This window comes from Cherax quadricarinatus, chromosome 5 (genome assembly GCF_038502225.1).
Source record: "Cherax quadricarinatus isolate ZL_2023a chromosome 5, ASM3850222v1, whole genome shotgun sequence".
NCBI lineage: Eukaryota > Metazoa > Arthropoda > Malacostraca > Decapoda > Parastacidae > Cherax > Cherax quadricarinatus.
In genome coordinates this window covers 76,944,824-77,089,002 of record NC_091296.1, presented here as the reverse complement: position 1 = coordinate 77,089,002, position 144,179 = coordinate 76,944,824, and the positions used below count along the sequence as shown (strand labels likewise).

At 40.8% G+C, this 144,179-nt stretch overlaps 3 protein-coding genes across 5 annotated transcripts in view; 1 reads left to right on the top strand and 2 right to left on the bottom strand.

The window, feature by feature from the left end:
* The window catches only part of Mo25 (calcium binding protein Mo25), a 46,149-nt gene extending 26,874 nt beyond the window's left edge, over window positions 1–19,275 (bottom strand). The window contains exons 1-3 of one of the 3 annotated variants that reach the window (XM_053771594.2): window positions 19,122–19,275; window positions 5,533–5,674; window positions 3,331–3,495 (exon numbers count right to left, since the gene is read on the bottom strand). In XM_053771594.2, the coding sequence (XP_053627569.1) occupies window positions 3,331–3,495; window positions 5,533–5,634 (267 nt within the window). In that variant the 5' untranslated portion in view covers window positions 5,635–5,674; window positions 19,122–19,275. Of the gene's footprint in view, window positions 1–3,330; window positions 3,496–5,532; window positions 5,675–19,052 lie in introns of all 3 variants that reach the window. The other 2 variants (XM_053771593.2, XM_053771595.2) reach the window with 2 other exon arrangements.
* Window positions 19,276–42,321: 23,046 nt separating this feature from the next.
* On the top strand, window positions 42,322–68,610 carry LOC128685094 (aspartate dehydrogenase domain-containing protein). Its single transcript, XM_053771598.2, has 6 exons — window positions 42,322–42,661; window positions 53,678–53,777; window positions 53,926–54,010; window positions 57,515–57,694; window positions 61,581–61,810; window positions 63,449–68,610. Exons 1-6 carry the CDS (start codon window positions 42,619–42,621, stop codon window positions 63,636–63,638), a joined length of 828 nt encoding a protein of 275 aa, XP_053627573.1. The 5' UTR covers window positions 42,322–42,618; the 3' UTR covers window positions 63,639–68,610.
* Window positions 68,611–70,362: 1,752 nt separating this feature from the next.
* On the bottom strand, window positions 70,363–99,233 carry LOC128685095 (uncharacterized). The gene is made up of 3 exons (XM_070104376.1): window positions 98,858–99,233; window positions 98,292–98,379; window positions 70,363–72,371 (listed from the first exon to the last, which is right to left on the bottom strand). Exons 1-2 carry the CDS (start codon window positions 99,191–99,193, stop codon window positions 98,320–98,322), a joined length of 396 nt encoding a protein of 131 aa, XP_069960477.1. The 5' UTR covers window positions 99,194–99,233; the 3' UTR covers window positions 70,363–72,371; window positions 98,292–98,319.
* Window positions 99,234–144,179: the final 44,946 nt, after the last annotated feature.

Sequence of the window (144,179 nt, the reverse complement as noted above, 5' to 3'; positions counted from 1 at the left end):
AAACCGGGGGTCCACGGTACCAACATACATCACTAATACGATGGGTTAGGTTCCAGACCACCACCGTAAAGTGTGTCACAGCCTTTTTGCACTTGTCAGTGCATATAAAAGCTTAAAAACATGTTTACAATATCATTTTAAGTGTGCAATAGTGCTAGACCTAAAAAAAAAATGCAGAAGTAATACAAAACAGTTGATTCAGATCGGAGTCAGCTGATGTGTGCATCACTGCCGAAAATAATAAACATGAATATAACCGAAAAGAACCTTATTAGTGAAGTGCTCTAAGGCGAGCACCGTATTAGCAAGGTATGCCTGTATTCAATTTTAGGCAGATGTAGATACCATTTTAGGAGATCCCAGCCTTTTTTTTTTTTTATAACACAACAGCTATTTCTCAACAAGGCAGGGTGACCTGAAAATGAAGAAACACTTTCATCATCACTCACTCCATCACTGTTTTGCCAGAGGCGCGCCGATACTACAGTTCAAAAATTGCAACATATCTCCACTCCGCCTTCAGACTGCAGACAATGTACTTCCTACCTCCAGGACTCTAAGTCCAGCTAACCAGTTTTCCTGAATCCCTTCATAAATACTATTGCCTTGTTCACACTCCAACAGCACATCAAGTCAGAAAAACCATATGCCAATACCCAACAATACTGATACTTTAACTATATTTAAAAATTGAATACTGTATATCAAACCTCAACTATATTCAACTCTTTCACTGTATCTCGCATAAATCAATGTTACTGATGGCATTGCCACCCACATAGATCTGTTTTAAGCATAGCAAACTCAGATAAGTATAGACATGAGAATGGGTCTGTGCATTGTGTGCACAGTATAAACAAAATCCTGCCCTATGCAGTACATGATGGGAAAATCAAACCTCTGACCTTGTGTTTGGTTTAAAATAACGACTTTGAAGTGTTTTCTAGGATACTTTTTATAGTTTTACTGGAGGTTTCTTCATGTCAACTGATAGTATGGATGACATAATATTGAAGTAGAGATGATTTTGGTCAGCTTGAAATAGAGCTAAAAGCAGCAGAAATATTAGATTTTTGATAATTTTCCTGTTTTGAGTGTTTTAACTAGGTCTGCTTCAATTGCTGGGACACCTTAATCCATTACCAATCATTCTTGGTTATATGTATATGATCCGAGAAATAGGGTAAAACTTTCATTTTTTGTGCTGATGGATTCAAAATGGAGGGCAAGTCTGGGTATGTGATTAATAAACAGAAGATAGGTTGCTTTAGTAAGTAGAATGCATAGTGTTTATTTTGAACTCTTGTTCTTAAATTGGAACTTGATGAATACAATCTCTTATCACTTAACGATGGAGTTCCATTCCTAAGACCATGTCGGTAAATGAATTCGTCAGTAAGTGAGGAGCATATTATAGTGGTAGTGGGCTTGTGTCAACCATCTTTGATATTGTTTGAATGTTACCTTTGCACCATTTATTACATTTCTGGTATATTTTTAAATATTTAAACAATAATAATAATAAACAGAACAGAGGAAATCAGCTCTAATATACAGTATTTAGACATGCATACTGGTCAGAGAGCCCATCATAAGTCCAAGTCATCGGTAAATCAGTATTGTGTAAAACTGGCCAAATTACCAACTTATGTGCACATTAAAGAGTAGCTAAAATAGCTGAACGAGCGAACTGAGCAAAATTGCAGATGTGTAAATTGTGCCCAGATCACTAACTTTGCACCAGCGTAATTCTACAGGTTTCCATCAAATTTTGCATTTTTGGTAACATTACCTTCAGAAAATGTTTACAATTTCAGAAAAATTATTTTTATTTTTTAAAAATCACTATACCATCAGCACTTTTAATTCAGAGATTGAGACAGTGAAAGTTAAACGAAAATTAACCCTCTGACTGTTTCGGTCGTATATACATGTCTTATGAGCCAATGTTTCAGACGTACATATACATGTACTCAATAATTCTAGCAGCTTCAAATCAAGCAGGAGAAAGCTGGTAGGCCCACATGTGAGAGAACAGGTCTGTGTGGTCAGTGTGCACTGTATAAAAATATTCCTGCAGCACGCAGTGCATAATGAGAAAAAAAAAACTCCGACCATGTTATTGGATTAAAATGCTGACTTTGCGGTGTATTTTTTTATAGTATTTATGGTTGTATTCTTGTTTTCTTGGTCTCGTTTGACAGAACGGAAAACATATTACAAAAACAGAGACAATTTTTATTAGTTCCACAATGAAAACGACCTGGAAATTGAGCTCAAAGTAGCGGAAATGTTGGATTTTTACCAATGTTCAAGAGTAAGCAAATCACACTACACGTCCAATACACGTCAACTAATATTCTTTCACTAGTGCACTGATATTATTTATACCATTTTTACAATAATGCAATAATCTGCATAACAGTAAATCTTCTATTTTTTGTGTGAATAAAAAATCAAAATAAAAAGCAAGAGTAATATAAGAGGGGCCTGGAGACATGACTAAAGAACAGAGGATATATTATTTTAGTGCCAAGAATGTCTGCATTGTTTATTCTGGACCCTATTTTGAAACTGGCATCTTTTTTAATTTGCATGAAATTGGCCAAATTGCCAATTTCTGACCACTTCATTGGGTAGTTGAAATCGGTAAATGGGCAGTTTCTTGTACTCAACTGATAGAAAAAATGTAGTTCTAAAGAAATAGCTATGAGTTTGGTCGACTGGAACAATGGAATTGGCCAAAAATAGGGCTCAAAGTCAGAGAAATCGCCGATGCATATATATCGCTAACTTCGGGGGAGCAAAATCCCGTGAGTTTTTTTATCAATTTTCACACTTTTGGTGCCATTACCATCGGGAATAGATTCTCTATCATTTCATAAGAAAAAATCATTTTGTTTTTTCCAAAAGTTTTTCCACATAGAATGACAGTTTCAGAAAGGGGTTTGCGACAGTAAAAGGGTTAAAGAACAACTTAACCATCTTTAAAGTGAACTGAATAAACAAATACTAACTATATTTAAACCAGACTAAAAACAAAAAGATAAATGCAGTAAACCCTCAATATACTGGACCTTAATATGATACTTTTTAAATTGAAGGCAAAATCCTCCGGTTAAATGGTACTTTTAACTCCGATATTTTCAATGTTTATATTGTAGTATATATGTAAATTGTTTGTACATTATAATATATACTGTATATACAGTCGAGTGCCTTAGTACGCTTTTTTTTTTTCTATATTTTAACATTCTTATATAACGAACACCCCCCCCATTAGTCCATTATTTCGAGGGTAGTTTATGAGACAACTGCAACAGCACCCACCTCAAAATCTATTCTGTGAAGATTAAGAATAAGGAGTAGTAGCATATTGGTGTTGTAGAACTCATGGGCCAACTGTGCCAAGACAATGTCCTGAGGCTCAGAGTCTGTGGTGCCATAGAGCATAGTCTTGATCTGGGTCAAGCTCTTGCTTGTGTCCTCTTGTGCCTAGATAGCAAATTGAAACTTATTTTAAAGCATCATTTTATTGATAATTATTTTTTTTTTTTTTGGTAGTAAGTGTAGGGCAAATGCAAAATACAGTATTATACCTTTACACTTTTTGCAACACTTGGATGCAGCTCCACTATCCATACAAATTACTGTGTGAATAACCAGCATAAACTATTATTTGAATTTTGTTACTATGCAAACATTAACATTAGCATCCTCTTGCATTTCTAGAAGTCAACGTTTTGAAAATTTAATGACATTTCTAATACACAACTTCCTAACATGTAGCAGACAGCCAATACAACATGTGCTACTCTATTACACCATGAATAATTTCCTAAATTTCTCCCAACCTACATGCACTAAATTCTCTGCTTTTGCACTACTCTTCTCTGACTTACTTTGCACTACTGTACATCTGCCTTCATCGTTATACATTCTCACTTGCACTCTTTCATTTCCTCTACCTCCCCCTCTCAATATACAATTACTTTTCCTTTTCATCATTACATCTGCTCTCTTTTACCCAATAACTACTCTAAATAAATCTAATTATACAATTAACTGAATCATTAGTACTTACATACCATATCCTGTAGTAAAATTACATTACTGCCATGTTCCTAATCGAGGGCTGTATACAGCACACATAACATGATTACATACACTCAATTTACAATTGCTATTGCCACAAATAATTAATTTTATAGTCAAATGTCAGAATATTATTGCAAAGTTTTGAACTACTGCAATTACACTAATATTTATTTACAAATAGGTATGTAGGTAAGTAGGTAGCTTTAAGACTTGAAGAACACCTTGGGAAATTAGATACCTCAGCACTCATTACAATAAAAAATTAATAAGATATGCAAGAATATTCAAAGCAAACAAACAGTAAAAAATTACTAGAAGAAATAAAACACAACACACACCAATACCACAACACTCAATTAAAATAACCAATACCAGTTTAAAATCCTCTTAAATTATTAATGTCAAATGACTTGAAAGTTTTATGAGATCTTTATAGGCACTCCAGTACAGTAACTACAAAAACCACAATACAAGTAATAAGGCCTAAGTCATGGGAAAACAGTTTCATGTTTTACAATCAGCCTCACACAGTCTACAGAAGCATCTGCAAACTAGAGGCTTTGGGAGATATGTATACCTAGAGTATACCTGGAGAGGGTTTCAGGGGTCAATGCCCCCACAGCCCAGTCTGTGACCAGGTCTCATGGTGGATCAGGGTCTGATCAACCATGAGACCTGGCTGATGTACGCAACCTGATGTACGAACCACAGCCCAGCTGGTGTCTAATCATCAATCAACAGTTTTCTTAAGTGAAAATTCCTGTTGAAGGAGGGAGACCAAACACCAATGTCCTGTCAAACCCTGTATAAATTCCTTTTCATCTGTAAAGCCTGCTACATCTCAATAATATATTTATGCATGTAACACATGAAGCCACTGCTATTTTAGAGCATGCTTGAAATAGCAGCCTTCACCTAAGCATTTGCCTGTTCATTTCCTGCAACACCAATATAGCCCAGGCACTAACAGAAGTACATCCTTGTGCCATGCATGGAGAATCTACAAATAGGAAAACAAATGCATAGGTTGTTACAGTGGTTCAGAGCCATACCAAGCATTAAGCATGTTGCTTACAACTGGCTCAAAGCTACATCAAGATATATTTAGCAGTTCAGGACCTTTGCATACAACAGGATTTCTTGTATGTGACAATAGATTCTCAAATGCAGTGATATACATGCACAAACATGAAACAGGATCACAGTAAACAGGTGATATAACAATATGTAAAATAACCACAGTGAAAAAGCAGTGAACTTCCAAGTGCTTTTGTGATTTTTCACATTATCAAGGAAACCACTTGGAATTTTACTAGTTTTTCATTGTGATTATTTTTCATGTACAAACATCAAAGACAAAATAACTATACCACTTGTATTATAAGTAAATTATACCAATGGCAATTAAGGCCACATCATCACATACTTATCTACCTTTTCAGCCTTTTTGTCAGGTCGTTCAAGAGCTGTAAGTGCATCCTTGAGAGCTTTCGACACCTCCTGGGGGCTCTTTGGGCTCTTGCGAAAAAGGGACATCGCGGTGGCCTTCCTCCCCCGCCTTTTATAACACCATCACCTGTGAACAAAATAATCTATCAGCATCACTACATAATCCAGTATCAGAGGAAAAACTACTGATCAACATAAGCAGTCACACCAGCAACTTCAGCATATTAATTTCAAAATTTAAATTTTTAACACTAGTGCTGGAACATAGTGTGTTAATATACAATTTTAGATTAATTGTTTATTGAGCTGGCATTCCAATTGTCTAGGTTGTATCACCCTGAGGAAGAAATATCAAGATACTATTTTAGGTTTCAGTTAGCCTCCAGAGTACAACCATATCTTCACTTACTTTATAGAAAAATAAAACAAGGTCACCAATGCTTTACACAATAAGTGTGCTTCCTTCAGTCTACACTACTGTAAGATTCTTGCAAAATCTTTATCAACTCGCCATACCTGTAGCCCAAATCCTTGAGATATGCATCCTTATCACATACAATCATTAGGTTTTCTTATATTTCCTTTAACCCTTAAACTGTCCAAACTGTCCAAGGTCGGAGTGCTACGCGTGCAAACGTAGATCTACATTTGGACAGTTTAAAAGTTAAAAAAAAGTACAGTGGAACTTCAGTTTTCGTTTTTAAATCGTTCCAGAGAGTCTGACAAAAACTAAATTCAAGGAAAACTAAAGCAATATTTCCCATAAGAAATAATGTAAATCCAATTAATCCGTTCCAGACACCCAAAAAATATTAACAAAAAATACATTTTATAAAGAATAACTAAAGTTTTATATACAGAAAACAATGAGAAATAAATATAAAGCACTAATTTTAATGGATAATTGAACATTTAAATCAGTTTTACCTTTATTGAAGATTCTTGTTTGCATATGGAAGACGGCGAGGAGGGGAGAGGGAGGAGAGTTCACTGTTTGGAAGGGGAATCCCCTTCTGTATGGACTTCAGGTATCAAGCCCCTATCAGGGGTTACTTCCCTTCTTTGTCTTTTACTGGCACTAGGATCAGCTTGAGAGTCACTGTACCCGTCGCACAAAAAATCTGTCCCGAGAGGTCTGTTTCTGGCGTCTCTTTAAGATTTGCCTAAAATGGGACATGGCATTGTCATTGAACATGTTGCAGACATGGCTTGAAACAGTTTTGTTAGGGTGATATTTCTCCACAAAACTTTGCACCTCGCTCCACACTGCACAAATGTCCTTAACCCTTTGGGGATTTCAGCCATACTAGTACGGCTTACGCAGCAGGGTTTTTGACGTACTAGTACGCCTAAATTCTAGCGCCCTCAAATCTAGTGAGAGAAAGCTGGTAGGCCTACATATGAAAGAATGGGTCTATGTGGTCAGTGTGCGCAGTATAAAAAAAATCCTGCAACACAGTGCGTAATGAGAAAAAAAAAAAACTTTGACCGTGTTTTTGGAATAAAACAGCGACTTTGCACTGTATTTTCGTATGGTATTTATTGTTGTATTCTAGTTTTCTTGGTCTCATTTTATAGAATGGAAGACATATTACAGAAATTGAGATGATTTTGACTGGTTTTACAATAAAAAGTACCTTGAAATGAGCTCAAAGTAGCAGAAATGTTCGATTTTTACCAAAGTTCAAGAGTAAACAAATCATGCCAAGCATCCAATACACATCAACTGGTGAGTCTAATATTCTTTCACAAGTGCGCTGATATTATTTATACCATTTCTACACTAATGCAATAGTCTGGATAACAGTAAATCTTCTATTTTTTGTAAGAATAAAAATTCAAAGTGGAAAGCCAAAGAAATATAAGAGGGGCCTGGGGATGTGACTGACGAACAGAGAACTTGTTATTTTAGTGCCAGGAATGTCTTTTTTGTTTATTCTGGACCCTATTCTGAAATTGGCATCTTTTGAAATTTGTGTGAAATTGGCAAAATTGCTAAATTCTGACCAATTTATTGGATAGTTGAAATTGGTAAATAGGTGTTTTCTTGTACTCATTTGATAGAAAAAATGGAGTTCTAGCAAAATAGTTATGATTTTTGTCGACTAGTACATTGGAATTGGCCGAAAATAGGGCTCAAAGTGGGCAAAATCGCCGATGCGTAAACATCGTCGAGACCGCTAACTTCGCGAGAGCATAATTCCCTAAGTTTTCCATCAAATTTCATACTTTTGGTGTCATTATGATTGGGAAAAGTTTCTCTATCTTTTCATAAGAAAAAATAATTTTTTTTTTTTTTGAAATTTTGGCAACCCTGAGAACAAGTCTCTGAGAGGGCCTGGCGACCCCCAAAGGGTTAATCGCTGAAGAGGGCACATTCTTTATGAGATCCACATGCAACTGCCTTGCCTTTTCGCAAATTATCGCCTCCACAACACTATATCCTGCTAACTGTTTTTTGTTGATCCACACCAACAACAACTTCTCAACATCTTCAATTGTTTGCGATCTGTTTTGTTAGCACACTTACCCCATTCACAACATCAGATTTCTTGATTTCCTTTTTTCACCAGGATGGAACTGATCGTTGATGAGGACTTCCCGTACATCCTGGCAAGATCAACCACACGTACGCCACTTTCGTACTTTTCTATCGTGTTTCTCACCTTCTTTATCAAAGAGCTGGCACTTGAAACTTTCTTTGGCCCCATGGTGGATTATTTAGCAGTCACACTCAATAAACAAGCACAAAAAAAAACAAACAATCGATTATTAGGAAATGTTTCATATGAACGTGCAGGGTAATGATCACTCGACAAGAAACAAAGCCAGACTGACTCAGAATGCGTGCATGGGATGCTTCGTGTGGGCACGGGTGCACGGACATGTTCGGTATGGCGGATGAAAACTAAGGTGATAAACAAAAACTGGGACAAAATTTTGATGAAGTCGTCAAAAACCAAATTCAATGAAAACCAGGGCAAACGAAAACCTCTTATCCACTTGTAAAATTACTCGTTTTGAAAAGAGTACATGACAATTATTATTATTATTATTATTATTATTATTATTATATTCAAGGGAGTGCTAAATTTATAGGGGTCATGCAATTCCTGAGGATTGGGAGGTACAGTAATCAGGCTTGATACAAAGGTAAAGCAGCTTCAATTCCTTGGATTACCTAAGAGCTCCAGCTTCAATTCCTTGGATTACCTAAGAGCTCATCACCAGCATCAGTACCATCCAGTGCTGTCAAGCTACAAACCGCATTTTCATCTATAATGCAAGAATCTATGTTCCCAATTTCAATTCATCATTAAAATACGAGTTAATGCATAGTACTATAGGATAAGATAAGATTTTGATAGGATTTTTAGCCTGGAGAGTTAGCCACTCAGGATAACCCAATAAAGTCAATGCATCATCAGGGACTGTGTTATCAACTGAGCCACAGGACTATATAGAGGAGTTTTGCAAAAGATGTCAACACAATACTACAATTTAGGAATACTACACAGAGAAGTTCATCAAAGCTCTTTAATGCTCTTTTATCAGTACCTCAACTCCTGATAAACTAATAGCTATAACCTAAGACTAGGCTGATAACCATCGCTACTAATCAGCTCCAAACATGCAAACCACTCAACACTGACCTTGTGAAGCATCTCTAATGCACCTAAAGACAATTTTACTGTACATGTTAATATATAACAGTATTGTACAAGACTATTACAAATGTCTCATCTGCCACTGCCAGTAATATGGATTTGTATTACATTACCATTCAATTCTTTATTAATCTTTACAGTAGCAAGATTATTGTAATTTCCTTATTCCCTGTCCTATTAATATCCCTTATAATGTATATTCTATTTTTACATAAACTCTATGCATTCTAGAGCCCAACTCATTCCATATCGGTATGTGCAACTCAACAAAATTGCTTAAAATTGTGAAAATGCACATAATGTTTACCTCAGTTCATTTAAACTATCATGTGTTCAACTGCATAAGCCACTAAAGATGTCAAATGTTTCTTGATATCATTAAAGTAATTATTGTGTATGTATTAATTACAGTAGTTTTGATTAGTTTATCCAAGTGTGTTCCATTCAGTTGTGAAGGCTTTCAGAGTTTATTCACCCTCGCCTATATCATGGCATTTTATGCTAGAAGAAATAGCAGTGTTACCTAACTTAACTACATAGTGTGTGAACATTTACACTGTACTATACTTAAAAAAATATATACCAAGTATTTCCCAATAAGGTAAAGTAACCCATAGAAAATTGTACATTCATTATAACTTGCCCCTACTTAGACAGTTTTTTTCCCAATAGGTACTAGAAATAGTTATCCAGTGATGACAAGCTCAACATCCCCTTCTGCATGTGAATGGTTTCAAGGGCTCTTCTGCCTTCCTCCTCAGCTTGGCCTGACCAAGCTTTCCTGGTGACCACCTGGCCACCAAGGTTGCTTGTGCAAGTGGCTTGCAGATCCACACAGCTGTCACAACTTTGCAGATCCACACAGCTTTCACAACTTAGCTGATCCAGCACTTTTAGAAGGAAGCTGCTGAGCTTCTTTAAAACTTTACCTTCGTTGTGGCAATATTGCTGTTGATGTCCCGGACCAGAGACTTTCAAAGTATAATCCACCTCCAAAACTCAAGCCCAGCTAACAGGATCATCCATTCTTTGTGTATATTAAGAGAGAAGGGGGAAAAGCAGACATCACAGTAAGACAACACATCAAATACTGTGGACCACTCGCACCCTCTAACCAACTGCCAAAGCAAATACTGTACACAATATTTCTATAGCCACCAAGTTAAATTAAACGCTATGGTCCTGTAAAACATTGCTAAACATTCAAGGCACATTTTAAAAGTTGAGCATTTTGAGATGGTAGCATTATTCTGGATTTGATTTCATAGGGTGTCAGTGAAAAAGATATATAGAGTTAAAATATCTGCCTTGTGTTGTTAAAAACAACAATCTTAAGTGATAATTGGTACTGAGGTTTAAAAAAAAATGGCATCCTTTGATTAACCCCAGGACTGGCCCTGGCATGTGTCTAGGGTATGCCCTGCACCTCCTGTTTCCTCAATACACCGAGGGATAAATATTGTAAAGAAGTGTGGTATAGCTGAACTTGCACCATCTGCAAAGCAGTACTGCTTTCCTCAGCAATACTCGGTAATAATGAAAATGAAAATGTTTACTTCCTTGCAAAACTTACAATGTGTGTTTTACATATTATAAAATACAAATTACAAAGGCAACTGACATGCATAGGCATTTTGGACAAACTAACCCTAATTCTTACTCTATATTGACACAGGTTATGGAGCAGTACATTTTAATATACATGTACATTACTGCATACTGATATACTTACGAGTTTAATCCGTTCCATGACCTTGCTCGCATCTGGATTTGCTCATTTGCAGAGTCAATTTTCCTCATTTAAATTAATTGAAATGGAATTAATTTGTTTCAGTGGAATTCCAGGCACGAGAATATACAGTGGACCCCCGCTTAACGATCACCTCCAAATGCGACCAATTATGTAAGTGTATTTATGTAAGTGCGTTTGTACGTGTATGTTTGGGGGTCTGAAATGGACTAATCTACTTCACAATATTCCTTATGGGAAAAAATTCGGTCAGTACTGGCACCTGAACATACTACTGGAATGAAAAAAGTTCGTTAACCGGGGGTCCACTGTACTTCAATAATTTTCCTAATAGTATCAACTTTACGGCTTATTTATCTATCACAATTCATGTAATATGACATAATAAATAATATTAATAACATATTGGCAGTTTGGAGGGATATGTTGTGTATCTCTATACGTATATGCTTCTAAACTGTTGTATTCTGGGCACCTCTGCAAAAGCAGTGATAATGTGTGAGTGTGGTGAAAGTGTTGAATGATGATGAAAGTATTTTCTTTTTGGGGATTTTCTTTCTTTTTTTGGGTCACCCTGCCTCGGTGGGAGACGACCAACTTGTTGAAAAAAAAAAAAAAATAGAAACATGATAAATACACTAGAATGAATAAAATACACGTCATTACGTATGTGGCTAATGGTGGTGACAGCGGCCATTGTTGTTGTTAGGGTTTATAGAGCCACCACAGCGACCATTCCTGCTCCTGACTACATGTGTAGAGAACCTAGGATAACCCAAAAAAGTCAGACAGAGTGACTTATAAGTGCTACATTTAATTGCTACACTCTTAATGCTACACTTAATTGCTACACTTTGCCATTGTTGCTTCATGTTGTCTGCCACTGCTACCTCATGATGTCTGCCACTGCTGCTTCATGATGTCTGCCACTGCTGCTTCATGTTGTCTGCCACTGCTGCTTCATGTTGTCTGCCACTGCTGCTTCATGTTGTCTGCCACTGCTGCTTCATGTGGTCTGCCACTGCTGTTTCCTGTGGTCTGCCACTGCTGTTTCCTGTGGTCTGCCACTGCTGTTTCCTGTGGTCTGCCACTGCTGCTTCATGTTGTCTGCCACTGCTACCTCATGATGTCTGCTCCCACTTTTGCTAGTGTGTTGAAGAGCTTTCCAATACAGTGGTACCTCGGTATACGACAAGCTCCCAACTTAATTATTATGTAAGTGTATTTTTGTAAGCGCTTTTGTAAGTGTATTTTTGGGGGGTTTGAAACGGATTGATCTACTTTACATTATTCCTTATGGGAACAAATTTGTTCGGTACTCAAACAGATTGGCACGCAAAGAGCTGTCTGGAACGAATTAAGGTTGTATACCGAGGTACCACTGTATGTGAAGGTTGAGGGGCAGTGCCAATCAGACAGGAATTGGATGGTGACGTATTTGTTTACCCTTGAACATGAAACTAATCAAAATCATATCTATTTCTGTAGTATATCTTCCATTCTATCAAATGAGACCAAAAAAACGAGAATACAACCATAAAAACCATTTGAAAATATACCACTATGGGGAGACTAATAGCTGAGAAGTGACCTCCATTATTTATGGTCAGATTTCTTTCATTTTTGGTGTACGCTAAGAAGCATCTTTCCATCATACATTGCCCAAGTTTCAATAAGATAGTCCAACAAACAACTGAGATCCAATTCCCCAGATCAAGAGCAAGAGCCCCTCACCAGTGTCAAGGAACCTCCCTTGAGGCCCACTCGCATCTGGAAGCAAAAAATCAACTGAGCAACTGCTCGTATCTGGAAAAACTTGCACATGGATGCATTCGTAAGTAGAGGTTCCACTGTAATTAGATTGATAACGTGAGGTAGTACAAAACATATAACAATATTACAATTAGTTAATTTAGTAATGGGAATGGTTTTATCTCAGCATGATATACTGTTTCTATAAAAGCTCCTATACTGGGAGAGTATTACAGGCAAACTTAAGACTAACTTACGATTTATTAGGCAATAACTATAGTAGTAGGAATTTTATGTTTACAGTCATTTGGGTTAGTGTTCGTGAAAAAAAGGGGGAATTAATCAGACCTACCTCACAGAGGTAGGGATTAAAAAAAGTCCACTGACATGTCTCAATTGTAAGGAAGATCACTACACACTGGTAGCCAAATACCTCAAAAGAAAAGGACTATCACACAAAAAGCAGCAAAGAAAAAATCCAAATCAATTAAGAACTCTACAAATGTAGCAATAATTAGGTTGCAGGACAACCACAGAAAAATGTGACAAACTACCCAACAAAATAACCCCAACCAATCACTGACCATAATGGCAACAAATCCAGTGACCATTCCTTAAATGGTAGGCATTACACCAATCAATATATCAACATGCATAATTTATGCCCAACTTATCAATGCAGCACGTGTATGTTTATAGTGACAACATAAATATATAATAACAAGGAAATGAAGGTACAAAAAGTTACTGTTAAATATACAACTAATTTTTTATTCAGATTAACCCTAAGGGTTAATAACCCAGGATTACTGGCTTACTTCCACTGTGATCATTTAGTAATCATTCCCAGGATGCAACACTCAACAGCCTGCTAATATCAAAGTACCTAGTACAGTACTTACTGTTAGGTGAACAAAGGCAGCAGGTAAAAGGAAACAGTCATATCAGAATTGAACCAGGGCCCTGTAGATGCAAGTCAGAGGCACTACTGCTATTGTGAAAAATGCAGTATAAGTATTTCTATGCCTGATTTTCTAAGGACAGCTGGCCACACAATTTACACCAAATCTCAGACACAAGATGATTTGCAAAGTTATAGAAGAGTATAAAATATAAGCTCTCACCCTCACAGTTTCCCATACACTCTCACAGTTGCAGCCACACCCTTGCAGCTGCAGCCACACTCATAGCCACTCCCACAACCTTGAAGCAGCAGCCACACCCTCATCCTCATAGCCACAGCCATGCCCACACCCTCACAGTTGAAGCCACCCTCACAGCCACACCCATAACCTCATAGCCACACCTAACCCGAGTGAACGAATGAGGGACTCACAGGTAAGACCCACAAGTGGGTGAGCGGGGAAGTGTGGACAGACGAAGAATAGTCGGTGAGAGGAAGGGCTTGAGTCATAGATAGAGAGCCAGGGCTAAACCCAGCTGCAAAGCATTGTGAACACCTAACCCTCCAGGACACATCTGCACCCTGAAAGCCACACTCACCCTCAGAAACAGACCCTCAGACACACTCATTCTCAGACCCACTTACCCTCAGAGGGACAGGGCCAGGAGCTAGGCCTTGACCCCTGGAACCTCAACTAGGTGAGTAGTACAGACACACATTCTCACAAAGACACCATCATTAAGCGAGACACTCAGAGAAGCACTTATACTGTACCCTCAAAAACACATTCACACCCTCCAATAGAGGGTGCTGCAATGGATCTGAACTAACTGCAGAATTGGTCAGATAAGTTGCTGCCTGGAATCAAGCCCAGCAAATGCAAGGTTATGAAGAATGGGGAAGGGGAAAAGACCAGATGTAGAATATAGACTTGGGGACAGATTCGGCAGACCTTATCAAAGAGAAGTACCTGGGAGCAAGCACTGTGCTTAACATATCACCAGAGACTCACATCAACCGAATGACCTCTGTAGCTAATGATCATCTGTTAAATCTGAGAGTGGCCTTATGGAATGTCAACAGAGTCATTCCAAGTACAGTGGACCCCCGCTTAACGATCACCTCCCAATGCGACCAATTATGTAAGTGTATTTATGTAAGTGTGTTTGTACGTGTATGTTTGGGGGTCTGAAATGGACTAATCTACTTCACAATATTCCTTATGGGAACAAATTCGGTCAGTACTGGCACCTGAACATACTTCTGGAATGAAAAAATATCGTTAACCGGGGGTCCACTGTACTTTATATAACATGTCAGGCCCATCTTGGAGTATGCAGCACCATTATGGAACCGACACCTGAGAAAGTACAGTATGTTAAGAAACAGGAGAAAGAAGTAGTATGTAATGAGACTAGTTCCAGAGCTAAAGAGTATAAGCTACAAAGAGGCCAAAGGAATTGAACCTAATGACCCTAGAGGACAGAAGGACCAGGGTACATATGATAACATACAAAATAGTACTTGGAGAAATTAATATGGCAGATAGGAATGGGTTGTCTGAGAGACAGGAAACAGGTATGCGGAGGCACAGCTGGAGGTTAAAGACACAGACAAGTCACTGGGATGTCAAGAAGTACTTCTTCAGTCTCACAGTGGCCGCAAAGTGGAATGACCTTGAAGAGTAATGGCAGACTCCATTCATAGTTCTAGAAACAGGTACAAGAGAGCCCAAGAGGCTTAGGGAAGTGAAACCGGCAAGCAGCAAGGTCAGAAATGGGTCCAGAAGCTAAAACTGCCTCTGGAACCATATAAAGGTGTGTACCCTCATGCTCTCTTAGACACACACAGACAGACACACACAGACACACACAGACACACACACACACACACACACACACACACACACACACACACACACACACACACACACACACACACACAGATAAGTCACTTTGTCTAACTTTTTGGGGTTATCCTAGGCAAATTACACTTGTATGATAACTGTACTTATGTGTACCTGTACCTAAATAAACTAACAACTTGGAAGACACACACACACACACACCTTCATAGATAATAGCTTTCAGAAGGGGTACAATAGAGCTCTTGAAGCAAGGAGTGTGTGAATTTAGTAGCAACCAGGGAGGTGATAGGGCCAGGAGCTGCAACCACATATAGTTGAGTACACTTACAACATTATAGATACATACAATCACATCCACAAGACACACACCTTCATAGATCCACTCCCACCCTCATAGACACTCATCCTAAAATATTAACTCATCCTTCAAGACACACTCATACCCTCATAGATACACTAGCTCCCTCAACAACACGCTCCCCCCCTCAGACACACTAGCTCCCTCAATGACATGCTAGCTCCCTCGATGACATGCTCACACACTCGAAGACACCCTTGCACACTTGACATCGCTCGAAGATACCCTCGCATGTTCAAAGATACCCTCACACGCTCAAAGATACCTTTACACGCTCAGATACCCTTGCACTCTCCAAGATATGCTCACATGCTCCAAGATATGCTCACACGCTCCATGATATGCTCGCATGCTCCACGATACGCTCGCTCGCTCCACGATACGCTTGCTCGCTCCACGATACGCTTGCTCGCTCCACGATACGCTCGCATGCTCCAAGATACCCTCACATGCTCGAAGATACATTTGCACTCTAGAAGATACAGTCTTACACTCAAAGATGAAGATACGCTCACACACTCGAAGATTCACTTGCACCCTTGAAAATACACTCACATTTACAGATACTTACACCCTTGTAGACACACTAACACCCTGGACGACACACTCATACCCTCCTAGACAGACATGTTTACACCTTCCTAGACACACACACTCACACCCTAATAGAAAGACACGTTCACACCCTCCTAGACAGACACTCACACCGTCCTTGACAGACATGATCACACCATAGACACACCCACACTCTCATAGTTATACTCACACCCTCACAGATATACTCTGGTAGATACACTCACACCCTGGTAGATACTCACACCTTGGTAGATACACTCACACATTGGAAGATACTCTCACACTCTGGTAGATACACTCACACCATGGTAGATACTCTCACACCCTGGAAGATACACTCACATCCTGGAAGATACACTCACATCCTGGAAGATACACTCACACCATGGAAGATACACTCACACCATCATATATACACTCACACCCTGGAAGATACACCTACACCCTGGAAGATACACTCACACCCTGGAAGATACACTCACACCCTGGAAGATACATCTACACCCTGGACGATACACTCACTCTCTCGTATATACACTTACACCCTGGAAGATACACTCATACCCTGGAAGATACACTCTCATCCTGGAAGATACACTCTCACCCTGGAAGATGCACTCACACCCTGGAAGATACACTCTCACCCTGGAAGATACACTCAAACCCTCATATATACACTCACACCCTGGAAGATAGACTTACACCCTGGAAGATACACTCACACCCTGTAAGATACACTCACACCCTGGAAGATACACTCACACCCTAGAAGATAAACTCACACCCTAGAAGATAAACTCACACCCTGGAAGATACACACACCCTGGAAGGTACACTCACACCCTGTAAGATACACTCACACCCTGGAAGGTACACTCACACCCTGGAAGATACACCTACACCCTGGAAGATACACTCACACCCTGTAAGATACACTCACACCCTGGAAGATACACTCACACCCTGGAAGATACACTCACACCCTGGAAGATACACTCACACCCTGGAAGATACACTCACACCCTGGAAGATACACTCACACCCTGGAAGATACACTCACACCCTGGAAGATACACTCACACCTTGGAAGATACACCTACACCCTGGAAGATACACTCACACCCTAGAAGATACTCACACCCTGGAAGATACACTCACACCCTGGAAGATACACTCACACCCTGGAAGATACACTCACACCCTGGAAGATACACTCACACCCTGGAAGATACACTCACACCCTGGAAGATACACCTACACCCTGGAAGATACACTCACACCCTGGAAGATATACTCACACCCTGGAAGATATACTCACACCCTGGAAGATACACTCACACCCTGGAAGATACACTCATACCCTGGAAGATACACCTACACCCTGGAAGATACACCTACACCCTGGAAGATACACCTACACCCTGGAAGATACACTCACACCCTGGAAGATACACTCACACCCTGGAAGATACACTCACACCCTGGAAGATACACTCACACCCTGGAAGATACACCTACACCCTGGAAGATACACCTACACCCTGGAAGATACACTCACACCCTGGAAGATACACTCACACCCTGGAAGATACACTCACACCCTGGAAGATACCCCTACACCCTGGAAGATACCCCTACACCCTGGAAGATACACCTACACCCTGGAAGATACACCTACACCCTGGAAGATACACTCACACCCTGGAAGATACACTCACACCCTGGAAGATACACTCACACCCTGGAAGATACACCTACACCCTGGAAGATACACTCACACCCAGGAAGATACACTCACACCCTGGAAGATATACTCACCTTGGAAGATATACCTACACCCTGGAAGATACACTCACACCCTGGAAGATACACTCACACCCTGGAAGATACACCTACCCCCTGGAAGATATACTCACACCCTGGAAGATACACTTACACCCTGGAAGATACGCTTACACCCTGGAAGATACACTTACACCCTGGAAGATAAACCTACATCCTGAAAGATACACCTACACCCTGGAAGATACACCTACACCCTGGAAGATACACTCACTCCCCGGAAGATACTCACACCCTGGAAGATACTCACACCCTGGAAGATACACCTACACCCTGGAAGATACACTCACACCCTGGAAGATACTCACACCCTGGAAGATACACCTACACCCTGGAAGATACTCACACCCTGGAAGATACACTCACACCCTGGAAGATACTCACACCCTGGAAGATACACCTACACCCTGGAAGATACTCACACCCTGGAAGATACACCTACACCCTGGAAGATATACTCACACCCTGGAAGATACACCTACACCCTGGAAGATACACTCACACCCTGGAAGATACTCACACCCTGGAAGATACACCTACACCCTGGAAGATACTCACACCCTGGAAGATACACTCACACCCTGGAAGATACTCACACCCTGGAAGATACACCTACACCCTGGAAGATACTCACACCCTGGAAGATACACCTACACCCTGGAAGATACTCACACCCTGGAAGATACACCTACACCCTGGAAGATATACTCACACCCTGGAAGATACACCTACACCCTGGAAGATACTCACACCCTGGAAGATACACCTACACCCTGGAAGATACTCACACCCTGGAAGATACACTTATACCCTAGAAGACACTCGGAGACACTTACACCTGAGTATGGTGACTATACCTCTTATATCCAGATCTTCAACACTGATTGACTATCAGTGGACGAGTAGAGGCGAATACTTTTACTTCCCCCCGCTGCTCCCGTTCACCAATCAGAGAGCAGCGCCGCCGCCTCCACCCAATCAGAACCTCGCTACCTTCCTCAACAACCAATCACAACTCAACTCTTCCGACACATTACTTGCTCACTTTTAGAAGATAAAATATAAGATTTCAGAGCTGTAATAGGTTTATTTTGACTAGATTTATTACAAAATATTTTATAATATTATATATTGTAAAGAAGCTCCTTGTAACACGGACACTTGTCAATATGTATATTGTAAACAAGGTAAAGTATGCAATTTCTATTATTTTTTAATTCTTCCCGCCGAAAGTATTGTCAAGTATTACTTATTTATAATATTTTTAAAAGATACTTTATGAGAAGTCACTTTATGAGAAGTACTTTATCTATAATTACAATGTATGATTTATTTACCAAGGAAAGTGAGGCGCAAAAATTCAATTGCATTCGTGTCGACATAAAATGTTGTTACACAATATATGTAACAATATTCTTAAGAACTGACTATATGTTTTATAAGAAATAAACTATAATTATAATTCTGAGCCATTTAAAACTATATACTAGTACATTAAGCAAAATAACAACTAATATTAAAATTTTAGCGAGCGGCTGAACATGAACTCAGTACAATAAATTAATTTACATTAACGACAATTTTTCACATCCATTTGTATCTGATGTCTCGTGATATTATTTAAAATCTAAAAGAACTGTAAAGTTTTTTAATCTAATAGGTACATCTGCAGATTTAGATTTTTTCTGTTAGATTTTGGCTAGTTTATGGTGCAGCCCATCTTGTGGAGGGAAGTGCAAGAGCATTGTCAAACACGGAAGGCCTAGGAACTAGACCCCAAAAGGGTTAATAGGTGTACATATGGGTTTATATCTACAGTTCACTTATCTGTTACAAGCAAATTTAGGAAATTTGCTTAGTATATCTGGTATCTTATTTTCATTAATAAGATATCATGACATGTCACATAGGTTATTATACTGTTTCTGTATTCCTCAATAAGTGGACAATTAAGCACATAATGTTCAAGACAGCGACCATATGCCTGATCACATAATTTACATTTAGTTTGATCATCATCTGTGTGTCCCAAACTGCCAGAAGTACTTGTAACCAAGCTTAAGCCTAGCCACAAATACATCAGTCAGTACTTGTAACCAAGCCACTACAACATCAGTCAGTACTTGTAACCAAGCTTAAGCCTGGCCACTACAACATCAGTGAGCACTTGTAACCAAGCTTAAGCCTGGCTACTACAACATCAGTGAGCACTTTTAACCAAGCTTAAGCCTGGCCACTACAACATCAGTCAGTACTTGTAACCAAGCTTAAGCCTAGCCACTACAACATCAGTCAGTACTTGTAACCAAGCTTAAGCCTGGCCACTACAACATCAGTGAGCACTTGTAACCAAGCTTAAGCCTGGCCACTACAACATCAGTGAGCACTTTTAACCAAGCTTAAGCCTGGCCACTACAACATCAGTGAGCACTTGTAACCAAGCTTAAGCCTGGCCACTACAACATCAGTCAGTACTTGTAACCAAGCTTAAGCCTGGCCACTACATCAGTCAGCACTTGTAACCAAGCTTAAGCCTGGCCACTACAACATCAGTCAGCACTTGTAACCAAGCTTAAGCCTGGCCACTACAACATCAGTCAGTACTTGTAACCAAGTTTAAGCCTAGCCACTACAACATCAGTCAGCACTTGTAACCAAGCTTAAGCCTGGCCACTACACCATCAGTCAGTACTTGTAACTAAGCTTAAGCCTGGCCACTGCAACATCAGTGAACACTTGTAACCAAGCTTAAGCCTGGCCACTACAACATCAGTCAGCACTTTTAACCAAGCTTAAGCCTGGCCACTACAACATCAGTCAGCACTTGTAACCAAACTTAAGCCTGGCCACTACAACATCAGTCAGTACTTCTAACCAAGCTTAAGCCTGGCCACTACAACATCAGTCAGTACTTGTAACCAAGCTTAAGCCTGGCCACTACAACATCAATCACTACTTGTAACCAAGTTTAAGCCTGGCCACTACAACATCAGTCAGTACTTGTAACCAAGCTTAAGCCTGGCCACTACAACATCAGTAAGTACTTGTAACCAAGTTTAAGCCTGGCCACTACAACATCAGTGAGCACTTGTAACCAAGCTTAAGCCTGGCCACTACAACATCAGTCAGCACTTGTAACCAAGCTTAAGCCTGGCCACTACAACATCAGTCAGTACTTTTAACCGCTAAGAATTTTTATTGACCTAAGAGAAGCTTTTGACACAGTAGACCACGACATCCTACTCCACAAACTTGACCATTACGGTATAAGAGGCCATGCGCTTGCTTATTTCAAATCTTACCTTACTAATAGGTATCAGTATGTCACCATTAAAGACAGCATCAACAACACGGCCACTTGATACTGGAGTTCCGCAGGGAAGTGTCCTTGGTCCCCTGCTCTTCCTCATATACATCAATGATCTTCCAAACGTATCCCAACACCTGAAACCCATTCTCTTTGCTGACGACACGACTTATGTCATCTCTCACCCTAATCTTGCCACCCTCAACACCATTGTTAACGAGGAGCTGATCAAAATATCGACTTGGATGACAGCCAATGAACTTACGCTTAACACTGACAAAACCTACTATATTATGTTTGGTAGCAGAGCAGGAGATGCACAAATTAACATTAAGATCGACAACACTCTAATTACCAGACATAATGAGGGCAAATTCCTAGGCCTATACCTTAACAACCTGAATTTCAGCACCCATATTCAACATATAACCAAAAAAGGATTTAAACGGTTGGGATCCTCTCCAAGATACGATACTACGTGCCGCAAAATGCCCTTCTCACACTATACCACTCATTTATCCATACCTCACCTATGCTATTTGTGCTTGGGGATCAACTGCAGCAACACACCTAAAGCCAATAATAACCCAACAAAAAGCTGCAGTAAGAATAATCACTAAATCCCATCCCTGGCAACACCCCCACCCACTCTTCATAGATCTAAACTTACTCCCTGTTCAGTACATCCACACTTACTACTGTGCAATCTACATCTACAGGACCTTAAACTCCAATATCAACCTTGACCTAAAACGCTTTCTTGATAGTTGTGACAGAACCCACAGGCATAATACCAGACACAAACATCTCTATGACATTCCCCGTGTCCGACTATGCGTAGGGAGACACTGGTCAGAGAAATCGCAAGCATCGAACTTAAGCTAAAGGAATCTTATAGGAGTCGGGAATCACGGGAAGAACTAAAAGCCATAAATTAAATCGAAAGAAACCCAAAGTATTTCTTCTCCTATGCCAAATCAAAGTCGAGAACAACGTCCAGTATTGGGCCCCTACTTAAACAAGATGGGTCCTACACAGATGACAGCAAGGAAATGAGTGAGCTACTCAAGTCCCAATATGACTCAGTTTTTAGCAAGCCGCTAACCAGACTGAGAGTCGAAGATCAAAATGATTTTTTTATGAGAGAGCCACAAAATTTGGTTAACACAAGCCTATCCGATGTTATCCTGACGCCAAATGACTTCGAACAGGCGATAAATGACATGCCCATGCACTCTGCCCCAGGGCCAGACTCATGGAACTCCGTGTTCATCAAGAACTGCAAGAAGCCCCTATCACGAGCCTTTTCCATCCTATGGAGAGGGAGCATGGACACGGGGGTCGTCCCACAGTTACTAAAAACAACAGACATAGCCCCACTCCACAAAGGGGGCAGTAAAGCAACAGCAAAGAACTACAGACCGATAGCACTAACATCCTATATCATAAAAATATTTGAAAGGGTCCTAAGAAGCAAGATCACCACCCATCTAGAAACCCATCAGTTACACAACCCAGGGCAACATGGGTTTAGAACAGGACGCTCCTGTCTGTCTCAACTATTGGATCACTACGACAAGGTCCTAAATGCACTATAAGACAAAAAGAATGCAGATGTAATATATACAGACTTTGCAAAAGCCTTCGACAAGTGTGACCATGGCGTAATAGCGCACAAATTGCGTGCTAAAGGAATAACAGGAAAAGTCGGTCAATGGATCTATAATTTCCTCACTAACAGAACACAGAGAGTAGTCGTCAACAGAGTAAAGTCCGAGGCAGATACGGTGAAAAGCTCTGTTCCACAAGGCACAGTACTCGCTCCCATCTTGTTCCTCATCCTCATATCTGACATAGACAAGGATGTCAGCCACAAAAGCCTTCGACAAGTGTGACCATGGCGTAATAGCGCACAAAATGCGTGCTAAAGGAATAACAGGAAAAGTCGGTCGATGGATCTATAATTTCCTCACTAACAGAACACAGAGAGTAGTCGTCAACAGAGTAAAGTCCGAGGCAGCTACGGTGAAAAGCTCTGTTCCACAAGGCACAGTACTCGCTCCCATCTTGTTCCTCATCCTTATATCCGACATAGACAAGGATGTCAGCCACAGCACCGTGTCTTCCTTTGCAGATGACACCCGAATCTGCATGACAGTGTCTTCCATTGCAGACACTGCAAAGCTCCAGGCAGACATCAACCAAATCTTTCAGTGGGCTGCAGAAAACAATATGAAGTTCAACGATGAGAAATTTCAATTACTCAGATATGGTAAACATGAGGAAATTAAATCTTCATCAGAGTACAAAACAAATTCTGGCCACAAAATAGAGCGAAACACCAACGTCAAAGACCTGGGAGTGATCATGTCGGAGGATCTCACCTTCAAGGACCATAACATTGTACCAATCGCATCTGCTAGAAAAATGACAGGATGGATAATGAGAACCTTCAAAACTAGGGAGGCCAAGCCCATGATGACACTCTTCAGGTCACTTGTTCTATCTAGGCTGGAATATTGCTGCACACTAACAGCACCTTTCAAGGCAGGTGAAATTGCCGACCTAGAAAATGTACAGAGAACTTTCACGGCGCGCATAACGGAGATAAAACACCTCAATTATTGGGAGCGCTTGAGGTTCCTAAACCTGTATTCCCTGGAACGCAGGAGGGAGAGATACATGATTATATACACCTGGAAAATCCTAGAGGGACTAGTACCGAACTTGCACACGAAAATCACCCACTACGAAAGCAAAAGACTTGGCAGACGATGCACCATCCCCCCAATGAAAAGCAGGGGTGTCACTAGCACGTTAAGAGACCATACAATAAGTGTCAGGGGCCCGAGACTGTTCAACTGCCTCCCAGCACACATAAGGGGGATTACCAACAGACCCCTGGCAGTCTTCAAGCTGGCACTGGACAAGCACCTAAAGTCAGTTCCGGATCAGCCGGGCTGTGGCTCGTATGTTGGTTTGCGTGCAGCCAGCAGCAACAGCCTGGTTGATCAGGCTCTGATCCACCAGGAGGCCTGGTCTCAGACCGGGCCGCGGGGGCGTTGACCCCCGGAACTCTCTCCAGGTAAACTCCATGTAAACAGCACCGTGTCTTCCTTTGCAGATGACACCCGAATCTGCATGACAGTGTCTTCCATTGCAGACACTGCAAGGCTCCAGGCGGACATCAACCAAATCTTTCAGTGGGCTGCAGAAAACAATATGAAGTTCAACGATGAGAAATTTCAATTACTCAGATATGGTAAACACGAGGAAATTAAATCTTCATCAGAGTACAAAACAAATTCTGGCCACAAAATAGAGCGAAACACCAACGTCAAAGACCTGGGAGTGATCATGTCGGAGGATCTCACCTTCAAGGACCATAACATTGTATCAATCGCATCTGCTAGAAAAATGACAGGATGGATAATGAGAACCTTCAAAACTAGGGAGGCCAAGCCCATGATGACACTCTTCAGGTCACTTGTTCTATCTAGGCTGGAATATTGCTGCACACTAACAGCACCTTTCAAGGCAGGTGAAATTGCTGACCTAGAAAATGTACAGAGAACCTTCACGGCGCACATAACGGAGATAAAACACCTCAATTACTGGGAGTGCTTGAGGTTCCTAAACCTGTATTCCCTGGAATGCAGGCGGGAGAGATACATGATTATATACACCTGGAAAATCCTAGAGGGACTAGTACCGAACTTGCACACGAAAATCACTCACTACGAAAGCAAAAGACTTGGCAGACGATGCAACATCCCCCCAATGAAAAGCAGGGGTGTCACTAGCACGTTAAGAGACCATACAATAAGTGTCAGGGGCCCGAGACTCTTCAACTGCCTCCCAGCATACATAAGGGGGATTACCAACAGACCAGTGGCAGTCTTCAAGCTGGCACTGGACAAGCACCTAAAGTTGGTTCCTGACCAGCCGGGCTGTGGCTCGTACGTTGGTTTGCATGCAGCCAGCAGCAACAGCCTGGTTGATCAGGCTCTGATCCACAAGGAGGCCTGGTCACAGACCGGGCCGCGGGGGCGTTGACCCCCGGGGCTCTCTTCAGGTACTCCAGGTTTACAAAAATTCAATGTATGTCAAAGGCCCTAAAATCTGGAACACCCTACCTGAGAACTCTAGAACTGCAGACACATTCATCACCTTCAAAACTACCATTAGAAAACATCTTATCTCCCTGATACACCTCGTCATCTAACTACACGAATACCACCTGGTGGTTCACACTTACACTCACTCACCCATTTGACCATAAACAGAAATATTAATCTCAATCTTAAAATAATGAATCCTGTGATACTCCAATACTGAAACTATGTACTGTGTCAAAACAAAAGCATTCACATTGCTAAACTCACAAACTAGTATTTAGTCACTTAGCCATAATACCAACTTACCTCATAATTTGTAATATTTTAAAATTAAGAATTAAACTAAGTCTGCCCGAAATGCCTAGCCATGCTAGGTGTTCTAGTGGTACACTCTGTAATCATTATTTTACTACATGTAAACCACACAATAACCAAATTCTGTAAACTCAGCATCGTAATCCTTATAGAGAATAAACTTTGAATTGAACTGAACTGAAGCTTAAGCCTGGTCACCACAACATCAGTCAGTACTTGTAACCAAGCTTAAGCCTGGCCACTACAACATCAGTCAGTACTTGTAACCAAGCTTAAGCCTGGCCACTACAACATCAGTCAGTACTTGTAACCAAGCTTAAGCCTGGCCACTACAACATCAGTCAGTACTTGTAACCAAGCTTAAGTCTGGCCACTACAACATCAGTCAGTACTTGTGACCAAGCTTAAGCCTGGCCAGTACAACATCAGTCAGTACTTGTAACCAAGCTTAAGCCTGGCCACTACAACATCAGTCAGTACTTGTAACCAAGCCTAAGCCTGGCCACAACAACATCAGTCAGTACTTGTAACCAAGCTTAAGCCTGGCCACTACAACATCAGTTAGCACTTGTAACCAAGCTTCAGCCTGGCCACTACAACATCAGTTAGCACTTGTAACCAAGCTTAAGCCTGGCCGCTACAACATCAGGATGGATAATGAGAACCTTCAAAACTAGGGAGGCCAAGCCCATGATGACACTCTTCAGGTCACTTGTTCTATCTAGGCTGGAATATTGCTGCACTCTAACAGCACCTTTCAAGGCAGGTGAAATTGCCGACCTAGAAAATGTACAGAGAACTTTCACGGCGCGCATAACGGAGATAAAACACCTCAATTACTGGGAGCGCTTGAGGTTTCTAAACCTGTATTCCCTGGAACGCAGGAGGGAGAGATACATGATTATATACACCTGGAAAATCCTAGAGGGACTAGTACCGAACTTGCACACGAAAATCACTCACTACGAAAGCAAAAGACTTGGCAGACGATGCACCATCCCCCCAATGAAAAGCAGGGGTGTCACTAGCACGTTAAGAGACCATACAATAAGTGTCAGGGGCCCGAGACTGTTCAACTGCCTCCCAGCACACATAAGGGGGATTACCAACAGACCCCTGGCAGTCTTCAAGCTGGCACTGGACACGCACCTAAAGTCAGTTCCTGATCAGCCGGGCTGTGGCTCGTACGTTGGTTTGCGTGCAGCCAGCAGCAACAGCCTGGTTGATCAGGCGCTGATCCACCAGGAGGCCTGGTCACAGACTTGTAACCAAGCTTAAGCCTGGCCACTACAACATCAGTCAGTACTTGTAACCAAGCTTAAGCCTGGCCACTACAACATCAGTCAGTACTTGTAACCAAGCCTAAGCCTGGCCACTACAACATCAGTCAGTACTTGTAACCAAGCCTAAGCCTGGCCACTACAACATCAGTCAGTACTTGTAACCAAGCCTAAGCCTGGCCACTACAACATCAGTCAGTACTTGTAACCAAGCTTAAGCCTGGCCACTACAACATCAGTTAGCACTTGTAACCAAGCTTAAGCCTGACCACTACAACATCAGTTAGCACTTGTAACCAAGCTTAAGCCTGGCCGCTACAACATCAGTCAGTACTTGTAACCAAGCTTAAGCCTGGCCACTACAACATCAGTTAGCACTTGTAACCAAGCTTAAGCCTGGCCACTACAACATCAGTCAGTACTTGTAACCAAGCTTAAGCCTGGCCACTACAACATCAGTCAGTACTTGTAACCAAGCCTAAGCCTGGCCACTACAACATCAGTCAGTACTTGTAACCAAGCCTAAGCCTGGCCACTACAACATCAGTCAGTACTTGTAACCAAGCTTAAGCCTGGCCACTACAACATCAGTCAGTACTTGTAACCAAGCCTAAGCCTGGCCACTACAACATCAGTCAGTACTTTTAACCAAGCCTAAGCCTGGCCACTACAACATCAGTCAGTACTTGTAACCAAGCTTAAGCCTGGCCACTACAACATCAGTCAGTATTTGTATCCAAGCCTAAGCCTGGCCACTACAACATCAGTCAGTACTTGTAACCAAGCCTAAGCCTGGCCACTACATCATCAGTCAGTACTTGTAACCAAGCTTAAGCCTTGCCACTACAACATCAGTCAGTACTTGTAACCAAGCTTAAGCTTTGCCACTACAACATCAGTCAGTACTTGTAACCAAGCTTAAGCCTTGCCACTACAACATCAGTCAGTACTTGTAACCAAGCCTAAGCCTTGCCACTACAACATCAGCCAGTACTTGTAACCAAGCCTAAGCCTGGCCACTACAACATCAGTCAGTACTTGTAACCAAGCCTAAGCCTGGCCACTACAACATCAGTCAGTACTTGTAACCAAGCTTAAGCCTGGCCACTACAACATCAGTCAGTACTTGTAACCAAGCCTAAGCCTGGCCACTACAACATCAGTCAGTACTTGTAACCAAGCCTAAGCCTGGCCACTACAACATCAGTCAGTACTTGTAACCAAGCCTAAGCCTGGCCACTACAACATCAGTCAGTATTTGTAACCAAGCCTAAGCCTGGCCACTACAACATCAGTCATTACTTGTAACTAAGCCTAAGCCTGGCCACTACAACATCAGTCAGTACTTGTAACCAAGCCTAAGCCTGGCCACTACAACATCAGTCAGTACTTGTAACCAAGCTTAAGCCTGGCCACTACAACATCAGTCAGTACTTGTAACCAAGCCTAAGCCTGGCCACTACAACATCAGTCAGTACTTGTAACCAAGCCTAAGCCTGGACACTACAACATCAGTCAGTACTTGTAACCAAGCTTAAGCCTGGCCACTACAACATCAGTCAGTACTTGTAACCAAGCCTAAGCCTGGCCTCTACAACATCAGTCAGTACTTGTAACCAAGCCTAAGCCTGGCCACTACAACATCAGTCAGTACTTGTAACCAAGCTTAAGCCTGGCAACTACGACATCAGTCAGTACTTGTAACCAAGCCTAAGCGTGGCCACTACAACATCAGTCAATACTTGTAACCAAGCCTAAGCCTGGCCACTGCAACATCAGTCAGTACTTGTAACCAAGCCTAAGCCTGGCCACTTCAACATCAGTCAGTACTTGTAACCAAGCTTAAGCCTGGCCACTACAACATCAGTCAGTACTTGTAACCAAGCTTAAGCCTGGCCACTACAACATCAGTCAGTACTTGTAACCAAGCTTAAGCCTGGCCACTACAACATCAGTCAGTACTTGTAACCAAGCTTAAGTCTGGCCACTACAACATCAGTCAGTACTTGTAACCAAGCTTAAGCCTGGCCACTACATCATCAGTTAGCACTTGTAACCAAGCTTAAGCCTGGCCACTACAACATCAGTCAGTACTTGTAACCAAGCTTAAGCCTGGCCACTACAACATCAGTCAGTACTTGTAACCAAGCTTAAGCCTGGCCACTACAACATCAGTCAGTACTTGTAACCAAGCTTAAGCCTGGCCACTACAACATCAGTCAGTACTTGTAACCAAGCTTAAGCCTGGCCACTACAACATCAGTCAGTACTTGTAACCAAGCTTAAGCCTGGCCACTACAACATCAGTCAGTACTTGTAACCAAGCTTAAGCCTGGCCACTACAACATCAGTCAGTACTTGTAACCAAGCCTAAGCCTGGCCACTACAACATCAGTCAGTACTTGTAACCAAGCTTAAGCCTGGCCACTACAACATCAGTCAGTACTTGTAACCAAGCCTAAGCCTGGCCACTTCAACATCAGTCAGTACTTGTAACCAAGCCTAAGCCTGGCCACTACAACATCAGTCAGTACTTTTAACCAAGCCTAAGCCTGGCCACTACAACATCAGTCAGTACTTGTAACCAAGCTTAAGCCTGGCCACTACAACATCAGTCAGTACTTGTAACCAAGCCTAAGCCTGGCCACTACAACATCAGTCAGTACTTGTAACCAAGCTTAAGCCTGGCCACTACAACATCAGTCAGTACTTGTAACCAAGCTTAAGCCTGGCCACTACAACATCAGTCAGTACTTGTAACCAAGCTTAAGCCTGGCCACTACAACATCAGTCAGTACTTGTAACCAAGCCTAAGCCTGGCCTCTACAACATCAGTCAGTACTTGTAACCAAGCCTAAGCCTGGCCACTACAACATCAGTCAGTACTTGTAACCAAGCCTAAGCCTGGCCACTACAACATCAGTCAGTACTTGTAACCAAGCTTAAGCCTGGCCACTACAACATCAGTCAGTACTTGTAACCAAGCCTAAGCCTGGCCACTACAACATCAGTCAGTACTTGTAACCAAGCCTAAGCCTGGCCCCTACAACATCAGTCAGTACTTGTAACCAAGCCTAAGCCTGGCCACTACAACATCAGTCAGTATTTGTAACCAAGCCTAAGCCTGGCCACTACAACATCAGTCAGTACTTGTAACGAAGCCTAAGCCTGGCCACTACAACATCAGTCAGTACTTGTAACCAAGCCTAAGCCTGGCCACTACAACATCAGTCAGTACTTGTAACCAAGCTTAAGCCTGGCCACTACAACATCAGTCAGTACTTGTAACCAAGCCTAAGCCTGGCCACTACAACATCAGTCAGTACCTGTAACCAAGCTTAAGCCTGGCCACTACGACATCAGTCAGTACTTGTAACCAAGCCTAAGCCTGGCCACTACAACATCAGTCAATACTTGTAACCAAGCCTAAGCCAGGCCACTGCAACATCAGTCAGTACTTGTAACCAAGCCTAAGCCTGGCCACTTCAACATCAGTCAGTACTTGTAACCAAGCTTAAGCCTGGCCACTACAACATCAGTCAGTACTTGTAACCAAGCTTAAGCCTGGCCACTACAACATCAGTCAGTACTTGTAACCAAGCTTAAGCCTGGCCACTACAACATCAGTCAGTACTTGTAACCAAGCTTAAGCCTGGCCACTACAACATCAGTCAGTACTTGTAACCAAGCTTAAGCCTGGCCACTACAACATCAGTCAGTACTTGTAACCAAGCTTAAGCCTGGCCACTACAACATCAGTCAGTACTTGTAACCAAGCTTAAGCCTGGCCACTACAACATCAGTCAGTCTGTTCACATTGCAAGTTGCTCCATAGACATACTTATCTATGTTCATGTTATTATAGCGGGTTATAGATCTACTCTAGATTCTAACTGCATTCCTATAACAATCATTTTCATTAATTATTTCTCTCCTAATATTATTCCTAATCCTAGACACAGATATACTACAGTTATATTCTACATTCTTCTGGGTACTCTTCTTGGCTAACTTATCAACTTTATCATGTAGGAGTAATTCAATGTGTGATGGGATCCATAGCAATTGTATATTAATTCCTTTGTCCCTGATTTTTGAGTATCTATACCTGGCTTCTCCAATGAGCATGTTGTTGGATTCATTATATGAGTCAAGAGCCTTCAGTGATGACATAGAATCAGTAATGATGAGAGTCAAGCTCAGTGTCATAAGTTAGCTTTAGCGCCATTAGGATTACAAACAATTCAGCTACAGGGACGCTTAGCAAGCATCCCTCTAAACGAATCTGTTAAGATAAGATAAGATAAGATTTCGTTTGGATTTTTAACCCCGGGGGGTTAGCCACCCAGGATAACCCAAGAAAGTCAGTGCGTCATCGAGGACTGTCTAACTTATTTCCATTGGGGTCCTTAATCTTGTCCCCCAGGATGCGACCCACACCAGTCGACTAACACCCAGGTACCTATTTGCTGCTAGGTGAAAAGGACAACAGGTGTAAGGAAACGTGTCGAAATGTTTCCTCCCGCCGGGAATCGAACCCGGGCCCTCCGTGTGTGAAGCGGGAGCTTCAGCCACCAGCTTGCAATATTGCAAGCTCCTGATGAAGTTTTGATTGCAGCACGAAAGGCCTTGGGCTATTATTCAACACCTTTTGTGGTTCTTTTGCTTAGTAACTTATGTGTAAATTACCCAGGATAACTCAAAAAAGTCGAAGTGATTTCTCGAAGACGATTAAGACACATACCGAAATGAGTCAATGGTACTTTAATGTAAACATTAACATAAAAAAAAGATGTAAGCGATGTAAACATTTCAGAGGAGGATGCAGGATTACATTAGTGTTTAACAGGAGATATTGGATTTTCATTAGTAAAAGTTGGCAACAACCGCATTGTGTAGCCCTCCAGGCATGTCAGCTGATGCCTGTTGTGTAGTGACTGTTGTTAATATGGAAAGGTAGGCCTTATCTCAAAGTCAGTGGGAGGGTAGGCCTTATCTCAGTCAGTGGGAGGGTAGGCCTTATCTCAAAGTCAGTGGGAGGGTAGGCCTTATCTCAAAGTCAGTGGGAGGGTAGGCCTTATCTCAAAGTCAGTGGGAGGGTAGGCCTTATCTGAGATAAGGCCTACCCTAGCACTAATTTGGAGATAAGTTATCTCCAAATTAGTGCTAGGGTAGGCCTTATCTCAAAATCTGTGGGAGGGTAGGCCTTATCTCAAAATCAGTGGGAGGGTAGGCCTTGTCTCAAAATCAGTGGGAGGGTAGGCCTTATCTCAAAATCAGTGGGAGGGTAGGCCTTATCTCAAAATCAGTGGGAGGGTAGGCCTCGTCTCAAAATCAGTGGGAGGGTAGGCCTTATCTCAAAATCAGTGGGAGGGTAGGCCTTATCTCACAGTGGGCGGGTAGGCCTTATCTCAAAATCAGTGGGAGGGTAGGCCTTATCTCAAAATCAGTGAGAGGGTAGGCCTTGTCTCAAAATCAGTGGGAGGGTAGGCCTTATCTCAAAATCAGTGGGAGGGTAGGCATTATCTCAAAGTCAGTGGGAGGGTAGGCCTTATCTCAAAATCAGTGGGAGGGTAGGCCTTGTCTCAAAATCAGTGGGAGGGTAGGCCTTATCTCAGAATCAGTGGGAGGGTAGGCCTGGTCTCAAAGTCAGTGGGAGGGTAGGCCTTATCTCAAAATCAGTGGGAGGGTAGGCCTTATCTCAAAATCAGTGGGAGAGTAGGCCTTATCTCAAAATCAGTGGGAGGGTAGGCCTTATCTCAAAATCAGTGGGAGGGTAGGCCTTATCTCAAAATCAGTGGGAGGGTAGGCCTTGCCTCAAAATCAGTGGGAGGGTAGGCCTTATCTCAAAATCAGTGGGAGGGTAGGCCTTATCTCAAAGTCAGTGGGAGGGTAGGCCTTATCTCAAAATCAGTGGGAGGGTAGGCCTTATCTCAAAATCAGTGGGAGAGTAGGCCTTATCTCAAAATCAGTGGGAGGGTAGGCCTTATCTCAAAATCAGTGGGAGGGTAGGCCTTATCTCAAAATCAGTGGGAGGGTAGGCCTTATCTCAAAATCAGTGGGAGGGTAGGCCTTATCTCAAAATCAGTGGGAGGGTAGGCCTTATCTCAAAATCAGTGGGAGGGTAGGCCTTGTCTCAAAATCAGTGGGAGGGTAGGCCTTATCTCAAAATCAGTGGGAGGGTAGGCCTTATCTCAAAATCAGTGGGAGGGTAGGCCTCGTCTCAAAATCAGTGGGAGGGTAGGCCTTATCTCAAAATCAGTGGGAGGGTAGGCCTTATCTCACAGTGGGCGGGTAGGCCTTATCTCAAAATCAGTGGGAGGGTAGGCCTTATCTCAAAATCAGTGAGAGGGTAGGCCTTGTCTCAAAATCAGTGGGAGGGTAGGCCTTATCTCAAAATCAGTGGGAGGGTAGGCATTATCTCAAAGTCAGTGGGAGGGTAGGCCTTATCTCAAAATCAGTGGGAGGGTAGGCCTTGTCTCAAAATCAGTGGGAGGGTAGGCCTTATCTCAGAATCAGTGGGAGGGTAGGCCTTATCTCAAAGTCAGTGGGAGGGTAGGCCTTATCTCAAATTCAGTGGGAGGGTAGGCCTTATCTCAAAATCAGTGGGAGAGTAGGCCTTATCTCAAAATCAGTGGGAGGGTAGGCCTTATCTCAAAATCAGTGGGAGGGTAGGCCTTATCTCAAAATCAGTGGGAGGGTAGGCCTTGCCTCAAAATCAGTGGGAGGGTAGGCCTTATCTCAAAATCAGTGGGAGGGTAGGCCTTATCTCAAAGTCAGTGGGAGGGTAGGCCTTATCTCAAAATCAGTGGGAGGGTAGGCCTTATCTCAAAATCAGTGGGAGAGTAGGCCTTATCTCAAAATCAGTGGGAGGGTAGGCCTTATCTCAAAATCAGTGGGAGGGTAGGCCTTATCTCAAAATCAGTGGGAGGGTAGGCCTTATCTCAAAATCAGTGGGAGGGTAGGCCTTATCTCAAAATCAGTGGGAGGGTAGGCCTTATCTCAAAATCAGTGGGAGGGTAGGCCTTATTTCACAGTATGAGGGTAGGCCTTATCTCAGAATCAGTGGGAGGGTAGGGCTTATCTCAAAATCAGTGGGAGGGTAGGGCTTATCTTAGTGGGAGGGTAGGCCTTATCTCAAAATCAGTGGGAGGGTAGGCCTCGTCTGACCCATCATTGGGAGGATAGGCTTAGCGTTTCCCTTAAATAATAATAATAATAATCTGATCTATCAGTGGGTGCTAAGATAGGCTTTTTCTCAGCATCAGTGGGGGCATAAAAAGATTGACCCTAGTTGTATATTTTATGAGCTCTGCAGTATTTATAATGAAATTCACTATAATGTTCAACCAGAGTACATCGTGAACATTATTAAGTTATACCACGAGACCACAGCGCTGGCTGGAAGAATCGATTCACTGCAAGATGAGGCTAGACACGAGAGGGCTTAATTACGTCCTCGTCTGTCCACTTTCGTGCAGGAGAGAATCTGCAAATGAATGGAAAACCTCAACCAATTTCAAACGATATTATCGTGTGAAATTGGTTGAGTAAGACCAGCCCAAGCTCATCCCTTGGGTAGCTTCGAAAATGAGAAGGAATTTCCTTGGCTTAAAAGGTAAGCCAGAGGGATGCCTTGGTCATATAACCATAAGGCGCAATGAGGGGGAAAGGAGGGTTAACATATGACTAAGACCCACGTCAGGAGGCATCTGTCCTGGTTCCTGACGAATCGTACGTAACCTATGAAACCTCATTGTCATACCTGAACGAGTAACTGACTGACATTCCATATTTCAGAGAGGTTATAAGTTGTTGCTTACCATGTTACTGAGCAAACTTATCTACTGTACTCATCTACAAGACACCAGTATGAACTCATGAACAGTACTCATGTACTAGACTGGCTTGTTTCATACACCACGCTTGGATAAGCGCACCTATATATTTATCCGCAAGACACACCTGGATGAACTCATAAACAGTACACATATACAAGACACATGGATCAAGTCATCCACAGCACTCATCTACAATGCTCGTAGATACTCATCAATACTCATACACGACACTTAGAAAATTCTTGAACATTACTCATCTACAACTCACCTGGATAAACTCATTATTCATCTGAAACGCACCTTTGGATAATTCAGCAATACTCATCCACGACACCTCAACACTACTCATCTACAAGAAGCCTGGATAGAGTTAATATGGTCAAATATGAGAGATAGCACTTCCCTGTGAGGAGTGAATAATCCGAGTTGGACCGGAACATTGTCGCAAGTTTCATTCTCCAATATGCAGGTTATTTGTATATTGTTCTAGTCATGGTATTGCGTACCTGTACGTAAATAAACTTACCAACTTATTGAGTTATCCTTAGTTAAATCTACACAATGAGCCTTGTATATGACCATAAATGTGCTGTCAACAATATTGTTTATGTAACAAAAACTTTAAACTTACCCTTTTTATTCTTTAGCCCTTCCTGGCTGGGCCACTTTGTGGTGCCTATCACGTAGTCCAATAAAAATAATAAAAACAATGCTCGGAATACTTGAGCCGAGTTAAATGGCAGTAGGATATAATACGTACATTTGAACACGCTGCATACGTGACCACACGACATTATACACGATGAAAGTGCAAATATCACAAGGGGCAGACATTACGGCGCCAGGGACATGAATTTAGTATCTGTATAATGAGAATGGATTGCAGTATATATTTAACAAGTGTGGGAGTCGCTGATTACGCTTGGCCAAATGTTGGATGAGATGGTGAATTGTTTTAGCGTTTAAATTGCCTGCAATAGCGATAAGTATGCTTTCGACACAATTTTCAGAGTAAGCTTTCATTGGTACAACGTTTCGCTCTGTAGAGCTCAGAGTGAAACATTGTATCTACAACTTGTCTGGGCAAAATGTTACTTCATTATTAAAAAAAAAAAAATGGATGGATGGAGGAGGGTGTGCAGCTACCTTGATCTGGTCGACATTTAACAATATTATTGCAAAAGAATGTTTGCTTAACACACTCATCACACAGGATAGACAGTCATACACTTTTATAAAGTTTACATTTATCGTCAGCAATACTCATCCACCAGAATAATGCCTATTAATTGCCTATTATTTAGCTATACTACTGAATTATAGTCAAAAGATCACAGAGGCAGACCCAGGGCCCAATATGTGCCTCTGTAATCTGACTACCGCGCACAGGACGGGTATGGGGTGCATAATAAAGACATTAACTACTTAGTTAACAGTCCAGACCCTGGGCCCAGTCCAGTCCCTGAACTGGACCCAAAAGTTATTAACTGAGAAAGCTACAGTTGTAGGCTAAATAACAAGGCGACACACTTTCTTGCCATTCTTCAAAGTAATTTTCTCACTCGCCTTATACTTACTCTCCAGAAACGGCTTTCTAAATAAACAAATAATTATCTCAATTAACTTTTACCCCAGCTCAGCCGGGAGGAAACTTTAAAAGCTATCGTAGCTACTGAACCCATAGTGGAACGCTCAGCCGTACACTGCAGCCTCTGCAAGACTACGTATGTGCATTATTATTATTATTATTATTATTATTATTATTATATTCAGGAGAAGTACTAAACTTATAAGGGCTATGCAGCGTTTAGGGAATGTGAAGCATAATCAGTTTGATCCAAGGACTGGATGAGTGGTTCCAGTACCCGAGATCAAGAGCCCTTCTTCAGCATGGAGGCACCTTCCTCCCCGTCCTCGAAGGGAAGGCTACGTATGCACTTGTGGGTCATTACCCCCGCGGCCTGGTCCCAGACCGGCCTCCCTGTTGCTGGCCTGTCGACCAGGCTGTTGGTGCCAGTTGCTGGCAGTCCAGCGCATGCACCACAACCCGATTGATCAGGGACTGACTTGAGAAACTTATCAAGTTCCCTCTTGAAGACAGTCAGGGGTTGGTTGGTAATTCCCGTTATGCACTGCACGTATAAGTACAATAAAGTACCTAAATTACTGGGAACGGATGAAGTCCCTAGACATGTACTCCTTGGAACGCATGTGAGAAATTTACATTATAATATGCACTTGGAAAATCTTAGAGGGACTAATCCCAAATCTGCACACAGAAATCACTCCCTATGAAAGGAAAAGGCTTGGCAGGCGGTGCAACATTCCCCCAATGAAAAGCAGGGGCGCCATGAATACGCTAAGAGACAACACAAAAAGTGTCAGGGGCCTAAGACTATTCAACTGCCTCCCAGCATACCTTAGGGGCCGGGCTATGGTTCGTACGTCGGTTTGCGTCCGACCATCAGTAACAGGCTGGTCACGGACCGGGCTGCGGGGGCGTTGACCACCGGAGCATCGTCCAGGTATGCACTTAAGGAGCGTATTGAAATGTCTTGGCCCCTCTTACATTTATCAAGTCTCTCAGTGTATTCTTCGTGCTCTTGCTTTTCAGTGAAGGTTTTGCACCGTCTGCCAAGCGCCTCCTGCTCTCACATAGAGTGATTTCAAATAGCAGGTTTAGGACCTATTCCACCAAAATTTTCCATATGTACCTTTCTCGCTTATGCTCCAAGGAGTGCATACAGTTCAGGGGATTTCAAGCACTCCCTGCAGGGCAAAAGCTTGACCGAATCCATAAGAGCAATGAAGGTTCTCTGTGTTACGTAAATGCCTTGAGGAGAGCTATGTAGAAATTCTATACCATTAGGCCCAAAATTAGGAATGGTTTACCAGAAGAAACCTGTGGAAAGTACTGTATATATTTTCCAGAAATACAGTAGTTATATGTAAATAGATGGCCATACTGTATTTAATAAAAATTATGTTATAAAAAATGGGAAACTGCGCCTGCGCAGAAGAGACTCGCCATTGTTGTTTGAATTGGACACAAACGTTAGTAGATATTGGGGAGAATTTTCGTGCTCTAGAGGTAAAATTGGGCTGACACCTCTCAAATAGGAGACGAAATTGTTGGATGTGCATTCCTGCATAACTTGAGATATCAGACGACTGCACAAGACAGCTCCAGGAACCTCAGATAAGCTATCTAGATTTGTGTTATAATTCTGGCCAGTATTTTCATAAATTTAGACAGTGAGGTTTTCTGAGTTAGTTAGTTTAATATGTTTATTATGCACCCCATACCCATCCTGTGGGCGGTAGTCAAAAGATTACAGAGGTACATAATGGGTCTAGGGACTGGGCCTCAAAGTTTTGATAGCTGAGCAAGTTACAGAGGTAATGAATTCACAATTTACAAAGGTAATGAACTCACAATTTACAAAGGTAATGAACTCCAGGTAGGTCTAGTCACAACCATGACAAGTTACAAAGGTATTTACAGCTTACAGAGGTACACAATGGGTCCAGGGACCGGGCTCCAAAGTTTTGATGGCTGAACTAGGTACAAGGTAATGAACTCACAAGTTACAAAGGTAATGAACTCACAAGTTACAAAGGTAATGAATACTGTAAGAATGGTTACTTACGTTTATACATGGCTGCAATCATGAACAAATTTTAGAGTAATGAGCAATTCACACTTCCACACCCGGTCACAACTGTAGTGAGTTATTGGTGCAAATGTTGATTGCTGAGTCTCTCTCTCTCACACACACACACACACACACATACAAATTCATACACACACACACATAAACACACACACACACACACACACAAACTCATACACACACACGCACACACACTCATACACACACACACACTCATACACACACACACACTCAAACGCACACACACACTCATACTCATACACACACACACACACACACACACACACACACTCTCTCACACACACACACACACACACACAAACACACACTCATACACATACACACAAACACACACACACACACACACACACACACACACACACACACACACACACATGCACATATGTGGTAATGCTTTATTTACAGCTAGCAAAGTCAGGGTATTTCTCCAGAATGGTCTGTAATATACCACTGTGGATAAAATACTTAGCCATTTCTTGAACACTTCTGAGTGAGTTGTTTCTAAATTCATTAATTTTATCGCACTCCAGTACATAATGACGCAGGGTGTGACAATAATCCATCTGGCAAAGTTTACATTTCGTTTGGTCTACATCTGGTGGTGGTGATTTAACCTGCCAAAGATACTTGTAACCCAGCCGGAGCCGGGCGGTAGTGACATCCAAGAGTCTGCTTATTTTGTTGGATGCACCATAGACATGTGGCTCCTCCTACATGATAGAATGATGATAGATGGACTCACTGGTGTCAATCTCCCTGAGCCTTAAGTATGATACACCTTGATCTCCAGTCAAATTGGTGAGTGATTTTAAGATATTCTCCTTCTGTTATGTGTATGTGTATCTATAATCATTTTTTTAATATTAATATACAGTCCACAAATTTATATATTTACCAGAATTCTTGTTGATGCATCTTTCATTTGTAATTAATAGGTCTAGAGCAACTTGTGGATAAGACAGTTGTAGGTATCGAAGGGGAACATTTTTGCGACCTAAGTGTCCTAAATTCCTACTTGTCTATGTAACTGATAAATAATAATTATCTTTGTTATCGTTTACTGTTATGTACATAATGAGTTACATTCAAATAAATGTAATTTTCCACAATGTAATGTGGAAATGTAATGTGTAATGTAACCACATAGTAGGTGAAGACTACAACCTCATAGCAGCCGAGGTCTCCAGCCACATACCAGCTGAGGTATCCACACAGCAGTTGTTCAAGGACTCTCACCCCTTGTAACCTAGACAGTGTCCTGCCCAGCAGGACACTGTCTAGGCTACAGAGAGGCAAAAATGGCAGAGATTCCCCGCATACCATAGATAATTTCTGCTATGATTTTAAGATAAGATAAGATTTCGTTCGGATTTTTAACCCCGGAGGGTTAGCCACCCAGGATAACCCAAGAAAGTCAGTGCGTCATCGAGGACTGTCTAACTTATTTCCATTGGGGTCCTTAATCTTGTCCCCCAGGATGCGACCCACACCAGTCGACTAACACCCAGGTACCTATTTGCTGCTAGGTGAACAGGACAATAGGTGTAAGGAAACGTGTCAGAATTTCCACCCGCCGGGAATCGAACCCGGGCCCTCCGTGTGTGAAGCGGGAGTTTTAGCCAACAGACCACCGGACCACCGTATCTATGCTAGGTTCTCCTTTGACGTGGTATGTATACCCCCTCCCTGACAGTGGACAGTGGTAGTACGTAGTTTTAACCATAGGCTTGGTGAGTTGAGAAAGGAAGTAGGATAGGTAAGAACAGAATGTGGAAAAAGTGTGGATGGGGAAAGGGAGAAGGGCTAATAAAAGTAAGTGGCCTAATCACGGAGGTGCATTTTAGTAAGGGTGTGTGTTGTGTTATGCTGTTCTTGATAATCACAGGATGGGGTATCCCCCACTACTCGTCAGCAGCACACCTGTATACAAGTTGCATGCATGGCGATGAATTAGTAGTGGGTATAGTTTTTCCTATTGCCTTTTTTTTGCAGGAGGGAGGTTGCAAAGGCTGGTTATAGGGTGCCTGCTGGAGCTGGTGATTGCAAGGCCCTTGCTGGAACTGGTGATTGCAGGGCCCTTGCTGGAGCTGGTGATTGCAGGGCCCTTACTGGAGCTGGTGGTGGTAGTCGGCTGCTTTGCTGAAGCAGATGGTCGGCTGAACTGTTTCTGAGGCAGTGTCCTGCCGTAGGAGGTTTGCAGATGTTATATGGTTAGATGTAAGGTCTCCATAATTGGAGTGGTTTTATCCGTCTTGGACATAGACTGGCACTGGTGGTACCCATTCTTCTATATCTTCAGGGAGGTCACTCAGAATCTTCGGTCTCGGGAAGTTCTCTTTGTGCGCGAAACGTTGGACTCTGTTGGAGGGACATCCTGTGGGTCCTGTGGGGAGGTGTATTGATGATGTAGTCGGTGTTAGTTGGCTGGGGAGGGTTTTCTCTGTCTGATATATAGAGTTCTTGCATGTCATATAACTGTCTCGTCTTTAGTTTGTCTAGTCTGACATTTATTACGTCGATCTCCTGTTGGATGTGTAGATTCTCCATTCTGATTCTGTCCCTCAGTCTGGTGCCTGTGATAAAGCGGAGAGACTCTTTGTAGCTGTAACATAGATTTTCTTGTTTGTAACATGGGCACACAAGGATATTCAAGCATAGGCTTTATCATAATCTTATATAGGTGCTTCTTGATATGAGTGAGAGCTTGATGAAACCTGTATAGTTGGCTGAGGTGGACTTTTGCTAAGTTTACCTTTACGGTGATGTGTGATGTGGAGCGGGGTAATCTGTTGATCTCGTATCCCAGGATCATACTGCTGATGGAGATACCCTTCTTGTTTACAATAGTTGTGGCAAAACGAAATAAAGATTTCGAATTGAATCTCCATGGTGGGATTTTATTTTTTTGTATTATTTTAATCATGGGGAAGCACTAAACCCGTAGAGGTCACATAGTGCCTGAGGAAATGGATGCATTCAGATTAGATCGAAAGGGCAGGATAAGTAAGTTTATTTAGGTACACCACTAGACCCCAGAAAGCCTCCGACTACTGGACCCCAGAGAGCCTCTCACCACTAGACCCCAGAAAGTCTCCCACTACTAGATCCCCAGGGAGCCTTCCACCACTAGACCCCAGAAAGCCTTCCACCATTAGACCCCAGAAAGCCTCCCACCACTAGACCCCAGAGAGCCTCCCACCACTAAACCCCAAAGCCTCCCACCACTAGACCCCAGAGAGCCCCCACCACTAGACCCCAGAGAGCCTCCCACTAGACCCCAGAGAGCCTCCCACCACTAGACCCCCGAGAGCCTCCCACCACTAGACCCCAGAGAGCCTCCCATCACTAGACCTCAGAAAGCCTCCCACCACTAGACCCCAGAGAGCCTCCCATCACTAGACCCCAGAGAGCCTCCCACCACTAGACCCCAGAGAGCCACCCACCACTAGACCCCAGAGAGCCTCCCACCACTAGACCCCAGAGAGCCTCCCACCACCAGTCATCACGTAAACACTGTCTCAGCCACACTTGATACACTACGCTCGTAAATAATACTTATTTTGACTTGTATATGTCATTAGCAAGTGTTGTGACGCAGGTGAGGCACACCTTGTGAAGCTCCACACAATATTCCTGGCAGGAAAGTTCTATCTCTTCTCAAATGGATGAGATAACTTGTATTTGAACCTTGTTTAGCAGTTGTGTTGTTGTGCTGGAGTGCCTGGGGAAGGCTGGCTGGCTCCTCCTCACTTGCTCCACCATTTATTATTCTCCTGCACTAGTTCCACCTTAGTCATCATGGCCCCTAGGAGGATCGGCATAATTGGCTATGGACATCTGGGTAAGAACGCCGATTACAGATGTTGTTTCTTAATTGTTACGTCATAGGGTTATATATAAACTAGTGATGCTTATCATGCCATGCACAACAATTTCGCACTGAGGCAAACGTTTAAATTTCAACATTTTATTTTCGGTCACCTCGTCGCCAGACGTGTAGCAGTGTGTTCGTATTATTTAGATGCTTGTGGTTAAATATACGTTTTTATATTTGATATATTTTATATGTTTCTATAACAAAGGAGGGCTAAAATAAAGTATTTGTATGGGTTTATGTTTGAGAAAGACCTGCCTAGTATGGGTCAGTAAGTTTATTCAGGTATACACAGTTACATTGATTATCATACATAGCAGCATATGTGTAGAGAACCTAGGATAACAAAAAAAGTCAGACAGACTGACTTATGTCCATTGGGGTCCTTGTGATAATTATTGTGGAAAATTTTGGAGTTTCCCAAATTCAGCATGTGTAAATTTGAATAATACAATAAATTTGTAATAAAATGTGATGCTGATTTGACGCTTTTGAGAAATTTCGAGTGAGTTTTTAGTTAGTTTAATGTTTATTATGCACCCCATACCCATCCTGTGGGCGGTAGTCAAAAGATTAGAGGTACATAATGGGTCCAGGGACTGGACTCCAAAGTTTTGATAGCTGAGCAAGTTACAGAGGTAATGAACTCACAATTTACAAAGGTAATGAACTCACAATTTACAAAGGTAATGAACTCCAGGTAGGTTTGGTCACAATCATGACAAGTTACAAAGGTATTTACAGATTACAGAGGTACGTAATGGGCCCAGGGACTGGGCCCCCAAAGTTTTGATAGCTGAACTAGGTACAAAGGTAATGAGCTCACAAATTACAAAGGTAATGAATTCTGTAAGAATGGTTACTTACGTTTATACATGGCTACAATCATGAACAAATTATAGTGTAATGAGCAATTCACACTTCCACACCCGGTCACAACTATAATGAGTTATTGGTGCAAATATTGATTGTTGAGTCACACACAATTTCGAGTGAGAGGGGTGTAGAACAGCTGCTGACAGACGACGGGGTTAGTTAGTTTAATATGTTTATTATGCACCCCATACCCATCCTGTGGGCGGTAGTCAAAAAATTACAGAGGTACATAATTGGTCCAGGGACTGGACTCCAAAGTTTTGATAGCTGAGCAAGTTACAGAGGTAATGAACTCAAATTTACAAAGGTAATGAACTCACAATTTGGGGGAGAAGCCATTTTGTAATATGTGAACACTGGTTGTCGTGGGAAATTCTCCTAATAATCCGGTGTCTTCCGAGACAAATTGGGGGGTTTCGACCTGAATTTGTAATTAGGAACCCATGTTAACGTGTCCTGCTGAAGAATTGGGACAGGAAATTTGTGGGACGTCAAGAATTATGTGGATGGCAGAAGATAAAGGATACAAACATCACTCACAGGGAAGTGCACCATTAGTCCTTGCATTTAGATCTCTAGCTGGCCAGTGTAGAGTCTAGGTGTCAGGCAGGTGTTGTGGTGTGATCCATCTACAGTAATTAAATGGTAAGTGGTAAAACAAATTTATTTTGTGTACCCACCAAGCCTAATCATATACAATCCACAATTTTAATTTACCAGAGTAGCTGGTTTTAATATTGTAATTATTAATTTAATGTCAGGTCTAACTTTTTGTAGGGAGTGGGCATCGAGGGAGTTACAGTCCTGCGATCTACTGTGACTTAAGTCCCACTTACCTCACCCAAATTGTTTGCAGGTAATAATTTAGGTAATACCCTGTAAATCTCCTGCAGGTAATTTACTCACATAATAATTCACAATTATTATGTATATTTAAAAGTTAAAAGCAGATAAGTATCTTAAATATGTAAAAGCAGTGACAATAAAAGAAGATATACTTGGGGAGAGATAAAATTAGTTATTTTCATACAAGAAATCACTCTCTTCTCCCTTTATTCATGAGGTACATTTTGGCTCTCTTCTTGAACTGACTCATGATGTGACAGACTTTGACATATGCAAGCAGTTTATTCCACTCTTTTATTGCTGAATAGAAAAATGTCTTCGAAGCCTGGCAAAGGCTTCTCCCTTCCCCAAGTTCTGTACTTGCATTGGTTCCCGGCCTTAACAAAATTGGCAGTAAGATACTGGGGACAGTGGTTGCGAGCAATTTTTTAAACATAATTTAGCTTTAGTTGATTTACTCTGTCTTTAACATTCAGATGTCCAGTTGTTGTAATTCATCCTGGGCCAACATGTTCTATTGGGCACAGGTCCAGAATGAATCTCACCATTTTATTCTGGGTGATTTGTAGCCTATCTTTCATTTTTTTTTGTAAGGCAGAGTACCATGAAGAGCAAGAGTAGTCTATAATACATTGTGTGAGAGCTAGACAGGGTCCTGTGAGCCTCATTTGGCAGACACTGTGAATGTCTGTAGATGACCTTTAGCCTGGCATTCTCTTTCTTTACAACATTGTTCCTTATTAGTTCTCCTGGCAATAGGCCTGCTGCAGTGTTCCTCATTTCTTATGTTCTTTTGTATTGTACCTCACTTCCAAAGACTAGCGCCTCCATGGCCCGGTCCCAGACCAGACCTGGTTGTTGGATCGATCGATCAGGCTGTTAGTGCCCGCCGCCCACAGTCCAACAGCCCGGTTGATCAGATTTGCTAGAAGTTCCACTCCTGCTGGAATAACGTTATATTCTAGGAAACGTGTCGCACAGCTCGCCATCTTACAGACATCACTTCACTGATATGGAGACAGTCAAACGAATGACTGATGAAGGCACCTTAAGCAGTGTTACTGATAAAAATGGAAAACAGGAATAAATAAAGGGAATATAAATAGCATGCTAAAATTATCCAGCCAAAACAGGACTCGCAGCAATAGTTTTAAGTTGGAAAAATTCAGATTCAGGAAGGATATAGGAAAGCACTGGTTTAGTACAAGAGTTGTGGATGAATAGAACAAACTCCCGAGTACCGTCATAGAAGCTAAAGCGTTGTGTAGTTTTAAAAATAGGTTAGATAAATACATGAGTGAGTGTGAGCTGGACCTGACCAGCTTGTGCTAATAGATCTGATACCGGCTTCTTCCCTAATTGGATGTTAACTGATCTGACTAGGTTGGGCCATTGGCTTAATTAAGCCAGTGGGAGACTTGGACCTTAACTAGTGAAAATCTCACATAGTTATGTTTACCACGCTCGGAGTTCGCTCGACAACCTTTTATCACCTTTATCTTACAATTATATATATACTTTTTTTCTGTTGCTGTATGTTATAATTGGTTATTCCTTTGTGTCGCTGTGTAAGAAAACTCAACTACTTGCTGAAGTATTCAATTGATGAGCAAATGGTGTCCACACACTGCGGTGTATTTAATGATGTTCATTTAAAAAGATGATATTCAGGAGACAGACGAAATGACCACTTATAAAGTACAAGTTACATAAAAGTACAGATATATACATTGGCATCTTTCAGTTTTATAAAGCAAAGTGGAAGAGTTTAGAGCAGCGTTTCTCAACCGGAGTTCCCCGCTAGAGGTCCCTAGGGGTTCCCTGAGAAATAATGATACATAGGCTAATCATATGTAAATGCATTTTTGAGTCATTTTTGTGCTTAATTTTATATTCGTAGTGTTACTATACAAGTACAGAATATTCATGGAAAATTCATGAGTATTATAATAAGGTCTTCAACCCGTTATATCATTTAAAATAATAATAATCATAGGGAATAAATATATTTAGCGACGTCTATACGGCACCAGTGTGAAACCGCCTTTAGTGGTCCGTGGACAGGATCTGTACGTGATGGATTCGTGTATCATCAAGTGACTCGATTTTTCAGCCTCACTGCAGTTTTCAACCTCTTACATGTGTGAGCAATCTATTTCTTATTTAACAAGCATCAAGAGCATAAACAGAAATCGTCTCCTTTCAGATGAAGATGAAATCCGTGTGTGTTTATCTAAAGTTCGACCCCGAAGTATTTGTGTACCAAAAGACAACCACAGGTTTCACATTAGAGAAGCAAATTTCATTATCTAAATTGGCTTCAAAAATAACATTTCCTTGACCCATATATTTGTTCATATGACAATTTGCCTTGATTAATCTTTTGCCTTTTCAACATTATCAATAAACAGTTAAATTATTATAGTAGTTATTGTCTGTATTCGTTTTGTTTATGTTATATATGATATCGGTTATTTACGTTTATTTTTTTTTGTTTACAGATACAGAATTTTTTTGTGGGAATGAAAACCTCCATTTGAGTCTCTTTAATAAGCGGCTTGATTTCATTTTTTTTTTTTTTGCATCGTCTATAAACTTAAGAAAAACTTAATTTTTTTTTTTTTGCTTAAACTAGTTATCAGAAAAAAAAAATTCCTTGTGAACTTTAAGCTTATAAAAGAGAAAGAAAGATATTAAAAATGATGCTTAATAATTTTTAAGTAGGGGTTCCTTGAGACATGAAAATTATTTCAAGGCTTCTGCAAGGGTAAAAATGTTGAGAAACACTGAATTTGAGATTTTTAACATGATTATGAAAGTAGCAAAGACTTGGAAACTATACATAATTGTGTAGGTATTTACATTTAATTTGTAAATCAAAATTAGGTGCCCTACATTTATTTGAGCTGCGAAGACAAGCTCAGGTTAACAGTGCACTAGAAATAAGAGTACGGATTTACTATTTATGGAGTATAATAACAAGTTAACAGATGTGAATACTTTTTTTTTTTTTGAGGAGGGGAAAATAGCCGGAGGGGAAGAGGTAACATTAGCAAGGATAATTGATATGTATAATGGTATTTCTGATTGTTAATATATTATACATAAAGTAGGGCTGTAACACTGATCATCATCGCTGCCCAAGGCTACTTGTCTCTTCTACTCTTCGTGACAGCAGGTCATAACATTAATTTAGCCAAGATGAGAAAATGTTGCCTAGTTAGTATGAACCATCTACGGTGTTATGATTTTTTTTTTTAGCCTAGAACTGCTTGGTAAAGCCAGTTTCATTTATTTACTTTCCCAATGATGCTACCCACAACAACCGATGAACAGCTAGTTACCTATTGTTACTTTCAGGTTTAAGTCTACTTGACTATTCATCTTGACTCGCCCGGTAATCGAACTCTTGCATTCGGCTGTGTCGTATTCTAACCACTGAGTTACAGGCCACCACTGAATAGACCGTAACAGGATCCAGGTGTTAGTACCTTGCAAGTAGTGTTGGAGAAGTAAGAGCCTGGGAAACGTCAAGGGATGCTGGGATAAGCAGTCTCATCTGAAGCTCGGTGAAAGCTTCCGAGATGTGTGTGAACGTGGACAAGCTCCAGGTGGTCCTTTATAATGGTGACGCTAAGAAGGTCGTCTGGCTCATTAAGTTTACAGGGAAAGTCTAGCTCATTGAGGAAGAATGATTGTGTCATGATTTGGGAAAAGAATGCCAGGAGTGAGTCATTAGGGAGTGACTCATGGGTTAATTTAACCGGCTTCATGCGGGTCACCAACCCGCGGCTCGAATGTTGGTGACCCGCATGAGGCTCTCTCAGCCTATTAGAAAAATAAGTAATATTACTGCATAATTATTAAATCGATAAATAAGTCAAAGACAATATTTCCGAGAAAAAAATCGAATACAATAAGGGGATATGTATTAGTTGTAAAATTAAGACCTGTCTAAATTTAAAATGTGGCAACAAATTACGAAATTAAAGGCATTTTGGCTCAATATTAACTCGAAAATAATGACATCAAATATACAGCGTCATGCGGCCACGACCACATGGCCCCAGCTCCAAATATCTTGCTGCTGGGTGATTTCAACTTTAGACACCTAAAATGGAAAAAATGTGGCAAATAATGTTTTAGCAGAGATAACCCCAGGAAGCAGCTCCGATGAAAATTAACACACCCATTAACTATTAAACTATTAAATTTCTGCAACAAATTCACCTTAGGCCAGCAGACAGTGGAACCAACAAGACTGGAAAATACACTTGACCTTATCTTCGCTAATAACGATGATCTGGTACGAAATATAGCAGTATCATAGACAATACACTCAGATCACAACATAATAGCATGGCTCCTGACCAACAAAGTGAGATCAGTTATGAGAGTGCCTTCACCAAATTCAACTTCAATAACAGAAACATACAGTGGGATTAAATTAACCATGTCTTAAATCAAACAAGCTGGGAAGATATCCTAAGCAACACGGATCTGAACCTTTAGAAAAAAAATTAACTGTGGCATTGCCTGACTGATCAGGCAAGGATCCACCACGAGGCTTGATCATGGATCGGGCAGCAGGGGCGTTAACCCTTGGAATACCCTTCAGGTATACTCCAGGTATAGCTTCCTGCCCAGCTTTACACCCTCATGTATGTAAATGTGTATAATTTTAAATTATAATGGGAGAGGGGATGCATAGTGAAGGCAGAGATACCCAGTGGTGGTAAAGAGGCATAGCGTAGACATGGGAGGTGCAGTGCAGGGAGGCACATTGTAGGATGGGAGATGCAGTGAAGACAGCAGTGAAAGTGTTAATGTCACCACAGTCCTCTTCAGACTGTTGTTAAAAATATATGTTAATGTCACCATAGTCCTATCTAGGCTGTTGCTAAAAATATAGCTGCGACAAAGCCTTCTACTTTAAAGATAGGAGAACGCCATGAGAAGTGGACTAATGATTTTTTGTTTTTGTTTTATGCAGTGACAAACTGGCCTGATATTCAATGAAAGTATCTCCATATTTAACGATATACGGACTGCTCATTGCTTCAAGGAGAAGCGCGAACAAATAAAATCTGGCCACTCAACAGATTTTTGTCTCAACAGTAAAACGTTTTTAAAAGGCGCAATGATGAATATGTATCTAAAGTGCAAGCTAGCAAGCACGTAGCTAAATACTTTATTGCGGAGAACGACAGACCATGCGACAGTGCATGGGGAAAGTAATAGATGAAATGTTCCCTGACAAGGCTGCTTGTATCAATTGCAGTTTAATATCTTTATTATGCACCCCATACTCATCCTCTGGGTGGTAGTCACCCCATACCCATCCTGTGGGCGGTAGTCAAAAGATTACAGAGGTACATAATGGGTCCAGGGACTGGACTCCAAAGTTTTGATAGCTGAACTAGTTACAAAGGTAATGAACTCCAGATAGATCTGGTCACAATCATGGCAAGTTACAAAGGTAATGCTTGTATCAGCAACCTAAGTTTTCTGCATCTACATTCACCAGGCGACGTAGAAGAGCTGTATTACACATTGATTAACAAAGCAGCACATTATAAACTTTACTCTTTGTGGCACTAGATAAAAGCAGTGCCATCACAGTCACTGTTCAACTTCGAATTTTTATTAGGGAAATATATTAAATTTTTTAAATTACGGAGTTTTATGCACTGCATGTTCTGAAAGATACTATACTAGTACTGCAGAAAATTTATTTATAATAGTGAGTGAACCTGTGGTGTGAGCAACTGAAGTGTGACCACCAATTACCTGGAGTTTACCTGGAGAGAGTTCCGGGGGTCAACGCCCCCGCGGCCCGGTCTGTGACCAGGCCTCCTGGTGGATCAGAGCCTGATCAACCAGGCTGTTACTGCTGGCTGCACGCAAACCAACGTACGAGCCACAGCCCGGCTGATCAGGAACCGACTTTAGGTGCTTGTCCAGTGCCAGCTTGAAGACTGCCAGGGGTCTGTTGGTAATCCCCCTTATGTATGCTGGGAGGCAGTTGAACAGTCTCGGGCCCCTGACACTTATTGTATGGTCTCTTAACGTGCTAGTGACACCCCTGCTTTTCATTGGGGGGATGTTGCATCGTCTGCCAAGTCTTTTGCTTTCGTAGTGAGTGATTTTCGTGTGCAAGTTCGGTACTAGTCCCTCTAGGATTTTCCAGGGGTATATAATCATGTATCTCTCCCGCCTGCGTTCCAGGGAATACAGGTTCAGGAACCTCAAGCGCTCCCAGTAATTGAGGTGTTTTATCTCCGTTATGCGCGCCGTGAAGGTTCTCTGTACATTTTCTAGGTCAGCAATTTCACCTGCCTTGAAAGGTGCTGTTAGTGTGCAGCAATATTCCAGCCTAGATAGAACAAGTGACCTGAAGAGTGTCATCATGGGCTTGGCATCCCTCGTTTTGAAGGTTCTCATTATCCATCCTGTCATGGTTTCACGTGGTGCAAGGATGGTTGCAAGTGGTGCAAGGATGGTTGCAAGTAGTCAAAGGATGGTTGCAAGTAAAACTGGTGTAGCTGCAAGAATGGTGCAAGGATGGTTGCAAGTGGTACAAGGATGGTTGCAAGTAGTGCAAGGATGGTTGCAAGTGGTGCAAGGATGGTTGGAAGTGGTGCAAGGATGGTTGCAAGTAGTGCAAGGATGGTTGCAAATGGTGCAAGGATGGTTTCACGTGGTGCAAGGATGGTTGCAAGTGGTGCAAGTATGGTTGCAAGTAGTCAAAGGATGGTTGCAAGTAAAATTGGTGTAGCTGCAAGAATTAATGAAAATATATCAATATAAATTATATACAATACCAAGTTGATGAGTAAGACACATGTGCAACACTTGGGTATCGTTATGATCGAAAATTTTCACCTGCCTCAGCAGGCTTCTTCAGTCGAATGCGAGGAGAGGTTAGGGCAAATCGACCTGACGACACTGGAGGACAGGAGAGATAGGGGGGATATAATAACGACATATAAAATACTGAGAGGAATCGACAAGGTGGGCAGAGAAAGGATGTTCCAGAGATGGGACACAGCAACAAGGGGACACAGTTGGAAGTTAAAGACTCAGATAAATCACAGGGATGTTAGGAAGTATATCTTCAGTCACAGAGCTGTCAGGAAGTGGAATAGTCTGGGGAGTGATGTGGTGGAGGCAGGATCCATACATAGCTTTAAGAAGGAATATGATAAAGCTCACGGAGCAGGAAGTGACCTAGTAGCGACCAGTGAAGAGGCGGGGCCAGGAGCTGTGACTCGACCCCTGCAACCACAACTAGGCGAGTAGAGAGGATTATATTGTCAATATTCGACTGTTGAAATCTTCTGCGCAGGCGAAACGTTTAATTTGTATAGATACCTAAGCGCTGAAAATGTCTTACTCATTATTCACCACCAGGCTTTGTGCAGTAGGATTCTCCGGTTTAAAAATGTGATGAGTACTGTTGTGTCAAGCGTGCATTTCTACCTGGCACTATTGCCTGAAAGATCGCTAGTTTCAAAGCTTCTTGTATGAAACATGCAGACAATATTGATGTTTACCTGGAGAGAGTTTCGGGGGTCAACGCCCCCGCGGCCCGGTCTGTGACCAGGCCTCCTGGTGGATCAGCGCCTGATCAACCAGGCTGTTGCTGCTGGCTGCACGCAAACCAACGTACGAGCCACAGCCCGGCTGATCAGGAACTGACTTTAGGTGCTTGTCCAGTGCCTGCTTGAAGACTGCCAGGGGTCTGTTGGTAATCCCCCTTATGTGTGCTGGGAGGCAGTTGAACAGTCTCGGGCCCCTGACACTTATTGTATGGTCTCTTAACGTGCTAGTGACACCCCTGCTTTTCATTGGGGGGATGGTGCATCGTCTGCCAAGTCTTTTGCTTTCGTAGTGAGTGATTTTCGTGTGCAAGTTCGGTACTAGTCCCTCTAGGATTTTCCAGGTGTATATAATCATGTATCTCTCCCTCCTGCGTTCCAGGGAATACAGGTTTAGAAACCTCAAGCGCTCCCAGTAATTGAGGTGTTTTATCTCCGTTATGCGCGCCGTGAAAGTTCTCTGTACATTTTCTAGGTCGGCAATTTCACCTGCCTTGAAAGGTGCTGTTAGAGTGCAGCAATATTCCAGCCTAGATAGAACAAGTGACCTGAAGAGTGTCATCATGGGCTTGGCCTCCCTAGTTTTGAAGGTTCTCATTATCCATCCTGTCATTTTTCTAGCAGATGCGATTGATACAATGTTATGGTCCTTGAAGGTGAGATCCTCCGACATAATCACTCCCATGATAAAGTACAAGTGACTGATACGAGGTAAGGTCCTCAACAAACGATTGTTTGTTCTGCGCCAAGTAAAATTTCCTGACCCAGAATGGATCTGGCATCTGACTTTCTTGAGTGATGTAACACAACATTTGAATAATTTAGTTTTAAAGTTGCAAGGTAAAGGAAAACTGGTGTCCGACATGCTACGGTGCAAACTTTCCTGGGAAAGATGTTTGTGAAGCTGGTCTATGAAGGAACGTTTTCACACTTTCTCCTGCTTTAAGGAACCCTCATTTGTTTCTTTTTTCACTTTGAGGGGAAAATACCTAAAATTAATGTTAATTAATACAGTAGTCAACTTTCAGCTTCAAGATGCAGCCCATATCATACACATGACCTTCTAATGTAGGCTATTTATATAGAAAGGGCGGGAGCACTAGGTTCGAGTGAGTCATGAACAAGAATGAGACGCGTGAGTAATAATGTCTCGAGTGATTGAGATAATGAGTCATGAGTGAGAATATGTGAATTTTAACTCTAATGATATGAACACAGAATTAAGAAATGTAAAGTGCGAAGATTAGGTAATGTTCTCCTTGGTAGGGAAACGGCAGTGATAATAAATGTTGATCATATAATAATAGAAGCTTATAAGATATACGAGGAAATTGATAAGGAAGATTTATTGACACAATCAACAGAAGAACAACAGATTAGTTTAGGTTATAAAGAGCGGCACCAAAAGGGTACAAAATATTGCTTCACATACAGGACAACAAAGAGCTGGAATGTGATCCTAAAGGAAGCAGTGTGTGTTACAACTGCAGCCTTAAAACAGTAATATGAAAAGCCGAATACTGAAGTCGAGAAACCACGAGCATGGTTTTCCTGCTGTAACAATAGGTAATCACAAACCCACACTCTGGGTCGCAACCTAGGGAAGGAACCACACTGGAAATACTGCTTGTTGAGTTATCCTTAAAGATATCTTTTTCAGGTCAATACCTGACCCAGGCTGTCTTGGAGCGACCTGACTTGGACCTGGCATTCGTCTGGAATCGCACCTCAGCCTCCCTGGAGACTCGCCTAGAGGACAGGTAAGTAAATAAGATGAGGTGGTTATATTAAGAAAAGTAGTTATATTGTACCATGGACAGAGCCTGACTTTAAACTGAGCTGAGGATGGAAAACAGATCATAAATTGTAAAATGAACTGTGTGAAAAAAATGAATGTATCATTTCCAGACAGATTTGTCGGGACTTAGAGGACTGTGCATCCTACTCCCCTGACCTGGTTGTTGAGGTGGCCCATCCTCTCATCTCTCACAAGGTCAGTATAATCGCAATCACCTCCAGGGATTTACAATTTTCCCCCAACACAGCAGAAACTAATATCACAAATAATAATGGAGGAAAGAACTGCTTTTTCTGGGATACTATTATTGAACTCTGGATTATTGTTGTTGTTAAGGTGGTTATTATTATTATTATTATAATTATTATTATTATTATTATTATTATTATTATTATTATTACATTGACAAGAACACTATGGGAAATTATGGGGACGAGGTTCACAGGTACATTCCTGAAATGTTTCATCCACATAATTTGAGGGGGGCACAACTAAGCAAAAATTTATTGTACTTGCCAACGTTAGTTGGCGTGCGGCCAGCAGTAATAGCCTGGTTGATAAGACCCTGATCCACCGTGAGGCCTGGTCTCAGACTGGGCCGTGGGGGCGTTGACCCCCGAAACCATCTCCAGGTAAACTCCAGGTAGTTGTACCTCGGTGCCAGGTGGGATTTTAGAGATACTAGGCTGCACCATGCCTCTCCTCCGAGACCAGCACACACACTCCCACCCACAAAGTCGGGCCTATCAAATTTTACAACATAAAATTAATACCAATAATGTTGGTAAATTACAAGATACTGAATGGACTGTATGATGATGGTTTATGACTTGAAAAGAAAGGGGGGGGATCTGTTGAGTATACATTTACAAAAAAATATATATGTATATGTATACTATATAATGAGCACTCCCCATTTAATTACTGGATCATAATTATTATTTTTAGGAAACACGCCCAATCCAAAACTACTGTACGTTATAGGTAAGCATCACTTAGCCAAGGTGTGCTCCTAGGAAGAATCGGTGTCCTCTATTTTTCCATTCCTGTTGCCGAAATGTAAGGGTTTTTCACATTATTTATCCCAGTTCTTCAGCAGGAACATGTCAGCAATTTGTAAATTATGGATTGAGGCCGATATACACCAATTGACCTTCGAGAAGGCCTGATGACATTGTACAATTCAGACCAGTGTTAACACATTAAATTCATTATGGTGTTTCCTCATCTGCATCACTCAGCAGCTGTTCTACCTCCCCCCTTTTACTCGAAATTTCTCAAAGGGTCCAAATAGAATCATATTTTAATACGCAGTTATTATATTATTCATTTATACATGCTGAATTTAGGAAACTTCAAAAATTTCCTCAAACACTAAACTCGTACAGGTTTAATCTAGTGATTCATGTCTTCATTGTATCTGACAGTATGATATTCTCTCATATGTCTCTTCAGTTTCCATTTGAATTAAAATAAATTTAAAATTAGGTGCATTGCAGTGAAATAGGCTACAATTTATTGTAACATTTTAAAAAAATCAGTACAATAACTTCAATATGTTTCCTATAAACGACACAATAGAGCCTGTCTGCTTTACCCACATTGTTACGATTTACTCTTTTATGAGTTCTCAATGCTAAGTTATTATATTTAATGTACGAATGTTGGTAAACTTGATGAAATAGTGAGTCTTGGAGGATTTGCCTGACTGGTAGCCCCTGTGGCTTACAACCAAACGACCTGGGGCAAGTGGAGACGTTGCACATGTGTGTTACATGACTTACACCTGTCGTGCCTGTTCACCTAGCTATAAATAGGTACCTGACAGTGGACCCTTGACCAGCGATGGCATCGATTAATGATAAATCTGACTAGCGATACATTTTATCGCAAAAATTTTGCCTCGATTAGCGCTAAAAGACTCGACCAACACTATTTGTTCCGTCTGAGACGCGTCCACTTCTGGCCAGTGTTTACAAGCCAGCCAGCCACCGCGGTCGCTTCCAAGCATACAATTGGAACATTTCATATTATCACAGCCTTTTTAGTGATTGCACCTGCAAAATAAGTCACCATGGGCCCCAAGAAAGCTTCTAGTGCCAACCCTACAGCAAAAAGGGTGAGAATTACTATGGATATGAAGAAAGAGATCATTGCTAAGTATGAAAGTGGAGTGCATGTCTCCGAGCTGGCCAGGCTATACACAAAACCCCAATCAACCATCGCTACTATTGTGGCCAAAAAAACGGCAATCAAGGAAGCTGTTCTTGCCAAAGGTGCAACTATGTTTTCGAAACTGAGATCGCAAGTGATAGAAGATGTTGAGAGACTGTTATTGGTACGGATAAACGAAAAACAGATAGCAGGAGATAGCATCTCTCAAGCGATCATATGTGAAAAGGCTAGGAAGTTGCATGACGATTTAATTAGAAAAATGCCAGCAACTAGTAGTGATGTGAGTGAATTTAAGGCCAGCAAAGGTTGGTTTGAGAGATTTAAGAATCGTAGTGGCATACATAGTGTGATAAGGCATGGTGAGGCTGCCAGTTTGGACCAAAAAGCAGCTGAAAAATATGTGCAGGAATTCAAGGAGTACATAGACAGTGAAGGACTGAAACCTGAACAAGTGTTTAATGGTGACACTGACAATGTTGTGAAACACTTTAGGAATGTCATAAAGGAACGGGAGGTACAGGCCTCCATGGGCAGATATGTTGTGCGACAGAGGTCCAGTGACTCTCAAGCTGGTCCTAGTGGCATTAAAAGAAGGGAAGTAACCCCGAAAAAGGACTTGCCACCTCAAGTCCTAATGGAAGGGGATTCCCCTTCTAAACACTAAGACCATCAACACACTCCCCTCTTCCCATCCCATCAATCATCACCAGATCTTCAATAAAGGTAAGTGTCATGTAACTGTGCATGTCTTCTTCAGTTTGTGTGTATTAAAATTAATATTTCATGTGTTAAAATTTTTTTTTTTCAATACTTTTGGGTGTCTTGCACGGATTAATTTGATTTCCATTATTTCTTATGGGGAAAATTAACTTGACTAACGATGAGCTCTCAGGAACGGATTAATAGCGTTTAGTAACTCTGATAAATAATAATTATCTTTGTTATCATTTTCTGTTATGTATATAATTAGTTACATTCAGATAAATGCAATTTTCCACAACATCCTTGATTGCTACTTTCAGTACCACAGAACAAGTCAATCAATCAACTTGAGCACACATGATACTCCTACTTGCTGCCTCTTGGCTCAAGTCCCGTTTCGTGGCAATTAGGGAACCTCGCACCTTCACCAGACATCACATCTGATTTGAATTCATTCTTAACTATATATACTGTATTTTTTCATTCTTTTATATCATTTGGGGTGATCAAGGTCCCAGGACGGAAAAGTAACAAATAATTCAATAAAGATGTCGTAAATGGATGTATTTTCCCTTCACTAATTTTACAGACTAACTCACAGGACTTAATTTTCATTAATATAATCATTGGGAAGTGCTAAAACCAGAAGGTCATGTAGTGCCTCTGAAATGGGAGGTAATCAAGTTTGATTTGAGGAAGAGAACAGCTCTCTTTCTTTAGATCAAGAGGCCGGCAACATCACAGGTTTATTTTTGTTGTGAATATAATGATATATTATAAGGTTCATCATAGCCTAGTACTGTGCGGCGTTCTCTCATGCAGTATGGATCAATGTTACTTGGTGTTGCGGACTACATGGTTGGGTCACCTACTGCTCTGGCCACACAAGCAGTGGAAGAGGAGCTGCGGGAAGCAGCCACCTCACATGGTCTCTACCTGCCAGCAGGAGCTTTCTGGGGGGCTGAAGACATACTCAAGATGGCTGATCGTGGAACACTCAAGGTTTATGTTGCTGATTTTTCACATTTAGTTACGGAGTTAAATTAACGTTGATTGGGATAAAAATAATATTAATCTAATGTAATTCTCTTGCTCTGCATGGATTGTGTTAAAATGTGGATACAAACTATTCATGATCAATCGAGGATTACTCTAACAACTGTATCTGTCCCACAGCGACTGGAGAAGAGGAAGTAATCAGGTATAATTCAAGGAATGGGAGGGAGGCTCAAATGCCTTTGAAGAACCCTTTAATGATATCAAGGGAAATATACAGATACATGTACTATGGCTTGTATACTCAAAGAAGGCACATGCGTTGTTTTGTTCACTTGAATGGTTAGGAAAAAACCGCTCAATCTCGTCTGAGATAATATAAAGATCGAGAACTACATAAAAACTACACAGTTTCTTGATATTCAGTATAACCATATTTATGAAATATTTTGGGTGGCAGAACTGGCCAAATTAAGCTGGAAAGACATCTGTACTCCTGAGAATTGCAAACTTTCACTTTCTTGCTTGAACCTGTCAAACTCTGTGGAATGTTCGCATAGGTAAAGATACTTAATTTTATTGTGGGGACCTTTTTTTTTTTCTTTTGTCTTTCTGATCCCAATATTTCCAGAACTATTTGTTATGAATTTATTTAAATTATGGCAGTTTATTATCAACTGTGGCTTTAACTGTTAACTGTAACTATAAATGTGAACTCTAGTCCATATACCTGATTTTTCACATGTGATTCATATATATACTGTAAGTATGTTAAGATTTGTTATACATATGTTACTTAAATTTGATCACAAGCATGATAGTTGGAAGATTCTGCAAGCGAACATTTTGAGGTCACAAAAAAGGTTGCAAACCAATGATACACAGTAAGACCTCACTTAACGTCGTTTCATCATAGTGTTGATGAGAAAAAGTTGACTCTGGCCAGGGCTACTGTCTGTGTGGAGTTCGCACGCTTCCCATGTCTGTGTGGGTTTTCTCCAGGTACAGTGGGACCTCAAATTTCAAACGTATCACTTATTGAACGTTTCAAAAATAGAACCCTTTTTTCGAACCAACTTTGTCCCTATTATTGAACGCGCCCCTATTTTCGGACCGCTGGGTACCGGACTTGTCCACCAGCCTGCTCTGTCCGCGTCCCTGCGCAGGCGCAGTGAGATAAGATTTCGTTCAGATTTTTAACCCCGGAGGGTTAGCCACCCAGGATAACCCAAGAAAGTCAGTGCGTCATCGAGGACCGTCTAACTTATTTCCATTGGGGTCCTTAATCTTGTCCCCCAGGATGCGACCCACACCAGTCGACTAACACCCAGGTACCTATATGCTGCTAGGTGAACAAGACAACAGGTGTAAGGAAACGTGTCGAAATGTTTCCACCCGCCAGGAATCGAACCCGGGCCCTCCGTGTGTGAAGCGGGAGCTTTAGCCACCAGGCCACCGAGCCAGTCTGGCTTTGTTGATGCTTTAGTGAACACTAACCTGCGCTCTCACTCAAACATTTTACGATTATTTCATTGTGTTTAGTGCTTGTGGGACTGTGAAATAAGCTACCATTGGCCCAAAGAAACTTGCTAGTGGTACCCCTGTGGTAAAGAAAGTGAGAAACACCATAGATGTGAAGAAGGAAATAATACAGAAGTATGAGAGTGGTGTGAGACTTGCTGAGCTTGCCAGGATGTATGGGAAAAACAAGTCAACCATCAGTTCTATCCTGGCAAAGAAAGAACAAATCAAGGAAGCTGATGTTGCGAAAAGAGTTAATATGCTAACCAAAAAAAGACCACAAATAGTTGAAGAGGTTGAGAAGTTGTTGCTGGTGTGGATCAAGGATAAAGAGATGGCAGGTGATAGTGTTTCAAAGACGATTAGTATATGCGAAAAGGCAAGGAAGTTGCATACTGATCTGGTACAGAAAACTCCTGGAACCAGTTCAGTGACAGAACCATGCCCCATTTTAGGGAAATGTTAAAGAGGTGCCAGAAACAGAGGACTGTGGACAGTTATTTTGTGAGACAGGGGTCCAGTGACTCTTAAGCTGGTCCTGGTGGCATTAAAAGACAGAGAAGGGAAGTAACCCCAGAGAGGGCTTTACCTGAAGTACTCATGGAATGGGATTCTCCTTCCAAACACTAATCCCAACTCCCTCTCTCCTCCTCCCTATCTTCCAGATGCCATCACCAATCTTCAATAAAGGTAAGTAAAAATGTTCTTTTATATTTATATACATAATTGAACAATATAGTATTTGTTGTGTGTATGTAAAACTGTGAATATTTTTGTGTTTCTGGAACGGATTAATTGTATTTCCATTATTTCTTATGGGAAATATTGCTTCGATTTTCAGACTTTTCGAATTTAGAACTAGCTCCTGGAACGGATTAAGTTCGATATTTGAGGTTCCACTGTACTCCAGTTTCCTCCCACATCCCAGAGATGTGCACGTTAGGTTAACTGGTGTGTTGAAATTGCCCCAGTATGAGAGTGTATGTTTATTCAAGTATAGGTACACATAAATAGTTACATAAATTATCATAAATAGCAGCTTACGTGTAGATTACCTTTAATACAAAAACGTCAAAGTGACGTGTGTGTGTGTGTGTGTGTGTGTGTGCACGCGCACAAGCTCTGCGAGGGAATGACGTCCTGTACAGGGTTGGTTCCCACCGTGGTGGTTGGTAGTGATCCTTAAAATTTTTGCTCTGCAAACATGTATTCCATGATTTAACCCTGTTGCAATGAGTGCTAAAGGTTCACTGTGCACCCTTGATGTTTATATCAATTAGCCTATGGTAAAATTGGTTTAATCATACATCATTTTGCTTAAAGTCGCAATTTCCAAGAACCTATCGACGATGTTAGGTGAGGACTTATTGTATGACAGTGTTAGGCCTCCTTTGCATGGGAAGCCTTATTTGCAGTGTGGGTCTTGTCTCTTGCCCATCTATTCACTGTAAAAAGTGTATATGATGTGCATATTTTATCGTTTATAAAATATACACATCACATACACTTTTTACAATCACGGGGGAGCGCTAAACCCGTAGGATTATACAGCATCTGTGGGGATGGGGATGGAAGGTATTCAGGCTTAATTCAGGGAACTGGAGCACAGATCCAATTCCCTAGATCAGGAGCCCCTCACCAGCATCAAGGAACCTCCCATGAGAGGTTTACAGTGAATAGATGGGTAACTTTCCTAAAACTAATGTTGAGTTAAAGATGCCTAACTTTGCTTTTCAATCCTCTTTGAATGAAGTTTCAATTCAACATTATATATTAAATCTTAACTTAATGTATTGCAATACTATGTAAGTGGCATAAATCTAGTTTAGAAGTCCCACCAAGTTTGGTGATAATTCATAGTTTAATATATTCAATATTACGTGGGTTTTATAATGGAGTTCATGTCTTCTTGTGCAAATTGTTATAAAAGGCATTTTTTTTATTATTGTGTTGAATTATATGAAGGGGAAGTGAAACATGGATTGCTTTATGCTTAGAGTTTTGCTGTTACAGCCTTTACATTGTTAAGTGGGTTTTTGGGTTAGGCTGGGTTGGGATAAGCTGGTTTACAAGCTAATCCAACCTTACCTTAATTTTTTTTATAACAATTTGCACACCAAGACTATCTCCATTGCATAACCCACTTCATATTGTTACACTTTAAATTAAACACCAAACTCGGTGGAGTACCCAACTAAATATTGACAAAATAATTTTGTATTGTAATGTGTATTACATTTATAAAAGTGTCCAGTATCTTTGGTTATATTATCATTAATCATAGCTTAAGACTGACTGAAAGGCTATGCATGTTGATACCTTAACTATGCAGAGCTAGTAATGTAAAATAATGTTGTATTTATTATTTTAGGCCCTGAAAGTTACAATGACAAAGCATCCAAGTTGCTTTAAACTTGAGGGAGACCTACAAGTGAAAAATGCACTAGTAAGTGGTAGTAAGCAGGTGACTCTGTATGATGGACCAGTACGACAACTGTGTCATCTTGCACCCAACAATGTCAATACTATGGCTGTTGCTGCCATGGCTGCTCACAACCTTGGCTTTGATGGTGTACAAGGATGCCTCATCTCTAACCCGCTGCAAGTTGTCATTTTTGTTTTTTCCCGTAATTCATATCTAATTTACACATCGGAAATGGAAGCTGGACATTTCAATCTATTCTGGAGCATTATCAATAAATAGCTTCATAATGTCTTCTAGTTTCGATTTCTGATTTGTGGGTTCATTGTGAATTATTCGCTCCTTGGTAGTGAGCTTTAATTTGCAATTACAGTACAGAGGAACCTCAGTTTTCGTGATTAATCCGTTCTAAAAAGTCTGACGAAAACCAAATCCTACGAAAATTAAGCCAATATTTCCCATAAGAAATAATGTAAATCCAATTAATCCGTCTTAATGTTGGATGAGAGGTGAGTAATATTTATTTGTAGGAAGTCAGTGTAGGAAATAATAAGGACCCCAATAGAAATAAGTCACTGACTTTTTTGGGTTATCCTAGGTTCTCTACACATGTGCCGCTATGTATGATACTCTATGTAACTATTTGTGTATTCCTGAAAAAAAGTCGGTAGGTGTAACCCACCTGGGCTACACCTACTGGCTACCTACACTGTGCACCAGAGCCATGTTGTTACCATCAACATACCTTGTTCACTGAATTTAATCATTTCTAACAACTACCTTTAGATGCCATCATAAACGAAGGGAGAAGTAATGAATAATTCATGCCGAGAATTGTAAACAAAAGTAGGAGGGACTAGGCCAAACGCAGATTCATACACGTTTTCTTTAGTGCTGGACCAGAAAAAATGTAATGTTTTCCCTCCACCTGGCATATATGCATGCTGTATTTATATGCTATGGAAGTGTGGTTGCCGAGCAGAGGAAAAACATTACATAATACTAATCATAATCACTCTTGGGCACATCAAATGTCTTATTTTACTTTAATATAAACATTTTCATTAATCCATCTATGATATTTTCTTCAAAATTATATAAAAAACACATTACATAACATGTGTATGCCACTTTCATACTTTGCTACAAGTTCTTTCTTGAATTCTATCGTGTTTCTCGCCTTCTTTATCAAAGGGCTGGCACTCGGAACTTTCTTTGGCCCCACGGTGACTTATTTAGCAGTCACACTTAATAAGCAAGCACAAAAAACAACAGATTATTGGCTGAGTCACGCGGACGCATTAGGTATGGGCCATTTTCAACTCACGAAAACCGAGCAGATGTACAAAACTGGGACAAAATTTCAACAAAAAAAGTAGTTGAAAACCAAATTCTACGAAAACTGGGGCATACGAAAACTAAGGTTCCACTGTACTGTATATTTATATATTTTTATTATGATAATGAAACACTAAACATGTAAGCGTTGTACAGTACTTGTGACTGGAAGGAATTCGGGGTTAATCTGAGGAAAGGGAAGGTAATTCCAGTTTTTTGGAGCAAGAGCCTTTTATACTAGAATTAAGGCACTTCCTCAGTAGGGTAATAATGCAGTATTTTAAATTATAATCAAGTTAAACCCTAAGCCCAAAAAGGTTGTATAGTATTGCATTATTATTATAACTAAGTGCTAAACCCACAAGGGTGTACAGTGTTGTAAAATAACCACTATAAGTTCAAAGAAATGCATGCCACTTGATAGGGTAATTATTCAGTGAACTTCTTTCTCACACACTAATTTTCAACTCTATTTCTAGATTAACAGACTGGCACATAGTTGAAGTTGAGGTGACTGGCCCCGAGGTTGCTGGGAAAAACTTCACTGTGAAGACAATCCGTAGTAACCCTGCCAGTGTAGGAGCTGTAACTGGTACAGCTACTTATGCATCTTTCCTCTCCTCAATGGTTCGAGCTGGAGGTCAAGGGGCAGGAGTTCATTTGTGTTAGGTGTCTATTTGTAATAATCATAATAGTATAATACCTGTGCTTCTTCCCTTATCTTCATAATATGGATGAAAAAAAGATACAAATTGGAAATTTTTCCATATTCATTTATTTAAGATAAAAAAAAATAATTCATTTATAGTACCATTTTATTATTCTCAAAACTAAGTGCTGCAACTAGATTGTTAGTAGTAATGAAGGAGTGTTATCATGCAAGAGCAAGTGTACTTGAGTGGAGTGCATTAATGCATGTGTATGTGTATTAGCTAAGTTGTTTTTCCCAGGGCTGAGTCTCAGTTCCTGGCCTCTGTCTCTTAAAACTGTGCATGTTGTTTGCCTTCACTTCTCATCAGATTCATTCCAGTATTTGCTGTCCTAATATCACTGTTGCTTATCTGGTTTCTAGCTTCCATCTACGTTCCCTCTTTTAAGTTTCTTGCATTTCATTGTTCAGGTTAGTCCTGTCCTTTCTGTCATATCCTGAGTATCTTGTACATCATAGCCATATCTCTTCTGGTTCTTCTCTCTAAGGTCATTATTATTATAATACAAACTAAGCACTAAACCTCTTCTAAGGTCAATAGGTTGTTCCTTTAATCTCTTGTAGCTTAATCCCCTTAGCCCTGAGACTTTTTTTTTTTTTTTTTTTGCAAACCTCTAGGTTTTTAAAGCTTTTGGACATGCTTGATCAGATGTGGGCTGCAAAATTTATGATGGGCCTGACATGTTATGTACCATATATTCTAAAAGATTCTGTTAAGGTTCTTGAAGGCATCTCTGATGGTACCTCGAGAACTGACTAAGCAAGGATTAGCAAAACTACCAAAAAAGAATGCCAGTGTCAGCACTTGGATCTTCAGGCAACCTCCAGTAATACTTCTACCATCATGATTGCCTGATGTTCCATCAGTCACTTGACATACTCTACAATGATTCAGTTTCCATGGGGTGAAGCAACCACCATCACAGCACTACTAACAGAAGCTACATTAGATCAGAGCCGATAGTGATTCTCATTCCATCTAGAAGCCAAAAAGAGAAAAGTTTGGGAGGTAGTATTTAGATTTGTTCCAGTGAAGGGAAGAAGTAGTCCAATTTCTTGGTTTAAGGATCCCTTCATGGCAGCAAGGAAAATCCCTTGAAGGGGTTCACATTTATTATGAAGAGTACCTCCAAATTGATGTAATTATTTCACAACTACAGATTTATTATGTAATTGCTGTACTATGGCAGATTTATTATGTAATTGCTGTACTTTCAACTATGTTGTGCATCAACTACTTATATTAATCTAGAAATAAGGATACATGTTAAGAAAGCTTTGTCTTTATATAGGAGCACAAAGAAAATACTTTTGTTCAATACAGGAACAAAGGATGAAGATAGGAGTAGGAAGAGATATAAATAATGTAATTCTCAAATTAAAGTTCAGAGTCTAAGCACATTAAAATAAAGGGTGATATTAATAATACACAAATCACTTTCAATGGTAAATATATTAAGGATGAGGGAAGATCTACTAAGAGAAGGTTACAATACCCAAGAAACAACATTACATTATATCTGGTAAAAGCCAACTCTGGCACAGTTAATCACATAGATAAAAAAAAAAATCTTTGATACATTATGATCCATCTAATTTCATGGAATTGCCTTTCAGTAAAAATTCATGTATGTAGCAGTGCCAAACAAACTCGCCTAACTGCACTTTGACGATAATACAGGTCCTCCATCACAAATCCGGCATCATTGGGACCTGTAGTTGCCGGATTACTGAGTCTGCCGGATTATAGAGTGGTTAGGTTAGAATACACTTAATAATATTAACCAACTTGACTTGCACAAAGTTCATTGAACAACGGCAAAAATCGAACATTTCCGCTACTTTGAGCTCAATTTCAAGGTACTTTTCGTCATGAAAGCAATCAAAATCATGTCTATTTCTGTAATATATCTTCCATTCTATCAAACGAGTCCAAAAAAATGAGAATACAATCATAAAAACCATACGAAAGTATACTGCAAAGAGGCGGCTAATGGCTGAGAAGTGAACTCCCTTATTTATCGTCCGTCTTTTTTATTTTTGTTGTATGTTAAGAAGCATCTTTTCATCATACATTGCCCAAGTTTCAATGAGATAGCCCAACAAACAACTGAGAAAAAAAATATTTACCAAAAATCATATATGGCAAGCCCAAGCCAGGTATTGGAAATAAGTCACTTTGTCTGACTTTTCTGGGTTATCCTAGGTTCTCTGTACACACACTGCTCTGTATGATAATCTGTTTAAATGTATTTGTGTATACCTGAATAAACTTATTTACTTCTAGTCTGTCAACTGAGTACAAGAAACCACTAATTTACTTATTTCAACTACCCAATAAAGTGGTCAGAAATTGGCAATTTGGCCAATTTCACACAAATTTCAACAGATGCCAATTTCAAAATAGGGTCCTGAATAAACAATGTAGACATTCCTGGCACTAAAATAACATTTTCTCTGTTCATTAGTCACGACTACAGGCCCCTCTTATATTACTCTTGCTTACCATTTGGAATTTTTATTCACAAAAAAATAGAAGATTTAGTGTTATGCAGACTACTGCATTATTGTAATAATTGTATAAATAATGTCAACCCATTCTTGACTCCGTATTGGAATTTGGACTGGCAGGCTGACAGGTATTGGACGGTGACGTCATTTGTTTACTCTTGAGCTTCGCTAAAGAATAGAACATTTTCGCTACTGTGAGCGCAATTTCAAGGTACTTTTCATCATGAAAGCAATCAAAATCATATCTATTTCTGTAATATATCTTTCATTCTATCAAATGAAACAGAAAAAATGAGAATATAACCATAAAAACCATACAAAAATATACCGCTCAGCGGCCGAGAAGTGAACTCCGCTATTTATGGTCTGATTTCTTTCATTTTTGGTGTACGTTAAGAAGTATCTTTCCATCATACATTGCCCAAGTTTCAATAAGATAACCCAACAAACAACTGAGAAAATAATATAATAATAATATCTTTATTTACTACATGTACATGTACAAGGTACACAGGCCTAGCTGACATCAGTGACATACTACTATATAGAAAGCCGCTTGTTATGCAGAGTATTTCAAGAAAATTAGGTCAGTGTCCCAGGATAACACCCACACTAGTTGGCTAACACCCAGGTATTCATTTACTGATGGGTAAACATGGACAACAGGTGTAAAGAAACACGCCTAATGTTTCTACTCTGGCTGGGAACCGAATATTTACCAAAAATCATATACTATGGCTAACCCAAGCCAGGTACTTGAAATAAGCCACATTGACTTTTTTGGGTTATCCTAGGTTCTCTACACATATGCTGCTATATGTGATAATCTATATAGAGAAAATAACTTTTTTGTTTCAGGTTTATGGTGCAGTACGAGTGTGTATCACAGTTAGCCCTGTGGTACACTCCGTTTTCTCTAATATAAGGGATAGGAGATTGGTATTTGTATACCATATCCTCTTCATACCTCCGTCGAACTGTTCGGTGTTATGCCAAATATTATTTATTCTGGAGTATTTAGCATGTTTTATGTTATTTATATTGTTTATTATGTCATATTAGATCATTTGTGATAGGCAATTAAGCTGTAGTGTTGATATTAGCAGAATAATAAAGCATATTCTCCTGCATCATGAGACTGAGCTCATGACAACCGACAGTGGCTTCAAAGCCACCTTATCTTTAATGGATAATGTACTGTGAGCTCATGACAACCGACAGTGGCTTCAAAGCCACCTTATCTTTAATGGATAATGTACTGTGTCGGTGCTTTACATAATGAGAAGCATATTTTTTCTTCATTGGAACCATGGCTAGGGCTAAAAGTAAGCAGGTTATAACAATAAATGGAGAAAAAGAAATTGGAATGACTTATGCAGCAAGTAGCGCCACCAAACAGTACCAACAGGTTGGTGTGGCGACCCTGGAAATTTGAAATTATGCTTGCCAAAATTAGTGCCGAATAACTGATTACCGGATTTGTGATGGCGGACCTGTAATAACAATAATAATAATAAAAAACTTACTAGTGAAGAAATTATATTCCTTTGAATAAGGGACCGATTAATGAAGGTCCTTCGGTGCCAATAAAGGGCTCTTGATCTAAAGAACTGGAACTACCTTCCCTTTCCTTGAATCAAAACCAATTATTTCCCATTCCTCAAGATGCCACATGACCCCTATAGATTTAGTAAAGGATTTGTTTTGGGATCACATAAAGCTTTACACCTGGTCCTAAATAAATAATTCTGGGCCTATCAGGTTACACTGAATCAGAGGAGGGAGGACTGTGACAGAATTAAATTATGAGCTTATGAAATACAGAGTTTGTACTTGTATTTCAATATTAATATTATAAGTATACAAAGTGTGCAGCTATAAAACTGCAACATAAAATAAACACTGGAGTCAGTGCTGTGGCAAAAGTTTTACATAGAGTACATAATGTAGACAAAACACTGTCATTTCAAAATAGTTTGAATCCCTTCTAAGGCTCTAAAACCTAGAGAGCTAGTTATAGCAAAATCAATCATTCTACTGGTCTAACAATTTCCACCACTTCTCCAAAAGTATATAGGTGCACAAAGCCTGTTATGATACTGTAAAATACATTTAACCTTTACAGTATTTGAAGTTTTTATTCCTCCCAGAAGTGATATATTGCTCAGGCATCTCAATTCACTGTACCATGTACATACTATTTCCTTTAATGTCCAATCAAAAATTTCCTCCCCTGTTGTAATGTGCATGAGACAAAGCAACAAGATTTCTTTTTCAAGTTACATTTGCTACAATAATGGATATAAAAATTTAAAGCCTCTCCCACTTTTCAAGTATTCTCTATATAACACTTTCAATACAATTGAAAATAGTCACAAATGTGGAGATGCAGATCTCTATATTTTTGTATATAATACTGCTCTGACTTTTCAAAAAGTTTATCTCACAGATTTGCACATTATATGAGAAAAATTATGTTGCTCACAAATAACAAGAAGAAAATTGTCAAAGTGGGAAGTCTGAATGTGCGTGGATGTTGTGCAGATGATAAGAAAGAGATGATTGTGGATGTTATGAATGAGAAGAAGCTGGATGTCCTGGCTTTAAGTGAAACAAAGCTGAAGGGGGTGGGAGAGTTTCAGTGGAGAGGAATAAATGGGATTAGGTCAGGGTTTTCAAATAGAGTTAGAGCTAAAGAAGGAGTAGCAATAATGTTGAAGGATAAGCTATGGCAGGAAAAGAGGGACTATAAATGTATTAATTCAAGGATTATGTGGAGTAAAATAAAGATTGGATGTGAAAAGTGGGTTATAATAAGCGTGTATGCACCTGGAGAAGAGAGAAGTGTAGAGGAGAGAGAGAGATTTTGGGAAATGTTGAGTGAATGCGTGGGGAGTTTTGAATCAAGTGTGAGAGTAATGGTGGTTGGGGATTTCAATGCTAAAGTGGGTAAAAATGTTATGGAGGGAGTAGTAGGTAAATTTGGAGCCTTTAATTGAGCTATGTGTAGAAAGAAATTTGGTAATAAGTAATACATATTTTATGAAAAAGAGGATAAATAAATATACAAGGTATGATGTACCACGTAATGAAAGTAGTTTATTAGATTATGTATTGGTGGATAAAAGGTTGATGGGTAGGCTCCAGGATGTACATGTTTATAGAGGGGCAACTGATATATCGGATCATTATTTAGTTGTAGCTACAGTTAGAGTAAGAGGTAGATGGGAAAAGAGGAAGGCAGCAACAACAAGTAAGAGGGAGGTGAAAGTGTATAAACTAAGGGAGGAGGAAGTTCAGGTGAGATATAAGCGACTATTGGCAGAAAGGTGGGCTGGTGCAAAGATGAGTAGTGGGGGGGTTGAAGAGGGTTGGAATAGTTTTAAAAATGTAGAAGAGCAGAGTATATGGAGAGTAAAAGAAAGGTAAAGAGAGTGGTGAGAGAGTGCAAAAGGAGAGCAGATGATAGAGTGGGAGAGGCACTGTCAAGAAATTTTAATGAAAATAAGAAAAAATTTTGGAGTGAGTTAAACAAGTTAAGAAAGCCTAGGGAAAATATGGATTTGTCAGTTAAAAACAGAGTAGGGGAGTTAGTAGATGGGGAGATGGCGAGAATATTTTGAGGAACTTTTAAATGTTAAGGAAGAAACAGAGGCAGTAATTTCATGCACTGGTCAGGGAGGTATACCATCTTTTAGGAGTGAAGAAGAGCAGAATGTAAGTGTGGGGGAGGTACGTGAGGCATTACGTAAAATGAAAGGGGGTAAAGCAGCTGGAACTGATGGGATCATGACAGAAATGTTAAAAGCAGGGGGGGATATAGTGTTGGAGTGGTTGGTACTTTTGTTTAATAAATGTATGAAAGAGGGAAAGGTACCTAGGGATTGGCGGAGAGCATGTATAGTCCCTTTATATAAAGGGAAAGGGGACAAAAGAGACTGTAAAAATTATAGAGGAATAAGCTTACTGAGTATACCAGGAAAAGTGTACGGTAGGGTTATAATTGAAAGAATTAGAGGTAAGACAGAATGTAGGATTGCGGATGAGCAAGGAGGTTTCAGAGTGGGTAGGGGATGTGTAGATCAAGTGTTTACATTGAAGTATATATGTGAACAGTATTTAGATAAAGGTAGGGAAGTTTTTATTGCATTTATGGATTTAGAAAAGGCATATGATAGAGTGGATAGAGGAGCAATGTGGCAGATGTTGCAAGTATATGGAATAGGTGGTAAGTTATTAAATGCTGTAAAGAGTTTTTATGAGGATAGTGAGGCTCAGGTTAGGGTGTGTAGAAGAGAGGGAGACTACTTCCCGGTAAAAGTAGGTCTTAGACAGGGATGTGTAATGTCACCATGGTTGTTTAATATATTTATAAATGGGGTTGTAAAGGAAGTAAATGCTAGGGTGTTCGGGAGAGGGGTGGGATTAAATTTTGGGGAATCAAATTCAAAATGGGAATTGACACAGTTACTTTTTGCTGATGATACTGTGCTTATGGGAGATTCTAAAGAAAAATTGCAAAGGTTAGTGGATGAGTTTGGGAATGTGTGTAAAGGTAGAAAGTTGAAAGTGAACATAGAAAAGAGTAAGGTGATGAGGGTGTCAAATGATTTAGATAAAGAAAAATTGGATATCAAATTGGGGAGGAGGAGTATGGAAGAAGTGAATGTTTTCAGATACTTGGGAGTTGACGTGTCGGCGGATGGATTTATGAAGGATGAGGTTAATCATAGAATTGATGAGGGAAAAAAGGTGAGTGGTGCGTTGAGGTATATGTGGAGTCAAAAAACGTTATCTATGGAGGCAAAGAAGGGAATGTATGAAAGTATAGTAGTACCAACACTTATATGGGTGTGAAGCTTGGGTGGTAAATGCAGCAGCGAGGAGACGGTTGGAGGCAGTGGAGATGTCCTGTTTAAGGGCAATGTGTGGTGTAAATATTATGCAGAAAATTCAGAGTGTGGAAATTAGGAGAAGGTGTGGAGTTAATAAAAGTATTAGTCAGAGGGCAGAAGAGGGGTTGTTGAGGTGGTTTGGTCATTTAGAGAGAATGGATCAAAGTAGAATGACATGGAAAGCATATAAATCTATAGGGGAAGGAAGGCGGGGTAGGGGTCGTCCTCGAAAGGGTTGGAGAGAGGGGGTAAAGGAGGTTTTGTGGGCAAGGGGCTTGGACTTCCAGCAAGCGTGCGTGAGCGTGTTAGATAGGAGTGAATGGAGACGAATGGTACTTGGGACCTGATGATCTGTTGGAGTGTGAGCAGGGTAATATTTAGTGAAGGGATTCAGGGAAACCGGTTATTTTCATATAGTTGGACTTGAGTCCTGGAAATGGGAAGTACAATGCCTGCACTTTAAAGGAGGGGTTTGGGATATTGGCAGTTTGGAGGGATATGTTGTGTATCTTTATATGTGTATGCTTCTAGACTGTTGTATTCTGAGCACCTCTGCAAAAACAGTGATAATGTGCGAGTGTGGTGAAAGTGTTGAATGATGATGAAAGTATTTTCTTTTTGGGGATTTTCTTTCTTTTTTGGGTCACCCTGCCTCGGTGGGAGACGGCCGACTTGTTGGGAAAAAAAAAAAAAAAAAAAAATAACATGGATATAATTGGACCAAAAAAACTTTGTGACAAAGAGGTTCAATAACCTGACTTGAGTGTGTTAGTCTTATATAAAGCAGACTTCCTACGGGTAATGATATTTTCTTGGGAACTACATCTTAAAAATTTTTGTTCAGCAAAGATAAAGCTTCATTTCATACTACAGAACATTTATTTATTAATGTATGTATGTGTGTGTATATATATATTTTTTTCTTCAACATGATGGCTGTCTCCCACTGAGGTAGGGTGACCCAAAAAAGAAACACTTTCACCATCATTCAACATTTCCACCATCATTCAACACTTTCACTATCATTCACACAATATCACTGTCATTGCAGAGGCACCCAGACATGACAGTTAGTTGTCACTCCAAATAAACGCCTCAAATGATGTAGCTGAAGTTTTGACAGTAAAGACTGAAAACCAAACCTTGTCATTGTGGTTGTATACAAGACTCCGGATGCAACTTCCGAGCAATTCCAGGAACAGCTTTTGAAAACTGACCACCGTCTGGAAAAATCTCCCAACTCCTGCCGCAGACATCTTGCTACTGGGGGATTTCAACTTGAGACACCTAAAATGGAGGAGTGTAGCAAATAATATTTTAGCAGAAATCACTCTAGGAGGCAGATCAGATGAAAATTTACACACATATGAGCTATTAAATCTCTGTACCAAATTCACCTTAAACCAGCAAATAAGAGCCTACAAGACTAGAAAATACACTGGACCTCATCTTCACCAACAACAACAAACTGATATGTAATATAACTGTATCAAAGACAATACACTCAGATCACAACATAATAAGAGGTACAGTCATGTATGCACAGGGCTCCTGACCAGCAAAATGTGATCAGTTATGAGGGTGCCTTCACAAAATTCAACTTCAATAGCAAAAACATACACTGGGAACAAGTCAACCATGTGCTAAATGAAACAAGCTGGGAAGATATCCTAATCAACACGGATCCAGACCTTTGCCTAGAAAAAATTAACTCTGTGGCACCTGAGGTCTGCTCAAGGCATATACAGGCGAGTACATCTCTTGTGGGGAAATGGAAAGAGAGAGAGAGAGAGATGCTCCCTATACAGTCTAAGGTGAAGAATCACAGACCTGCTGAGAGGGGCCAGTACGTATATCTGAAATACGAAGGGAGGCACTGGTCAGAGAAATAGCAAATATTGAACTTAAGCTTAAGGAATTTTACAGGCGACAAGAATCTCAGGAAGAACTTAAAGCCATCAATGAAATTGAAAGAAACCCAAAATACTTCTTCTCTTATGCCAAATCTAAGGCAAAAACAACATCCAGTATTGGACCCCTGCTTAGACGAGATGGGACCTACACGGATGACAGCAAAGAAATGAGCGAGATACTAAAGTCCCAATACGACTCTGTGTTCAGCAAGCCATTAACCAGACTCAGGGTTGACAATCTAAATTAATTTTTTATGATTGAGACTCAAAATATAGTCACTTCAAAAATCTCTGATATTATCTTAACACCACAAGACTTCAAAAAGGCAATTAATGACATGCCCATGCACTCTGCTCCCGACCCGGATTTGTGAAACTGTGTTCATCAAGAACTGCAAGAAGCCCGTTATGTACACGCCTTCCGCATACTATGGAGAGGGAGCATGGACACAGGAGTCATCTCACAGTCACTAAAAAGAACAAACATAGCCCCACTCCACAAAGGTAGCAGTAAAGCAATTGCAAAGAACTGCAGACTAATAGCTCTAACATCCCATATCATAAAAATATTTGAAAGGGTTCTAAGAAGTAAGATTGCCAACCACCTAGATACCTACCAATTACACAGCCCAGGGCAACACGGGTTTAGAGCAGGTTGCTTCTGTCTGTCCCAGCTACTGGACCACTATGACAAGGTCCTGGATGCTTTAGTGGATAAAATGCAAATGTAGTACAGCCTTTCCTCACTTAGCGACATACTCGTTTACCGACCGTTCGAACTTATGACCAGCTCTCCAACCTGTATGCAAGCCTAATTAATGTACATTAAAGCTGATTTCCTCTATTCTGTTTATTATAGTACAGTACACTATATAAACATTTAAAAATATACAGTGGAACCCTGAGTTTCGGCTGTAATCCGTTCCAGGAGCTCAGCCTTAAGTCGAAGCAATATTTCCCATTAGAAATAATGTAAATACATTTAATCTGTTCCAGACCCACAAAAATATTCACAAAAAATACATTTTTTAAAGATTAACTATAGTTTAACATACATATAGTACCTAAATGAGTAATATACATAAATAAACATTTAAAAAAAACATTTAAAATCACATTTACATACCTTATCTGGGGTTACTTCCCTTCTTTGTCTTTTAATGGTCTGGTGGCCTGGTGGTTAACGCTCTCGCTTCACACGGTGAGGGCCTGGGTTCGATTCCCAGCCAGAGTAGAAACATTGGACGTGTTTCTTTCCACCTGTTGTCTATGATCCCCATCAGTAAAATGGGTACCTGGGTGTTAGTCGACTGGTGTGGGTCGCATCCTGGGACACTGACCTAAGGAGGCCTGGTCACAGACCGGGCCGCGGGGGCGTTGACCCCCGGAACTCTCTCCAGGTAAACTCCAGGTAAACGACCAGCTTGAGACTCACTGGGCCCCTGTTGCACAAAATAACTTTCAAGAGTGCTGTTTCTGGTGTCTCTTTAACCCGTAAACGGTCCAAACGTATATATACGTTTTTTCAACATTTGAAAGTATGTAAAAAAAGTAGATCTTTTTTTTTTTTTACATTTGAAAATGTGTAAAAAAACTTTGATCTTTCTTTTTTTTTTTGTTATATTTGATATGTAAAAAAAACGTAGATCTACTTTTGGAGCACTACACATGTGAACGTAGATCTGCCTGGACCGTTTACGGGTTAAAATTTGCCTAAAATGGGACATTGTTTTGTCACTGAACATGTTGCAGAGATGGCTTGTTTCAGTTTGCTCAGGGTGGTATTTTTCCACAAAACTTTGCCACTTATTCCACACATGTCCTTAATCACTGAAGAAGGCACCTCCACTTCCTCTTCCTCCTCCTCTGAAGCAAGTTCCTCATGGTGGTTTATTTCACAGTCACAATCAATAAACAAGCACTAAACACAATGAATTTATTGTGAAATGTTTGGATGAGCTCGCAGGGTAATGTTCACCCAAGGATAAACAAAGCTAGACTGGCTCACGGCGCCTGCCATGCAGGTGCAGGCAGGCGAACAGGTCTGGTATGCAGGCCGAAACACGGGGCACAGGCCAAAATTCGTGACAAAATTTAGCTTAAAAAAGTGGTCGAAACTCAAAGCGGCTGATACTCAGGGCGACCGAAACTCGAGGTTCCACTGTACTAGAAATGTTATAAATGGTGCAAAGGTGACAATAAAAAAATATCTAAAGATGGTTGACAAATCCACTACCAGTATGTAGTATGCTCCTCGCTTAACAACCAATTTGCTTAGCAACCTACTCTTAGGAACAGAACCCCGTCATTAAGTGAGGAAAGGCTGTATACACAGACTTTGCAAAAGCCTTCAGCAAGTTCAACCATGGTGTATTTTCGTACAAAATGTGTGACAAAGGAATACGTAATGGGAAAAGTTGGTAGATGGATCTAGAACTTCGTAACAAATAGAACACAAAATGTAATAGTAAACAGAGTAAAGTCTGAGGTGGCTACAGTGAAAAGCTCTATTCCACAAGGCACAGTACTTGCTCCCATCCTGTTCCTCATCCTTATATCTCACAGACAGAGAGACATAAGCCACAGCCCCGTGTCTTCCTTTGCGGATGACACTCAAATTGCCATGAGTGTCCTCCATTGAAAGACTCTGCAAGACTCCAAGCGGACATCAACCAAATCTTTAAATGGGCCGCAGAAAACAATATGAAGTTCAATGAAGAGAAATTTCAACTACAGCCTGTCCTCACTTAGAGACGTGTACTTGTTTACCGACAAATCAGACTTATGAAGGGCTCTCTGACCAGTATGCATAATAATATAATAGCTTTATTTACAACAAGTACATGTACATGGTATACATGCCTAGCTAACATCAATGACATACAGTGGACCCCCGCATAGCGATATTAATCCGTGCAAGAGAGCTCATTGTTATGTGAAATTATCGTTATGCGAATGAATTTTCCCCATAAGAAATAATGGAAATCAAATTAATCCATGCAAGACACCCAAAAGTATGAAAAAAAAATTTTTACCACATGAAATATGCATTTTCCTACACACAAAGAGAAGGATACATGCACAATAGTAGAGTAGTACATGCACAATATATATTGTGCATGTACTACTATACTAAATGAAGAATAAATGACACCTTTATTGAAGATGCAGCAATGACTGATGAGACACTGTGTCCTGGGAGTGCCTTTTCCTCCTGAGTACTGTAGGTCCTGTTTGGCATTTTCTTCCAGAACAGGCCTTATCACACTGTGTATGCCACTATGATTCTTAAATCTCTCAAACCAACCTTTGCTGGCTTTAAATTCACCAATATGAGCACTAGTTCCAGGCATTTTTCCCTGTTCACCTGGGTGTTAGTCGACTGGTGTGGGTTGCATCCTGGGAGACAAGATTAAGGACCCCAATGGAAATAAGTTAGACAGTCTTCGATGACACTGACTTTTTTGGGTTATCCTGGGTGGCAAATCCTCTGGGGTTAATTGTTTCTTGGTATTCTCAATAAGCCACACCAACAACAGTGCTACAGCAGCAGCAGCAGCAGTAGCTGACAGTGCTACAGCAGCAGCAGACGATGCTACAGCAGCAGCAGACGGTACTACAGCAGCAGCAGCAGCTGACGGTGGTACAACAGCAGCAGCAGCTGACAGTGCTACAGCAGCAGCAGACGATGCTACAGCAGCAGCAGACGGTACTACAGCAGCAGCAGCAGCAGCTGACGGTGGTACAACAGCAGCAGCAGCTGACTGCTACAGCAGCAGCAGACGATGCTACAGCAGCAGCAGACGATGCTACAGCAGCAGCAGACGGTACTACAGCAGCAGCAGCAGCTGACAGTGGTACAACAGCAGCAGCAGCTGACAGTGCTACAGCAGCAGCAGACGATGCTACAGCAGCAGCAGACGATGCTACAGCAGCAGCAGACGGTACTACAGCAGCAGCTGACGGTGGTACAGCAGCAGCAGCAGCTGACGGTGCTACAGCAGCAGCAGCAGCTGACAGTGCAGCAGCAGCAGCAGCTGACGGTGGTACAGCAGCAGCTGTACCACCAATAGTAGCGATGGTTGATTGGGGTTTATTATACAACCTGGCCAGCTCGGAGACACGCACTCCACTTTCATACTTATCAATGATCTTTTTCTTCATCTCTATAGTAATTCTCACCCTTATTACTGTAGGGTTGGCACTAGAAGCTTTCTTGGGGCCCATGGTCACTTATTTTGCAGATAAAATCACCAAAAACACTGTAATAATACGAAATGTTCCGATTGTATGCTTGGATGTTACCGTGGAGGCTGGCTGGTAAACAATGCCACCGGCGGAACATGTGAGCGTGGCTCAGGCCGCACATAGACGCGTCTCAGACGAACAGCGTTGAGCGGGTTTTTTAGCGGTATGCGAGGCAAAATCTTGGTGATAAAATGTAGCGGTATGCGGATTTAACGTTATGTAAGGCCAACGGTATGCAGGGGTCCACTGTACTACTATATAGAAAGCTGCTCGTTATGCCGAGCATTTCGGGCAAATTAAGTCCGTTTTAGTTCCAGGATGTGACCCACACCAGTCAACTAACACCCAGGTACCCATTTTACACTGATGGGTGAACAGGGACACCAGGTGTCTTATGGAAACATGTTCCTAATGTTTTCCAGCCGTACCAGAGGAGATTCAAACCCCAGATGCCTAGCTAACATCAATGACATACCACTATATAGAAAGCTGCTCGTTATGCCGAGCATTTCGGGCAAATTAAGTCTGTTTTAGTTCCAGGATGTGACCCACACCAGTCAACTAACACCCAGGTACCCATTTTGCACTGATGGGTGAACAGGGACACCAGGTGTCTTATGGAAACATGTTCCTAATGTTTTCCAGCCGTACCAGAGGAGATTCAAACCCCAGACCTCAGTGTGTGAGCTGAGTGTGCTAGCAATCGAGCTACGGGATACCTGAATAATGTATATTAAAGTTGATTTCACCAAATGGGAAGTAGAATGAAATCAACTCAAAGGCGCCTACACCACCATATGTCCTTGGATGACGGTAAAACACCTAGCTCTGCTGGGTGCATCATTTTTGTAGGATTGCATGGTACCGTGGGTTAGAGTATCATGTGTGATTTTTTGCTCACCATGGGGTGGGCCAATACGACGTGGGTTCAAATCCTCGGCTAGTTGCAGTGTTGTTATTGATTAATACCACTTGTTTGTGGTTACAATAAAATACGTATATATGCTGCTCATGAGGCTAGTACACCAAACGGGGAGTAGAATGAAATTAGCTCAAAGGCACCCACACCACTGTATGTCCTCGGATGATGGTAAAACACCTAGCTCTGCTGGGTGCGTCATTTTTTAGAACTGTGTGGTCCTATGAGTTAGAGCGTCATATGTGATTTTTGCTCATCATGAGGTGGGCCAAAACGACACAGGTTCGAATCCTCGGCTAGTCGCAGTGTTGTTACTGATTAATACTACTTGTTCGTGGTTACAATAATATATATATGCTGCTCGGGAGGCTAGTACACCAAACAGGGAGTAGAATGAAATTAGCTCAAAGGCACCCACACCACCGTACGTCCTCGGATGACAGTAAACAACCTAGCTCTGATAGGCGCATCATTTTTGTAGGATTGAGTGGTCCCGTGGGTTAGTGTGTCGTGTGATTTTCACTCACCATGAGGTGGGCCAAAACGACAAGGGTTCAAATCCTCGGCTAGTCACAGTGTTATTGTTATTGATTAATACCACTCGTTCGTGGTTACAATAATATATATGTACATACATATATACAGTGGACCCCCGGCTTACGATATTATTTCATTCCAGAAGTATGTTCAGGTGCCATTACTGAACGAATTTGTTGCCATAAGGAATATTGTGAATTAGATTAGTCCATTTCAGACCCCAAACATACATGTACAAACGCACTTACATAAATACACTTACATAATTGGTCGCATTGGGAGCTGATCGTAAAGCGGGGTCCACTGTCCATATATATATATATATATACAGGTGTATATATATATATATATACAGTATATATATATATATATATATACACCCTCTCCTCACTTAACGATGGAGTTCCATTCCTGAGGCCTCGTCAGTAAATGAATTTGTTGCTAAGTGAGGAGGATACTATAATCACAGTGGGCTTGTGTCAACCATCTTTAATATTGTTTTAATGTCACCTTTGCATCATTTATATTTTTAAATGTTTATACAGTAGTGTACTGTATATTGAAATAAACAGAATAGAGGAAATCAGCTCTTATATATATTACAGTGAACCCTCGGTTATCGGCCATTCCAGATATCGGCTAATTCGGTTTTCACCTGCTTTTTTGGCCGAAATTCTATCCCGGTTATCAGCACATTAATATAGACATTTTCATTAATCCATCTATGATATTTTCTTCTTCAAAATTATATAAGAAACACTTTACATAATACATGTATATAAAAACATGCGATGTATGTTAATAATAATCACTCTTGGGCACATTGTCATATTTTAGGTTAATAAAGACAGTTTCATTAATCCATCTATGATATTTTCTTCAAAATTATATAAGAAACATGTTACATAGCACATAGCATATAAACATGCAATGTTTATATGCTATCAAGTGGAGAGTAAACATCACATTTTCTCTGATTCAGTGTTAGAGATAACTGTGAATCTGGCGTCTCGCCCAGTAACCGCCCTTCATATGTGTTTGTTTACAATTCTTGGCATGAATTATTCATGTGCTTCTCCCTTTGTTTATGATGGCATCTAAAGGTAGCTGTTAGAAACAATTAAACTCAGTGAACATGGTAATAATATGGCTATGTAGTGTAATAATATGGCTGTGTAGTGTAGCCCAGGGAAGCTACACTACACAGAGGGGAGGAGGAGTTGGGGATTACCATTTCCCATTCCCCTCCTGCCTTCTTCAATACGCCAACAAGAGTCTTCAATAAAGGTATGTAATGTTCATTTATCATTAAAATTTGTGCTTTATATTTATATATCGTTGTTTTCTGTATGTAAAACTACAGTTAATCTTTAAAAAATGTATTTTATGTTAATATTTTTGGGTGTCTGAAATGGATTAATTGGATTTACATTAATTCTCATGAGAAATATTATTACGGTTTTCGGCCTTTTCGGATTTAGGCCAACCTTCTGGAATGGATTACGGCCGATAACCGATAACAAGAGCCCGTTGTAAGTCTGAGTCGTCGGTAAACGAGTATGTTGTTAAGTGAGGAGAGACTATATATATTATAAAACAATATCCAACTCTTACCAATAAAGAGCACATACCTCAAGATAGTCATGAAAGGTAGATACTAAACAATTACACATAAGAATACGTACACTAAAAAACTTCATTTATAATAGAAAAATTGCATCTAGATGAAGACTTAATGGCCAAAGCATTTATACCACACTTTAATGCCATGAGTGCATGTGTATTGAAATTAAAACTTCAAAATATACATTATAAATTTTCATTCACAAATACCGTACTTCTTACATTTTATCTAAATGATGTCCTACATAAGTCTATATAATGTAAATAAGAAATTTACATATCATTACGACTCTAACAAGCTAATCAACTGTACATTTTTAAAGTCACATTTTTTCTTTCTGTAAAAACCAAAGTACAGAGTGACTGTTAATCAAATGTCTGTTAGACATACAGCACTGGTTTTTACAAAATAACCTATAGAGACTATAGCATAAATAGAACAGATAAATAACAAGCTCCATACACATTAACATCACTGCAGCCTGCTTTTTGAGAATTCAATACAACCAGTAATAATGCAACCGAGGATGATCATTACAATGATCATTACAAGTCAAAGGGTGTAACAGCCATTGGTACTTTCTCTCAGGTACATGAGTAACTAATCCATTGATGAAGCTTTCAGACATCACACCTAATTTGTCTCAAAATGTTAAGAAGTTTATGAATGATAAAATCTGTGAGTTTATCTCTGTTAAACTTTGCTTGTAATTCTGGAGCAAATTTATAAATACTGTGCAAACAGCAATTAGTACTGTATATACACCTACCATCCGACTTACGACCTGCTCGACTTACGACCACTCAACTTACGACCATGTTTGTTATGCCAAATTTCAGGGAAATAAACAACTATTTGTGTTGTACACAGTGTTTATCCTAAACCTTACAGTATAAAATACAGTACTAACAGCATAAAAAGTAAAATAAAACATGAAATACCAAAATAAAACAATAAAATAAAGTCATTACAAAAATATGATGTTGATATTCAGTAGTAAAGTTCGACTTACGACCATTCTGACTCACGACCGGTTTCTCAGAACCGAACTCGGTCGTAAGTCGGATGGTAGGTGTATATTTTTTTTTTTTTCAAAATTTTACTGAAAATACTCTGTATTAAAAATCTGTCTCACAAGTTTGTATTGATCAAGGTTACTTTTTATTTTTTTTTTAGACAGTCATGAAGCCAAAGGGATGTACGTATTCCTAAAACATTAAAATGTAACATTAAAATGAACAAAAATAACAAAAATAGCTTAAGTCTGTGCTTATATATATATTCCAATAAAATCTTGAAGCAATATAGCCAAACTTCTGAAAAAGTATTAAAAAGAAAAAAACAATTTTGAGATTAACCCTTTCAATGTCGAGACCCCTGCTCACAAACTTGTTATCAGTGTAGAAGAATTTAAAAAAAAATTATTTTATGAAATGATCGAGAATCTTTTCCTGACAGTAATGACACCATAAGAATGAAATATAATGGAAAACTTATGGAATTACTCTTGCGAAGTTAGCGGTCTTGGTGATATTTACACATTGGCGATTTCGCCCACTTTGAGCCCTATTTTCAGCCAATTCCATTGTTCCAGTCGACCAAACTCATAGCTATTTCGCTAAAACTCCATTTGTTCTATCGACTGAGTACAAGAAACCGCCCATTTACATATTTCAACTACCCAATAAAGTGGTCAGAAATTGGCAATTTGGCCAATTTCACACGAATTTCAAAAGATGCCAGATGCCTCCATTACATCATTTGCCAGACTCTTCCACTTCCTGACTACTCTATGACTGAAGAACTACTTCCTAACATCCCTTTGACTCATCCGAGTCTTCAACTTCCAAGTGTGACCCCTTGTTTCTGTGTCCCCCTCTCTGGAACATCCTGTCTGTCCACCTTGTCTATTCCATGCAGTATTTTGTGTCATTATCATGTCTCCCCTAACCCTCCTGTCCTCCAGTGTCATCAGGCCAATTTCCCCTGAGCTTTCTCCGTAGGACATTCCCCTTAGCTCTGAAACTAACCTTGTCACAAACCTTTGCGCTTTCTCTAATTTCTTGACGTGCTTGACGAGATATGGGTTCCAAACTGGTGCTGCATACTCCAGTATCGGCCTGACGTACACGGTGTACAGTGTCTTGAACAAATCTTTATTAAGGTATCGAAACGCTAGTTGGAATACATGTGTATGTGTGTGTGTGTGGGGGGGGGAGTAGTAGAGTGGCTGGTGTCTACACGACTAGGAGTGTAGATGGCATGTTAGGGTGTGTGGGCCATGAAAACATGGGTAAGGTGTAGGTGTAGGGCTGGAGTGGGGCTTTGGGGACTAGAAGCTATGGGTAAATGGTGAGTGAAAGCATGAGTAAGGCTGTGTGGGCTTAAGCTGTGAAGAAGTGGTGTGGGTGAAAGATGTGCTTCTTAGTGGCCTGGTGTGGGTGGTGACTGGATGATGGGTGACTTGGTGGGCAATTATGCAGCTAGTAGTAATCAGGATGGTGGGAAACTAAGTAACTGGGTATGTGGACAGCATGTTAGGGTGAAAGGTCAGGTAAAGTGTATGGGTGAGGTCAAAGGGGATATGTGGCCTTGAGGGAATGGTGGTTGTGAGGGGATGGTGGTTGTGAGGGAATAGTGGTTGTGGGGGAATGGTGGTTGTGGGGGAATAGTATAGGTGTGAGCGTGTGGCCATGGGGGATGGGGGGGGACTGTATGTGTGGATGGTGTGGGTGAAGGGATGTGGCTGTAGGAGAGTTGTGTGGGTGGAGATTACTATTTGGATAAGATTAGATTTTCTTTGGATTTTTAACCCTGGAGGGTTAGCCACCCAGGATAATCCAAGAAAGTCAGTGCATCAAGGACTATCTAACTTGTTTCCATTGGGGTCCTCAATCTTGTCCCCCAGGATGCGATGCACACCAGTCGACAAACACCCATGTACCTATTTGCTGCTAGGTGAACAAGACAACAGGTGTAAGGAAACACGTCAAAATGTTTCCATTCTGGAAGGTGGAGGTGTATGGCTGAGGTGGCACTGGATGCGTATCGTATCTGTATCAGACGTTTACCTGGAGAGGGTTTCAGGGGTCAATGCCCCCGTAGCTCAGTCTGAGACCAGGCCTTGTGGTGGATCAGGATCTGACCAACCAGGCTGTTACTGTTGGCCGCACGTGAACTGACTTACGAACCACAGCCCGGTTGGTCAGGTACTGACTTTAGGTGTGTGTCCAGTACCTTCTTGAAAACAGCCAGGGGTTTATTGGTAATTTCCCTTATGTATGCTGGGAGGCAGCTGAACAGTCTTGGGCCCTGGACGCTTATTGTGTGGTCTCTCATTGTACTTGTGGTGCCCCTGCTTTTCATTGGGGGAATGTGGCATCCCCTGCTGAGTCTTTTGCTTTCATAGGGAGTGATTTTCGTGTGCAAATTTGGTACTAATCCCTCTAGGATTTTCCAAGTATATATTACCACATCTCTCGCCTGCGTTCCAGGGAATACAGAGCAAGGGCCTTCAACCGTTCCCAGTAATTTAGGCGCCTTATCGTACTTATGTGTGCCATGAAAGTTCTTTGTACACTCTCCAGGTCAGCAATTTTGCCTGCCTTGAAGGGAGCAGTTAGTGTATGGCAGTATTCCAGCCTAGAGAGAACAAGCGATTTGAAGAGAATCATCATGGGCTTGGCATCCCTAGTTTTGAAGGTTCTCATTTTCCTAGCAGATGTGGTAGATACTACATTGTTGTGATCTTTAAAGGCGAGATCCTCTTGACATTATCACTCCCAGATCCTTCACATTACTTTTCACTCTATTGTAAGGTTAGAATTTGTCGTATACCCTGATACAGTTTTAATTTCCTCAAGTTTTCCATATCTGAGTAGTTGAAATTTCTCTTCATAGAACTTCATATTGTTTTGAGTGGCCTATTTGAAGATTTGGTTTATGTCCATTTGGAGTCTTGCAGTGTCTTCGATGGAGGTCACTGTCATGGCAATCCGGGTGTCATCCGTAAAGGAAGACACGGAGCTATGGCTTACATCTTTGTCTATGTCAGAAAGTTACAGATCCATCTACCAACTTTTCCTGTTACGTGTATGAATTGTCTCAAGCACTAATGCGCCTCAGCTCTCCTTTGTGTGTGATACCCTCCTCCCACTTTGTAACATACCAAATGTTGATTTTAATATGTTAAAATCACCACCACCATGACCCTCCACCCACTGCCACCACTTCCCACCTCTACCACTACTTCTACTACTGCTGCTGAGATGATGACGATGACTTCTGGCATTGCCAGTAAGTGCCTGTTTTCTGCCAAATCTTAGTGACACTTTATATGACCATGTTTTATGCACTCTTATTCGAAGAATAAAAAAAATGAATAAAACTGGAAGATATATGAAAAAAATGAAACCCCAAACTGCAACCTCCTTATATTTTTGGGCTGAGGTAAATTGCAGATAACTGAATCAGCAGATACTAGATCAGCTTATACAGGGGTCCTACTGTATAGTGGAAAACTATTCAGTCGGTTCGATCAGATGCATTCTAAGTTGTCCAACCTGAGTCGAATGTGAAAACCCAATGAAAATTTTTCAGATTAAATTGTCAAAGATTGCAGTTCAAGTTAAGTAAAATATGGCACTCTTGTCAAGCATAAGTACAGCATGTAATTAATTTGTTATGAAAGGCAAAGTACAAGCAATAAACACTGAAATCACTTTAAAAACTGATACAATTTGCAATCACCACATGGCATCAGGTATGCTCATCGATTCCCTTAAAATACAACATAATTTGCTATTTCCACACAGCATTTTGTATACCCGCATTTATACAACTTTCATCACTTCCTAGTAGTTATGTGCCTTACCAAGCACCATAAAAATCATGTACAGGTCCACATCCCTTTATTTGAAACCCTTGGGGTCAATATTGTTACGAATTTCAAACTTTTTCGAATATCAGAATTATTCTCAACACTGCCACATGGCGGAGTGACCCAGCACTGAGATGACTGATGCTCCACACTCCACGAAAACACTTCTGTTTTTGGAATTTTTCGAATTTCAGAATTTTGAATAAAGGGATGTGGACCTGTATTGGATAATGTTATGAGGCAAAATATTGGCATTAAACACAAACTCCATAAAAAAAAAAAAACTGTACTGTGATATTCAGAATAAAGTACAGTATACCCACTTCAAAACTAATTTTATCATGTACACTAGTAATTACAGAATATTCTTTACCATAAACCAGCATATGCACAAGGATTATAGTTACATTTATTGTCACAGTTTACAAGCTCTGTTAAATGATGGAAAGACAATGAAATACTGTGTAAGTAAAACTCACTAGGCAGAAGGAACTACTGCATTTGCATTCTGCCCTCTAAAAACTTGGCTGACTGTGGTAGCAGTTAGCTGTTGTTTATTTTAAAGGTAAGATGCCTTGAAACTGTATGCAGATCCAGTGTGTATGACTGAACTTCACTTTAGAGTATTGCTTATTATTATTATATTAATGGAGGAGCATTACACCCTGGGGGAATGGAAGGCAATGAGGTTTGATCCAAGGAAGGGGAGGACAGGTCAAATTCCAAGGATCAAAATCCTATCTTCAATGTCAGTACCCCACTAGAGAGTGCATTGCTCAACTTATTCAAGGCCACCCAAATTTACTGCAGAGCATTTCTTAGAATTCCTTTGAACTACCTAAGTGTCACATCAATTTCAGAGTATCAAAATGAACATTCTTATTATCTCAAGAATCAGATTACAAAGTTTGTCTTTCACTGTACTACTTACATACAAAAAAATATGTACTGTAATTTAACAAATAACTTACAAAACCAAATGATATTAAAACTATATTTATACAGTGATAAATGACAGATAGAGTTTCCTTAATGTGATAAAAATTTATTTGGAAGGGGGAGGGGGGACATAAGCATGACTAAATACAAATACCAAAACTCTACACTCATTCCATATTTAACCTGAATAAACTTTAGGAAAGAATAACAAAAAAACTACTGATAAAAATCCCAACAATAGTATATCTTGTTACAATGATTCTCTTACTTTAATGAAATAATATTTCCATGACTTGCATCTATGGTTGTCAAGTTGCCAAAAATAGCTGAAATATTGGATCAGGCTATCATATCACCTGAATTATATTACAGTACTTGAACTACCATAATATAAAAATCAATTTATTATTGCTGTTTGTACTATTTCTTGTCTATACAATACACTGAATATACCTCACAAAGCTGAGCAAATTTTTGACAACTTCATAAATAAAATTACCATTTAAATAATGACTATAAAAAAAGCTTAATAAAGGGCCTTGTAAGTGCAACAATGCCATCGTTTAGTCAGTAGCTGAGGTGTTTAAAACTTCACTGGCTAATGAGTATTTTATGAAATACTGTACCTGAATTAGCAATTATATTCCTCAAAATATAGTTAGCTTATTGAAGTTCCTTGCTGAAGGCTGTAATTTATTGCATGAAGTGATATCAAACATGAGCATTAAAATATGATTACTAATATTAATAAATTTCCATACTATATACAAATAATAGGAGAGCAAATGATAAGAGTGGATGAGGCCCTGCTGAGAAAAAGAAAAAGTTTTGGAGTGATATAAATAGGTTAAGCTACTATTGGCAGAAAGGTGGGCTAGTGCAAAGATGAGTAGTGGGGAGGTTGAAGAGGGTTGGAATAGTTTTAAAAATGCAGTATTAGAATGTGGGGCAGAAGTTTGTGGTTATAGGAGGGTGGGGGCAGGAGGAAAGAGGAGTGATTAGTGGAATGATGAAGTAAAGGGTGTGATAAAAGAGAAAAAGGTAGCTTATGAGAGGTTTTAACAAAGCAGAAGTGTTATAAGAAGAGCAGAGTATATGGAGAGTAAAAGAAAGGTGAAGAGAGTGGTGAGAGAGTGCAAAAGGAGAGCAGATGATAGAGTGGGAGAGGCACTGTCAAGAAATTTTAATGAAAATAAGAAAAAATTTTGGAGTGAGTTAAACAAGTTAAGAAAGCCTAGGGAAAGTATGGATTTGTCAGTTAAAAACAGAGTAGAGGAGTTAGTAGATGGGGAGAGGGAGGTATTAGGTAGATGGCGAGAATATTTTGAGGAACTTTTAAATGTTGAGGAAGAAAGGGAGGCGGTACTTTCATGCACTGGCCAGGGAGGTATACCATCTTTTAGGAGTGAAGAAGAGCAGAATGTAAGTGTGGTGGAGGTACGTGAGGCATTACGTAGAATGAAAGGGGGTAAAGCAGCTGGAACTGATGGGATCATGACAGAAATGTTAAAAGCAGGGGGGGATATAGTGTTGGAGTGGTTGGTACTTTTGTTTAATAAATGTATGAAAGAGGGGAAGGTACCTAGGGATTGGCGGAGAGCACGTATAGTCCCTTTATATAAAGGGAAAGGGGACAAAAGGGATTGTAAAAAATTTTTTTTTTTTATTATCACACTGGCCGATTCCCACCAAGGCAGGGTGGCCAGAAAAAGAAAAACTTTCACCATCATTCACTCCATCACTGTCTTGCCAGAAGGGTGCTTTACACTACAGTTTTTAAACTGCAACATTAACACCCCTCCTTCAGAGTGCAGGCACTGTACTTCCCATCTCCAGGACTCAAGTCCGGCCTGCCGGTTTCCCTGAATCCCTTCATAAATGTTACTTTGCTCACACTCCAACAGCACGTCAAGTATTAAAAAACATTTGTCTCCATTCACTCCTATCAAACACGCTCACGCATGCCTGCTGGAAGTCCAAGCCCCTCGCACACAAAACCTCCTTTACCCCCTCCCTCCAACCCTTCCTAGGCCGACCCCTACCCCGCCTTCCTTCCACTACAGACTGATACACTCTTGAAGTCATTCTGTTTCGCTCCATTCTCTCTACATGTCCAAACCACCTCAACAACCCTTCCTCAGCCCTCTGGACAACAGTTTTGGTAATCCCGCACCTCCTCCTAACTTCCAAACTACGAATTCTCTGCATTATATTCACACCACACATTGCCCTCAGACATGACATCTCCACTGCCTCCAGCCTTCTCCTCGCTGCAACATTCATCACCCACGCTTCACACCCATATAAGAGCGTTGGTAAAACTATACTCTCATACATTCCCCTCTTTGCCTCCAAGGACAAAGTTCTTTGTCTCCACAGACTCCTAAGTGCACCACTCACTCTTTTTCCCTCATCAATTCTATGATTCACCTCATCTTTCATAGACCCATCCGCTGACACGTCCACTCCCAAATATCTGAATACGTTCACCTCCTCCATACTCTCTCCCTCCAATCTGATATTCAATCTTTCATCACCTAATCTTTTTGTTATCCTCATAACCTTACTCTTTCCTGTATTCACTTTTAATTTTCTTCTTTTGCACACCCTACCAAATTCATCCACCAATCTCTGCAGCTTCTCTTCAGAATCTCCCAAGAGCACAGTGTCATCAGCAAAGAGCAGCTGTGACAACTCCCACTTTGTGTGTGATTCTTTATCTTTTAACTCCACGCCTCTTGCCAAGACCCTCGCATTTACTTCTCTTACAACCCCATCTATAAATATATTAAACAACCACGGTGACATCACACATCCTTGTCTAAGGCCTACTTTTACTGGGAAAAAATTTCCCTCTTTCCTACATACTCTAACTTGAGCCTCACTATCCTCGTAAAAACTCTTCACTGCTTTCAGTAACCTACCTCCTACACCATACACTTGTAAAAATTATAGAGGAATAAGTTTACTGAGTATACCAGGAAAAGTATACGGTAGGGTTATAATTGAAAGAATTGGAGGTAAGACAGAATGTAGGATTGCGGATGAGCAGGGAGGCTTCAGAGTGGGTAGGGGATGTGTAGATCAAGTGTTTACATTGAAGCATACATGTGAACAGTATTTAGATAAAGGTAGGGAAGTATTTATTGCATTTATGGATTTAGAAAAGGCATATGATAGAGTGGATAGAGGAGCAATGTGGCAGATGTTGCAAGTATATGGAATAGGTGGTAAGTTACTAAATGCTGTTGGGGTAATATTTTGAAGGTTGGAACGTTTTTCCCCAAAAGTCGGTTAACCCCAAAAGGGGGAATAAATTGCATTTTAAAAGGAGGGGTTTGGGATATTGGATTTGGGAGGATATGTTGTTTTCTTTTATTATATGCTTTAAACTTTGTTTTCCCCAACCTCTGCAAAACAGTGATAATGTGTAGTGTGGTAAAGTGTTTAAGTGTGAAAATATTTTCTTTTTGGATTTTTTCTTTTTTTGGGGCACCTGCCTGGTGGGGGGCCCGGGGCATTAAAAAAAAAAAAAACTGGAAAAATTTAGCGTAAAACAGAATAGAGTTAGTCCATCCCCCTCCAGTGGAATTGGGGTTTGTTGAAAAAAAGGAAGGAGTTGTAAATGGGAAAAAGGTTGGAAGATGGGGAATATTTTGAAAATTTTAATTTGAAAGAAAGCTGATTTGCCACCAGGAGGTATAAAACTTTTGGGTGAAAAAAGGGGAAAGGATGGGGAAGGGGGGAGGCATTGGGTGAATGAAAAAAAGGTCAACGGAAGTGGATCATAAGGGGGTTTAAAAACAGTGGGGGTCGTTTTGGGTTTTTGGGGTTTTTTTCAAAAAATTAAAATGAGAAACCCCGGTGGGAAAATTACATGTTCCTTTATGAAAGGGAAATAAAAATTTTGGGGCATAAAACCCCGGTATACCTTTAAAGGTTAAGAATTATTATTTAAAAAATTTGAGGAAAACAAAGGGGGATGGAAAGAAAAAAGGAGGCTTTTAAAGGGTATGATGTGAAAACGTGTTTACATTAAAAATATAAAAAAAAATACTTAAATAAAGGTAGGAAAATTTTTTTTGCTTTTTTGGGTTTAGAAAAAGGGTTATGATAGGGGGGATGGGAACAAATGGCAGATGTTAGAATGGAATAGGGGGTATGTTAATACTGTGAAGGTTTTATAAGGGCAGGATAGGGTTGGGGGTTTTATTAAAAGAGTTTTATAAGTAGGGCTTAATAGGATCCAATTTGTGTTGTTTAAAAATTTTTCAGATGGGTTTTTAAAAAATAAATGCTAAAGGGGGTTGGGGGTGGGGGGGATTAAATTCGAGGGGTTAAATATTAGTTGACAGAGTTTTTTTTTGTATCTTGCTTTTGGGATTCTGAAAAGGCTGAAAGTTATGGATAGTCAGGGGTTTAAAAAAGAAAATTTAAAATGAACTTAGATAAGGAAATGAGAGGGATCAAGGTTGGGGAAAAATTAAATCCATTGGGGGAGGGGGTGGAAGAATGATAAAATTAGCCTTTTAAAGGGTTTTCTGTTCATCTAAAGGGAAAAAGAAACTGTTCAGATTTTGGGCAGACTTTCAAGATGGGTTTTAGTTGTAAAATGGACTTTGGGAAAAAATTTGTATCATTATATCTTTGAGACAAAGACATTTTCCCTGGAAAAAAATGGGGTAGTGGGTTTTTCAAATTTCCTCCCAATCGACCAATTTGTAAGTTTTTATGTAAGTGGGGTTTCTTTATGTTTGGGGGGGGAAAAAAAGGCTAATCTAAAATATTCCTTTTGGAACAATGGGGGATACGCCCTGAACATTTCTGGATGAAAAATTAGTTCGGGGTCCACTGTATAGTGGTCCACCTCTTTATGGGTGTGAAGCCTGAGTTTTGCTATAAAAAGGGGACTAGGCAGTGGGGTTTTTCTAAGGGGTTTTTTAAATATTATTGAAAATTTTGTTGAAAAGGGGGTACAAAAAAATGTTATTCAGGGGACTGAAGAGGGATTCTTGAGGTGGTTTGGTCATTTAGAGGGGATGAGGCAAAATAGGATGACTCAGAGGGTGTATAAATCTGTAGTGGAGGGGAGGAAGAAAAAGGGTTGCCCTAGGAAAGGATGGAAGGAGGGGGTAAAAGAGGTTTCGTGTGCAAGGGGCCTCAACATGAAGCACGCATGTGTGAGCATGTTGAGATAGGAGTAAATGGAGACTAATGGTTTTTGAGACCTGATGAGCTGTTGGAGTATGAGCAGTGTTATATTTTGTGAAGGGATTCAGGGAAACCGGTTAACTGGGCTTAAGTCCTGGAGGTGGGAAGTACAATGCCTGCACTTTAATACATTGGCTAACAGCCAAAAAGAAAGAAAAACCCCAAAAGAAAGAAAAAATTTTCATCATCATTCAACCCCATCCTCCCATAATCCTGTCTTTGCAATGCTCCCGATCCCACAGTTTAGGCGTCCCTTCAACTGCAATATCTAAACTCCTCCTTTAAGTGCAGGCATTGTCCCCTTTTGGACTCAAGTCCAGCTAACAGTTTCCCCGAATCCCTTCAAATTCCCCGCTCCGCACAGCTCATCAGGTCCCAAAAATTCATCTCCATTCCTCCTATCTAACACTCATTTCCGCTCTGTAAGTCCAAAACCTCCTTTCTCCCTTCCTCCAACCTTTCTGGGCCAACCCTACCCTTTCTCCCCACATATTTTGTGCTCTTCAAGTCATTCTACTTTGCCCCCAAAAAAATTTGGGGGTAAAAACAAAATATTTAACTAGCCTTCTGAGAAGCTACGTAAATTTCTCAATGCTACCAAATGTTAGGTGCCCAGCAATGCACTATGCACATATGCTGCACTTAACAGCAGCACATCTGTGGCTGTAGAAAGCTACAGGAACTAATATCATTCTCCTCCTGTCTGGATACCAGTCTATGGGCATATTTTAAATACCCATGAACAAATGTTTTTAACCCAAATAACAATCGTGACCAGCCAGGTAGACAAGATATTAACCAGCCTCCTGAGAAGTTAAGTAAATTTCTTGACACCTTAGCCCACTACACCACCATGCCACACCTAACACAAGCACATTTGTGGCCACAACAAATGAGCCCTCCCTCAGCCTTCAAACAAAGGGATAGATAATACCACCAGTCTCCCAAACAACCATGTCTCCAGCTCAATCTGTAATAGTGAAATTTTATGGACTATCAATACAAAGAACATTACACTGCATTACTGTAAATTTCAACAGGAACCAATTTTTCTTAGGTACTGGTAAGTAAATTACTGACCAAATATCTTTATGATGGATTTAAAGTTTAATATTTTTCATTTAGAATCCTCTTTTTTCCTATAAGCTTGATGCTTTGCTGAACACTAATGTTCTAAAATCTTCTAACTGACTTCAAATGTTCAGGAGGGTTTGCCTGCATAGTATGTTATATTAGTATAAATCACTGAATCCCAAATATGGGGAGAAACATAAAATAATAATTTAATAGTAGATGTTTGAATGCTTTAAGTTAGTAAAAAGGAAATACCCGTGCCCTAAAAGTCCCAACTGTAAAATATTTAAAAATTTAAATTTTTATACGGGAATTCTTTTGGGAAAAAAAAAATTTCTTAAGAGGCAGTAGATCAAAATACAGCAAAACACAACTTATTTAAATTCAAAATGAGTAAGCATTACATTCTACACTGACATAAAGCATTAAGAATGATGATCAACTTGATAATGACACAATGTGTGGGTTATACTATTTTATTAGAAGACATTTTGTAGACCAGGGATATTAAGTGATAAAACCCCTTGGCCCCATGTTTAGAGCAAAGGGGCTAGTTACCCCCTTTTCCTGTTATACTTTTTACTAAATTTAAAAAAGAGAAATTTCGTTTTTTTTTTAAAAGGTCACCCCCTTTGGTGGGTTTGGGGAAATTTAAAAAAAAAAAAAATCCTGGTGATGAAATGTCATCTAATACAATATCAAAAGCTGCACATTGTGTCATCAACATACTGTCAGAATACTTTAAAAATTTTTTATATGTTTTGAAAACAGATGCAGTGACTAAAACCCCAGGAAACCCACGGGGAATCTGGCTTCACGTTGAGTGTCAAACCAGTAGATCTCCCCCAAATCGGCCCCCAAATAAAACTTAGTCAAACGTTCATGGGGCCTACGGGGCGGGGAGGCGGGTCTGTGTGGTGGGTGTGCACCCCGGGAAAATCTAGGCCCCGCGGCATTGTGGGGCGCGGCCCCAGTTGCCCTTGTTCACCATGCCTGGTGCGGGGCAGCTCCCACTCCAAAAAAATTGGGGACTTTTGGTTTCCCCTATCGAAAAATTTCCCTGCCCCAGTGGAAGGGAAATGAAGAGGGGCCCCGGCCGTCAGTTGGACCGGATTTGATAATATGCAGAAAAACCCACGATCCTAAACCCTACCTCTGGTGGGGCCCGTCAGTCCGGTATTTCCTAAGCGCGAAAAACTATTATTTTGCATTGGACCTCTCCCCAGTAGCGTGAGGGTAGTGGCGTGGATTGTGTTTTATTGCTCTTGGGATCATTGGGTGATGGGGGGAACCCTTTCCCCCAGTAAAAGCGTCGGTATTGGCGCTGCATGCACTGGGTGTGTACCCTACGTCCCCCGGGGATGGGTACTCCCGGGTAAATCCTGTACCCCACACCGGTATGAATAGTGATAGTGAGGATGATGTGGCTACACTAGGCATCAGTAGATGGTGATAGTGGTGATGGTAGTCCCACGGCCATGTGTGACTCACCAGCCCAGGGCTGGGACCCACCTGCTGACTCTGCGGTTAAAGGACAAAGCAGGTGTCCCCCCCCCAACCCCGCTAGCTCCAGCCAGTTCCAGTACCCCCATCAAACCACCGGGGTTGGGAAAAATAATTTTTATTTAATTTTTCCCCCCTGTTACTCTGGGGGAATTTTTTCCCCCTTGGAAACCCTAAAAATTTTTAAGGTTCCCAAAACTATTCTTTGGGCCAGTGATGGAAACTTTTCCCAGAAGTAATAAGTTTTTGGGCCCCCGGGCCCCTGGGTCATATCCCCCACAGTCAAGACTACTGGTGGAAAAAACCTTTTGGGAAATGTATTTCCCTTTTTCCAAAAAAAATTTATCCTCATGTCTAAAAACAAAAATTAAAAACATACTGGCCCAAGAGGGGTAATTTCCCCCGGTCTTGGTGAAATCACCCCAGTAAACCCAGGTTTATTTTACTTTTACATATTTTGCATCTCTGAAAAAACCCCGGGCCCCCACAAAAGTGACAGGTTATACAAGATTGAAATTTTTTTATGTATCTAAAACAAAGTTCAGCATATTTTTTTCCACCAGAATCTAAAAAATTTGGGCAAGTTTTTTATTTTTTTCCAAGGTGGCTGTCATTCAACCCCAGTATATAGGAAAGAAACGTTTTTGGTATAAAACTTTTTTGCTCTGTGACGGGACAGGGGCCCTGGTATTGGATTTTTGTTTAGGAAGTAAAACATTGAAGATACCAAGATGTTAGGGTATCTCAGGTGGCGTAAGGGAAGCATGATGGCACCTTATCTTGGAAAAAGGGGATACTTTTATACGATGGGAAATTTTAAACCCATTCGCCCCTGATTTCTTGCAGTGAACAAGACAGATGTGTGTGGCCGGGGGCCTTTAAATTTAAAAATATTTCCCAGGCTCCAAACGCGAGTGCTTTGGTGATGGGGTGCAGGTGTTTTCCTGGCGGCATCTGGATTACGGGGGCGCAAATGAGGGTGTCTTTTTGCAACCCTTCATCAAAAGGGGAAAAGCAAGACAGTGGAAAACTGATCAGTGAAAACCATGTCCAGTGATTGTAAATATGTAAATATATGATAGAACATTAGTATTATACAAGATTTGTGCATGTTTATTGTAATAAACAACAGTGGTAAACAATAATATGATAATAACCTTAGTGCGGTTATTGTGTTCAATACAGTGAGTTTATATACATACATTATATACAGTATTGGTCTCTCAGGCCCCAAATGTTAGTAGGAAAAGAAAAAATTAGAAAAGAAAAGAAAAAACTACAAAAAAAGGGTAAACAAAGTAATGTGCGTATGTGGAAATCGTCGCTGTTGCCACCACCATGTCATTTGGGGTAAACTTCTCGGCACTGTATCTCGGTAAGTACTGATCAGAAAAAAAAAAATTTTGTCTTATTACCTTCACAAAAATATACTCTTTAATTCTGTAAGAAAAAAATAATTTCTCTTTTTTTAAAAATTTCTTGGACACTGGAGCACCACTTCAGATTTTGGCCTTGGACCCTGAAGGGGTTATGTGCAAATTACTCAATACGAAATTTACATAAGAAAATAAATCCAGCAGTCAACCAAAATGGATCCCCCTCAAGTAACTAAGAGAGTATTCTATTAATGAATATTGATAAATATTAATTTTTTCATGCAAAGAACTTAAAAGATTTTGATAGACTGGAGCAGAAAATGAATTATGGAATTTCATACAGATAAATGTCAGGTGATGAAAACTGAATAAAGTAAAATAGGTCACAGAACATTAAAGATTTTGTGATAAAATCCTAGGATTTAATAAAAGAACAAGAAATTTAGAGTGAATATTAACAAGATGTTATGGTAGGAAGACTACACAAAATGGTAATTATTGATAGTCAGGGCTAAGACAGAAAATAGAGTTGCAGAGATGAGGAGGATTTTAGAAGGTAGGGGTGATGTCATGTATTCACCTCTATATGGTTGTAGGGGTTAAGTCCTAGCTCCTGGAATTTCCTCTCAACTTGTTACTTGCCAGATTCACTCTCTCCTAGCTTCATAGACCCTATCATACCTAATCTTAAAACTATGTATGAAAGCTGCCTCCACCACTTCATTGAGATCAGTCATTCCACATCCTGACCACCCTGAGACTGAAGAAATACTTCCCGATGTCTGTGTGACTATCACTGTCTTTAGCTTCCAGCTAAAAAGTATTTTGTATGTTATCATGTCTTCCCCGGTCCTTGTGTCCTCTAGGGTTATTAGATTCAATTCCTTTAGCCTTCTTTCATAGCTCATACCTTTAGCTCTGAAACTAGTCTTGCTGCATACTTCTGTACTTTCTTCAGTTTCTTAACATGTTTCCTCAGGTGTGGGTTCCATACTGGTGCTGCATACTCCAAGATGGGCCTGACATAAGTTGTATAAAGCACCTGGAATGACTGTTTGTTGAGATTCCTAAAGGCCTCTCTCAGATTTGCCAAGCGAGCACTGGCTGCAGAGGTTATTCAGTTGATGTTAGCCTCTGGCAATATGGTAGGCAATGTGCTTACTCCCAGAGCCTTCTCTCTGTACAAGATCTGCAGCCTCTGTCCCCCAAGTCTGTAGGTATAATACAGTGCCTTAAAGAATGGAAAGCAATAAGATTTGATCCAAGGAAAGGTAGTTCCAATTCTTTAATCAAGAGCCCTTCACTGGTGTCCTTGAAATTTATATACAGTGCAACAAAGAATCAGTGTAAAGTTGCTAAATAGGCAGCTGTTCCAAGTTCCAAGGCTAACCAGTATTTTCTCTCGCTCTTCGTTCATTATAAAATACAAAGCATAGTTGCACAAGATAATTTTTAAACACACCTACTATGCCTTCCCTTCCCTGCAAAAAGAGAGGAAACACTTCAGTCACTCATTCAACCAGTCTTGCCAGCAACATGTCAATATCACAGTTTAGATGGCCCTCCGAACTGCAACTCCCCACTACTCGACTCAAGAAATCGTAATGACACGACTGCAAACAAACCACTACTCCTTTGGAGTGCTGGAACTGTATTTTCCACTTCCAGGACTCAAATCTGGCTAACATATTTCCTTGAGTGCCTTCAGAACGATTTAACCTCTTCTAAAAAAAAGTTTTTCAAAAAATTAAGGATTTTTTTTTTTGGCACAGTCAGGGGGTCAACCTATACATTGCTGTCGGGTTATACTCAAGTACAGTATATACAGTACTATCAGGTATGTAACATTTATTTTGAAACCTCACATAATATAATCACTATATTTTAAACTCGGTGGGAGACGGCCAACTTGTTGAAAAAAAAAAAAAAATTAAACTTTACCTAAAGAACATTTATATTACTGTGGCTTGATATATCATGATGCTTGTCATTATTAATCTGTCAAAAGTAAATAAATATTATTGTTCAGTTTATTATAGAGTAAGGAAGTGTGTTGAAGGTATTTGTGGGTACAGGAGAAAGAGTGCATCACCAGCTTGTCCTCCAAACCTACTCCTACCTCCACAACAATCCATTCTTCCCATATTCCTTGTCTGCCAACCAACCACTAACACATACTAAACATGGATAACTATACCAAAAGAATGTAAATAATAAGTCCACAGTTCTTTAACAATCTCTGCCAAACAAACATCTGTTGAACATGAGTATGACTTGCCTGGCATAGGCCAGAAGGCCTACTGTAGTGCTTCTCTATTCTTATGTTCTTCTGTAATAGTTGGGTGTGAGTAGGACCTCTCTAGCATGAACAAGCAGGTCTCCTGCAGTGCTTCTTTATTCTCATGTTATAAAGTGTTAAGGCTATTTCTGAGTTTTTGGTGCTCTTGTTAACATTTCAGTACTTTTACTCAAGTTTTAGTTATAACATATTTTGCATCAAGACTATTTAACCTCTTTTATCATCCCTCAAAATATTAAGGATTTTCTGGGAAGGAAAGTCAGGGGGTTCAACTTAAATGAGCAGTCAGATTATACTCAAGTACAGTATACACAATACTACCAAGAATATAAAATTTATTTTAAATTTTCAAATAATATTATCACTAAAAGAACATTTGTATTACTTTATGCTTAGCATATCATGGTGCTTGTAACTCTCAAAAGTTATAACTGTATTAACCCCTAAAGTAAGACATTATCTAAAGCTATATAATAGTAAACAGTTTATTGCCAATTTGTAGTACTCTAACTCAATTAGACAGACCCATGGAAGAGCTGGGCTGAAGGGTTCTTGCTGGCTACAAAATACAGAGAGATGGTCATTCTTGCATATCAAGGCCCTAACAAGCCGAGTCTTCCTACCTTCAATATATACACTTACAACGAATGAAAAAAAAAAATAATGGCAAATTTTAGATTTTTACCCTTTTATAACTGTAATTATTCGGTTTTCTAGGGCCAACTGATGAGTTTTCTTTCTGACTTTAACTTCTTTTCATCCTTAGAAGATACCTGAAAAAATAAAAAAAAATGAACACAAATAAAGGAAGAACTATTCAAATTACTTAGGTTCTTGTTCTTGATATTACTGATATTTACAAAACTTTGCTTGATATGTATGTGAAGAATGTAGGACTGAATTCAGTCTTACTATTACGTAATTGGTATGCGAGCTGAGACATGTAGACCATGTCTGTAGACCATAACAGCAAGGCACAGTACATGTACAATACCCAAAAAAGCATACAGGCCTGTCATTATCTTTTGTGGAAAAAACCCTCAGCTTCTTTAACACAATAGTGATTTAAGAATGAGGACTAATGTAACCACACCATTTATGATGACCTACTTACAGTATTTCTTATCATAACATATTGTAAGAGATAGATGTAATCGTTACACCTACAAAGTTGTAAAAATTTAATTGATATATATCAAAATAAAACATTAAGATTGTTCAGAATTACTGAGAAAATTTTTTTATACTCACATTGTCTGAAGTTGATTTTTCTTGACCATTTAAAAGTTTCATTTTTTTTAGCTGTTTCTGTGGTATTTCAGTCTCTTTTCTCTTTAGTTGAGATTCTTCCTCTTCTGACAATCTTTGCACTTTATTACTTGGAGATAACTCACTATTCTCTGAACTCCTTCGTTTAATGACAATAGAATCAAGATCTGAGCATGAAGATTTAGTTGCAGTGCCTAAGGCGATTTTCTTGCGGTCAGAATTAATGCAAGAAGGAGGCGGCTTCAGTCTCTCTCTTGCAGCAGCGTCTCCCAAAACTACATTTGTTGAAGACAAGAGAGAACTGGTCTTTGACTCCATTACAAGCCTGTCAAGAACAATACTAAAAGTGATTAAGATGATATGCTATATTTACAGCTTGTCAATGTGATTTCATAAAATATAATGTTAATTAGAGAGAAATGGCAAGAAATTTTTATGCAGTGGACCCTTGGTTATCGGCGGTTCCGGATATCAACCAATTCGGATTTCAGCCGCTTTTTGGGCCAAAATTCTATCCCGGTTTTCGGCTGTCACTTTGGAGATCGGCCATATTGGACACACAATAATAGTCACTCTTGGGCACATTAAATGTCATACTTTAGGTTAATACATTGTAACTCTGGTTTTCACACGCTCCAGTTATCGGATGTTTTGGTTTTAGGACCGTTTTTTGTGCGAAATTTTGTTCCGGATAATGGACCTTGATCCGGTAATCAGACGTATTACACGCGTCCACTTGGGCCATTCATACGTTCGTGACTCACTCTTGGGCACATTAAATGTCTTGTTTTAAGTTAATATAGACATTCTGCTTAATCCATCTATAATATTTTCTTCAAAATTATACAAGAAACACATTATATAGCATAGTATAAACATGCAATGTATATTTAAACCTTAAACTGTCCAAACATAGACCTACGTTTGCTCGCGTAGCGCTCTGAAAGTAGATCTACGTTTTATTTTACATGCTTTCAAATGTCAAAAAAAAGTACAGTAGATCTATATTTGGAGCACTATGCGAGTGAACGTAGATCTACGTTTGGACAGTTTAAGGGTTAATTAATAATAATCACTCTTGGGCAAATTAAATGTCTTATTTTATGTTAATATAGACATTTTCATTAATCCATCTATGATATTTTCTCCAAAATTATATAAGAAACACGTTACATAGCACAGTATAAACATGCAATGTTTATATGCTATTGAGTGGTGAGTCGGTGGAGGGAAACCATTACGTTTCCTCTTTTTCTGTGGTTGAGCATTAGAGAAAACTATATGAATCTGTGTCTGGCTTTTGTTTACAACTCTCAGCATGAATTATTCATTACTTCTCCCTTTGTTTATGATGGTATCTAAAGGTAGTTAGAAACGATTAAACTCAGTGAACAAGGTATGTTGATGGTAATAATATGGTTCTGGGCCTCATTAAATATCATGTAGTCATGTAGCCCAGCCTATCTACCTCTACTGACTACCTACATCTACCAGCTACTTAGTAAGTAAGTTTATTCAGGTATACACAAATACAGTTACATAGATTATCTCACACAGCAGCATGTGTGTAGAGAACCTAGGATAACCCAAAAGTCAGACACAGTGGCTTCCTACAAAAAAGTACTACTCACCTCTTGCCATATATTTAAGACTACAAATATTTTAAGGTAAGTAATGAATGTGGAAAAGTTGGTGGATGACCACATCGAAGAGCTAACCACTTTGAGCCCTATTTTCGGCTAATTATATTGTTCCAGTTGACCAAACTCATAGCTATTTCTTTGGAACTCCATTTGTTCTATCGACTGAGTACAAGAAACTGCCCATTTACTGACTTCAACTACCCAATAACGAGGTCAGGAATTTGCAATTTGGCCAATTTCATGCAAATTAAAAAAATGCCAATTTCAAAATAGGGTCCAGAATGAACAATGCAGACATTCCTGGCTCTAAAGTAACATTTTTTTTGTTCATCAGTCACATCTCCAGGCCACTCTGACATTAATCTTACTTTCTATTTTTAATTTTTATTCAAACAAAAAATAGAAGATTTACTGTTATGCAGATCACTGCAATATTGTAGGTGTCCTTTTTTCTGTCTCATGAACATGCAAGATTTCAGGTATGTCTTGCTACTTCTACTTACACTTAGGTTACACTACACATACATGTACAAGCATATATATACACACCCCTCTGGGTTTTCTTCTATTTTCTTTCTATTTCTTATTCTTGATTATTTCCTCTTATCTCCATGGAGAAATGGAACAGAATTCTTCCTCCGTAAGCCATGCGTGTTGTAAGAGGCGACTAAAATGCCGGAAGCAAGGGGCTAGTAACCTCTTCTCCTGTATATATTACTAAATGTAAAAGGAGAAACTTTCGTTTTTCCTTTTGGGCCACCCCGCCTCAGTGGGATACGGCCGGTGTGTTGAAAGAAAGATGATGTCTGTTGAGTATACAGTACCTGGTAAAGTGTATGGTAGATTTATTATTTAAAGAATTAGGAGTAAGACAGAGAGCAGGATAGATGAAAAAGGAGGCTTTAGGAAGGGTTGGGGGTGTGTAGACCAGGTGTTTGCTGTGAAACATATAGGTGAACAGTATTTAGATAAGGGTAAAATGGTTTTTGTGGCATTTATGGATTTGGAAAAGGTGCATGATAGGGTGGATAGGGGGCAATGTGGCAGATATTGCAAATGTGTGGAATGGAGGTAGGTTATTGAAAGCAGTGAAAAATCTTTATGAGCATAGTGAGGCTCAGGTTAGAGTATGTAGGCAAGAGGGAGATTATTTCCCAGTAAAAGTTGGCCTTAGACAGAGATGTGTGATGTTACCACAGTTGTTCAATATATTTATAGATGGAGTTGTAAGAGAAGTGAATGCTCGGGTGTTGGCAAGAGGTGCGGAGTTAAAAGATAAAGAATCTAACACAAAGTGGGAGTTGTCACAGTTGCTCTTTGTTGATGACACTGTGCTTTTGGGAGATTCTGAAGAGAAGTTGCAGAGGTTGGTTGATGAGTTTGGTAGGGTATGTAAAAAAAGGAAATTAAGAGTGAATATAGGAAAGAATAAGGTGATGAGGAAAACAAAAAAAATTAGGTAATTTAAGATTGGATATCAGATTGTAAGGAGAGAGTATGGAGGTGAATGTATTCAGATATTTGGGAGTGGACATGTCAGCAGATGGGTCTATGAAAGATGAGGTGAATCATAAAATTGACGAGGGGAAAAAGGTGAGTGGTGCACTGAGGAGTCTGTGGAGACAAAGAACTTTATCCATGAAAGCAAAGAGGGGAATGTATGAGAGTATAGTTATACTAATGCTCTTGTATGGGTGTGAGGTATGGGTGGTGAATGTTGCAACAAGTAGAAGGCTGAAGGGACTGGGGATGTCATTTCTGAGGGCAATGCATGGTGTGAATATAATGCAGAGAATCCATAGTTTGGAGATTAGGAGGAGGTAGGGGATTACCAAAGCTATTACCCAGAGGGCTGAGGAGGGGTTACCAAGATGATTTGGACATGTAGAGAGAATGGAATGAAATAGAATGACTTTGAGAGTGTATAAATCTGTAGTGGAGGGAAGGTGGGGTAGGGGTCGGCCTAGGAAAGGTTGGAGGGAGGGGGTAAAGAAGGTTTTGTGTGCGAGGTGCTTGGATTTCCAACAAGCGTGCATGAGCATGTTAGATAGGAGCAAATGGAGACAAATGGTTTTTAGGACTTGACGTGCCATTGGAGTGTAAGCGAGGTATCATTTATGAAGGGATTAAGGGAAACTGGCAGGCCGAACTTGATTCCTGGAGATCGGAAGCACAGTTCCAGCACTCTGAAGGAGGGATGTTAATGTTGCAGTTTTATAACTGTAGTGTAAGCATGCCTCTGGCAAGACAGTGATGGAGTAAATGATTTGAGTTTTTCTTTTTCGGGCCACCCTGCCTTGGTGGGAAAAGGTCGATGTGTTAATAATAATAAAAACAAAAGCTTACCATACAAACCTATTCTCTCACACATAAGCCCAAATTTACCAGTCACAGCTTATCTGAGTGAGCTGAGCTCATGGCGACCAACAGTGGCTTCAAAGCCACCTTATCTTTAGTAAGCAGGTTATAACAATAAATGGAGAAAAAGAAATTGGAATGACTTTTGCAGCAAGTAGCGCCACCTTTGACCATCCCAAAAAATGCCGCACCCACATGACAACAGGAGAGTGCAACTTCCCCCCCCCCCCCTGTAACTTATTTCACCCAGAAATGTGTCACTCATCAATCCATGAAAGAAAATGCTCCAGTGCATACTGCCAGGGACATCACCTAAAGGGGACTAGAAGACACAGACTAGCCAGACTATGGGAAACAAAAGAGGGGAGCTACAACCTCTCCAGGGACAGAGGTGTTTTAGGGCCAGGAAGGAAAAAAGACTGGCAAGAAATAACAATAATCCTACACCAACTGAAAACATTTCTGCAGCAGAGGCACGGACACTGGCCTCTACTCCAGAACAACAGATATTAGAGTCAGCAAATAAAAAAAACCTAAATTCCATCAATATAACGACATTTGTCTTTGCAAACATACATAGTCTAAAGCTGTCAAAAACAACAAAATTCCTTACATCAAGGGACTGCTCATGGAGTAAAATGCAATATTTGCAGAATTCACAGAGACCCACATAAAGGATCATTATGACAATGAAATATGGATCCCAGGTTATAACCTATTCCGATGCGACAGAGTCACTCATTTGCACAGAACTACTAAATGCCTCAAATGATGTAGCTGAAGTTTTGGTAAAGATTGAAAATCAAAACTTTGTCATTGTGGTGGTATGCAAGCCTCCAGATGCAACTTCCCAGCAATTCTAGCAGCAGCTTGTGAAACTTGACCACTGTCTAGAAAATCTCCCAACTCCTGCCCCAAACATCTTACAACTAGGAAATTTCAACTTGAGACACCTAAAATGGAGGAGTATAGCAAACAATGTTTTAGCAGAGATCAACCCAGGAGGCAATTCAGATGAAAATTCACACACACACAAACTATTAAATCTCTGCACCAAATTCACCTTAAAGCAGCAAATAGTAGAGCCTACAAGAGTAGAAAATACGCTGGACCTCATCTTCACTAATAATGATGATCTGATACGTAATATAACCGTATCAAAGACAATACACTCAGATCACGACATAACAGAGGTACAGACATGTATGCACAGGGCTCCTGACCAGCAAAATGTGAGCAGTCATGAAGGTCTCTTCACGAAATTCAATTTCAATAACAAAAACATACAATGGGATCAAGTAAACCATGTCCTAAATGAAACAAACTGGGAAGATATCCTAAACAACACGGATCCAAACATTTGCCTTGAAAAAATGAATTCTGTGGTTCTTGAGATCTGCTAAAGAAACATTCCATTAAGAAAAAGAAAGAGAAGTTGTAAATTAGAAAGAGAGAGAGAGAGACGCTCCTTATACAGTAAACCATGTCCTAAATGAAACAAACTGGGAAGATATCCTAAACAACACGGATCCAAACATTTGCCTTGAAAAAATGAATTCTGTGGTTCTTGAGATCTGCTAAAGAAACATTCCATTAAGAAAAAGAAAGAGAAGTTGTAAATTAGAAAGAGAGAGAGAGAGACGCTCCTTATACAGACAAAGGCGAAGAGTCACAAAGCTGCTGACTGGGGCCAATATATCTGAAATACGATGATAGGCACTAGTCAAGGAAATTACAAATACTGAACTTAAGCTAAAGGAATCTTACAGGAGACAAGAATCACAGGAAGAACTAAAACCCATAAAGGAAACTGAAAAAAAAAAAATACTACTTCTCTTATGCCAAATCTAAGGGAAAAACAACATTCAGTATTGGGCCCCTGCTTAGGCGGGATAGGACACACACATATGACAGCCAAGAAATGAGTGAGATACTAAACTCCCAATATGACTCAGTGTTCAGCGAGCCACTGCCCAGACTAAGGGTTGACAACCCAAATGAATTCTTTATGAACGAATCCCAAAATTTGGTCATCTCAAAAATCTCGGATATTATCCTAACTTCACAAGACTTTGAAGAGGCAATTAATGACATGCCCATGCACTCTGCCCCAGGCCCAGACTCATGGAACTCCGTGTTCATCAAGAATTGCAAGCCCCTATCACCTGCCTTCAGCATTTTATGGAGAGGAAGCATGGACACAGGGGTTATCCCACACACACACTAAAAACAACAAACATAGCCCCACTCCACAAAGGTGGCAGTAAAGCAATTGCAAAGAACTACAGACTGATAGCACTAACATCCCATATCATAAAAATCTTTGAGAGAGTTCTAAGAAGCAAGATCGCCAACCACCTAGATACCCATCAGTTACACAATCCAGGGCATCATGAGTTTAGAGCAGGTTGCTCCTGCCTGTCCCAGCTACTGGACCACTATGATAAGGTGCTGGATGCTGTAGAGGATAAACAAAATACAGATGTAGTATACACAGACTTTGCAAAAGTTTTTGACAAGTGTGACCATGGTGCAATACCACACAAAATGCATGATAAAGGAATAACAGGAAAAGTTGGTAGATGAATCTGTAACTTCCTGACAAATAGAATACAAAGAGTAACAGTAAACACAGTAAAGTCCCAGGCAGCCATGGTAGAAAGCTCAGTTCCACAAGGCACAGTACTCGCTCCCATTCTATTCTCATCCTCATTTCTGACAGATATGTACGTCATAGCTCTGTGTATTCCTTTGCAGGTGACACCCGGATTACCATGGCAGTGACCTCCATCGAAGGCACTGCAAGACTCCAAGTGAACATCAACCAAATCTTTGAATGGGCCACTCAAAACAATATGAAGATCAACGAGGAGAAATTTCAACTACTCAGATATGGGAAACTTGAGGAAATTAAAAATGTATCAGGGTATACAACAAATTCTAACCATACAATACAGTGGAAAAGTAATGTGAAGGACCTGGGAGTGATAATGTCAGAGGATCTTGCCTTTAAAGCCCACAACAATGTATCTACCTCATCTGCTAGGAAAATGATAGGATGGATAATGAGAACCTTCAAAACTAGGGACGCCAAGCCCATGATGATTCTCTTCAAATCGCTTGTGCCCTCTAGGCTGGAATACTGCTGTACACTAACGGCCCCCTTCAAGGCTAGCAACATTGCAGACCTGGAGAGTGTACAAAGAACTTTCACGGCACACGTAAGTACCATAAGGCACCTAAATTACTGGGAATGGTTGAAGGTCCTTGATCTGTATTCCCTGGAAAGCAGGCGAGAGAAATACATGATAATATACACTTAGAAGGTCCTGGAGGGATTGGTACCAAACTTGCACACGAAAATCACTCCCTATGAAAGCAAAAGACTCGGCAGGAGATGCAACATTCCCCAATGAGAAACAGGGGTGCCACGAGTACACTGAGAGACAACACAATAAGTGTCTGGGGCCCAAGACTGTTCAACTGTCTCCCAGCATACATAAGGGGGATGACCAATAGACCTCTGGCTGTCTTTAACCCTTTCAGAATCCGTCCCGTAGATCTACGGCTTTACGTTCAGGGTCCAAATTGTAGATCTACGCCATGAGCTCAGCTCACTCTGATAAACTGAGTGGTAAATTTGGGCCTAGATATGAGAGAATACATCTATGTGGTATGTGTGCACCACATAAAACAAATCCTGCAGCACACTGTGTATAATGAGAGAAAAAACTGAGATTTTCAATTAAAACAGCGACTTTGCAGTGTTTTTTTGTATGTTTATTATAGTTGTATTTGCGATTTCTTGGTCTCATCTGATAGAATGGAAGACATATTACAGAAATAAAGATGATTTTGATTGGTTTTAGCACTGGAAATGGCTTGAAACTGAGCTCAAAGTAGCGGAAATGTTAAATTTTTGCCGATGTTCAAGAGTAAACAAATGACCTCACACGTCTAATACACGCCAGCTGGTGGGTCTAATATACATTCACAAATGTGTTGATGATATTTACACAATTATTACAATATTGCATAACAGTAAATCTTCTATTTTTTGGTGTGAATAAAAATTCATTATGTGAATAAAAAATCAAAATGGAATTTATTTGTAAAGCCTCAAAACGTAATTAATGAACAGAGGAAATGTTAGTTTAGTGCCAGGAATACCTACATTGTTTATTCTGGACCCTATTTTGAAATTGGAATATTTTGAACTTTGTGTTAAATTGGCCAAATTACCAATCTCCGATCACTATTTTGTAGTTGAAACAGTTGACTTGGCGATTTCTTGTGCTCAATCGATAGAATAGAAGTAATACTAGTGAAATAGCTAAGAATTTGGTTGACTGGAATAATGTAATTGGCCTAAAATGGAAGTCAAAGTCGGCAAAATCGCCGATTCATAAAAATCGCTGACATCAAAATTCGCGAGAACATAATTTCATCAATTTTCCATCAAATTTTGTACTTTTTGTTTTATTACCATCACAAAAAGATTCTCTACCCTTTTATAAGAAAAAATAATTTTTTTTTTTTTAAATTCTTGGACACTGGGGCACCACTTCAGATTTTGGCCTTGGACCCTGAAAGGGTTAAGAAGGCACTGGACAGGCACCTAAAATCAGTACCTGACCAACCGGGCTGTTGTTTGTATGTCAGCTTGTGTGCGGCCAGCAGTAACAGCCTGGTTGATCAGATCCTGATCCACCATGAAGCCTGGTCTCACACCAAGTTGCTGGGGTGTTGACCACCGAAACCCTCTCCAGGTAAACCAAACAGTAGCAGAAGGTTAGTGTTTTGACCCCGGAAATTTGAAATTATGCTAGCTGAAATTAGTGCCAGATTACTGATTCCTGGATTAGTGATGGCCAACCTGTATGATGTTCTCATTGTAATTAATTAAGATGAACACTATTTTAGGTCTAAGGCCATAGTAACAGATACTAACACAGAAATTATGTTGTGTGTGCAACAAAATACATTAAACTCGACATCAAGAGTAACTGGTCCACAACAAAAAGGTTCCAGGTTCAAATTCTGGACAGGTGACAAATTTCTGCAAGTCTTCTTTCTCCTGCTGTGGCTACTGCTTACCTAGGAGTAAATAGAGAGCTCTATGCTAGTAGATTCTTAATAGATACATTCTGGATGACAGTGAAATGCTTGGCTCATAAGACCTTTATAGAAGCCAAGGTCTTCCTGTCCCACATGCCAATACAGTGGAACCTCGGTTTTCGTATGCCCTAGCTTGTATGTAAAACTATAGTTATTCTCTATAAAATGTATTTTTTTTAATATTTCCCTTAAGAAATAATGTAAATCCAATTAATCTGTTCCAGACACCCAAAAATATTAACAAAAAATACATTTTATAGAGAAGAACTATAGTTTTACATACAAACTAGGGCATACGAAAACCAAGGTTCCACTGTATACCAAATGTCACCTAGATCTGAAAGAAATGCATAAGAGAGAATTATATATTGTTATTTTAAACCTAGTGAGAGATTTTTTTTAACTGCTGTGGAACGTGTATCAGGAAAGTTTGGTGTGCCTGGTATATACATCACAAAAGGTGCCGTTAAATGAGTTACGCTTAGAAATAATATGCACATTTTAAGAAGGAAAAATAAATAAACAAGGTATATTTGTGTAAGATGAAAGCCTGATATACACTCATCTGATAATTATTTAGTAGCAGCTAGAATTAAGATCCAGAGGAAAAAACAGTACGAACTTGATCTCATGACTCTGGAAGAATACAGCTCAAGAGTAGACATTGATCATTAGATATACTCCGAGACAGACAAGACAAGGAGACAGAACTACAAGAGATCCTCGAGTACAGCATTTAACCTTATTAAACTTGATGGGAACAGATTGAAGTTTTTTGTATACACAAGTTGTGTCTCAGTGGGTAAAACAAAATTCATAAGAAATAATCTTCGAAAATAAATAACTTGTAGGCCCGGGTTTTGGAAAGCTGCTTAAAGGAGCCGAAATAAACGCCCCCGGGGGGGGGTTTTTTTGGGCAAAGGGGTTTATTTGCCAAAGGGACATCCGGAGACAAAAAAGGGCTTTGCCCAAATGGGAATGGGGTCCCCGCTTTAAAACCCCCCGGGAAAAACCCAAAGAAAAATAATTTTGCCGGAAATAAAAACCCTCCCCCCTTTTTTTTTCCACCCCCCTCCCCGGGTTTTTTTTAATTTTGGCCGGTATAAACCCCAAGGTTTAAAAAGGGGGGGGTAAGGGTCTTAAAATTTTGGGTACACCGGCGGGCCGGGTTTTTAAATTGTTGGGGGGTTTGTTTTTCAGGGGGCCCCCCATTATCGTGGTCAAGTTCCCCCCCCATAGCCTTTTTCCCCCCCTTTGGGCGGAAAACCCGGGGTTTTGGAAAAAAATAAAAGGAAAGGGTTTAAAAAGGGAGAAAAATATGGGAAAAAAAGGGGGGAATTCCCCATTTTTTTTCCCCAAAAAAAAAACAGGGGAAAAGGGAAATTTGGGGGTGGGCAGCCGGGGGGTGGCCTTTATGTTTTTGGTTTAAAAAAAGGGGTTTTTTTTTTCAAAACCTTTCAAAAAATTTTTTTTTTTTGGGCCCCTTTTTTTTTGGGGAAAGGAAAAAACCCAAAATTTTTTATTTTTTTTTTGGGGGTTCTTTAAATGTGTATCTTCCCCCCGGGATTTCAGGGGGCCTTAGTAATGGTAAAATTTGGGGGAAAAAAACCCAGGAAAACGCGACATCCGCCTTGTGGGAGTATGATCACATAGGGGCGCCCTCGAAAAGCGGCGGTGCCTGGACCTGTGGTGGATGCGACCCCCTGTTCAAAGGGGCAGGTAAAAAACAAACATGGGATGGGGGGTTTTTTGGGGGGCAGATAGTGGATCGGGCAAAAAGGTGGGGTGAGTTGGGTCCCCCCCCACTGCCTGACGGTATGCTCCTGTGGATGGGAGCAGCTTTTACAGGAGAAGGTTCCGTTGGGGAAAGGGGTGGTGGGGGTGTTGAAGATTTTTGTACCACCAGAGAGGAGTTACCTGGGCGTGGCCCTGGGGGATCGCCCAGAGTGGAGACATGATAATTTGGGATGTGATGGTGGTTTGGTCACCCTTTTGAATCTTTAAAACCATTCTCAGGAGAGGTGGAGGTTCACGGGGGCAACATCTGTAAAGATATGTGAAACATGCCGCCCCACGAAAAAGGGGGTCTCAGATTCTGATGACCCCCTTGCTCCCAAAGGCCTGAAACAGATGGGGTAAAGTGGGGGGGGAGGGTGTAGGTGGTGGTAGCCATGATGGAGGCCCCGGAAGAAGGGGGGGGAAAAGAGGCCTCTGAAGGGTTCAAACTTAAATTCAACCTGGAGTTGAAAAGAGGATGAGGGAAGCGGGGGGGAAACTTTAATAGGCCTTGGTGTATTCTGTAAATTTAATGGGTTTTTAGGGTAGAAGAGGTTTTTTAGAATTTCCTAACAAATCTAAGTGGATGTTGTTTTCCTGCAGGGCAAAATTTTTAAAGAGGGTATTTTTTTAGGTGGCAGGATTTGGTAGTTCCCCTGCCACCCCCCGTCAAAAAGGTTTGGGGGGGGGAATTTTAATAAAGGGAGCCGTTTTTTGCAAAGGAGGAGGAGGAGGGAGGGGTTTGGCTGGTGGGTGGTGGATGGGTGCTTTTTTTGGGTGTTTTGGGGCGAAAAAAACATCAAGGTAAAGAATGATTTTGTGGGATCTTTGTTTTTTTTCACCCGGGTAGCAATTTTGGTGGGGATTGGAATGGAATCGGTGGTGAGGGCCCCAAAAAGGGGCGGGAAAAAGTCTTGGCTCTTAGGGTTTATTAGGGATGGGGTTGCGGATCCTTCGGGGGGTGGGAGACTGAATATATTTGTTGGGAGGGATATCTGGGAGACTAGATAAGTTATTTCTCAGGAGTGGATGGAAATCTTTCAGTACTGTAGGCAAAATTCAGATCATAGGGCAGTGGTGGGGGGGTTGGGTGGGGGCGAGACATATATAATTTATTGGAAATTAAATAAAGTGTATTAGGTGGGGGAAGGGGTTGGAGGTTTTAGTCCTATGGAGAACAGTGTGGAAGAACAGGAGGATGACTGGACAGGGGGGATAGTGTTGAAAGGAAAAGGGTTAAAAAGAGGAGAAAAGGAAAAACCTATTAATAATTTAAAATATGGACTGGCTCTTTTAAGGGAAAGGGTTAAGGGTTGCTATGGGGGGGTGGGGGGAAAATTTTCCCTATGGATGAAATAGCTAAAAAAAGGAGGTTGGGGGTTTTTAAAAATAAAAAGGTTTCCCCTGTAAGGGCACAGGGGGGGGGGTGTTTGGGGCAAACCCCTAGTGTTGTTTGGGCATCAAAAGAAAGGCAAGGCGGTAGCTACCCCATGTTGATGGAGATGGGGGGGAATTATAGAGGGGGCGGGAATCCCAAAAAAGGGGATGTGTTTTCGGGGGCTTAAAAATCTGGAACAGTGGGGGTGGGGCTGGCTTGGACGGGTGTTTTGGCGTGAAATTTTGGGGAAATAGTGATAAAAAGGCTTTGGGGGGGGACTTTCGGCAGAGAAATAGAGAATTTTGGGAAATGGGGAAAGGGGGAAAGCCCGGGGTTTTGAGGTCTCCCAGTGAATTTTTTTAAAAATTGGGGTTTTAAAAGGGGGGTTTGGTTAGGTTATTTTCGTATGAAGGGGAAGGGGATTTGGGGGAAACAGGGAAAACAGTTGTAGTAGGGCCCGAAGGGCAGGCAGCCCACCTTTGGGGAGAGCCATATCATGCTGGGGGCTTAAAAGGGGTTCAAAATTTTGGAAAGGTTCAAAAGTGTTTTGGGGAAATCGTTTCAAAAAACTCAGTTTGGGTTGCCGGAAAATCGATGATTGAAAAACATGGGGTCTGGAAGTTTTTGGAAGCTAAGGGGGGGTGAAGGCGGGTTTGGGAGGGCAGGGGGTAGTGAGTGGAAGGGCTTTGGGGTTATACTTAGGGGACGGGTTTTGGGGGGGAAATAGTCAGTGGGTAAATCTATACAAAGGGGGAAAAAATCAGATTAATGGTGTAGGGGGGGATATTGTGGTAGAGGAGACAGGTTTATTCCCAAAATTTTTTGCATTTTCAGGGCCCCTTTTTAAGAATTTTAAAACTTATTACCCATTTGGGGAAATTGGGTTTGGGGGGGGCCTGGCCGGGTTTTTAAATTTATGTTTCGACACCACTTTCTCATTCGTGAAGGGGCCAATGGGGGGGTTGGGCGAGGTTGTCAATTATTTGGAAGTGCCCGGATCAGGGAAATATGGGGAAGTGCTGGGGTTGGGTTTTTGGGTGGGGGTGGGGGGGATGTAATGTTTTTAAAGAATGGGAATTAAAGATTTTGGTATTATTTTAAAAGGGGCATGGGTTGGGGGCGGGGGAAAAAGGAAGTTATTGGAAAGGATGGGGGCGCAGGGGTTCTGAGACCCCAGCACCTAACCTTAACAGGAGTAATCAAAAAATTTTATTGATAGAAGATTTTGGGATTTGCAGCTGTGTTCCCAACGGGACAGCGGGGGTTTAAGGCGGGTGTACAAATTTTTGTGGGGTTCACGTTTTGTTTTTCGGGGGAAATTGTAATGTTACCTGTAATCAGGGGGGTTGGGGTTTATGGATTTGGACGGAGGGCTAAATGTGTTTTATTTAAAAGGGAAGCTGAGGGGGGACGCGGGCAGTTGGAATGATTTGGGGGTGGGTGTGGTATGGAATGGAGTTTAGGGGAATGAAAACGTTTTTTTGGGCTGTATTTGGGTTTGGAACGAAAAGGTTGTATAAAAGGTTTGTGTAGGTTACTTGAGGTTTTTGATGGGCTTAGCCCAGTTGAGGGTTTTTTCCCCCCTGTTTCATGGAAAGTATTTGGTTTTTGATTTAGTAAAAAGAATTTTAAAACCCCAAAAGGGAGGGATGTTGTTTTCCCGTGGGGTCCTGCCGTCTGGTGAGATACGAAACAGACAGGTTGTAGAGGGGGGGGTGGCATCTGTGGGGATGAGACTGCATTCCCTGTAGTTTTTTTTGTGAAAGGGGGTAGAGGTTAGTGTGGTTAAGTAGGGTTTGGCAGAGGGTGGGGGTGGGGGGGGTTTCGTGCCAAAATCTAATGGGGGGGTTAGGCAGGGGGGTCATAAGACTTTGAATATCATGGTAGATTTATATATAGTGTGATGAGGGTAGAGGATAAAGGGGAGAGAAGAAAAGGGTTTTTGCTAACCTTCGTAGTGTCTAAAGGGGATTTGTATGGGAGGAGGTGGGGTCAGGCTTTTTTCAGAGGTATAGAATGCTAAGTTGGGGGTTTGAAAACTTTACTGATAATGAGGGTGAAGGGTTTTTCTGGTTGGAGAGTCAGGGGGCCCCGGCCCCCTTTGGGGGAGAGTGTTGTGAATGTGGGTTTGGAAAGGTTTCCGGGTTTTCATTGAGACTTTATGGGGCCAAGTGGATGTGACTCAAAGGGCTCATTATTTAGATATAACACTTTTTCAGAATGTAGGTATAATTAGAATTTTTTTTATAATTTTATTTTATCAGTTTAAAAAAAAATGAAATGCTAGAATTTTTGTTAGTTTTGAAATTCCAGTCATGGTATTGTTTTTTTGTATTTTTACCTTCTCACAATCAAGATATCTATAACAGAGAATTAATGTTTTAAAAAAAAAAGTATGTTTCAACCTCTTCTGCCCAAACTTTTTCATTTATTTCTTCTGGTTTGCTCATCTTCTTTTTTTACCCCTCGTTTCGTATTCACGCTGATGCGGGGCTTCCCGTGAAAAGGAATGATAGGTCTTTTTGCCAGCGGAATGGACCATTTCTCTGTAATGAAGAACGGGGGAGGTTATAAAAAGCTTTAGTTTTAATTATCCCAAAAATTCCATGATCTTATAAAAAACAGTGCTATAATGGGGCCAAACTAAAAATCCAAGAACCTCAAATTTCACCACACAAAAGGGTTTCTGTAAAAGGTTTTCAGTTTTTTGAAATAACCCAAAATTACATTTATGGGGGACTGGGGAAATTTCATTGATGCCTTACATGCATAGTAATCCAATGTAAAATTATAAACCCGAACTTGGAAAAGCCTCAGAGCTTTAATGTCTTACTGAATGGGGAAAATTTTTTGTCCTTTGCAGTAAATTGGAAAAATCTTTTAATTCCTCATTCAAAACAGCTTATATCACCCTGTTAAAATGGTAAAACAAATAATGTTTGGTCCACAGATTGCAGATTCAAATCTTTATCAGTTCCAGACTTTATAAAAAGGGCTAATAACAAAAATTTCCTTCCCCCTTTTTTTTTTTGCTTCAGTATTATAATGTCCCTTTAACTGAAGGAACTTATTAAAAAACATTTTGATAAAATAAAATGCATAGGGAAAAAACATCAAAGAAGGCCCGGGGGAAAAATCCATAGTGATTTATTTTTTATCTTTTTTACTCCCCCCATGGCTCCAACTGAAACAGCAAAGCAAAAATTTGCCGGGAAAAAAGCACAAACTCTCAAAAAGAAAAAGACATGTTTTTGCATGAGATGCCTCATCAGGGGTCCTTTGGGGAATGAACACTACAATTTCCTCGATCCCCTGTTCACCCCAGCAGAAACAGGTACTGGGGTTAGTCGACGGTGTGGTGGCATCCGGAGAGAATTTAATGATCTCAAATGAAATAAAAAAAAGTCAGCACGTTGTGTAGTTTTAAAAAAAGGTTTGACAAATCTTAGTGGGGCAGTTGGACCTGACTGGTTGTGCTAGAGGGCTGATACAGTGCCCATCCTTCTTGGGATGTGACTTGGGGCCCGACTTGTTTTGGGTGTAGGGGGAAGGTACGCCTTCACAATGGCCATAGGCCTGCTTTGTGCTCCTTCTTACCTATTTCTTAACCCAAACTTTTTTCCTGGGTTACAAACCCTACGGTTTAATACCAACAAAATATTTACCCCGAAAATCTTCATCCAAAATTTAAACCACGTCGATAATATCATCGTGTCACTGGAAATATCACCGACTATAATTCTGGTAAAAAATCTTAAAAACCCTTTCCCCATACTGTGAGGACAGACGGGGAGGCTGCACCCCCCTAACTCCAGAACACCCCTGATTTCCCCTAAAAATGACACACCCCTTCAGAAAAAACATAAAGCATTCCGGGGGCAAAATTTCCGGTTGCAAGTAAAAAATTTTCCCATTTTGTTTGTGTTTTTTTTGTGGGGGTGCACCCAGGGAGCCATTTTTTTTTGGTTTTTCCTCCTGCACTTCTCTAAAAAATTTAAACACTTCTCACTATCATTATTTTCCCCTTATACCCATTTCACCCATTTTAAATAATCAAACCCTAATATTTTTTTATATTCTCCATACAAAAAGACGAGTTTTTTCGTTTTATGGTAGAACAATGCGTCATAAAGTTTAAACTAATGTACCAATTAACTAAAAAAAATTAAACCCAAACCGTATAATGAATAAAAGGGGTTTTTTCATTCTTATAAAGTCTGTAACTGCCCTATTTGGGAAAAACCTCTTCCCCAATTAATACTAAACTGATGTTGTTTTTTATTTTACAAAAAAAAACGCTAAACAATGGACCCAAGGGAAGAAGAAGAAAAAATAAGTCCTGTACCTTTTTGTTACCCTGGGAAATTTTTATCTTTTTTAGTAATTGTACTTATTTTACCCTATGTCTAAATAAACTACTAACATAAATCAGTCATTCACAGCTTCTCTTTTAGTTGTAAATTTATTTGTGGAAAAAAATAAACCCGGGGGGGGTCTCAAAATTCAAACTTCTTAGATGGTAATATTATTAAGACATCTTTTGTTAAAATTAACTTTTTTTTGGTGTCCGTGGAAGGCAAAATATAAAAAAACATTTACTGGAATGATAATATGTACAATTTTTTTAAAAAGGGACACTTATAAAACAATTATCATCCTAGTTTTTCACGGTCCCCCCGGCCTGGGTAACCGCTCTCTCCTCACTGGGGTTTTTGGTTTCCCAAACCCGGGCTGGGTGGAAAAAAAAGGGGATATTTTTAAAACCTGCTGCAAGTAGGTACCGGGGGATAAAAGCTACTTTGGGGCATCCACTGAAGGACTAAAAAAGGGAAAAGAGACCCAAAAAGTCTTTGATGAAAACTAACCAACTGGGTTTTTCCCGGGGGGGTAACCCTCCGGGGGAAAAAACCAAATTAAATCTTTCGGGATAACCCAAAAAATCAAAGTCCAAAATTATTTCCATTTTGGGGGCCCCAAAAATTTTTATTTAAAAAAAAAAAGACATTCACTTACTAGTTTATGGTGGGAAAAATTTTTTCAGCAGCCCAAATTTTAAAAGTTCCTGGAGGCCAAACTTGCCCACAATAAAATTTTGGATATGTGTGTTGTATGTTTTGTAAAGTATGTATGTTTTATAAAAAAAAAGTCCCAAAAAAAGAAACAAACTTTTCTTTAAACCCCCATCCCTTTTTAAAACAAAAAGACTCAAAATATATATATATATATATATATATATATATATATATATATATATATATATATATATATATATATATATATATTTTTCCCCATATATATAATTTAAAAATTAAAAATTTGAAAATTTTCCCGAAAATCTTAGGGGGCAAGATGAGTCCCGGACCAAAAAATTTATTGGCAGGCAATGATCTGTGAAAGAACCATTCATCTAAAAAAGCAATAAACGGGGTAATCTCTTGGGCTCTGGGGGGCCAGACCTGCTCCCCCCCAAAAACTACAAACAATCCCCTGGGGTGGTCAATAGTGAAAAAAATTGCCTCAACAATCTTCCCGAGTGTGTCAGGGAAGGGATGGGGGCCCCCTCCTGGCAGTGGGGCCCCTCATGCTGGGGACTTTCTGTTTGGGGCCCCCAACTCCAGCCCTTTGGGATCTCGACCCCAAAACCATCCCATGGTGTTGGGGCCCTTTGACCCGCCCTATTCTCGCCGAACCCCAAAATTATTTGTGGGGGTGAACGCAGACCGATTCGGGTACCCATGGTCTTGTTGCCGTAAATCCCAGGGAAAAATTGCAAGATTGGGGGAGGGTTAAAAACCCCTTATCAGAGGGGCCTCACAACAGCTGGATGCCCCAGCAGTAGGGGGCCACCCCCCTATGCAGATCTGATGGCAGCCAGGCGTCCCGATTTATCCCCCTTTAAGCCTGGACGGGTGGGGAAGGGGGTGAGTGGGGGGGATATCATTTTGCATCTACCTTGGCTGATACCTATCTCCCAAAACCCAGGGGGAAAAGGGGGGGCGGCTGCCCCTTAAGGGGTCCCAAAAGTTTTGAAAATATGGGAACTTCCCATCATTATATTTTTTTCCCATAGGCTCCCGGAAACCCCTTGGGTCATGGGAAAGAGTGCATCAAAAATTCCCCTTAAGGGCTGGGAAAAAACTCATCAGGGTAACTAGGGATCCCAGGGCAGCTAGTTTTCTGTTCCAGCGGCTCAGTGCGGCTGTTCAAGGTAATGCCTGCTGTATTTTGGGCTGCGCCCAGCTCTGAGAGCTGGATGAGATTTTCACCTTATAATCGGTGATACACATGTAACAACATGTACCGTATATGCCACCTTTATATCAATAATGTATCTCTTAAATCTTCTGTACCATATTATGTAATAAAATATTCCTATTAGTAAAAAAAATAAATATTTAAAGATGGGGTGGTACAGGAAGTGGAATATTCAAGCAGCTAGGAAGAAATCCAAATATTTTCCTTGAAGCCTTTTTATCCACTTCTCGAGGCTATGAGTCCACAATTTACACAGAGGTGGACCCCATCGTATATATATATATATATATATATATATATATATATATATATATATATATATATATATATATATATATATATATATATATATATATATATATATATATAAAAACCTAGGAGAAAGTATGAATTTGTCAGTTAAAAACAGAGTAGGGAGTTAGTAGATGGGGAGAGGGAGGTATTAGGTAGATGTTTACCTGGAGTTTACCTGGAGGAGTTCGGGGTCAACGCCCCGCCCGGTCTGTGACCAGGCCTCCTGGTGGATCAGAGCCTGATCAACCAGGCTGTTACTGCTGGCTGCACGCAAACCAACATACGAGCCACAGCCCGGCTGATCAGGAACCGACTTTAGGTGCTTGTCAGTGTCAGCTTGAAGACTGCCAGGGTCTGTTGGTAATCCCCTTATGTATGCTGGGAGGCAGTTGAACAGTCTCGGGCCCTGACACTTATTGTATGGTCTCTTAACGTGCTAGTGACACCCCTGCTTTTCATTGGGGGATGTTGCAGCGTCTGCCAAGTCTTTGCTTTCGTAGTGAGTGATTTTCGTGTTCAAGTTCGGTACTAGTCCCTCTAGGATTTTCCAGGTGTATATAATCATGTATCTCTCACTTGCCATTCCAGGAATACAGGTTCAGGAACCTCAAGCGCTCCCAGTAATTGGGTGTTTTATCTCCGTTATGCGCCGTGAAGGTTCTCTACATTTTCGTCAGCAATTTCACCTGCCTTGAAAGGTGCTGTTAGTGTCAGCAATTTTCAGCCTAGATAGAACAAGTGACGTAAAGAGTGTCATCAGGGAAGCGGCACCCCTCTTTTGAGGTTCTCATTATCCATCCTGTCTTTTTTTCCCAAACAGATCCCGATTGATCAATGTTATGGCCCTTAAAGGGATAAGATAAGATAAATTTCGTTCCGGTTTTTTTTAAAGGAAATTGACCCCGGATAACCCAAGAAAGTCGTGCGTCATCGAGGACTTCTAACTTATTTCCCTTGGGGGCCTTTAAACTTGTCCCCCAGGTGCGGCCCCCCAGTCGATAAACCCAGGTACCCATTTTGCTAGGTGGGGACAATAAGGGGTAAAAAAACGTGTCGGGAAATTTCCCCCCGCCAGAATCCCGACCCGGGCCTCCATGTGTAAGGGGGGCTTTAGTCCAGACCACCGGGGCCCCCTACCTTGAAGGTGAGATCCTCCGACATGATCCTCCCAAAGGGCTTTGGCTTGGTTTTCCTCTATTTTGGCCCAGGGAATTTTTTTTGTACTCTGATGAAGATTTAATTTTCCCCATGTTTAAACCCTATCAAATTTAAATTTTTCATGTTGGGAACCTATTTTTTTCAAACCCACTGAAAGATTTGGTTGATTCCGCCTGGAAACCCTTTCAGTTCTGCAATGGAGACACTGTCATGCAGGTTTAGTTATCAAAGGAAGAAACAGTGCTGGCTGACCCCTTTCTATTTGGGGTTTTGGGATGATAACAAGATGGGAGCCCCCAAAATTTTCCTTGTGGAACAGGGCTTTTACCCTGCCCGCCTCATTTTTCCCCTGGGGACTACTACCCCTGTGTTTTTAGTGAGAAATTATAGATCCATCAAAACCCAAACCCCCGTTTTTCCTTTTTCTTTTTTTTGGCGCTATTACAATGGTCCCCTTGTCAAAGGGCTTTTTCCCCCGTCTGTTTTAACCCTCTGCATTCTTTTTGTTTTTGGGGCCCTCTAGGACCTTGTCTGTGATCCCAAAAATTTTAGGGCAGACCCCGGAGGGGGCCTGTTCTAAACCCATGTTTCCCGGGGTGTGTAACTGATGGGTTTCTAGATGGGTGGTGATCTTGCTTCTTAGGACTCTTTCAAAGATTTTTATGATATAGGATGTTTGTCTTCAGTCTGTGGTTTTTTGCTGTTCTTTGCCCCCCTTTTTTAAAAGGGGGGGGCTTGTCTGTTTTTTTTGTAACTGTGGGGGCGACCCCCGTTCCATGCTCCCCTCCCGGGGGTGGTAAAGGGCTCGTATTTGGGGGTTCTTGCAGTTCTTGATAAAACGGGGTTCCATGAGTCTGGCCTGAGGCAGAGTGCATGGGCATGTCATTTATCGCCTGTTCAAAAGTCATTTGGCATGGGATTAAAACAGATAGGCTTTTTCCAAAATTTTTGGGTCTCTTTAAAAATTCATTTTTATCTTTGACTCCAGTCGGGTTTGGGATTGCAAAAACTGGAAATCATATTTGGGGCCAGGTAGCTCACTCATTTCCCCTTTCTGTCATCTTTTAGGGCCCCTCTTGGTTTAAGTAAAGGAATGGGGGTTTTCTCAAATTTGAAATTTGGGTTTTTAGAAAAAATGCTTTTTGGGTTTTTTTCAATTTCATTTTGGGGAAATTTTTTAAAAATTGAGGAAGAAAGGGAGGCAGTTTTTCATCACTGGGGGGGGTATACCATCTTTTAGGAGTGAAAAGGCAGAATGTAAGTGTGGGGGAGGTACGTAAGGGGATTACGTAGAATGAAAAAGGGTTAAAACGGGTGGAACCCATGGGATCTGACAGAAATTTAAAAAACAGGGGATTAGTGTTGGGTGGTTAGTACTTTTGTTTAATAAAAGTAGAAAGGGGGGTAAAAAGGGGTTGGCGGAAGGGATGTATAGTCCCCCTTTTTATAAAAGAAAAAGGGGGCAAAGGGGTTTAAAAAATTTTAGAGGGAAAAAGTTTTTCTGAGTATATGGAAAAGTATGAGTAGGGTTATAATTGAAAGAATTGGGGTAAGGGGAATGTAGAGATTGGGGTGACAAGGCTTTAGGGGTGGGTGGGGATGTGTAGATCAAGTGTTTTCATTTAAGGGATATATGTTAACGGGATTTAGATAAAGGGGGGAAGTTTTTCATTTATGGTTTAGAAAGGCATATGATAGAGTGGATGGGGAGCAATGGCAGATGTTGCAATTTTTTGGAATTGGGGGAAGTTGTACCAACACTCTTATATGGACGTGAAGTTTGGGTGGTAAATGCAGCAGCGAGGAGACGGTTGGAGGCAGTGGAGATGTCCTGTCTAAGGGCAATGTGTGGTGTAAATATTATGCAGAAAATTCGGAGTGTGGAAATTAGGAGAAGGTGTGGAGTTAATAAAAGCATTAGTCAGAGGGCAGAACAGGGGTTGTTGAGGTGGTTTGGTCATTTAGAGAGAATGTTTTCTTTTTGGGGATTTTCTTTCTTTTTTGGGTCACCCTGCCTCGGTGGGAGACGACCGACTTGTTGAAATATATATATATATATATATATATATATATATATATATATATATATATATATATATATATATATATATATATATATATATATATATATATAATTATTTTGTTATTATCACACTGGCCGATTCCCACCAAGGCAGGGTGGCCCGAAAAAGAAAAACTTTCACCATCATTCACTCCATCACTGTCTTGCCAGAAGGGTGCTTTACACTACAGTTTTTAAACTGCAACATTAACACCCCTCCTTCAGAGTGTAGGCACTGTACTTCCCATCTCCAGGACTCAAGTCCGGCCTGAACCCCTTCATAAATGTTACTTTACTCACACTCCAACAGCACGTCAAGTATTAAAAACCATTTGTCTCCAATCACTCCTATCAAACACTCTCACGCATGCCTGCTGGAAGTCCAAGCCCCTCGCACACAAAACCTCCTTTACCCCCTCCCTCCAACCTTTCCTAGGCCGACCCCTACCCCGCCTTCCTTCCACTACAGACTGATACACTCTTGAAGTCACTCTGTTTTGCTCCATTCTCTCTACATGTCAGAACCACCTGAACAACACTTCCTCAGCCCTCTGGACAACAGTTTTTGTAATCCCGCACCTCCTCCTAACTTCCAAAGTACGAATTCTCTGCATTATATTCATACCACACATTGCCCTCAGACATGACATCTCCACTGCCTCCAGCCTTCTCCTCGCTGCAACATTCATCACCCATGCTTCACACCCATATAAGAGCGTTGGTAAAACTATACTCTCATACATTCTCCTCTTTGCCTCCAAGGACAAAGTTCTTTGTCTCCACAGACTCCTAAGTGCACCACTCACCCTTTTCCCCTCATCAATTCTATGATTCACCTCATCTTTCATAGACCCATCTGCTGACACGTCCACTCCCAAATATCTGAATACATTCACCTCCTCCATACTCTCTCCCTCCAATCTAATATCCAATCTTTCATCACCTAATCTTTTGTTATCCTCATAACCTTACTCTTTCCTGTATTCACTTTTAATTTTCTTCTTTTGCACACCCTACCAAATTCATTCACCAATCTCTGCAACTACTCTTCAGAATCTCCCAAGAGCAGTGCCATCAGCTGGTAGTGTCGATCTTAGTTTCTGGTGATTTTTAGTAGTGTTTTGGTAGTATTCAGTGGTGTTTTGGGGGTGTTCGAATGATGTTTTTGGAGTATTCAATGGTAATTGATGGTGTTTTTGGTAGTGTTCAAAGTAAAGTGAGTTGTCTGTGTGTGCTAGGTGGTCATAGAATTTTGTGAATATCTTGGTTACAGTGATTTTAGTGGATTTGAGATGGGTGATGAGATGCATTTGTGGATGTGAAATGTGATTTTTGTGTTTGTTCTGAAGAGCCTACGGGCTCAACATGGCCGACGTGGCAGGTTGTGTAGCGGGCTAGCTGCGGGCTTTTCAAGGATAGCTCCTGGTCAAAGAGGCTGACCAGGTCCCTACTTAACAGAACTCAGTGTGAATGCTTTGAGAAGATACCAGAGCAGCGAACGGACATCCCAGTGCATTGTTTCAGCGTAAATAGTTGAAGTGTTGTGCAGTTTTAGATGGTTTGGTGTTGTTGAGTCAGGACCAGTCAGCGCCTCCCCCCCTCTCTGCTGGAGGGGAGGGGGAGGGCATGTGTAGTAAACAGTGACCCTCTCATAACGCCTCACCCCTGTGCGTCTCCCCCGCCTCACCCACCCAACTCCCAGCGCCACCCCATCTGTAGAGGGTACTTCTCCCCTAACCCACGATGTCAGCGATGGCACTGCAGGGAGTGCCGGGCTCACAGGAACTTCCACTACAGGGACAGCATCGTGGAGTTCGACCGCGAGGCAGCTGTCAGGTGTGCCACAGGCAGTGTGTACTCAGTTCCTCGAGCTTCAACATCCGTGCACACGAGGGCCTGGGATCTTCAGTCAACTTGGCGTCCACCAGGACGCTGACATGTCCCTAGGACAGCTCTCCACCGGGCTGCTAACGGAGTCACTGGCTTCTTGGACCTCTTGGGGAGGGTCGATGGAGCTCGTGCAAGCAGCAGATCCCGGGGCAACTTGCTGCTGTTTGCAATGGCTGTCTGCTGAGGAGAGACAGGCACCTAGCAACATCTTTTGGGGCAATGGATGAATTCCCTACTGTGTTTGTTAACTGCTCATTACTCTGTAATTTGTCTATGATTGCAATCATGTCATAACGTGTTTATCATTCATTACCTTTGAAACTTGTCATGATTGTGACCAGCTCTACCTGGAGCTCATTACCTTTGTAAATTCTCATGATTAATGTGTTTATGATTCATTACCTTTGCAATTATTCATGAGTGTGACCAGCTCAACCTGGAGCTCATTACCTTTGTAACTTGGTCATGATTATGACCAGATCTAGTTCATTACCTTTGTAACTTGCTCAGCTATCAAAACTTTGGAGTCCAGTCCCTGGACCAATTATGTACCTCTGTAATCTTTTGACTACCGCCCACAGGATGGGTATGGGGTGCATAATAAACATATTAAACTAACTAACTTCTGAAGAGGTGTGTTGGGAGACGAGTGAGTGGATGTGAAGAAAATGTGGGTGAGATGGAGAGGGGTATGGGGAGGGTTGTATTAGAAATTTTGAAAAGTTATGATACACTGGAAAAGATTGGAGTGTGTAGAAACATGTCACAGTAGTTGGATAGTGAGATTACTTGTTGTGAGTATAATATTAATTTATGTGGATACAAGGAGATGGGTATGGAGAGGATTTTATTAGAATTTTAGTAATGTAGGGAAGAATGTGTATTACATTTTACGATTCAATAAAAAGAAGGGGAAAAATTTGTATCGAATAAATTGTGAATAAATTGGTAAGTGATGAGGGTTGTGGGTATTGTTGTCGAACTAGAGATATCGAAAAAGATGTTATAAGTGGGTTGTTGTTGTGGGTGATGTGGGTTGTGGGGTGTTGTGGGTTGTGGGTGTTGTGGGTTGTGGGTGTTGTTGTCGAACTAGAGATACCAAAATGGATGTTATAAGTGGGTTGTTGTTGTGGGTGTTGTGGGTTGTGAGTGATGTGGGTTGTGGGTGTTGTCGAACTAGAGATGCTGAAAAGTGGTTATAAGTTGTGGGTTGAAAGTTAAGACACATGTGCAACATCTGGATATCTTTATTGTAGACGTTTCGCCATCCAGTGGCTTTATCAATACAGAATCTGTATTGATAAAGCCACTGGATGGCGAAACGTCTACAATAAAGATATCCAGATGTTGCACATGTGTCTTAACTTTCATATTGTCGGTATTTTATACCTTTCTTGCACAAGTTGTGGGTTGTTGTTGTGGGTGTTGTGGGGTGTGGGTGATGTGGGTTGTGGGTGTTGTGGGTTGTGAGTGATTTGTTGTGGGTGTTGTGGGGTGTGGGTGATGTGGGTTGTGGGTGTTGTGGGTTGTGAGTGATGTGGGTTGTGGGTGTTGTTGTCGAACTAGAGATACCAAAAAAGATGTTATAAGTGGGTTGTTGTTGTGGGTGTTGTGGGTTGTGTTCATGTTTTTTGAGCTCATGTTATATCTTAATTGGAGGTGAGTGTACTCATAGAAATTGGTAATTGTCTTGGTTATAGTGATTTGAGGGGATTTGTGTGAAAATGGGTGTTAGTCTGTGATTTTGGAGGTGTTTTGACTGTATTCAGTGGTGTTTTAGTAGTATTCAGTGGTGTATTTGGGAGTACTCAAATGGTGTTTGAGACTATTCAAAGGTGTTTTTGAAGGTGTTGAAATGATGTGCAAGAGTATTTATGAAGGTGATCTGGGAGTATTCAGTGGTGATATGGCTGTGTTCGAATAATGTTTTTGGAGTATTCAAAGGTAATTGATGGTGTTTTTTGGTGTTGTTAAAAGTAAAGTGGTGTGTGTGTGTGTGTGTGTGTGTGTGTGTGTGTGTGTGTGTGTGTGTGTGTGTGTGTGTGTGTGTGTGTGTGTGCGTGTGTGTGTGTGTGTGTGTGCGTGTGTGTGTGTGTGCGTGTGTGTGTGTGTGTGTGTGTGTGTGTGTGTGTGTGTGTGTGTGTGTGTGTGTGTGTGTGTGTGTGTGTGTGTGTGTGTGTGTGCGTGTGTGTGTGTGTGTGTGTGTGTGAGTGTGTTAACTTCGTAATATGTAAAATTGTGACTAGTGAATTTATCGAAAAGTGATTATAAGTTTTAAGAGTTATGGTGACTTTTTCTGATGAAATAGTTAAAACGAGAAAAAAATATCTAGACTTGAGGAGAGTGAATCTTTTGTAAAGAAATTGTGGATTGTTGTGGGTATTAACGAAAAAATGTGGAATTATTTGGGTTATCCTGGGGTTAAGAGTGAAAAATGTATAATGTTTTCCCTATGTTGTATATGTATAATACTGAGATGGCGACGACGAAGAAGATCCAGAACAAAAATGCACAGAATTTCTTCAAGAGAAAAATATATTGATTTTAGTCAATGAATTGTATCTTTTTTCAATTATTTTTTTTGTTGGATGTATATGAAATGTATTGGTTGTATAATAAATAAATAATGAAAATATTGTGTATTAGTGTTATCCTGAAATGTGAAATTATTCGGGTTATCCTGGGTTAGAGTGAAAATGTTTTAACTATGTTGTATATGAAATGTGTAATACTGAGATGGTGACGAAGAAGATCCAGAACAAAATGCACAGAATTTCTTCAAGAGAAAAATATGTTGATTTTAGTCAATGAATTGTATATTTTTTTCAATGAATTTTTTTTTGTTGGATGTATATGAAATGCATTGGTTGTATAATAAATAGTGTTATCCTGCATTTTATTGTCTGCTCGACAACCTCAAATTCTACGACTTCAAGGGTGATGGACTGATTACATCGTCTTCACATCTCTACTGTTCCTGCCTACTTTCTGTATTCGACTGAAGAAGCCTACTGTGTAGGCGAAACGTTTCGGAATAAAGTTGTCTAACTGTTGCATATGTGTCTTACCTAACAACCTGTCGGTATTGTATACCATTTTGATGTTCATCTTGTCAGACACTGCAACACGTGGCATCTTGGTACAGAAAACACCTTGGACAAGCTTTTCAAGTGAGAAGTGTTGGATCTGAGAGGGACATGACCTCTCAGTGGCCTCTCACTACTACTACTACTACTACTACTACTACTACTACTACTACTACTACTACTACTACTACTACTACTACTACTACTACCCTGCACCTCTCCTTCCGACAGTATTTAAGTCTCCGCACTGTCGCTTGATCTTCAGATAGTTCCTGACTATGGAACTGAACTTCTCCAGGCCGAGGGTCTGACAACCTCAAATTCTACGACTTCAAGGGTGATGGACTGATTACATCGTCTTCACATCTCTACTGTTCCTGCTTACTTTCTGTATTCGACTGAAGAAGCCTACTGTGTAGGCGAAACAAGCTTTTCAAGTGAGAAGTGTTTGATCTGAGAGGGACATGACCTCTCAGTGGCCTCTCACTACCTGGAGATTACCTGGAGAGAGTTCCGGGGGTCAACGCCCCCCCGCGGCCCGGTCTGAGACCAGGCCTCCTGGTGGATCAGAGCCTGATCAACCAGGCTGTTGCTGCTGGCTGCACGCAAACCAACATACGAGCCACAGCCCGGCTGATCCGGAACTGACTTTAGGTGCTTGTCCAGTGCCAGCTTGAAGACTGCCAGGGGTCTGTTGGTAATCCCCCTTATGTGTGCTGGGAGGCAGTTGAACAGTCTCGGGCCCCTGACACTTATTGTATGGTCTCTTAACGTGCTAGTGACACCCCTGCTTTTCATTGGGGGGATGGTGCATCGTCTGCCAAGTCTTTTGCTTTCGTAGTGAGTGATTTTCGTGTGCAAGTTCGGTACTAGTCCCTCTAGGATTTTCCAGGTGTATATAATCATGTATCTCTCCCTCCTGCGTTCCAGGGAATACAGGTTTAGGAACCTCAAGCGCTCCCAATAATTGAGGTGTTTAATCTCCGTTATGCGCGCCGTGAAAGTTCTCTGTACATTTTCTAGGTCGGCAATTTCACCTGCCTTGAAAGGTGCTGTTAGTGTGCAGCAATATTCCAGCCTAGATAGAACAAGTGACCTGAAGAGTGTCATCATGGGCTTGGCCTCCCTAGTTTTGAAGGTTCTCATTATCCATCCTGTCATTTTTCTAGCAGATGCGATTGATACAATGTTATGGTCCTTGAAGGTGAGATCCTCCGACATGATCACTCCCAGGTCTTTGACGTTGGTGTTTCGCTCTATTTTGTGGCCAGAATTTGTTTTGTACTCTGATGAAGATTTAATTTCCTCATGTTTACCATATCTGAGTAATTGAAATTTCTCATCGTTGAACTTCATATTGTTTTCTGCAGCCCACTGAAAGATTTGGTTGATGTCTGCCTGGAGCTTTGCAGTGTCTGCAATGGAAGACACTGTCATGCAGATTCGGGTGTCATCTGCAAAGGAAGACACGGTGCTGTGGCTGACATCCTTGTCTATGTCGGATATAAGGATGAGGAACAAGATGGGAGCGAGTACTGTGCCTTGTGGAACAGAGCTTTTCACCGTAGCTGCCTCGGACTTTACTCTGTTGACGACTACTCTCTGTGTTCTGTTAGTGAGGAAATTATAGATCCATCGACCGACTTTTCCTGTTATTCCTTTAGCACGCATTTTGTGCGCTATTACGCCATGGTCACACTTGTCGAAGGCTTTTGCAAAGTCTGTATATATTACATCTGCATTCTTTTTGTCTTCTAGTGCATTTAGGACCTTGTCGTAGTGGTCCAATAGTTGAGACAGATAGGAGCGACCTGTTCTAAACCCATGTTGCCCTGGGTTGTGTAACTGATGGGTTTCTAGATGCGTGGTGATCTTGCTTCTTAGGACCCTTTCAAAGATTTTTATGATATGGGATGTTAGTGCTATTGGTCTGTAGTTCTTTGCTGTTGCTTTACTGCTACTACTACTACTACTACTACTACTACTACTACTACTACCCTGCACCTCTCCTTCCGACAGTATTTAAGTCTCCGCACTGTCGCTTGATCTTCAGATAGTTCCTGACTATGGAACTGAACTTCTCCAGGCCGAGGGACTGACAACCTCAAATTCTACGACTTCAAGGGTGATGGACTGATTACATCGTCTTCACATCTCTACTGTTCCTGCCTACTTTCTGTATTCGACTGAAGAAGCCTACTGTGTAGGCGAAACGTTTCGGAATAAAGTTGTCTAACTGTTGTATATGTGTCTTACCTAACAACCTGTCGGTATTGTATACCATTTTGATGTTCATCTTGTCAGACACTGCAACACGTGGCATCTTGGTACAGAAAACACCTTGGACAAGCTTTTCAAGTGAGAAGTGTTGGATCTGAGAGGGACATGACCTCTCAGTGGCCTCTCACTACTACTACTACTACTACTACTACTACTACTACTACTACTACCCTGCACCTCTCCTTCCGACAGTATTTAAGTCTCCGCACTGTCGCTTGATCTTCAGATAGTTCCTGACTATGGAACTGAACTTCTCCAGGCCGAGGGACTGACAACCTCAAATTCTACGACTTCAAGGGTGATGGACTGATTACATCGTCTTCACATCTCTACTGTTCCTGCCTACTTTCTGTATTCGACTGAAGAAGCCTACTGTGTAGGCGAAACGTTTCGGAATAAAGTTGTCTAACTGTTGCATATGTGTCTTACCTAACAACCTGTCGGTATTGTATACCATTTTGATGTTCATCTTGTCAGACACTGCAACACGTGGCATCTTGGTACAGAAAACACCTTGGACAAGCTTTTCAAGTGAGAAGTGTTGGATCTGAGAGGGACATGACCTCTCAGTGGCCTCTCACTACTACTACTACTACCACTACTACTACTACCCTGCACCTCTCCTTCCGACAGTATTTAAGTCTCCGCACTGTCGCTTGATCTTCAGATAGTTCCTGACTATGGAACTGAACTTCTCCAGGCCGAGGGACTGACAACCTCAAATTCTACGACTTCAAGGGTGATGGACTGATTACATCGTCTTCACATCTCTACTGTTCCTGCCTACTTTCTGTATTCGAATGAAGAAGCCTACTGTGTAGGCGAAACGTTTCGGAATAAAGTTGTCTAACTGTTGCATATGTGTCTTACCTAACAACCTGTCGGTATTGTATACCATTTTGATGTTCACAGTGTGTACCTACTGAGGCTCGCAGGACCCTATGTCTAGCCCTTATACAATGCCATATGGATTACGCTTGCTCTTCATGGTACTCTGCCTTGACAAAAAAACTGAAAGACTGCAAATCACCCAGAACAAAATCGTAAGATTCATCCTGGGGCTGGGACCAAGAGAACATGTAGGCCAGGATGAATTACAGCAGTTGGATATGCTGAATGTTGAAGACAGAGTAAAACAACTGAAGCTAAATCATGTTTATAAAATTGCTCACAGTGTCCAAAATATCTTGCTGTCAATTTTGTCAAGGTTGGGAGCCAAAGCAATCATAGTACTAGGGGGAGAGAGCACAGTTTTGTAGTACCCACAGTCATTGGCCAGGCTTCAAACACCTTTTATTGTACGGCAATAAAGGAATGGAACAGACTACCCGCACATGTCAAAGCCAGTCATAGCATGAACCAGTTCAAGAAGAGTGCCAAAAGGTGTCTGATGAATGTAGCTACAGAAAGGGAGGGGAATGATTTTCTATTTTTTAGCTAACATACGTGTAAATTTTACCTTATTCCTAGTAATGACCCTCGTATTGTAGATAGTCTTAATGACCCTCGTGTAGTAGATAGTCTTTTTAGTATGATAATAAGATGCTATCTTCATTGTAGAATAATAAGAAAATACTATAACCTTTATTTTATAATAATAAGGTAAAAGGACCCCAATGGAAATAAGTCACTCTGACTTTTTTGGGTTATCCCAGGTTCTCTACACATATGCTGCTATGTATGATAATTCTATGTAACTGTATTTGTGTATACCTGAATAAACTCACTTACTTACTGTATGAATTACGGCTTTAGCGCCTGTATGAGTCATACAGTCAGTATAACGTCCTAACACCATAACATCGTTTTTATCAATTCTTTTTCTTTCGTATACAGATCTTGGGAGTGACCGGGGTCTGATTCAACCAGGATGGTGATGGACTGGGGTCTGATTCAACCAGGATGGTGACGCACCGGGGTCTGATTCAACCAGGATGGTGAGGAAACTTCTTGCCACTGCGAGGTGCTATGTTGCTTTGGGTCTTGTGTTTGCGGGGTGGTGCCCTCCAGGAGTCAACATTAGGACTATAGGGCAGTTGTTTTTTATTCATACCTCGATCACGGGGGTCTTGTTCTTTATTCATACCTCGATCATGGGAGGACTGCTATTCATTCATATCTCGATCACGGGGGGATTGCCATTCATTCCTACCTCGATCACGGGGGGATTGCCATTTATTACTATCTCGATCACGAGGAGATTGCCATTTATTACTATGTCGATCACGAGGAGATTGCCATTTATTACTATCTTGATCACGAGGAGATTGCTATTCATTACTATCTCGATCACGGGGGGATTGCCATTCATTCCTACCTCGATCACGGGGGGATTGCCATTCATTCCTACCTCGATCACGGGGGGATTGCAGTTTATAGATGCTCTCACGATGTTTTCGTCTTTTGTCAATATTTAGAAGACTGGGTAAGTGACTAAAATCCCTTAGTGGCTTTTTAAGGTTAATTTTGCGTCTCTTTTGTGGGGAAGGTCGTTTAGTAATTTTGTCGAGAGCATGAACTGTGGTGACGGAGTTCTCGACATTAGTAACTGGGCCAGGAACTGTGGTAACTGGGGCAGAAACTGTGGTGACGAAATTCTTGACACTGGTAACTGGGTGAGGAACTGGGGTGACGGAGTTCTCGACACTGGTAACTGGGTCCATGTCGACGAAAGTAGATGGGGTAACGTTTACTGCAGGCTTAACAACTGGGAAGGTGGGGTCATGAAGGATGGGGTAATTGTCCATCTTAGCCTTCTTGGCAGGGACTGATCTGCAGATATCACCGCCATCAATACGCCTTTGCTTCCTGCCTTAGCAATTGACTCGATCCTGATGTAAGAAACATTTTTTGGCCATTTTGTCGGGTTTTGATTTGGGATTTTTGTAGTGTTTTTAAGGGAATGATTTGGTGACGATTTGGAGGTTTGTGGCATTTGTGTGTTGATGTGCAGCTGATGGTGTGATGTGCAGCATGATGTTGTGTTGATGTCAGCATGATTGTGTTTGATTGCGCGTGATTTTGGGTGTTGATGTCGGCATGATGTGGTGTTGATGTGCGGCGTGATGTGAGTTTGATGTCCCGGGCATGTGTGGGGGTTGATGTGCAGCATGATGTGGTGTTGATGTGGGCATGAGGGTGGTTGATGGCAGCGTGATGTGTATGTTGATGTGCAGCATGATGTGGTGTTGTTTCAGCATGATGGTAGTTTGATGGCAGCTGGGTGAGTGTTGATGTGCAGCTGATGTGAGTGTTGATGGCGGCGGTGTGTTTTGATGTCAGCATGATGTGAATGGGGGGAATGATGTGTAGTGTTGATGTGAGCGATGTAGGTGTTGATTGAGCATGATGTTGAGTGTTGTTTGGCAGCATGATGTGTAGTGTTGTGGCCGATGATGTTATGTTGATTGGATGTGTATGTTGATGTGACTGATGTGAGTGTTGATGTGGTGATGGGTTTTGATGGGGTGATGGATTTTGATGTCCGGGATGTGTAGTGTTGTGTCAGATGATTTTGAGTTTTGGGATGTGGGGTGATGTGAGTTTTGATGTGCAGCATGATGTGTAGGGGGATGTGAGTGATGTGTAGTGTTGATGTGGATGTTTTAGTGTTGATGTGCGGTTGTAGTGTTATGTGAGTGATGTGTTAGTTATTGAGATGATGTGATGTTGAGGGAGTGATGTGTAGTGTTGATGTCAGATGATGTGAGTGTTGATGTGCAGATGATGTGTAGTGTTGATGTAGGTGATGTAGTGTTGATGTGAGGTGATGTGTGTTGATGTGAGCAATGTATGTTGATTTCAGGTGATGTGGTTTGATGGGATGTGGAGTTTTGATGTAGCATGATTTTAAAAAATGTTGTTTGGGGGCAGTGTGTGTTGTGTTGGAGGTGATGTGTAGTGTTGATGTGGTGATGTTAGTTTTGATGTGCGGAAGTTATGTTGATGTGGGTGATGTGTAGTGTTGATGTAGGTAGTTAGTTTTTGAGGGAGGGATGTGTGTTGATGTGGTGATGTGATGTTGATGTGGTGATGTGTAGTGTTGATTGAGCATGATGTGTAGTGTTGATTGAGTGATGTAGTGCTGTGTGAGATTGTGTCATGTTGATGTGAGATGATGTGTGGTTTTTTCGGCATGATTGTAGTTTGATGTGGGATGATGGGTGTTGATGTGAGGGATGTGATGTTGATATGGTGATGTGTATGGATGAGGCTTAGTGTTGATGTGGATGATGTTAGTGTTGATGTGGGTGATGTATGTTGATGTGGCTGATGTGTAGTGTTGATGTGCGGGTGTTTGGGTGTTGATGTGAGAATGATGTGTTATTTTGGATGTGGCATGATGTTTTGGTTTGATTCCTATGTTTGTGTTGATGTGGTGATGTGTAGTGTTGATTGCAGTGATTTTTATTTTGATGTAGATGATGGAATTTTGATGTGGTGATTTTAGTGTTGATGTGAGATGGGGAGTTTTGATGTGCAGCATGATGGGTTTGATGTGCAGCATGATGTAGTTTTGATGGGGGGATGTGGTGTGGGGTGTGTGTGTTGAGGGAGTGATTTTAAAATGTTGATGTGAGCATGTGTGTGTGTTGATGTGAGTTTTGATTCCATGATTGAGTTTTATGCGCAGCATGATTAGTGTTGATGGCGGCTGTGAGTGTTATGGCACCCCGGGATGGTTGTTTGTCGCAGCATGATTTTAAATTTATGTGCAGCATGATTGAGTGTTGATGTCAGCATGATGTTAGTGTGATTGCAGCTGATGTGTAGTGTTGTGTGCGCATGTGGGGGTTTGATCCGCGATGTTAGGTTATGTAGATGAGGGGTAGTTTGATTGCACATGTTGAGGTTGATGTGCAGCGAGTGATTTGATGGGGCCATGCTGTTAGTTTGATTGCCTGATTGAGTGTTAAATGTAGCTGAGGTAGGTTGATCACAGCTGATTTTTATTTTGTGCGGATGAGGGTTTATTTATGTCCATATTAGTTTAAAATTCCATGTGTATGTTTTGCAGCAGGGTTTAGTTGATGTCGCTGATTGAGTGTTGATGGAGCATTTTATGTGTTGAGGAGCAGTGTGTGGTGTTATCCGCATATGGAAAGGATGGGCCCGTTTGGGCATGTTGGGGCGGCTATGGAGTTTTTTTTGGGCACTTGTGGTTGTGTTATGTCCGGATTTTGTTTAGCAGATTGTATTTGATGTCGCAGAGTTAGTGTTATTCCCGCATGATGTGTAGTGTTGATGTGGGGCAGGGGGATGTTTCCCATATTTTGGGTTGATTGGGGCTATGGTATGTTGATTCAGATGATGTGAGTGTTGTTGAGCTGTTTTTTATGTTGAGTGGCTATGTGTGTTTGTCGCTGATGGTGGATGTCCTGAGGGAGGCTGTGTGGGGCTTTTGAGTTTGAGGGCAGGTATGAGTGCTGAGTGCGGGCATGTTTAGTGTTGAGTCAGCGTGTTTGGTAGTTTGAAATTTTGCACATGATTGTAATGTGATGTGGCAATGGTAGTGTTTATTCAGCATATGTGATTTGTGTGGCATATGAGTGTGTTGATGGCACGGTTTTTTTTATTGCGGTTGATTTGTTGATTCGCATGATGTGTTTTGATGTCCATTGGTATTTGATAGCGCTTGTTATTTGTTGCGGGCGTGTTTTGTTACACATTTTTTTGAGTAGCTTGGGGTTGTTTTGAGTTAATTGTTTAGGATATTAGTTGTGTGTAGTTTATTTAATTTATTTTAAATTTTTATGGTATGTTTGTTGTGATGATTGTATGTTAGGGATTTTTTAGTGTTGAGTGTATGTGATTTTAGTGTGATTGTATTGTTGTTTGGTGTATTTATGTTATGTTAGTGAGTGGTGTTTGTAGTGTTTTATTGCTGGTGATGTGAAGTTTAGTGTAGTGTGAGTTTATGGATGTTGGTTATTGTATTGATTTTATGTGAGTGTAGTGGGGGTGCAGGTGAGTTTAGGTATTTAGTGTTGATGTGGTTTTGATGGAGGTTGATTGTAGTGTTGATTTAGTTTATTATTGAGTTTAGGTTGTGAAGTGTTGAATGTAGTTGATTTATTTGATGTGTATGGGATTCAGTGTGATGTTTGGGGGAGTGTTGTTGAAGGTAGGTGAGTTTTGTTGTTTGTTGTGGTTTGGTGTTTTTAGGGATGTTTGGATGTGTATGTTGATGGATGTTGATTTTTATTGTGTTTGGTGGATGAGTTTCATGTGATTTGGTGTAGTTTGATTTAGTTTTTGATTTTAGTGGTGTGTAGGTTATGTGAGTTTGTTTTTGGTTTGATGGTATGTGATGTTTGAGTTTTGATGGCGTGTTGGTAGGTTGATTTTGTTGTTTAGGGTGATTTAGGTGGTTTAGTGGATTTTTGTTATGAAGTTTTGTTTGGTATGTAGGGTTAGTTTGTTGTTGGGTTTGTGTTATTGTGGTGATGTTTGTTTGTATTTGATGGTATTTGTTTGTTTTTTCATTTGTGTAGTGTGATTTTGAGTATTTTGTTGATTTGGTTTTTTGATTGTATTGTTTTATATGGGTTTTTGTGGGTTTATTGTATTTTGTGATTGATTTTAAAAATTAGTTTTATGTTGAGTTATTGTTGAGTTAGTGTATGTTTAGGGATTTATTTATGTTAGGTATGGGTAGTGGTATTGTAGTTTGATGAGTATGGAGTTTGGGATTTTTGTTATGTGTAGTGGTATGAGATTGATGTGTATTTGATTTAGTGTTATTTTGGTTATTGGGGTTTTATGTGTGTGTTGGTTGAGGGTGATGTTAGTATTTTGGTGTAGGTTGTTGGGGAGTGTTATGTTTTGTGTTATTATGTATGTGTATTTATGTGAAGTGGTGATTGGGTACAAAATAAAAAAAATGGGAGCTATGGCTATAGTTTACTTAATAACATGAAAGGGCTAGAATACCACATATACTGATGGACATTTACATAATATAACAATTGACCTATGAGACTTATTACCAGGGGGAAAGGTAGATGTTATCAGTAACATGGACTAATACTCACTCTTAATTCACCGACCAGCTGACCCGAGATTCCCAACTACACACGCAGCTGTCCAGAGCTCCCGCTCCCCGGACCTGTCACCAACAACCTCCTTGCTCAGCTGTTCCCTGGGCTTATATCGTAGTCAAAGTACCCCCTCCCCAATGGGGTATGTACCACGTGTTACGACCTGACGCCGAGGTCTGACGCCGTCAAGAACAAAAGACCTCAGACGTGGGCGTGACTACCCGACATTTGCTAAGGCAGGTGTGACCATATAATTAGGTCTCCCTAGAGACCTCACAAGCCCATCTGAACTGCATCACAGTAGTGGTGATGTGTAGTGCGATGTTTAGTGTGATGTTTAGTGTGATGTGTAGTGGTGATGTGTAGTGTGATGTGTAGTGTGATGTTTAGTGTGATGTGTAGTGGTGACATGTAGTGATGTGTAGTGTTGATGTGTAGTGGTGATGTGTAGTGTGATGTTTAGTGTGATGTGTAGTGGTGACATGTAGTGGTGATGTGTAGTGTGATGTGTAGTGTTGATGTGTAGTGGTGATGTGTAGTGTGATGTTTAGTGTGATGTGTAATGGTGATGTGTAGTGTTGATGTGTAGTGTGATGTGTAGTGTTGATGTGTAGTGGTGATGTGTAGTGTGATGTTTAGTGTGATGTGTAGTGGTGATGTGTAGTGTGATGTTTAGTGTGATGTGTAGTGCTGATGTGTAGTGTTGATGTGTAGTGTGATGTTTAGTGTGATGTGTAGTGTCATGTTTAGTGTGATGAGTAGTGTTGATGTGTAGTGTTGATGTGTAGTGTGATGTTTAGTGTGATGTGTAGTGTTGATGTGTAGTGTTGATGTGTAGTGGTGATGTGTAGTGTGATGTGTAGTGTTGATGTGTAGTGGTGATGTGTAGTGGTGATGTGTAGTGTTGATGTGTAGTGTTGATGTGTAGTGGTGATGTGTTGTATTGATGTGTAGTGTGATGTGTAGTGTTGATGTGTAGTTGTGATGTGTTGTATTGATGTGTAGTGTGATGTGTAGTGTTGATGTGTAGTGATGTGTAGTGGTGATGTGTAGTGTTGGTGTGTAGTGGTGATGTGTTGTATTGATGTGTAGTGTGATGTGTAGTGTTGATGTGTAGTGATGTGTTGTATTGATGTGTAGTGTGATGTGTAGTGTTGATGCGTAGTGATGTGTAGTGGTGATGTGTAGTGTTGATGTGTAGTGTTGATGTGTTGTGTTGATTTGTAGTGTTGATGTGTAGTGGTGATGTTTAGTGTTGATGTGTAGTGTGATGTTTAGTATGATGTGTAGTGTTGATGTGTAATGTGATGTGTAGTGGTGATGTGTAGTGTTGTGTAGTGGTGATGTGTAGTGTTGATGTGTAGTGTGATGTTTAGTGTGATGTGCAGTGTTGATGTGTAGTGTTGATGTGTAGTGTGATGTGTAGTGTTAATGTGAAGTGGTGTGTAGTGTGATGTTTAGTGTGATGTGTAGTGTTGATGTGTAGTGGTGATGTGTAGTGTTGATGTGTAGTGTGATGTGTAGTGTTAATGTGAAGTGGTGTGTAGTGTGATGTTTAGTGTGATGTGTAGTGTGATGTTTAGTGTGATGTGTAGTGTTGATGTGTAGTGTTGATGTGTAGTGTGATGTGTAGTGTGATGTTTAGTGTGATGTGTAGTGTTGATGTGTAGTGTTGATGTGTAGTGTTGATGTGTAGTGGTGATGTGTAGTGGTAATATGTAGTGTTGATGTGTAGTGGTGATGTGTAGTGTTGATGTGTAGTGTGATGTGTAGTGTGATGTGTAGTGTTGATGTGTAGTGTGATGTGTAGTGTGATGTGTAGTGGTGATGTGTAGTGTTGATGTGTAGTGTGATGTGTAGTGTTGATGTGTAGTGGTGATGTGTAGTGTTGATGTGTAGTGGTAATATGTAGTGTTGATGCTATGAACAACACCTTATTGCTACCCACTATAACAAAGCCAACAAGAATCTCTGACACTTGTGCCTCGTTACTCGACCATATCTGGACTAACATAATATCCCCACTACAAGCAGGTATAATCACAGATAACACCACAGACCACTATCCTACCTTTCTTATAACCAACTTATCTAAACTGCCTCAAGAAACAAGAAAGATCTCATTTCGCCTGCTCTAGGCGCCATTGATTGGGAGAGAGAGCTAAATGACAGTAATAATATCGATGAAGATATCAAAACTTTTACATAAAACCCTAAACCTCTACAACAAACATTGCCCAGTCAAAACGAAACAGATCACAGAAAAGAGGCTAAACAGCTCATGGTTAACAAGAATTATCCTCAAATCTATTAATAAAAAACACCAAATTGAAAAGCAGTTCAGATTAGGCTTAATTACTAAAGAATTTACTAAAAGATACACATCAAAACTAACTAATACGTAAATCAAAGCAAATGTATTATGAAAATAGATTTAGAGAAATGAAAGGTGACATGAAAAGTACCTGGCAAACCCTCTCCAAAATTTTGGGCTCAAGAAAACTGACTGGAAATAGAGAGATAGACTTAACTAAACCAGATGAACCTCACATGCAGCATATAGACACGGCCGACAAATTTAATGTCTTCTTCTCTACCGCAGGATCAAAGCTAGCGTGCCAAATTCCTAGCTCAAATACCCACCCGAGCAAGTACATCACTGGTAACTATCCAAACACTCTATTCCTAGCTCCAACTAATCCCACTGAAGTCTCACTCATCATTAAATCACTTAAAAACAAATCAGGTGATCTAGATAACTTGCCACCATTCATATATAAAAAAGCTGCACCAGAACTGTCGCCCATTATTGCAATGTTTAACAAATCTATAGCTTCCTCAACCTTCACATCCATACTCAAGACAGCAAGGGTCACCCCGATCCACAAAGGTGGAGATCCAACTGATTTGAACAATTACAGACCCATATCAAACCTGCCCTTACTATCCAAGATATTTGAAAAAAAAAATACACAAACGACTTTACTCCTACCTTACATCCAACAGCTGTGATTCCCGTGGCATTCAGTTAGAGGCTTTCCTTGCCACCCACCCCCTCCACGTTTTAAATACAAGTACTCACACCCATTTTGATCCTCGGACTCACACTCTCTCTTGCATCGATCTCTCAGTCTGCTCTTCCTCCGCCGCATTAGACTTCACCTGGTCTGTTCTCCCGGATTTACATGACAGCGATCATTTCCCAATCATTCTTACTTCCCCTTCATATTCACCACCTCTTCGTATCCCACGCTGGCAATTTGATCAGGCAAATTGGAACCTTTACTCACAACTTTTTATTTATTATTATTATTTATTATAAATTTGTTTTTTATAAATCTGTTTTTAGTGAGGTTCCTTCTTCGTCCTCCATTGATGAGCTTTTACACCTCTTCTCGTCCTTCGTTTTAACCGCAGCTTCTCATTCTATGCCCCAAACTTCGGGCAGGCATTCTCAGAAATGCGTGCCTTGGTGGTCTCCTGCTTGTGCTCGTGCAGTGCGTTTGAAACGCGCTGCATGGGGCAGGTACCGGTACAATAGAACTACGGAGAGACTTCTTGATTTTAAGCAGAAGCGTTCGATCGCTCGCTGTGTCATCCGTGACGCTAAATGCACTTGCTGGTGATATTATGTCTCCACCATCACCTTGTCTTCCTCTATGAGTACAGTCTGGAAAAAAGTACGAAAACTGAGTGGTAAATATTCTCCTGACCCGGCTCCTGTTCTGCGGGTTGCCGGTGTTGATATAGCAAACCCACTAGATGTTGCCAATGAAATTGGCACTCATCTGGTCCGTATTTCTCAGGGGCTCCATCTATGCCCCTCGTTTCTTTCCTCAAAGTCTGCCAGAGAGTTAGCACCCTTGAATTTTTCTTCTCTCAGAGAAGAACAGTATAATGTGCCTTTTAGACTTCAAGAACTGGAGGCAACACTCTCAGCTTGCCGATCATCGGCAGCTGGGCGCGACGACATTCATATTCGTATGCTACAACATTTACATCAGTCAGCCCTTGCAGTCCTATTACGCCTTTTTAATCTTATTTGGTCACAAGGAGTTCTTCCACAGCTGTGGAAATCTGCCATTGTTCTCCCTTTCCGCAAACCAGGCACTAAGGGACATGAAGCCTCCCACTATCGTCCCATTGCTCTTACCAGTGCAGTTTGCAAAGTGATGGAAAGCCTGGTAAATAGGCATTTAGTGTGGTATTTAGAGACACACAACAGTCTCTCCACTAGTCAATATGGCTTTCGTAAGGGACGTTCTACCATAGATCCCTTACTACGCTTGGATACGTATGTTCGTAATGCCTTTGCGAATAACCACTCAGTTATTGCCATATTTTTTGACCTTGAGAAGGCATATGACACAACTTTGAGGTATAATATTTTGGCTCAAGCCCACTCCTTAAGCCTCCGAGGCAATCTACCATCCTTCCTTAAGAACTTTTTAACTGACAGGCATTTCCGTGTTCGGGTTAATAATGTGCTCTCCCCGGACTTTATCCAAGCTGAAGGTGTCCCCCAGGGATGTATTCTGAGCACAACACTTTTTCTCCTTGCTATAAATGATTTGGCCTCTAGTATTCCATCAAATATTTGGTCATCACTCTATGTTGATGACTTCGCTATTGCCTGTGCAGGCGCTGACTGTCACCTCATTACAGTTTCTCTCCAGCATGCGGTCGACCGTGTTTCCAATTGGGCCACCACTCATGGGTTTAAATTTTCCAGCACCAAAACTCACCAAATTACTTTCACTAGACGCTCTGTCATCTCCAATCATCCTTTATACCTCTATGGCTCCCGTATCCCTGAACGTGATACAGTCAGGTTCTGGGCCTCCTCTTTGGCCGTAGGTTATCCTGTTAAGTTAGTTTAATTTGTTTATTATGCACCCCATACCCATCCAGTGGGCGGTAGTCAAAAGATTACAGAGGTACATAATGGGTCCAGGGACTGGGCCTCAAAGTTTTGATAGCTGAGCAAGTTACAGAGGTAATGAATTCACAATTTACAAAGATAATGAACTCACAATTTACAAAGGTAATGAACTCCAGGTAGGTCTAGTCACAATCATGACAAGTTACAAAGGTATTTACAGATTACAGAGGTACACAATGGGTCCAGGGACCGGGCTCCAAAGTTTTGATGGCTGAACTAGGTACAAGGTAATGAACTCACAAGTTACAAAGGTAATGAACTCACAAGTTACAAATGTAATGAATACTGTAAGAATGGTTACTTACGTGTATACATGGCTGCAATCATGAACAAATTTTAGAGTAATGAGCAATTCACACTTCCACACCCGGTCACAACTGTAGTGAGTTATTGGTGCAAATGTTGATTGCTGAGTCTCTCTCTCTCTCACACACACACACACATACACACATACAACACACACATTCATACACACACACACACAATCACACACACACACACACACACACACACACACACACACACACACACACATACACAAACTCATACACACACACGCACACACATACACACACACACACACACACTCATACACACACACACACTCATACTCACACACACACACACACACACACACACACACACACACACACACACACACACACACACACTCATACAAGGGGTCACAACTGGAAGCTGAAGACTCAGACGAGTCACAGGGACGTTAGGAAGTATTTCTTCAGTCATAGAGTTGTCAGCAAGTGGAATAGCCTAGCAAGTGAAGTAGTGGAGGCAGGAACCATACATAGTTTTAAGAAGAGGTATGACAAAGCTCAGGAAGCAGAGAGAGAGAGAATCCAGTAGCGATCAGTGAAGAGGCGGGGCCAGGAGCTGAGTCTCGACCCCTGCAACCACAATTAGGTGAGTACAATTAGGTGAGTACACATACACACAAACACACACACACACACACACACACACACACACACACACACACACACACACACACACACACACACACACACACACACACACACACATGCACATATGTGGTAATGCTTTATTTATAGCTAGCAAAGTCAGGGTATTTCTCCAGAATGGTCTGTAATATACCACTGTGGATAAAATACTTAGCCATTTCTTGAACACTTCTGAGTGAGTTGTTTCTAAATTCATTAATTTTATCGCACTCCAGTACATAATGACGCAGGGTGTGACAATAATCCATCTGGCAAAGTTTACATTTCGTTTGGTCTACATCTGGTGGTGGTGATTTAACCTGCCAAAGATACTTGTAACCCAGCCGGAGCCGGGCGGTAGTGACATCCAAGAGTCTGCTTATTTTGTTGGATGCACCATAGACATGTGGCTCCTCCTGCATGATAGAATGATGATAGATGGACTCACTGGTGTCAATCTCCCTGAGCCTTAAGTCCATAAAATTCAGCTGAAGTTCTTTTCGTATTATTGTTCTCAAACTACTACCTGACAAGCCAAGATTGTAATCTACTCCCTCTTTGAAAGCATACAGCTTAGCCAATTTATCAGTTCTATCATGCATCTGAAGACCAATGTGAGATGGAATCCACAGCATGTGCACTCTGACTCCACTGTCCACAATCCTACCATACCTGTGTCTGGCTTCTGACACAAGCATGCCACAATTTATGCTTAATGAGTTGAGAGCATTTATGGATGACAGAGAATCAGTTACAATTAAACTGTCAATCTTTGATACATAGATGCATTTCAGTGCAAGGAGTATGGCAAACAGTTCTGTCTGAAGGGTAGAGGCCCAATTATTGATGCGTGCTCCAATTTCTTTAAGAGAGCCATCACTCTGTACGACAACAGCAGCACTACCAGCTGCACCAGTGGATTGGTGAACAGAACCATCAACGTAAATAATTTGCGAGAGTGTGTGCTGTGTGACTAAGTTATCAATACAGCTTAAGGCCTCATGTTTGGCTTCAAGGCGAAGTTTTGGTTGTGATTTAAGAAGTAGTTTGGGGGGAAATGGAGGAATGGTAGTTTGGAATGGGGTAATATTCCATGGAGCGGAGAAGTGCCGCTGTTGCCTTACTTGACATAGATCATGTATCTGATTCATGCGGAGGTCGGTTCCAGTCTTTTCGATCCATCTGGAGGAGTGTTCACCAGTGCTGAGGAAAGTTTGGAGGGCTTCTGTGCAGGGGTTTGAATGAGCTTGCCTGAGCATATTAACCCCAATTAGGATATTTCTTTCAGTAACACGATCTCTGATGCTTGGAATATCAAGTTCTTTTTGCATATTTAAAATTTTGGCAGTACGAGGGCATCCTAGGATGATCCTCATTGCTTTGTTCTGCAGTTTTTCCAGCCCTCCAAGCTTCCAGTCAGACACAAGAGCAAGTAGTGGCGCAGCATAATCAACCAATGATCTAATATAAGCAAGATACATCATTTTCACAATTTTAACATTAGCACCATACCTGGGGTGAAGCCCTGCCACAACTCTAAGTGCTCTTAGTCGTTCTTTGTATTGGCGACAAAGTCTTGTTACAACAGGTCCAAGTAGTGGAACCTCAAAGCCTAGATACCTGTATCTGCTTACATATTCTAGAAGAGACCCATCATGCAATTGGATCTGACGAACTGTGCCTCTCTGTCGAGGAGGACGCCTATTGAGTATCTTTGTTTTATCAGTAGAGATTATCAACCCCAGGTCCTGACACGAGGCTAGTACATGATTAAGAATGTTTTGGGTGTTGGAGAATCCGGTGGTGTGAATCATTATATCATCAGCAAAACTAATCACATAATTATGGGGCTGACTAGGCATAGCATTAAGTAATGCATTAATTAGAATATTGAACAGTGTGGGACTGAGCACACCTCCCTGTGGGGTTCCTAATTCAAAGTCTTTAGTTACACTTCTATGTCCCTGGAACAACACAGACGATTTTCTGTTGGACAGGTAGCCTTTAATCCAGCGGAGAAGCCATCCTCCAACATCCATTCTGGCAAGTTCACTAATTATTACATGTCGGTTGGCTACATCAAAAGCGGATTTAAGGTCAAGGAAGGTAGTGTAGGAGCTGTCAGTGTGCAGGGTGAGAAAGGTGGCTATGCAATGATGCACGCTCCTTCCATGCATGAAACCATGTAACCGGGGAGACAAAAATTGTTTGATTCTGTACATGAGACGATTAAGAATCATTCTCTCAAATGTTTTACACAAGCAGCTAGTAAGAGATATTGGGCGAAATGCATTTTGTTGATTGGGCTTAGGAATTGGAATGATGAGGCTGTTGGTCCAAGATTGAGGGAGCTCCCCAGTTACATAGCTCATGTTATATAATTCAAGTAATGGAGTACCTGGTACTCGACACAGCAATCTGAGTATGTTGTAAGTAATACCATCCTCACCAGGCGACGTGGAGTTGCCCTTAGTTAGCGCTGCATCAAGTTAGGTTATCCTGGAAACCTCACATTACCTCTCTGAAGGCAACTTGCCACAGCCGGCTGAACCTTCTTAAAACCCTTGCTCATCTTTCATGGGAAGCTGATCGTCGAACTCTCCTTCGCCTACATTCCACCCTCATTTTATCAAAACTTGATTATGGTGACCAGATCTATTCAGCGGCCTCTCCTGCTACTCTCTCTAGCCTTAACCCCATTCATCACCAAGGATTACGTTTATGCCTTGGTGCTTTTCGCTCTTCCCCTGTTGAGAGCCTCTATGCAGAAGCGAACGTTCCATCCTTGTCCGATCGCCGTAATGCCCATTGCCTTCGCTACTATGTACGCTCTCATGATCTCCGCAATCCTTCCATTTATAGAATGGTCACTGATATTAGTAGACATTCTTTATTTGTTCGCCGCCCCTGTTTACTCCGTCCCTTCTCTCTTCGCCTACATTCGCTCTTGTCTTCTCTTCAATTACCACCTTTCTATGTTCATGTAGCATCTCACTTTTCCCTGCCCCCCTGGGAAGTTCCAGCTGTTCGAGTCTGTTCTTTCTCTCTCCCTTGCTCGATAGCCC

Bases quoted from the DNA above. Each gene is read 5' to 3' on its own strand.
- LOC128685094 (XM_053771598.2), top strand. From the start codon at position 42,619: ATGGCCCCTAGGAGGATCGGCATAATTGGCTATGGACATCTGG. The intron at 42,662-53,677 runs GTAAGAACGCCG...TATCTTTTTCAG, and splicing joins AATTGGCTATGGACATCTGG to GTCAATACCTGACCCAGGCT. The intron at 57,695-61,580 runs GTTTATGTTGCT...TTATTATTTTAG, and splicing joins CTGATCGTGGAACACTCAAG to GCCCTGAAAGTTACAATGAC.
- LOC128685095 (XM_070104376.1), bottom strand. From the start codon at position 99,193: ATGGAGTCAAAGACCAGTTCTCTCTTGTCTTCAACAAATGTAGTTTTG. The intron at 98,380-98,857 runs GTGAGTATAAAA...TTATTTTTTCAG, and splicing joins AAAAATCAACTTCAGACAAT to GTATCTTCTAAGGATGAAAA.